The 138589-nt window shown below is 49.9% G+C and overlaps 5 protein-coding genes across 11 annotated transcripts; 3 read left to right on the top strand and 2 right to left on the bottom strand.

Annotated features, from left to right (window-relative positions):
* Positions 1-672: 672 nt before the first annotated feature.
* Positions 673-12325, top strand: SAP30L (SAP30 like). Of its 2 annotated transcripts, XR_008452274.1 has the most exons (5): positions 673-996; positions 3287-3409; positions 5030-5128; positions 7075-7641; positions 10327-12325. XR_008452274.1 is itself a non-coding variant. In XM_054079860.1 (4 exons), exons 1-4 carry the CDS (start codon positions 811-813, stop codon positions 7201-7203), a joined length of 537 nt encoding a protein of 178 aa, XP_053935835.1. In that variant the 5' UTR covers positions 673-810; the 3' UTR covers positions 7204-8131. The 2 variants fall into 2 exon arrangements, 1 of the variants encoding a protein (XP_053935835.1); XM_054079860.1 differs by lacking the exon at positions 10327-12325 and having other exon boundaries at positions 7075-8131.
* A 10180-nt stretch (positions 12326-22505) lies between these two features.
* HAND1 (heart and neural crest derivatives expressed 1) lies at positions 22506-24377 on the bottom strand. 2 transcript variants are annotated; one of them, XM_009565243.2, is made up of 2 exons: positions 23709-24377; positions 22506-23092 (listed from the first exon to the last, which is right to left on the bottom strand). In XM_009565243.2, exons 1-2 carry the CDS (start codon positions 24213-24215, stop codon positions 22991-22993), a joined length of 609 nt encoding a protein of 202 aa, XP_009563538.2. In that variant the 5' UTR covers positions 24216-24377; the 3' UTR covers positions 22506-22990. The 2 variants fall into 2 exon arrangements, with proteins under 2 accessions (XP_009563538.2, XP_053935708.1); XM_054079733.1 differs by having other exon boundaries at positions 22506-23089.
* A 43303-nt stretch (positions 24378-67680) lies between these two features.
* Positions 67681-114687, top strand: LARP1 (La ribonucleoprotein 1, translational regulator). 2 transcript variants are annotated; one of them, XM_054079345.1, is made up of 20 exons: positions 67681-68090; positions 83807-83833; positions 97401-97462; positions 99081-99146; positions 99941-100109; positions 100697-100828; positions 101022-101165; positions 101791-101953; positions 102238-102382; positions 102610-102784; positions 103590-103759; positions 104046-104405; positions 105306-105429; positions 106021-106226; positions 106319-106425; positions 106797-106948; positions 107212-107356; positions 107580-107689; positions 108146-108273; positions 108811-114687. In XM_054079345.1, exons 1-20 carry the CDS (start codon positions 67754-67756, stop codon positions 109030-109032), a joined length of 3144 nt encoding a protein of 1047 aa, XP_053935320.1. In that variant the 5' UTR covers positions 67681-67753; the 3' UTR covers positions 109033-114687. The 2 variants fall into 2 exon arrangements, with proteins under 2 accessions (XP_053935320.1, XP_053935319.1); XM_054079344.1 differs by having other exon boundaries at positions 99938-100109.
* A 132-nt stretch (positions 114688-114819) lies between these two features.
* On the bottom strand, positions 114820-127286 carry FAXDC2 (fatty acid hydroxylase domain containing 2). 3 transcript variants are annotated; one of them, XM_009565226.2, is made up of 10 exons: positions 126938-127286; positions 124186-124250; positions 123006-123053; positions 120203-120294; positions 120018-120121; positions 119263-119384; positions 118732-118937; positions 117690-117795; positions 117197-117363; positions 114820-116047 (listed from the first exon to the last, which is right to left on the bottom strand). In XM_009565226.2, exons 3-10 carry the CDS (start codon positions 123051-123053, stop codon positions 115891-115893), a joined length of 1002 nt encoding a protein of 333 aa, XP_009563521.1. In that variant the 5' UTR covers positions 124186-124250; positions 126938-127286; the 3' UTR covers positions 114820-115890. The 3 variants fall into 3 exon arrangements, with proteins under 3 accessions (XP_009563521.1, XP_053935322.1, XP_053935321.1); XM_054079347.1 differs by having other exon boundaries at positions 127170-127246; XM_054079346.1 differs by lacking the exon at positions 126938-127286 and adding an exon at positions 124456-124474.
* A 4042-nt stretch (positions 127287-131328) lies between these two features.
* On the top strand, positions 131329-138134 carry CNOT8 (CCR4-NOT transcription complex subunit 8). 2 transcript variants are annotated; one of them, XM_054079334.1, is made up of 7 exons: positions 131329-131428; positions 132693-132892; positions 134505-134698; positions 135273-135434; positions 135792-135936; positions 136392-136502; positions 136932-138134. In XM_054079334.1, the coding sequence occupies exons 2-7, from the start codon at positions 132776-132778 to the stop codon at positions 137079-137081; spliced, it is 879 nt and encodes a 292-aa protein (XP_053935309.1). In that variant the 5' UTR covers positions 131329-131428; positions 132693-132775; the 3' UTR covers positions 137082-138134. The 2 variants fall into 2 exon arrangements, with proteins under 2 accessions (XP_053935309.1, XP_053935311.1); XM_054079336.1 differs by lacking the exon at positions 131329-131428 and adding an exon at positions 131450-131538.
* Positions 138135-138589: the final 455 nt, after the last annotated feature.

The following is a 138589-nucleotide window of genomic DNA, read 5'->3' as shown; positions in this document are numbered from 1 at the left end:
AGGAATTTCGTTCTTCCCCTTTATTTTACCTCCTTTTTTCGTTTTTGTGAAGATGAAAAAAAGCCGAAGCTTCTTATCAGATTTCTTTGGGAAGCGCTTTCCCTGGTCCAATCTTTTCATTATCCCTGCCTTGTAACAAGTAACAAATCCATCTTCTTTGGCAAGTAGGGATTCCTCCCGCCGGGCCAGGCCCCGGGGGTGCTGCTGGAAGTGGCCGCATGGGTTTGTGCCGGCAGGAACGGGGCCCGTTCCTCCCCTCAGCGCTGGGGTAGGGGGGCGATACCGGCTGGGAACCCCGACCTGAGGCCGGAGGGGCTGGGGTCACTCCCTGCCCGGGGACGACGGAGGGGAGGCCAGGTCTGCTCAGTCCCTCGCGGAGGGAGGGAGGGTAGGAGGGAGGGAGCTAGGGAGAGTGGGAAGAAGGAAAGAAGTGAGGGAAGAAGGCAGCCTACCCCCCCGCTCCTTCCCCCTCGCGCCCTTCCGGACGGACAGGCAGCGCGTCCCGCCAATGGGCGCAAGCCCCGCCCCATCGATCCGCGCTGCCCAATCATCGCCGCATCTGCAGGCGATGGGGGCGGGACTTCCGCCGCCGTGGAGGTGGTTTCGCGGGAGCTGCCGGCGGCAGGCCCCGCCCTTCTTTCCGCACCGCCCAATCATCGCCCCGCCTGCGGGCTGTGGGGGCGGGACTTCCGCCGCCGCGGAGGCGGTTTTGTGTGGGCGCGGGTCCGGGTGCCCGCGGGCGGCGGCGCTCCCGGCCCGCAGGGGGGTTCTCCCCCCTCCCAGGGCGCCGTGTCCGCGGGCGGGTGGGCGATGAATGGTTTCAGCACGGAGGAGGACAGCCGGGACGGGCCGCCCGCAGCCCCCTTCTACGGGCAGAGCTGCTGCCTCATCGACGACGGCGACCGCTGCGTGCGCCCCGCCGGCAACGCGTCCTTCAGCAAGCGCATCCAGAAGAGCATCTCGCAGAAGAAGCTCAAGCTCGACATCGATAAAAGCGTGAGTGGCTCTTTGGAACGGCTCCGGCGGCGCCCTGCCCGCCCCAGCTCCGCCGCACTGCGGGGAGCGCGGCGCCCGGGGTGGGGGTGCACCGGCGGGGGAGGCTGCGGGGGTGAAGGGCGGCTCCTGCGCCAGGCGAGGCCAGCTGCCCGGGATGGGGCTGCTCCCGTGCCCAGCGAGCCGAGCCTTCTGGGATGGGGCTGCTCCTGTGCCCAGCGAGCCGAGCTTTCTGGACTGCGGAGCTGCTTCTGCACCCCGCGAGCCCAGTTTCCCAGGATGAGCGGCTGCTTCTGCACCCGGTGAGCCCAGTTTCCCAGGATGAGGAGCTGCTCCTGTGCTTTGTGAGCTCAGCTTCCCAGGATCGGGGTGCTCTTTGCACCCAGCGAGCCGAACTTCCCAACATGAGGGGTTGCTTCTGCACCCTGTGAGCCCAGCTTCCCAGGATGGGCGCTGCTCTGTGCCAGGCAAGCCCAGCTTCCCGGGATGGGGGCTGCTCCTGCACCCCACAAGCTGGGCTTCCCGGATGGGGCTGCTCTGCACCAGGCGAGCCCAGCTTCCCGGGATGAGTAGCTGCCCTGTGCCCAGAGAGTGTAGCCTCGCCAGGATTGGGTGCTGCTCCCGTGCTGGCGAGGCGAGCTTCCCAGGACGGGGTGGTTCGCTGAACCCCAACATGCTGTAGGAGGGCAGTGCAGTGCGAACTCGGTGCCTCTGCACTGCGTTTTTCCATTGTCAGTGTTGCTGCACTGAGGCAAGAAAAGAGCCGCGCTGAGCAAAGGTTCTCATGAGACTATGAAGCAGCACCAAAACCGTGTTCGGGAGGAAAGCTCTGCTGCGTTGGGGAGCAGGTGGTGTTCTGGGGAGCAAAGGAGCGAGCTTGCTTTGCTTTGGAGGTGGTAGTGCTCTTTTAATTTCAGTTTCATATTGTAAACCACTGATGCTACCCAGTAAAATCAGCAATATGGGTTACTATTTCACTCAGACATTGGTGACGTTACTTTTTTAAGTAAGGATTTTTTTAGGTAAGGATTCGTATGCTCATGAAGCAGATTTCTTAAAGATGAGCTCTTGCATGTAACTCGAAGCGTGAGGTCTGCAACCTTTCCAGCAGAGCACTTGTGCGTGTGTTCGCTGGTTGGCACTGAGCAACCTGGTTTGCTGCTGACCCTCTAGTGACATTAAGTGACACCTGTCAGCTCAAGATAGAAACGGGATGTTTGCCGAGGAGAGAAATAAAGGCAGCAGAGCAGACTGGTGTGATTACAGCAGGAATTTCTCAGAAGTAACTCGATTAACAGAAGTCTGCTCCACATGCTTTCCTTACCTGACCTTAAAGATAAAAAGTGTTAAAAACAAACAGGAAAAAAAAGAGATGAAGCTTGAGTCAGTCTGTTTGGCACCTTCCCCAGTTGGTTAGGTGCCTTTTGCACAGATGAAGTACATTGTGTCACAGGAAGAGAGTGACTCAATTTGAAATATAATCTTATTCTTAAAAAACAGAGTATTCTTCCTGGTTGTAGTCCTCAGAAGATTTCTCTAGTGGTACAGTAATTTCTTTCACTTTAGAAGTAATTCCTTGTTGCCAGATGAAAGGCTTTACAAATAAAAAGAGTAAATCAAACCAATGAACTCAAAATTAAGGGAAAATATAAAGTTGACTGCAAGAAGTCAGTTCAAATGTAGGGTACCTGTGTTGTCTGGAGAGATTTTTGCCTTACAGGTGCTAAATAGTCCTTTTCATTTGGGATCCTTTTTTGTAGATGTGCTGACTGTAGTGGCAGGGTAAGCTATAGGAAAGAGATTTTTGGTTTGCTTGTTTTAATTGAGGTAATTGGCCAACTTTTATTTTTTATCTAGATTTTAAAACATTTGCGTTAATAATCTCTTGTACTATTTAAACTGGGAAGTTTACAAGAGTGGAACAGAATAAATGCTTTTCTTGCTAGTAAGTTCTGAAACAACTGCACCTCCTCCAGACAACTGTCTTATTTTTTTCTGATATAAGATTGCAACCATAAAAGAGAAATACATTATCTGCAGCGGTTCAGGTTCAGCTGGAACTCGAATCTTTCATTTTCCTTGTCTTTAGTCTTTGTAATGTAAATTGTTTCTCACTCAAGAGTGTGATATCAGGCCTGGGGTTTAAGATTAGAAATTCCTTAATGTCGTGAGGGAGTTGGTCTCGCCAGTCCTGAGGGATGCACTCACTAACACCAGTTTCTAAGGGGCTGCTGTGGGATGCTGTTTCTGTAGTACCTGTTTTGATTGCTTTTTCACCACTTCTGGCTCTTAGGTGAGGCATCTCTATATTTGTGATTTTCACAAGAACTTCATTCAAAGTGTCCGAAACAAAAGAAAGAGGAAGACAAGTGATGACGGAGGTGACTCTCCTGAGCATGAAACAGATGTCCCAGAGGTTAGTAGCTACCAAGTGGGTGCAGGATGCTTTACCAGTCTTGGGCATATTGAATTTTGACTGCAGTGTTTTCCAGCAGGGAAATAATTAAATTTAAATTGCAGCTTCACTGAGACTGCTATGGAGTTACTCTCGTTTTTCAAGAACACATTTTCTGATGTGTCACATCCTAATTTTCTTCTTCACCCTCGTATGAGTTCTTTGCCCATGTAAAGTTCTCTGTAAAAAGAGGTACGATAAGGTAACTGCACGGCTTCATGTATGTACTGCTTCCAAAAAGAGGAGTGTTAAAATGGCATTGATACTAATTCTTTTTTAAAGGTAAAAGTAAGTTATTTTCAGTGGTGACTGAGGCCCTGATATTGTTCTTTGCAATCTACCATGCATCATTTCGAAAATACACTAGAGAATCTGATAGGTCAGTCTCTCTGTGTTCGGGTCTGTGGTGTCCAGGGGTATTAAGCTTCTCCAGACTTCTGCAGGTGTGGCATTTTCAGCAACTTCAAATAATTCATAATGTCTTTTTATTTTCAGAAAATAGGTGTCTTTTAATGTGGACATTTTTTTTTCTGTGTTACGGAACTCTAGAATAATCTCTCCTCTTTGCCATTGTGTTCTGTATTTGCTTTGGTGATGTTTCTGGTACTGTTGACACTGCAGAATTTGTGCAGAGGTGATGTTAGTGGAGGAGTTGAGCTCTGGCTGCATCAGCAGAGCCCTCTGCTGGAAACACCACCTGTATTGGCAAAAAGTGTTTTATTTCTGAAAAAGAAAAAGCCACCAAGTAATCATTCTGCCAGCGAAGCTGTTTCCATACACCTCCTGTGTGGAGGTGTTGAAAGCACAGCAAGTGTTTGGTTTGGGTTTTTTTTAAGGGTACCTGTTTTGTTATTTGTTTTTTCATTCTACAAGGTTCTTTTTCGAAACCTCCACACACAGGCTTTATGTCAGTTGATGAAGACCCAGCTGGCATCTAACGACGCTAGTGCTGTAGAGTGTGCAGGGTGTTTGGTGGTTAAAAGCTCAGGGATGTACATCACCTAACTGAATAGGGAGCTCTGCAGTGTGTCAGTTTTAAAGTCATTTTCTTCTTGGGTTTTCAGCAGATATTCCTTTTGTCTTTGGCATTTTCCTCATGATCTTCATGTTCCTTCCTGCAACCTCCCCCACCACAACCCTTGCTTTTAAACCGTGCACTTCCCATTGAAATATTTGAATTTCACTTGTGCTCTGTCTCTGGTTTATGTCACAAGCCATTTGTTCTGTGCCTGCTAAATTTATAGTTAATGTGTGAGCTTTTTAAACCTTGTGGGAACAAAAGGTTCCCCTTTGCTTGGAGGTTGCAGAGGTATCATTGGGAGCAGAAATTGGCCAGCAATTCTGTTGACAGCATGCAAACCAGAATAAAATTTTGTATTTCCCTGAGGCTATTTTTGGTCCTTTGGCATTAACAAGTACAAAAGATACTTAGATTGCCGGTAAGGCAAGTTGATGTGGTTCTGAATGTAGGCAAGGAGCACTCCCATTGAGGCAGATGTAGTTAGTTTTAGATAATTCTGTGTTTCTGCCTAACAGAAGCTAAAGGTGGTGCTCATCCCCACTTCTCTGTATCACTTCCAGGTCGACTTGTTCCAGCTCCAAGTGAACACTCTGCGACGTTACAAGAGGCATTATAAGTTGCAGACTAGGCCTGGACTCAACAAGGCTCAACTAGCAGAAGTAAGTGCTGACAGATAGCATTGTCTCTGTTATTGAAAACTTTTTATCTCCTCTGATGACGTGGCACGTTTCTTGGACACTAATACCAGTGGTGACTCACTCGCTAAAACATACTGTGTGCTCTGCAGAGGAGGTGACACCAACAGAAAGCTGTGGTCTTTCACTCACCTGAGACAATCATAGAGTGCATGGAAGCTTGCTCTTGAAAGCATGTTTTAGTAACTTGCTTTTCTCTGCCTCCTTCCCCTCCTTGTTCATAGTCACATTCCACTACCTTTAGGAAACAACCTACTTTCCAGTGGCGTGGGTGTTAGCCGAAAATGGCTCTTGCACTGAAACTTAGACTTACACACTATTAATCACCTGAAGTGCCCCTGTTAGTTTTTCTTTCCTCACAGGCACTTGAACTGGTTGGAATTGCTTATTCTTAAAGGCAAGATCACTGACCATGACTTCAGTTTCCTTTTTTTTCTCCTTCGTCCTGAAGTTTTATGATTCTGTATTAAGTCAATAAAAGGCCCTTTCCTTAAGGGCCTCTACTGCTGCTTTCTCACCACGTGGAGTACTTGTTAAGAAAGAACTCTTTAGAATGTGCTGTTATTTTGGCTAGTTGTGCTTGGTACACATCTGCTTGGCTCTCTTTTCTGACTTGATCTGAAGTCATTCTGTGGGAAAAGTCTTCTCTAAACTTGAAAAAAGCCTGTGGCAGTCACTGAGTGGTTGCAAGGTTGTTTTTGTAAGCTGAGGCTTTCACAACTGTCTGCCCAAAACTAACTGTGTTGCTTTAAAGAACGACAGGCAGACCAGAAAAGACAGCAAGACACTGCCTTTCAGAGTCAGCTGGGGAATGCATATACAGCATATAGAGAGCATATAGTGCAGTGCATGTAGGAGTAGGATGAATGAAGCAGGGTGGGTGTACATCCTCATTAGTTGTTCTGATTTGTCATGTTCTAACTAACCAGTTCATAGTCTCTCAGCTACCTCCTGCTGTGGAGGACTACTTACTTAGGCAATTTACCATGAATGTGCCCAGGAGGAAAAAGAAAAAGTAAAACTACTATGCAAGCAGAAAATAAAGGGAGCCTAACTTAAAGTTGTCACACACTTCCCAGATTTCCTGTGAAGTCTGAGCAGCTTTGACCCTACGCTGGATCCTCGTCCAGCACCCATGCTTGAATCACTGCTGCCTGAGGCTCTTAGACTCCTGCTGCTATCCCACCGTAAGGAAAACTCAAACTTCCCTAAATCTTCTTGCAGTGACTTATTGTCAGCCTGCATCAAAATCCAGTTTGATGGATAGCTGTATTGGGTCCAAAAAAAGAGTTTCTTCTGTATGAGAAGCGGATCTCGTCCAGCTCCAGCACATTTTCTGCATTCATTTTCTGAGGAAAAAGCAACTAGGCGTTCAGGGCTTATGCTAATGTCAGAGAGGGGGAAGCCCTAACCAAATCCTATTCCTCCCATTGCAAATTCCCTCGTGTTCCTTTCAGTGAAAACTTACCCAGTGTTTTTTCCTTTGGCTGCTAAAACTTTGCTACATCTGGTCCACACAGTGAAGTGTTTTAATATTTCTGGCTCTCTCCTTTAAAATACTGAGGTGCAAGGAGAACTTGCTCTCTAAATAGTCTTGGCATGAAATGCCACTTAAGAGAGGTTCTGCTGCTTTGGCAGAAGGGTGTTCTGGCTTCCAAATTCTGCTTGTAGGTTGGCTGCAAATACTGCTGACGTAGCAAGACCATTCTATGTTCATAAGCACATTCCAGCTGTAAAGAGAGAAAGGTAAATGAGGACTGACAGTTTGAATTGGTGCATGTTTGGCTAGAAGTGTATTACACTGAGGTGGCCAGAAAATCATATCTGGAAAGTGAAGAGAAAAACCCTCTTCTGATTATTTCTATTTTTTAATTTCAGTATTTCTATCTCTTTACATGTTGTCCTTCTAGACTGTCAGTCGTCACTTCAGGAATATTCCTGTGAATGAGAAAGAGACGCTTGCATATTTCATCTACATGGTGAAGAACAACAAGAGCAGGCTGGACCAGAAATCAGAAGGTAGCAAGCAACTAGAATGAAAATCAACAAGACTTGGAATAAGAATGACCTTGAAGGAACAGATGGTATTGTGCATTTTAGGTGTATAAAAACTGTTGAAGTATATTGTAAATTTTTTTTTTAATGCAGTAGGTCTGGATGACAGGAAAAAAAATATAGACTTTCTTATCAGGAGTATTTGAAAACATGTGCCCAGCGTGTTTCTGAAGACTTCTTCCCCTCATTTCAAAGTAACATTGGAATAAAGAAATGAGGATAATGAGGAAACCGAGCAAACCTGTAGGACCGTGGAGTTTGTCAACTCAGCGTTTTAAACCATTTCTGGAAATCTGCATCTCAGTGCAATTCGGATCACGGATGGAATTTTTTTCACCGAATTCAGACTGCATCACAAATCACCATGCAGTTTGTCTTGGCACAGGACTGGAATAGCAGCAGAGGTAAAATTCATTATCAAGGTGCGTGGGCCAGAAATTTGTCTGAAGCTTGCTCCCCTCCTACACATGCTCTGTCTTGCCTTGAGTCAGTGCTTCAAGTGCCAAACTTCTGCAGCTCACAAAATCTACCCCAGTGAACACTACTTGACTAGTCTGAAATTGATATTTTTTTTTAAACCATCTTTCCTCCCACCCCCTTCCAACACAGATGCTAAACAGCTCTCTGCAATCTCTTTTTCTAATTTCTTTTATTTAAGAACTCACTAATTGATTGTCTGTAAGCATTTAAAAACTAATGTGTTTCCTCAGAATGTGGTGTTAAGGCAAATACTGCTTATTTGCAGGGTTTCCTCATGTTGCTAGAAATGCTTATTTAATTCATTTACACGTATTTCCCTCACTCGAGGCTCAATGGTGGTGGGTGAAACAATGGCTCAAGACATCTGCCTCTCGATCTCTGTGTCAGATCAGGTATCAATCACAAGTGAGGTGAACTTAATTCAGAAGCTAGTCTTTAGCAGGTGTCACAAAACTGCTGTGTGGATTGGTGGGCTCGGCAAACTCAGTGTAGTATAAAGCAGACTTAGACTGATGAGGATAGCACCATAACTGGGGTAATGAACTGACTGGAGCACGATGCATTTCATCTTTCTTTGCAACAGGCAAAATGTATCGAAGCACTTGCCTTTTGTGAGCATTGCGTGTGCTTTTACAAGAGCTGTGTGAGCAGAGGGTGGCGTGCTGGTGCTCCTTAACTGTGTGCTGTAGGAGAAGATCGCTCTGAGTCTATTTAACGCCAAGGTGTCCTTACAAGTAACATAGTGGTTGTTTTGGCAGAAGGAGCTTATAGGTGTTGGTTGTGACTGAGTGTACTCCATTGACCTCAGATTCTGTTCAAGGGGATCTCGTGGTTAAAGCACCGCTCTGTTTCTTTGTTGTCCAAACGTCTCTGTTCTGTTACAAGATGCCAAGACTCCACATAGAGAGTGTATTCTCAACAAGCCTTAAGCAACAAACTCAACAGTAAAAAAAATTCAGCTACTGTTTTGTCAATGGCAGGTTTCAATATTCCAAAACTGGATGAAGCTTTGTTGTAAGAGCTAAACATGCAGAACACAATCCCAGCTTAGTACTACATCGTGTTCCGTAAGGCATGAAGGGTTCAGGTAGTGAAGCTCTTGTTGAAGCTCTCCCAGGGTCTCTTTAAAAATCAAGCCGTAATTTAATGCAGGCTGTTCACATCAGCTCTGAAGTGTTTGCTAATGCTCCAAAAACACGTTCAGCAAACTTCAACATGCCTAAGTCCTGTGTTGTAGGCAGAAATACTCTGTTATGATCCTGTGTCCCATTTCTGAAATTTTGGAGAGTGTGATTGTTTCAGCATTTCCTTGTTCGGTTCAGTATGGATTTTAAGAACATCAGACAAGAGAGAGGCTCAAGGAATGAGGATAGAATGTCTTGCGTTGGTATGTCATGAATGTTTAAAACTTTCCTAATTGCTCTAGTCCTTTCGTTATTGAAAGGGTGGAATAATTCCCACATCAGTCAACGCGATCTGGCTTCTCTCATTCAGGGCAGACAGTTGTAAGGGTGTGTTCTCTGACTGTATGTTAATCTTCAAAGTGTCCATGTAATCAGAGGACATTACCAAGGGAAGATGAGTTTCTGAGTTGAGAGTGTTATGCCTCATTGTACCTTCTAGACCAAAACTGTAAAAATATAGTTTGTTTGGGGTTTACTTATTTCATTGTTGTGTTTTGTTCTATTTTATTTCTCAGAGTAAATAAATCTGTTGGGGTGTTTTAGCAGCCAGCAGCAAAATGATTCTTTTCAAGGAAATAAGGTGGCAGGTTCCATCTGTTCAGGTGTATTCACTGCACTGCTTTTATGCAGAGGTGGTATCCAGGAAACTTTTTTTTCCTTCTGAAAATAGTCAGTGGATGTGAATGTGATCCTTGTTGGTTTCACTCTTAAAGCAATTCTACTTTTTGAAAAAATTCTTGGTGAAGTGTGATGATGAAGAGATGTTTACCAGCCATTAGCAGCTGTTTATAAGGTGGAAAGCTTGGAGGCAAGACACCAAAGAAACAGAGGAATCTTTGGCTGTCAGACCCCATGGCCTTATAAACCCTTGCAAATGCCTTATTACCTTGTTCTCAATTTAGCTAGAGCAAAACGCCTTGAGCAAAAGAAAACCGGTGACTTGTTGGAAGGGTAAGCCGCTTATATGGCTCCCATGCTATGAACTGAAATCACACGTCAATTCAGTAGCAATATCCATGTTCAGGGTGCCTGTGATTCTTGAAAAGCATTTAGTGTCTAATAACCAGAAAACGCAACAATGCAATTGTCGTTCTGTATAATAACGTTCTGTGTATTTGATTCCTTATGCTGCATGCCAATTAAAAGAGACTTTCCAACTTTTTGTTTTAAACTTCGAAGTAAATGTGTTTGAACCTCACACTTGTGAAGCCATGAGGTGGGACGTTTTCTCAGCACTTTTAGATGGGACTTGTTGGAAAGGTGGAAGACCCAAACCGCTTTGGCTTGATGAGATTATTTTCTTTTTCCTTTTACATTTTGCTTTTCACAGATGGGCCTTAAATTCTGTCTAGCTTTGAACCATGGAGCACAAGCCTTGGGGGCAGGGAGGGTGACCAGATGTCATCCTTCCATTTATAATAATGGAAGTTTGTTTCTTACAAGCCTGCATAGGTGACATTCACTCTGGGGCGATGGAATCATCTTTGAAGCCTTCAAGCTTAATTCAATTCTCATTGAAGAGTTGCATTACCTTCATTAGACTTCTGAACTGATCCAAAGCCATTAGTATGAAATCCAAATAAAGCAGAATCATCTCTTCTGGGGTCAACTTCATCCTGTATGCTCAACCTCTTCTCGCTTTAAGGGAAGAAGAAATTGCTGCTAGTTATTGGCTTGAGCACAACTGAAGGGAGTTGGAAGCATGCAAAGATTTGAGTCGGTGGCAATCTGATGGCTGAAAAGTGCCAATATATCCAGGGAGGCTGTGTTAGAAGGCAGGAGGTTTGGTTTTTTGCATCTCAAAGAATATTGTATATCAACCTGAAGTAAACAATTGCATTAAAAGTTAATGTTTCTTTTGCCAGGCACTTTAGATGTTCAGCCTGAGAAAAGCAGAGTGGACAGGTTTGTACCACTTGTCCCCAGTATTCTGGTGTCCCAGTTTTCCTTAGAAATATGGCTGTAAACCACTAGATACACTGGTGTGCGAGACTTGACCAAAACATATCAAGTCTGGCATTTAAAGTTAGACTTAAGTGCGAGCTAGCTTCGGAGCGGCTTTGAAATCAAGAGCCAAAGTAATCCACAGTAAGTGCAAGTTTTCAAGCGGGTCATAATGGCACAGAGAAGATGAAACAGGATGTGGCCCACAGAGAGACTGAACAAAACACGCTTTCACAGTTAGCAACGCGGAGGAAGATTTGTTCTGTGTTAGCTCTTGTAATGGATGTTTTATGAGAAGGGAAGGAGGGGGGAGCTGTGCACTTTACGTCTTTTGGTTGAGCCAAATGTAAATATCAATGGGAGATCTTCAGCAGTAACTGCAGTTGGAAGGGAGAGAAATGGTCTGCTGTGGGACTGTTTATTTAAATTTGCAGATCGTTACGCTTCCCGAGAGCACTAGAGTCACTTTGCCTCTAAAAAAGTGGGTACTACGAGGTAGCCTCCTGCATAAAAAGGAGTCTTTGTACGGCCCAGAGTATTGACTGAAGAGTCCCAAAGGTGAAGCAATGTTACTGATGCCTCACTCCTCTTGTCACTGATGCCCTTTAGAAATCTCTATCGAGTTAGGGAGTATTCATTTTCCACTTTCCAAGTGCAAATGAACTGTTATGATGTAAGATACTCCTTGCACTTTTCACAGCTATCCCTGGTCTCACATTTTTGACTTGTCTGTGACCACATCTGTTTGGAGTGAATTAAATGGTTGAAGAAAGTGTGGGGAGAGGGGAGGCCTCCTGCTTTAAGCATGAACTTCCCTTGCAAGCAGCTCTGCAGGCCATCCTGTCCATCAACAGGCTCCAGGAGCCCTGCCTAGCTGTGCCCTAAGAGGGCTGCGCTTGCTCCTGTCCTTGCCGCAGCTCTCCCTTCTGCAGCCAGAGTGCAGAGGAGGCAAAGAGCAGGGAGCTTGCAGAATGGCTTGGAGTCCTTTAGCGAGCTTACTGGGAGAGAAAAACTGTGTTTCCTCTTCTGTTTCTGGCCTCCATGTGTTGTGCTGATCTTATGCCAAATGTTTTGGACACCTTGTATTTTTAACTGTGTAATATAGCTGTGTATTGTTAAAGCAACTTAGTAACTTATAGCAAAAACTGTAGAACTCATTTCTCTGAGGTGTAGGAAATGTCCTGCTTCCACTGTGTATGAGACTTTAACTCTGTACTGTCTGACAAAGATAAAATGCTGAATTTCACTTTAATAAATGATCTATCTAGCAACAAGGCCTACATTCCCTTCTGTTTCCCTTTCTGGCACTTCCCGAGCCAGTGGAGTTTTGCATTGCACAGATGTTTTGTGCCAGGCTTCTCTGATTCACTGTCAATTCCCACCCAGCTCCTCTGGGCCAAAAGCATTGCAGCCGTGGAGGGGAGAACGGCACTGCCGACAGGGATATGTGGAGCCTGACTTAGAAAACACAGGTGATGGGACATCTTGTGACAAAGCTGTGTGAGTGGCATGGATGCAAATCACAGTGTTTTGAATGCAATAAAAGGGCAACACACAAGAAAAATGGAGGTTGTTGCGGAGCCACATGACCTTGCATTTTGGGGAGTGTTGGGCTTTTCTATGATGGGGATTTTTTTCCCCCAATTCTGAAGAACAGCCAATCAAGTGCAGTGTCTCACTGGATTTCCTAATAAATCTTCGTTACGTCTAATTCAACCTTGTGCTGCTGTTCCCTTCCCAAGTACCCTTGCCTACATTTCACGCATGACTTCTAGCTCCTGCTGTCCAGAAGTGAAGCTGCATGCCTAGCTGGCAAGGTGGGTGCTACTCCAGATTGACGCTGACATGGAGCATCCGAATGTTCACTCCATCAAACTGCAAGATCCTTTTTCAGGTACTGTTTTGTTTCATTCCTTTTTCCCGTATTGCTCTTCCTCCTGATTGGAGGATTATAGGCAGAAGCCTCAGGTTTTGCTGCTGCAGGGAGGGAGGGAGAGATGCCAGAAACTCGGGCTTCTCCTGAACCCTGTCATGGCATTTCCTAAGGCTCTGCTGGCACTGACTGAGACAAGCCTTGATTTTTAGCCAGGACAGAGGCTGTAGTATAGCTTTTCAGACACTTGGGCTCTCACAGAGGAGGATGATAGGATGTTGAGAGCTTCACACTCAAAATACGTGACCTGAATTTATTGCTGTCAAATTAAATTACACTGTTGATGTGCAGTAAAGGTTTGCACGGATAACTTCCCCTGAAACCATCTCACATCTGCTGTACTCTCTGGCGCTGTCCTGCAAACAACTGACCTGTCTCCTCATCATTGTTCAGTTCATGGCAAGGGATAAAATGCCCTCTGGGAGGAGGGTGGCAACTTGTGTTCTGCTGTATGGTGACTTCCAGCCATGCAGAACGTGCCTGTTTGTACTGCTAGTGATGCATGCAGGAGACAGGTCCCCTCTGTCCTACGTTACATGGTATTAACTTTCGGTGGTAAAGGAGGAGACCGCAGAGAACTGAATCAAGCTGTATTGGTGGTTTACTGTGTTGTGAAAAACAATAAGTGATGAGTAGTTATGTTGAGTCTAATATTCTCGTAGCTGAACATTGACTTTGATGTGTTGGAGAGCTGGAGGAGACTGAGCTGGTGCATCAGAAACAGATCCCAATGTCAGTGCCTGCATTTGTGGACATGTCTGGAGGTCTTTGCAATAATCCAAGATCCTTTTGTGCAAGGTAATGTGCTGCCATGCTACAGGTGTTGTCACTGCCTCAGGGAGCAAGGCAAGACCAGAGGTGACACAGGTGGGCACCACAAAACAAGGAGCAAGGCTGGAACCCTTCACAGTGCATCACCTGCACATTGTCAAGCTCCTTTAGGAGGTAACGGAGAAGTCTTCAGGTGAGAACAAGGGCAGTATACTCCAACGGGAGGGAAAAAACAGCATCATTTGCACTCCAAGACTGGTAAGTGTGGGCTTTTCTGCCAGCACAGTGAAGAGGTGTCCTACCCTGGGAGGAAAGGCAGAAGGGCTGAAAGAGGACAGCTGTAAGCAGCAACCTGTTGTGCATGAGAGGGTATAGAATCACAGAATCATAGAATGGTTTGGGTTGGAAGGGACCTTAAAGATCATCTAGCTCCATAGGCAGGGACATCCCACTGGACCAGGCTGCCCAAGGCCCATCCCACCCGGCCTTGAACACCTCCAGGGATGGGGCAGCCACAGCCTCCCTGGGCAACCTGTGCCAGTGCCTCACCACTCTTATGGTGAAGAAATTCCTCCTGTGTCCAGTTTAAATCTGCCCCTCTCAAGTTTATGCCCATTCCCCCTCATTCTATCACCACAAGCCTTTACGAATAGTCCCTCTGCAGCTTTCCTGTAGCCCCTTCAGGTACTGGAAGATCGCTATGAGGTCTCCTCTGAGCCTTCTCTTCTCCAGGCTGAACAAGGCCTCTCTCAGCCTGTCGTCATATGGGAGGTGCTCCAGCCACCCAGTCATCTTTGTAGCCCTCCTCTGGACCTATTCCAACAGCTCCATACCCTTCTTACATTGCGGATTCCAGAACTGGACATAGTATTCCAGATGAGGTCTCACAAGAGAGGAGTAGAGGGGCAGAATCCCCTCCCTGGCCCTGCTGGACACCCTTCTTTTGATGCAGCCCAGGGCACGGTTGGCCTTCTGGGCTGCAAGCGCACATTGCCGGCTCATGTTGAGCTTCTCATCAACCAGCACCCCCAAGTTCTCTCTGCAGGGCTGCTCTCAATCACACCATTTCCCATCATGTACTGAAAATGGGGATTGCCCCAACCGAGGTGCAGGACCTTTACACTTGGCCTTGTTGAACTTCATGAGGTTCTCACAGGCCCACTTCTCCAAAGTATAACAGAAACTCCAGTGATACAGATGAACTCTGCCAGTTAATCTGTTATTTGAATAAGCTAATGAAGAATGCTGCTTCATCTCATGTTTCCTCCCTGCCCTGAAACCCTCCACAGATTTTAGTCTCTCAACCAAGGAGACATCTGCTCAGTCTTTTTTAGTTCACGCTGAGAAACCAAGCACCCAGTAGATGGATCTGATGGGCCTGATCCTGCCTGTCCCTCTCCGTGCTGCCGTGTGAGGGCAGTGTTAGCTCAGGAACCCGCACCTCTGAGCCCAGGGCTGGGCAGCTGCCTGGGGACCAAAGCCCTTTTCCCATCCCCAAGATGCCTCCTCGGTTGTTGCTGGCTGTACTTGTCAGATAGCGGAAGCGGGATTATGCTGTAGCGAGATGTAGAAACCATAAAAATGGTTTGTTTGGGTTGCTGGGGATTTTTCCTGGTTGGACATTGAAATTGAACACGTCCGATTCTCTGCGTGAGCCATCTGAGGGCCTCCTCACAACATTGACGGAAACCAGGCTTCGGTTCTCCGCTCCCAGGCAGAAAGGGCAGCGCAGAGGACTGTGGAAAAATGTGAATGTGGATTTAATGGTTTTATGCTTTAGAGATGTGGCTGAGCAGGCTGAGCCTTAGGGCTTGCTTTTCTTTTTTCTTCTTTCTCCTGTATCCAATCAGGGATGACTACACAGCTCTGCCAGCACTCAGTTTCACTTTGCCAGGAGCTGGAGCTCATTTCATCTCTCTTATGCTTGCAGGCAGCTTGGGCTTCTTCCCTAAGTACCTCAAAGCCCGTTAATGTGCTGTTATTTAGTTGATTTTGGAACTTTCTCCAAGATCTGTTCACTTCAGGTGTTGCAGCAAGTGTTCTGTGATCACTGCCGCGTCCTCAGCAGGGAGGACCATGGTGCACGTGGGAAAGAGGAGAGACTCCCAAAGAGAGCGTGAGGGAAGTCTCAGGTAGAGATGACTCTGCTGCTTCTCCTGAAACGTCTGGACTGCCGTGGACCAGAGAGCACTGGATTAGCCAGCTCACTAACCCAGGTCGTGGTCATAAAGCAGAGAAGAGGCTGAGTCCAAGAGGTGTGTGAACATTGCCTGTGCCTCTTCCTGGTCTTGGTGCCTGTGTGGCCAAGTCCATCTTTAGAAAAGGGAAGGTGGTGGCTTGTATCCAGTGGTCTTGGAATCGACTCATTCGTAGCTCAGTTTGGTGTCTGGGTTTTGGCCTGCTCCCGCGCCTGTTGAGCAGACGGCAGGCCAGCAGCCATGGCCTGGAGGGCAGCCCAGAGCAATCTGATCTCCTGTTTGGTGGCTTGCTGTCCAAACTGCAGGACCTTCACTGGGCTGGGGTGAGAAAGGCAGGCGCCACATCCAGCCCCTCTGCACCGAGATGTGGATGAAATAGTCCGGCACCTTCCTAGCCCTGCCTGGCCACAGAGGGCAACCAAGATCCCTGTACATGTCCCAAAACAGGACTGTTTAGCTTTTCCCTGTCCAATTTGCCCTGGAAACATCCCTGTACTCTTCAGGCTCATGTTCTTGTTGTTGTACACCCACCTTCCCAACAGAACCTGTTTGTTTAATTTGTTCCTAGAATTCCCATTGGTTTACTGGTCATAACCCCAGGCCCTCATGTAAAAAGTGGGGTTTGGGATCCAGGAGCCCTCGGTGCACCACTGCTGGCCCGAACTCACTTCACCCCTCCGAGTCTTCATTTTCCTCAGGCTAAAAAGCAAGCTGAAAGTTCTTCGTCTGCACTTTAGCACCGGGTACAGATAGGGCTCCTCCCTTCTCTCCTTTTTCTGATCTTGTTTTCTCCACTCCTCACTGCTGCTCCTGTGCTCTGAGTCCTTCATGCACTTGCCAAAGCAAAGATATCTCCACAAGGACCTTCCTACCTCTTCGTGCCACATTCCTAGAAATGGTAGCTGAAAAGGGAACAACTGGGTGTGGAATTGCCTGGGTTTAGCCCTAAGCAGCTGGCTTGGTTCCTGGACATTTTGCAGAGTGAATTGTTGAACACAGCAGCCCAGGCTGGGGTTTGAGTCAAGCTGATCAGCTTCTATGCAAAGCTGGCCCTTCTACTCTCCATCAGCTACAGGACCATGGTGGTGGAACAGTGAAGGAGAGCAGAGAAAGGAGTCTCAGAGTTGGCTCAAACTTTGTGCGCTAGCTCAGACTTGTGAGTCCTTCTGGCTCCTCAGTTTGGGAAGGAGTTCCTGGCTGAGGCAATTAAACCAGCCTGCTCTGGCCCCTGCGTCCCCCCCGGCCGTTCCTGGGAGTCAGTTACAGGCCATGAGAATTTTGTCAAGGTAGCTGCAATCTAAGGAAAAAAAAAAAAGAACCCCTTTTCCTTTCGATTCCTCAGCTTTCAGCCGCTAGTGACGCCACAAATTCCCCTACTTCTCTGGTTACTGTAAAGTCTTCCAGGGTGGTCAGGACTTGAATTCTGCACAAGGAAGAACAAGCAAGGGAAAAGGAAACTTTGCAAACAAGGACCTCCCCTGCCTTGAGGACCCATCACAAGGAAGCAGCGAGGATCCAAGCATGTGCTGTTGCCTTGCAGTCCCTTGGCTCAAGCCTCTTGGGCAGCTGCCCATCTCGCTCTCCTCTCACCAGTAAATAACCTCCCTGCAGCCTGGGCTTCTTGCTTGTGCTCCAGCAGGTCCATCTGTCTCCTTGGCCCCTCTGATCCACAGGCTCTTGGAGCTATGGCAGCTCCAAGTTTGCTATTGCACTTCAGCTTTGGAGTAACTAGGAGAGACAGAGCTTGTCCAGCATCACATGGCTATGGAGGTGGCAGACAGTCCTGCTGAGAAAAGTGCCTGCTTAGTTTTACCCCGTGCCCCAAGATGTACAGCACTCATTCTCCACCAGAACGCCAGCTCCCAGCCAGCTTCTATTCTAGACCTTAAATCCAGCTGCTGTGTTGGACACAGCCGGGCTGCTGTGCTGCCCCACTCCACCCAGCTTCACCTGAGGACAATGCTGAGATCTCATGGGAGAAGATCAGTGGGAAGTTGGCAGCAAAGCGTCATTGCTGCAGGAGAAGATGCTTGCTCATGGGAGCAAGGACAAAGTTGGGTCATTCTGCACGAAGCCATGGTGAGCACCTTTGCTACCTCCACACCAAACATGTTAGTCTTGAGAGGAGTAAATACTCACTTCCCCATGGGAAGGGGCCTTCATGGGGTGCAGCAACAAAGACTGTCTTTGGAGAAGTAGGGGCATGGGGTGAACGGTGACTTTGTCTGGTATTCAAAGTATGGTCTTGGGAAGATTGACCCAGGGTGTTCTCGGTCCTCTCCCAGCACAGGCTGCTGCATGGAGAAATACATCCTGGATGCTCGCAGACCCAAGCAGGGACAACCATAGGGGTGAAAACCCTCAGAGTTTGGATTTGTTTTTAAAAAATTGAAGGAAATACAATCCTTCATCTGTTTTGTAGCTCCAGCCACTTCCCATGCTTGGATATAATATCTACCGATATGAATTGAAAATGCATCTTCATTTTTAGGTGGGTCCAGAACCGCGTGACTCCAGAAGCATGGAGACTTGAGGACGAACTATTGCATGTCATGAACTTTGCAGCTGAGGGGGGCCTCTGTTGGCCAGAAAACCTTCCCACCTGAGCAGTACTTCCAGGAGACAGTCTGACTTGGGAGCCAGCAACTGGACTGAGAGGCTCCGAGTGTTGGGAGAGGATCAAAAAGCTCTCCTGGCAGTAAATCTTTCACCTGCCATGTTACTCACTGGGGCTTGTGGCCATTCCTCTGAGGTCGGCCCTGGGTCAGGATTTCTCCTGTCTCTTTAGCCCCCAAACCTGGAGATTTTTGTCTTATCTTTGACGCCATCTTGACATCGAAAACAAATTATGGCCCAATTACCCTTACTGTGAGGGGCTGGGGCTACCTTAAATGGCCAGAACTATCAACCATCACCTTAAAAGTGGGTAATTAGAGTGGGGTGCTGAGTGGGGAGAGGGTGAGGACTGAAGGGAACCCCTGGCATGGAACTGCCCCTGCCTGGCATCACAGGAGGGCACGTCCCATTCAGCCTCATCCCATCCTGTTCTGCTCGCTCTGGCTGCACCCTTGGCACTCCAGAGAGGCCAGAGAAGAGCTGGGATTCCATGCAGCTCCCTGCAAATGTGGTGTCAGTGGGTCCCACCTGCCCCTTAGCCCTGTGTCACCAGCTGGGACCAGGGCAGGGAGGCCCCGCGATGGGACGCAGCCGCCCTGGCCTTGGCCATGACCTTCGGAGCGACCTTGAGTGAGTCCCTGCTGGAACTGAGGACCGGCTGTGCCTCTCATCCTTTGCGTTTCTGTTCTCCCCTCAAGTAACCAGCAAACAGCAGCAACAATACAGCCAAACCACTATAGAAAGTGACGTGAAACTTAAAAAAATTCTTTTTTCTTTCTTTCAGTGACATTAAAATGCGTTCTCCTCCACTGTGAGCCTGGGCATTTCTTGTCCAGGGTTGTGCTGCCGGCCTGAAACCAGCAGCTGGTTGGGGGGTGACAGATGCTGAGCTGAGTCCCAGCCCACAGCCTGGACCGTGCTCGTCTCGGGACTGCTTCTCTAGGAATGTCGTGTCCGATGTGAGCAGAGCCAGACACCTTCCAGGATCCAGCCCAGGGAACAGGGAAGAAGAAACATGCAGAAATATCAGATGGTCCCTTTGCCTTGCAGTTTTACTCCAGGTAGCCTTGCGCTTCTGGGTGAGTGGGTGGCTGGGTGTTTCTTTCCCTTTTTTACCTTTTTTTTTTCTTTTTTTCTCCTTTTTTTTTCTTTTGTCAGATTGGTATTTTATTTGGCTCCATACTGTCTACTGAGCTGTCCAGTGTAACCCTTCCCTTGCTGCTTCTGAGATAAGAATAGGCTCCCCCGAGATCAGATAAACAGGCCCATAAATACCTACAACAACAACAACCAGGATCTGGGCTTGGGAGGAAGGAGGGGGGCAAAAAAGGCAAAAAAGGAGCCATTTCTTTCCATGCTGAACTCCAGGGGTGTAAAGAGTGGGGTGGAAAGTTCTCCGCAGCCCTTCTGCCCCAGTTCTTGCGCCCGTGGCCGGGCAGGGCAGGCAGCAGGGTCGAAAGATCCCTTCCACCGTCTCTCATGGCTGGTCTGCGGCGGCAGGGGACACGGCACGTATGATGTTGCCCTGGGGCCCAGCGATCCCTGCACACGTGTGCTTCTGTCCAGGCAACTGCAGACTCCAGCCTGCGTGCTGGGAGCCTGCTGCTTCCCAACAGCATCAAGTTCATGGCAGGGTCGAGCTGTAGGTGTGTGCAGGACCGTCTCCCCTGGCTGATGAGCTGCCCTCTCAGATGGCCAAAAAATTCAAAGCTGGTGGCCAAACCGTTCTTCTTCCACCAAGGTTTGGTGCAGCTGGCACTGAAAGCCTTGTCACTGCCTGCCTGTGGCTGTGGGGACACCTTCATGCCACTCAGGTTTGCTGCCAGAGGAAGGGAGGGTGCCCTTGTGCAGGACTTTCGCTCCTCTCTTTAAGGGTGAAGGAGTGACCCAATTTAGCTGTAACCAGTGCTGAGCTTAGCATCGACACCCTTTCCTGTCACAGGAGCGATAGAGCGGTGCTGTGATGGGGATGGAAACAGTGAAGCCCTGGGAGTACACAAAATATTTTTTCACCCACCCTTCCCCAAAACGCTGAGCAAATCTCACAGGAAAATTCTCTTGCCGGCAGGGAAATCTTCTGCAGGCATGGAAACTGAGAGTATTTTCACTTGCAAGATCACGAAGGAGCAAGGGCAGCTGGCACGGGAGAGACCATTCCCAGAAGTTCGCAGCCATCAGGTACCACCACCAGAAACTGGTGGCAAGAAAAGTGACAGTCCTGTGGGTGAATCACCAGCTGGGCAGGGTAACCCCTTCCCAGAAGCAAAGCTGGAAACTCGTAAGAAAACAAACACCAGAGGTTTTTGGTGGGCAGCGGAAGGTCCCCAGGCTGCAGATGATGCCTCAGGTAGAGCCTGGTGTCCCGGCATCCAGGACACCGATTCCCGTGTCTAGTCCCCCTGCCGCAGGCAGCAGAGCAAGTCCCAGATCCCCGGTTAACCCTTTCGCTCATCCGATGCCGAGGGGCAGCTGCGACTAGTCCCGTGGGGGTGCAGGGATATGAGCTGGTGCATGTGAACAGGATTGGGGCTGGATGCGTTTATGGGACACTGGATTTACAGCGTTAGTGACATTTTAGGATCTTTTATCTAAAAACCCAGCCCTTTAAGGATTGTGAAGTGATGCCATTTAACAGGATATTTGGGGCTGATTTTCTGTAAATTTTCATTTATTCTTTTCTTCTGATTTTTTTTTTTTTTCCCTTTTGTTCTTGAATGCGTTTGGGTTTAGAAAAGCCCTGTTCTAGCTTCACTCTTGGACTCAGTGCCATGCTAAACTTTTTATAGCCTGAACAAAACAATACGACTACGGGCATTGCTCCACTCATGCAGTCAATTTTCATCTCCACATTGTTCAAAGAGATCAGAAAACAGATTTGGGGCTCGGAAAGCAGCTCCGTGCAGCAGCTCTGAAGTGAGGGGAAGCTGATTCTCATAGCCTGATCGTTCTGTGAGCTTTAATTACACCAGGCTGTTATCCCCCCCCCATGTTCGTGTGTCCATCCGTCTGTACTTGTACACGTGGACAAAGTGATTATAAAACCTGAGATGCTTCCCCTCAGGTGATGTGGTTTTGATGTGTTTGGCTGCACAATATGCACAGATTGATAGACACGTCAGCAATTTACAGATATTTCATCATTAATTCTATACTTTTAGTTTCAAGCAAAAGCTTGATTTAAAATAGAAAATTTAACACTCCTGGGTCTGCCCTCAGATTAACCCTACAATAGCGTATGACTCTTCCCACCTCAGTCTGCTTTGCCCAAGCCGCTGGCTGAGGGGTAGGGGTTATCCTGGTGTCTCTGGGAAAGACGGCACGGCCAGGTTGAGAAGGCTGGATCAGGCCCTGAGCCTGTGCATGCACAACTTGGGAGTCCACCCTTCAGTAAAAGAGCTGTGTGAGCACAGAATAAAAGAACAAGGATCGGTCTTTAATTATTAAAGATTATTAATCATTATTAATCATTTATGGTTGAGAAGTGACAGAGCTAAATTTGGGTTGTGTGAGCTTTGGTGCATCTGAGAGTGGTGGCATCCATCACGGTCGGACAGTGAGGAGGGGACTTTGCTCCTTCCAAAATGTGGCCGAGAGCATCTAAGAGAGGATCCCGCTGCGAAAGCGCTGCCAGTGCCAGAGCTCCGCAGGGGAGCTGCCTGGGCAGGGAGAGGGATCTGATCCCTGGCTCTGTGCACGGCAGCCATAAAACAGGCTGCACAGCTCCACGGTGCTCGTGCCATCCAGCTGCTGTAAAGGCCTGATCCTGCCATCCTTCCTCAAGCCAAATCCATGTCTGGTCTCTCCACCAGGTCTCCTGGGTCAAGAGGGAAGGGATTGCAGTGGCGGGGCAGAGTTGGTGCCCTGGGACAAACTGGGGGTGCACATTCCTGCAGCCCTGCTGCCTCCTGGGGTGAGCTGAATCTGGAAGTCCCGAAGGATCCCATGGAGATGCCGGAGCTCCAAGGGTGACAATTCGCCTGCATGGATCAGCCCCACAGTAGGACCCTGACTTAAGGGGAGTCCTTAATCCGCAGCACCCCTCTCTCCTGCGGGCAGGGGGCTTGGTGATCCCAGGAGCAGGGCAAGGCAGCGGAGTCGGACTCGAGGCTGTTTGCATAAAGTTTAAACTTTATTTCATTTAATTTTTTTTTTTTTTTAATTATTCTGTTTTAAATACGTGATGTGGCGCGCCCGGTCCCTCGGGAAGTGGTCATACAGATCTGAGGTAGAAAACCCGGCACAGGAGTGTTCCCAGATGCACCTCTAGGTAGTTTCACCGCGGCCACACGTCGGTCAGGCAGCGAATGGGGACGGGGACAGAAGAAGGGGCTCGTATTTACAACAGCAAACGAATCAAACCGTTTTAACCCGGCCCGGGAGGACAGAAGGCACCGATCGCCGCAGACAATTGGAAAGAGCAACGATTACCGAAAACTGGGGAAGGGGCGAGGGGGGAAATGGCCCCGATGGGGCGGGCAGGATCCGACCCGCAAGGCGCCCTTCGCTTGAATCCTGCGGAGCGTCCGCCTCAGCGAGGGGGAGCCGAGCTGGGAACCCGCATCCTGCGCCTGGAAAGGGCTCCGGGAACGGGGCCGGGCTCTCTCCGACATTGCACATAGAGCGGGGAGCGCCGTCGGGGCAGCCCTCAGGGGTTCAGTTCCAGAGCCCAGACCTGCTGGGGCCAACCCGTCCGGCCCTTCAGCTTCTTTTCGCCGTGGCCCAAAGGCTGCGAGTAGACCTCGGGCTGCTGCGGGAGAGGAGATGGGGAGAAAGGAGCGGTCAGGAGGGAACGGGGGTCCCGGCAGGGCTCCCGCCGCCCGCCCCGGGGCTCCGAGCGGCTTTTATCAGCCCGAGGGGAAAGAGGGGGGTTTAGAGTGTCCCCCCCGTCCTCTGCTCGCTGTAGCGGGGGAGAAGCAGCCTCCCTTGCTCCGAAACCACCGGGAGAGGGGAAGGACGAGCGAACGAGAGGCTCCGCAGCACCGGTCCCGCGGCTTCTTCATCCCTTGGGAAAAGCGCCCGGGAGACCTCGGGGCAAATTAGGGCGGAATTTTTACCCGTCGAGGTTCCCCCCGAAGGGTGCTTTCCTATTTTTAAGCTGGAAAGAAAAAGGCTCCAGCAGAGCATTTTAAAGCTGGGAGCGAGAAAAAGGCTCCAACGGGGCATTTTAAAGCTGAGAGGGGGAAAAAAAGGCTCCAGCGGGGCATTATTAAGCTGGGGAAGGAAAAGCGCTCCAGCGGGGTGTTTTAAGCTGGCGAGAAGAAAGGCTCCATAGGGACCGGGAAGGGTTTTATTCCCCAGCCTCAGGGCTTTCCCTCCGCTCTCCCGGCTCGAGCGGGGCAGCAGGGTCCCGGCTCGCCTCTTACCGTCTCCCTTTTCCTCTTGTTCTCCCTGCTGTCGGTCTTCTTGAGCTCGGCTTTGAAGCCCTCGGTGTCCCCGGGCTGGCTGTCCTTGGCCAGCACCTCCATCAGGTAGGCGATGTAGCTGGTGGCCAGGCGCAGGGTCTTGATCTTGGAGAGCTTGGTGTCGGCGGGCACGTTGGGGATGCACTCGCGGAGCTCGGCGAAGGCGCTGTTGATGCTCTCCGTCCTCCGTCGCTCTTTCTTAGGACCCCCGACCCCTTTCCGACGACCCAGGCGGTTGCCGAGAGCCTCCAGTCGCCCTTGGCCAGCCGGGCTGTACTCGGTGGGGCCGTAATTCGGGCTCTGCCCGGCGATCTCGGGGCTCACCTCGGCGGGGTTGAGCACCCAGCCGGGGAAATAGGCTCGCTCCTGGTGGCACCGCGCCGCCGGCCCCAGGAGGAACGGGTCGTGCAGCATGTGGTGGTGATGGTGGTGATGGTGGTGGTGCTGGTAGCCCCCCACTAGGTTCATGGTCCCCCCCGCTGGCCCCGGGGGCCGCGCTCAGCACCGCACCATGGCTGGGCGGGGGGCTGCGATGGTGGTGGCTGCCTTTGGGGGTTGTTGGTTTGGAGGTTTTGTTGTCTGGTTGGGTTTTTTTATTATTATTATTATTTTTAACCCCTTCTGGAGCCTCCCAACCCTGCCTTTATATAGGGCCGGGCCCCCCTCCCGCGGCGGAGCCAATGGGCAGGGGAGGATGCTCGGGGGCCCCGGGGGGAGCGGAGGGGGCGTGCTGGGCGCTCCGTTTATTTGGGCTCACACCTCCGCTGTTTGCTCTCGCCTCCCCCTTGTTCGGGGCTTGCAGGGAGAAGAGGGTGAGGAATGACCCGAGGGGAGACCCCCAGCCCCATCGTTCTTCCATCCCCTCACCGGGTGCTGTAAGAACAGCCCGGGCCATGAGCAGCCTCCACAGAAGGGGAGGCGAGGGCACAGGGGGGAGCCGGGCTGAGCCCCCCCGGGGGCGATGATGATGGCACGGGGGCTCCCTGCACACAGGGTGCATTGCACACTCATGCTCTGTGTGCACACGTGTTGCACAAATGCATGCTGCACACCAATGTGCAATGCATGCCCTCAAGCATACTGCACGCGTGTACAGCACACGCCCGTGTTGCACAAATAAACGCTGCACACACACACAGAGCCGCTTATACATGAAGTTGCATGCTGCTGACACAGACAGGCTGGACAAGTTGCCCATACACATCACAAACGCAGAGATGCTGCATACACTTCACACATATCTGTGCTGCACACACACATGTGTTACAAACAGGTTACACACCTGCACTTAGCTGCACCCAAAAGTTACATACACACACCAGCAGCACACATATGCTGCGCACGCAACACTACTGTACATGTATTACATACGCACAGGTTGCACACGTGGACTGCATATACAGACATACATAGTGCATGCATTGTGGCTACACACACGTGTATGATGCACATCCATGCACAGACACTACACACACACAGACATAGAGCAGTGAGGACCCGCCCTGTGTTTCCCTGCCCCAGCCTGGCCACAAAAGGTCTGGAGGGTCCTGCTGGGCTGGGATCTTGTACTTCACTGCAGCCCCCAAACCTGAGCTCAGCGTGAGGCCGTGCAGGGGACAGCATGTCCCGCTTGCTTCTGCACCTATGGGAGATAGATCCACAGGGTGACAGCTCCCAGACCCCACGCTTCACCCCCAGCCTGGCCGGGTGACACTGGGGCCAAGCCCTGCTCTTCTTCCAGTTACTCCCAGTAAGGAGAGACTGGGCATGGCGGCAGCGATCATAGCATAGCTGGGCAGGAAGGGGCTTTGGGCCCAAGGTATGTTAGCGATTAACAGCGCTTTCCAGCGATTCATCTTGCAGCAGAGGGTGGAAACGTTGGAGGGTTGTTTGCAGGCTCTTGTATTAATCATCCGGGCTAACACACCATTAACGTCCTCCTGCATTTTAAAGATGACAAATTTTATTTGACTTCTCTCAATCACGGTTCCCGGGTGGATTCGGGAGCCACTTAAATGCCTCGGATTTTCCATCGTTAGTTGTTACAAGGTGAGTTGCAAAGGCAGGAGGCCGGGGGGGCCGGGGCAGGGTGCAAGCGGGTCTCTGGTTCTGCTGGTCCCCGGCAGCCCAGGGGTGGGGGTTTGGGGGGGTGGCCGTACCGGATCTGCCCAGCTTCGTTCCCCCTGCTTTGTTCTTAGCTGCTGCAAAGCCCCCCCTTCCCCACCCCCTTTGAACAAGCGCCCTGCAAACATTTGCTAGTGATTACTCTCCCGTTAGAGTCAGGCCTTGGGTAGGGTGTCGTGTCCCCAATTTCATCCTAAACATCCATGGCTGGGTGGGATCCCTGAGCCCGGCTTGGAGCCAGCAAAGACCAGTGCCTTCATGGGAGAGGTTCTGGAGTCTCAGTTTACACTTCACACCTCCCCACGCCGGCACAGCATCACCTGCAGCGCCTTTGCTCCCTCTTACAAACCAGCCAGGCTCTTCGTTGAGCTTCTCCCCAACCCTGTAAAAGCCCTGACCCAGCAAATCACCAGGCTAGGGGTCTGTGCCACCCAACTCCATCCCTGGAAAACATCCCCCTCAAAAAAAGCCCCTTCCACCCCTATAGCCCTGCATTGCCCAGGGCACTCACAGCCACATCCAGCTTGGAGCCGTCGCCTCGAGCCACATGCCAGAGCCATGTCCAGCCGCTGAGCCAGGTAAGCCCAGCCCAAGCCCGGGCGTTATCTTGCTTTATCCCCTACCCGCCAGACATCCTTGGACTCCGCGCAGTTTGGAAGTGCTCAGCTGAGCAAATAGTGGGACCGATGAGTTGATTTTCCTTTGGAAAATCATTCTAATCTTTTGTGTTTTAATAAAATAATAAAACTGGAGCCCTTTTCATGCCGACACCTTCTAAATCAAACCAGACTGCCTTTGTCATGGCGTCCAAATTTAGCACTTCTCAAACTTTTGGTGAGTTTCTTTAATTTCACGTCTCTGCACTCGAGCAGGGGGAAAAGCCAAGCAGTTCGGATTAGGCGATTTATGGCTGGCATGGCAGGAGGAACCATGTTTCTCTCCACCTGTTTTCCTTCAAATCGTTCCCAGAGAGATTTCCTGCCCTCATGGCTGAGTGATGGTGAGGGAGGCCCGGTGCTGGTTTTGGGGGTTGTGGGGGTGAGGTTATCCTTGATCTCCACAGTCCCCAGCACCCCCAGGCCAGCAGGAGCCACCCAGCTCCGCATTCATCCCCTGCCCTGGGACGAGGGCTGAGGTTTTGGCCCCAACCCCTCAGCCACCTCCTTATCAAAGCCCAGCGAGCAGCAGCCTGGGGTGTCCTGTGACTTTGACGCCAGCTCTGCTCCCCCCCTCTGGCTCCCTTATCTAAATAGGAGCGTAAATCAGGGCCTTGGCAGATGCCCTGGCAGGACAGGGACTCCATAAAAAGGGGCTCTGCTCCAGCTCTGTTTACATTGCAGCCCCGTAAAATATTCCCCTTGTCTTCCCTGCTAGCATCTCCCTGCAGCATCCCGACACCCTCCTGCTCCCGCATGCCCCTCTCCCCAGGCTCCACTGCAGCCCAAGGGTGCAGCTGGGAAGGTCCCAACCCTAACACCCTGCAGCGCACCCCCCATGATCCACATCAGGTTATGCCCCAAAGTACCTCCACACCCAACTGCTGCCTCTGATTCCTGCCTCCGACAGGCACGGAGCAGGGCTGAGCCAGCTCCTCTGGGCAGCTGGGTTGTGTCTAAAGGTGCCCCTGGGTATTTATAGCACTCGCCCAAAATAATGCCATAATAATCACTCAGCACCTTCCTAACAGTTCTGCTCCTGGAGGCCTTGGGAGAACAGTTGCAAAAAGCCTTGGGAAACTGAGGCACAAGCAGAACTTGCTTCAAGGAGAGGTGCATGGGGCTGACTGCATCCGTGTTGCTGCTTTGGGGGATTATTTTCCTCCTGGTGTTGTGAGGAGGGAGAGAACCTCAGTTTGGTCAGCAATGAGCCCAGCTCCAAGGTCACAGCCAAAGCTGGGCTATGAGCGCTATGGCTGCAAAAGCCATTCAGGGCATCTCTCCTCCCTGTGAGGATATGCCATGCATCTTGCTCCACCAACACAGGTCTCGTAGGGGCTGGGGGAGTGCTGGGATACAAGAGAGCTCACCTGCGTGGGCACTTGCACGCTCCTGTGCCCACACACTGCCCATATCCCCCAAATCTCATCACTGGCTTGCTTGATCCTAGGACAACATCACACACAAAACTCTGAGTGGGGTTCAGGCTGTCAAAGCCCCATCAAAGGAGCAGGAGGAACTGAGAGTGAGCCAGGCACCCACCAGGACTGTGGCTGGACTGTACTGGGTCCAAATTCTCCTGTTCTCAGCAGCAATCCATGGCATCTTCTCTGTACACACACCTCCTGTGCCGCCCCTCTGGCGACATAAAGGATGACTGCAACCATTGCCTCTCAAGAAATACAATCTATTTATGGCCAAGCAGCCACTGCCCTGTCTGGATAAATCAAAAGGAAAACAAAGCTTTATGGAAAAAAGATTATTAAATTTTCCATGTGCTCCTGAAGGGATGCGCCAGGCACTCGCTGTTTATTTTTTTCCTCTCTTCTTGCTTGTACTGTAAATGACATTGTGTGTACAAAAGTTTTTATGTCATCAGAGCGAAGTCACAGCTCAGCTTCCTCTCCTGTGTATTTTATGTAGATGGATGTGTCTGTGAGGAACATTCAAGCTAAACAGAGCACTGGTTTATAGGAAAATGTATTTATTTGAAAAATCGTAACTCACAATTTCGGCAAAACCGGGCTCCACATTTATTGCCTCTAATGGGGTGTGGCGGCCATAAATTAACCTGGAAAATTGCTGCGGCCGTATCAACAACGGCTCATTGTGCTGACGGAGCAGAGCGGAGCAGTTGCTCCCCAAAGACGGCTCATGTCAATTTGCAATTAGGTTTGGATGCAAACAATAGGCAAAGGGAAGGTAACGGCAGCCTTGCAGCTTGCCACTGGAACCAGCCCCAAAATCATTATTCCAAGCTGATGTAAGATGGTAACCCCAGTCTTACTTAAAACAGCACAGTTGTCCCATTTGATTGCCATGAAAATCAGTGGAAAGAAGCTCTGCCTGCCATAAAAGGAACTTTCTCTCTACCTTACATTACCCATCATGGACATGCAGTTGGAGATTATGGAAGGAATGAGTCCATCAGCTCCGACTGGCAGCTGGGGTGACTCACATGCGAAGAGAGTTGGTCTGCTTACACCCCATCTGACTTCTCTTAATCCAGAAGAAACTTTTGCATGCAAGTAGGAACTATACTTCTGCCTTAAATCCTCTTCTTTCCCTACTTAAAATCCCTACTGAGATGGGCATTGACCCCAAAGTCCCAAGGGCATGTGCTGATCGCAGTGCAGGAGGTGCCACCATCATCTCCTTGCCCCTGATCCCTTTGATTGGAGCAGGGTTTGGATGTTGACCCATGGTGGCACCTCTCCGCTCATGAGAAGTGGAGAAGAGCTCCAGGCTGATGCAGGTCCCTGACGAAAACCAGTGCCTTCCCCTCCTCCGTGCACTTTCCACTCCTGAAGCAAATTTACAAGGGCTCTAAAATGTCCTGCTCCAGGGTATCAGCCAACTGCTAATGGCTGGGGATTGGGAAAGACATTTCCTCCGCTCGAGAAGGATTGCATAAGTGCTTGTTAAGGCAGCTCCTGGCGTCTTCGTTTAAGCCATCTGGTTTGGGGCATGGCTGGAGACAAACTACTGGATCTGGATGGGGTAGAGCTGGGCTCCTGGCTGCCAGCTTTCCCCTCATGCGGACATGGGTGTGGGTTCAAGTTGTTTTATGTACATCAGTGGGGAAAAGGAAGGTAGGTCATGATGTGAGATGCATCTCTCTCTTCCGCTCTCCATCTAACCCTGGTGGTGCCACTGTGGGGATGCGCCTTCACGCCTTTTGGTCCATTGGCTCTTGCTTTGCAATGCTTGGCAGGAGGAGTTTCCCTGGTCCCTGGTTGTGCCTCCACCTCAACTTTCTTGAAAGAGGAGCTTCCCTCCTGTCCGTCCCATCAGCACTGTGCCTTGCGCAGGGGCTGACACGGCTCTTTGAGCATTGTAACCGCATTTATGTGACACTGCAGGTAAAAGGGGCCTCTGTGCTTCACTTTGTGATGGGAGAAGGTTGGTGACAGCAGTGCAGGCCACCAAAATAGGGTGGGAAGCTCTAACCAGGGTTTGCTGTGCCGCAGGCACTCTGGCTACTCCCCAATGCCAACACACCACAGCCTGAGTTGGGGAGTAACATCCTGCCCATATTTCCCTGCAGTGAGACCTTTTCCCAGTATCTCTACCTCCCATCTTCTCTCTGTGCTGATCCAACTAGGGTTTTAATACTATAAGTTTTTGGGGGCAATTCCAATTCTCAGTGCACTGTGCCAGGTCTGGCCTCACCTTCCCAGCGCCACCTGCGTAGGAGGAGAAGGACAACTCTTGGTGCCTTATAACCCTGGTTATCCTCAGCTTTCCCCAAATCCCAGGGCTTCTCTCTCCTTGGATGCAGGAATTAATGCTCCACTCCCCGGGGGAACAGAGGACTGGTTCTCCCATGGTTTCCTCTACTACATTCTGAGAGGTCCCTGCAGCCGCCGGGCCAGACTTCAGGCTACGACAAGGGTTGCAAGATGGTTTTTTCAAGGTTGGGTTCTTTTCCAGCAGATTGAGATGGTTTTAAAAATTAACAAGCGTCTGTTAAGACTTTTTTTGCAACTGAAAATTATTTGGGGGCTGGGGACTTTAAATCATTTTAGTGCTTTTTCTTTCCACCCTTTTTTCCCCCTGTTTTATAAATGGGAGGTGGCAAAAGCAGGAGTGCAGCCGGCATCAGACCAGGGCTGCCAATATTTTCCTTTGTAGGATGCAAGTTTTGAGGGGAGAAGACAGTGGGGAGCTGGTGGTCAGTTATTCGTATTGATTCCCTGGGTTTCGCTTTACAAAGAAAAGGCAGAGAGAAGAAAGAGAAAACTGGACATCCACAAGGCAGCTGCTTTTTTAGCTAAAACAACATTTTTGTATGCAAAGTCGCTGTGGGCCGTATCCAGCCCTCCACCTCGCCACAATAGCTTTTATAAGCACAGCCCATACAAGACTGTGTTGTGTGGGGGAGACGCTGTGGGCTGGGTGTAGTGGTTGAGTTGCCTGACCCTTCATTGGAAGCAGGCTCAATCCTGATGCTGTCCCATCCGTCAGCTCTGGAATGTGCTCCCGAAATACACAATCACGAATGCATTGCAGAGCCACCAGCTACACACCAGGGACAACACCCTGGTACCCACCATCCTCTGGCCTTTTATCTGGCAAGGAAGCACTCTGTGTGGGGGTGGTTTAGGTGAGACAACAGCTTTTTAATGAAATTCTTTTTGTTTTTTTATGAAAGCTACCCTGGTCTTGCTCACCATTATCCAGGCAGCCTCTGATTTTTGGGTTTAGGGTGGCACTTTGCCTCACCAGGGCTCATTATCCCTCAACCCAAGCTGGGACCCAGCCTTCAGTGCACCCATGGGTGTAGGGGGATGGTGGGGATATTTTGAGGGAGAAAGATCCAGACACATTGGGTGACGCACTGTCACTGTGGTGCCGCCATAGACATCACCCTGCCTTGCTTTCATGGAATTATGAGATGGAGACGTGCTGTGAAAAATGAATCCAGACCCACAGAGAATAATGAATTTATTTATTGTATATCAATATGTGACTCCTCCTAACATGCTCTGGAGGAAAAAAGCTCTTTGAAATAGAGCTCATTGGAAGGAAAAAAAAGATCTTCCATGAAACTGCTAATCCCTCCCCAGTCTCAAAACTGAAACAAAATAGTTTGCTTGTAGCTGAAGACATTTCTTCTCTTGGCTCCTTGTTTCCCAAGATGAGCAGTGAACATGAAGGAAAAACAAGCCTCCCCTATTAAAACATGCTTAAGCGAAACTCCAGTTTTCTCTTAAACTTTGCTTGGAAACATTTGGAGCATCTTCGTGCAAACCAGTTCTGGCCTTTCAGAAGCCATTAAAAAGAACAACCAAAACCAACCCAAAATAGCCATTTCTGCAGGAAGCATCTTATTTGGACAGAAGAAAGAGGTTTATTTTACACCATAAATCCAAAAGCTGTAGGGGAATCTTGTTGAAACCTACCCACCAGCACTGGTGGCAGAGCAGCTCCAGGACATTACGCAGGAATCAGTGAAGCCTGCAGGCACTGGCAAGGAGAGGGCCACCACCCATGTTTTACTGCCAGTTGTCCTAGCTGACAGAGTATTTCCGTCTTCAACACAGTGTATTTTCCGCCAGGATGAAGGCTTGCAGGGGGCAAGTTTTGACAGGGAAAGGTTTCGGACCAATGTTCAGCCCTGCTTTGAGCTTGTCTCAGCACTCCTATGGCCTCTCCAAAGGACCCAGCCCATCCAGGAGCCAAGGAAAGTCAACCCAGGACTAACAAAAGGCCTTCCTCAACAAGTTTTCAAGGCCCTTCATAAAGTCCTTTCTTTTCACCGAGTCCATCTTGCAGCTTAAGCACAGAAAAAACCTCCTAGTAATTCCTAAGCCAGCAATGTACACACCAGCAGCCCTGATATGATACTTAGATATTGAAATATGTATATATATGGATAAATAAATAAATAAAACATGGTGTGTGTATAAATATGGTTCTGCTTTTTCTGTTAGTAGTATCAGATTGTGATTTAGGCAGAAATATTTCTATCCCAGGTTGTTCGGCAATGAGTTTTTGACATGCAGCTGCCCTCCTTATGCAGAAAGCCCAGCCCAGCGAGCCCCTGCCCAGGAGCTCAGCCTCATACCTGTGCAATTAGGCAAAGATTAAGACTTATGGATAATCTGACAGTTTATAAGGGGGACTGGGATCCTTCTGGATGAGCATGGCTCCTTGCTATGGCTCTCCAGGAGGAAGCTGTCTCAGCCACATCTGCTCAGTGTGATGCTGAAATTGGACGGCAAAGAGTTTCTGCAGCCCGAGAGTAGGAAACACCCACTGCCATGTCCTCACCACCCCAAGGGCTGTTGGACCCCACTCTCTTTGGTATAGGATGGAGGGAAAGAGGGCACACTGCTGTGAAACTTCAGTTTTAGAGGGTGGCAGTTGCTTTCTTGAGCCAAAATGGCGAGAAACATCACGTCTAAAGATGACAGGCTTAATTTGCAGTGTCATTAACCAGAGCCGAAACTCTAGATGGGCTGAGTCTCCTGTGTGCCGTGTCCTTGCTCCCCATGCCTCAGCTGATCTTTCTCTGATTCTGTCAGATAAAGGCCTTTGCGGGTGCATTTCCTTCACTCAGACCTTGTTTTTCTTCACATGGATGTCATTATTTAGTATACGGGAAAAGAAAGTAGCTTCTCCCCCTCTCTCCCACACACATCCACAGTGGGTGAATGTAACCCCTGTAACACACCAGCTCCCAAGCATGTTTGTGCCCTCCCATGTGCTTTCAGTGAGTTCAAATAAGTACAAAGCATGACCCCTGGCAAACATCCCTTCTCACTAGAAGAAAAACTCATTTCTGATCTTGCCACAGCCTTGAGATCTCATAGAAATAAGCCCCAAGATCCAACCCAGGGGTAGTGTGGTGAGGCAGGTATGAGCTGCAGGTGTGCAGCGGGGCGGGGAGGACCAACGAAAGCCCTATCACTACCCATCTCTTGCTCTCAACAGCCATTACAGAGCACATCTCCACATAAAAGCAGCTACTGAGACCCAAACATGCTGGATGTGGAGAGCAGCTTCACACCGCTGGCTCCACTGGGCTTATGGACACCAGCACTTAAATGCAAACTGCTTCTTTTAATGAACGCAGTTACTCTGGGCTTTGAGCAGCCCCTGCCTTGGCAAGTGGAGAGATGGAGGTAAAGGGACTCACGCAAAGCTTGCTGGCAAGCCAGTGTGGAGCTGAGCGTGCTGCCTGCCTGCACCACGCGACCCAGCAGGGTCAGAGCACAGTAGGAAAAAATACTGCAATAAGTGAAGCATCTCCCGTTTGCCCCTAAGCTCCAGCACTTCCTGTGCTGATAACAAGCTCAGGAAACCTCCCTAGAGTGTAAGACCTTTTTTTTCCTCTCCCCTCTTCTGCCTCCTCTGCAGTGCCTCAGTGCAGGAGTTATGGGAGCTGTAGTGGGGCTGCCCTCCTCACCCCTCTGTGGGGGAATATCCCAAAGCAGTGCAGCTCCCTGAGCATCCTGGCAGCTTCGGAAGGCACTGGAACTCTGCCCTGCAGCACGGGAAGGCAGCCAGGTGCAGGCAGGAGCTGTCTCCTCTCTAATTGTCCCCCCTGGAGCCCACTTACTGATATCTCAGACCATCGTAGCTAGTCCCGGGCTGACTCATGTGCGATTCAGACTGATACGGCCCCTCAGCTGCACACCAACAAGGATACAGGGCAAGAGCAGGGCATATATGGAATATACATGTCCAAAGCCTCCTTTGCCTTAGTGCTTTGGCTGAACTGGGGAGCTTGGGCAGTGAACAGCTTCATATGTGTAGATCACTGCTCAGCTGGGTGCACTGCCCTGGCCTGGGAGAGCTTGAGCCCAGGTGGGATGCAGAGTTTCTGCTCTGAAAAAGTAGCTGTGCACACGCTCAGAGGAAGGATGGGGTCTTCTCAATTCAGGAGTCATAATGGGAGCACAGGGCTAATCATTTCCCAAGCCAGAAATGGTCACGCTGCCTCCCGATTGCTCTTTCATGGGTAACAAAGAGCCAAGACCCCATGTTTGTCCCACCACACTGCTATTCCCTCCCTGCAGCCAGGCCCTTTCCACTGGATCACCCACAATAAATACTGTTGTGCCATGGCTGGGCTGCTGCCTCGTTGGGACCTTCCTCCCTCCTGCACCAGCAAATGCTGTTGGTTTCTCTTGTCCTCTCCCAAATCCTCCATAAATTTCCCGTTGCTGGCTCTGCCAGCGCCACGTTCGCATTAAAGCTTGCAGGCTGATTGCATCTGTCAGTGTCACTGTCTGGGGCTGGAATGTGTCACCCTGCTCCAGAGGAGTCATTTATTTAGCTGTAGCAGTGCATTTCAGGACAAAGTGCTGGGTTAGATCACGGTGGGACAGTTTTCCTGTGGTGGCAAGCGTTGATCCATCTCAAACAGTGGGAGGAAAGCGTCGCTGCTGGATTCTTTCCTATTTATTTTTCCTAAACAGAGAGCTGAGGAGTGCGAGAGTTGCCTACCAGCAGGATCCTGCATGTTGCTGGAGCATCCCCATGTGTGTTTTAGAGGGGATGAAGTGATGAAGATGAGGTACCAAAGGGATGGCTGGTCACAGTGAGGACAGACCCCTCCTGCACTTGCAGGAGGACAGAGCCACCCCTGGGCCAGCAATGAAGAACTCAGGTGCCTTCCTTTGGGATACACACCCTTGCACGGTACCGTGCCATTGGTAAACAGGTTTCCCATTGCATTTTCCCAGCTACCTGTGGCGGTGCCCTCCATGGGGGTTCAGATGTGCTGGGAAGTGCCTCTCCTCGGGGTGCTGCCCAGTGACCTGCATATGGTAGGGGTGGAAGAGACAGTCAGTCTGTATTGCTTTGTTTATAAGAACATATTTGCAGTGATTGATGTCTGAGCTGGGGAAGTATGCTTGCAAGTGAGACTTTAAAACATGAATCAAACAATGTTTGGAATACGTACGCTGCTCTGTCAAACATTTCTTGGCGTTTGGAGTCTGCAGAGCCTGCGCGTCCAGAGGTACCAGTGCCTGTGCAGAGATGTCTGGAGGGAAAGCATCCGCCCCACTGTGAGGGTGAGTGTGGGCATCCTTCAGCCTCAGCATCGCCTCTCTCCATGAAGAGGCTGTTGGGATGGGTCAGGGTTTGCACCCACAGCCGTTCTGCTGAGGAGTGCGTGCAGAGGTGTCCCATTAAGCCCTGTCCATCACGGGACATTCCTTTTTGTGATGCTCCTTACAGCCGAATCATCCCCTGGGGTTGCTGAGGAATGAGAGTGACCCTGGAGGACAGAGTCAGTTTTCAAGCTTCCTTCCCTTCCAGATAACCTGATTGCCTGTGGAGAGAGGAAAGATCTGAAAGGGGCGGGCCGTGTCCAGATGTTCACCAAGTGCACTAAGACCCTCAGCCAGAGGAGCACATGCTTCAGGTTAAGCCCCTGAGCAGTCCCAGCTGCAGCAGTATTAATGAAGTCTTCATTTAATCGCTTGCTGAATACTCTCCCTGATAAGGGCTGGAGTGGTTTCTAGGGGACAGGGAATCTTCTCTTTGCATGATCTGCTTGGGACGTCCTGCATAGACACCCTTTCATGCTGGCATCACTGCTGCTATAACGCCTTCTTTGCCCATGATGGGGTGTGGGTTTCCCAGTTAAGATTGCTGCCTGCCCCCGTTGTGCAGGGGTTGTGGATCTGGCCCTGCATTTTCTGGACCTCTGCTTTCTCCCCCACTCATAGGGATGTTATTGCTTCCCATTGCACATGGACTGGGGCTGGATGTGGCTCATCTCAGCAGAACCAGCTGTTGAGTTCACTGCCCCATTCCACTTTCTCCAGGTGCCAGGAGACACCTTGTCCTCCTGGCCCTGAGCTGGCCCCAGGCTACCACCTTATCCCAGCTGAGGGTATCCAGTCCCACCAGCTGAGCTGGGTGATGCCCTAAGCCTCAAGGATGCGCACACATGACCCGATGGCGCTAGGCGATGTGCCACACTCCAAGAGTAACATCCTCGCCCCAGCAAGCTGTTCTGCTCAGCAGATATCTGGAGTGATGCCAAACTTGCCCTTCCTGTGAAAGGGATTGAGTGGAGACAGCCTCAGGGGCATGGGTGCCACCTGACCACCATTTACTGGCCATAAACCATGTTTCCAGCCCCTAAATTTGGTGAGGACCTTTGGGACTGAGAGGGACACCAGAAACTGGGTCTACTTCCAGGATGGGCAGACATTCTTCCTTTGGGCTCTCTGCCTGCTGCTGTCTATGGGGACAGCAGGTCTGCTCATCTCTTCCCTCTACCCAGCCATTATTTATTTATTCCCCCCTCAGGAACCCCAGGAAAACCATTAGAAAGATATATTAAATCAGTGAAAACTGGGACATCTATTCCTCCACCCAAGAACACCTCCCTTGTGTAAAGCCTCTTTAACGGTGCACACGGAAAATACATCCCATGAGCAGATCCCCTTCTCTCATGGGTCTGCCTTTGTTGCCTTTTAGCACAAGGGAGATTTATTCACTCTGTGGGTTTTTTTAAAAGGTATTTTCTTTATAGCTGGGCTTCTCCTGCTTAGGCGAGATTAGGAGATCGTATTTCATGACTTCTTGTGGATCCCCTTCCTGAAGTTCTAATGAACTATGGATGAGTGACCACGGTAATCCAGTCTGTGCAGGAGCTCGTTAAGTTGCCAAGTCCGTTATATTATAATAACTAGCTACATCTGATCAGATTACTTCTTTAAATCGCTGATTCCACTGGCATATGAGAACCTGCTCTTGTCCCAGTGTGGGCAGCAGGAGCTTTGCTCTGGGCTCCACTAGTGCTGGGCTCTCGCCTTGTGTGCTGCTAATGAGGCACAATTTGATTATCTCACATTGCAGAATGGCCATGAGATTTCCCTTTGCTGCTGTACTTGGCCAACCCCAGACGGAGCAGGCGGCCGCGCTTCCCACTGGAGGCACAGCAGTGTGTGGCTGGTGCACAGAAATAATCCGACTACTTCCCTTTTATAAATTTTGGGAGACGGCTGGCAAGTGGCTGCCCAGGGCCACATCCAGCCCAGGGCCACATCCAGCCCAGGTCCACGTGAATAGCACCAGGGCTTCCAGCTTCACACCCTGCAAAGGGCAGTCTGTAGTGGCTCCCTGCTGCCCTTCCCAGCAGCCGCCTGGCCTCAGCTTTCCCGGTCTCGTGTTCATCACCCTGATGAGCCCACAGCCACCACTGTGGCATCATGCCCTCCTTGCAGTGGCAGGGCTTGCAGCCCCAGAGCAGTGGGATGGAGCCCCGAATGGTGGGATGGAGCCCATCCCTACACCCTGGCAAAAGGGAGCCCTGCACCCCAGTAAAATGAGCTGCAGCCCTGTCAGCAGTAGGGTCTTCCTTGCCACCCCCACCGAGGGGCTCATCCCAACCCCTGCCTGTATCCTGCACTTACTGAAAGCGGGAGCAGCAGGAGCAAGCAGCCCTGAAACATCCAGAGGGGGAAAGGGGAAAAAAAAAGGGCCAGATCCATCTGCAAAAACACAGGCAGAAATGTTTCTTTGGCTTGGGAAATGTCAGCAAAAGAAACTCCCTTTGAGGATAGGTTTGCGTTTGCAAGACTTCAAACCCCTCATCTGGACAATAACAGCTTCTGTCTAAGGGAATCAGATCCGTAAGGTACCGGCCGAGCCTGGAGTATTAGACATTAGGACAGTAATTAGGGCTCTGGTGCTGATAAGGGTGCAGACCTCAGCCACCTTCTGCTCTGCTCATGCCAGAGGAGTGAGTGTGCACCACGCCTGGCTGCTCGCAGGGCTCCTGGCGGCACAGAGGCACCGGGGGATGTAAACACCACGGGCTCTGGCCTGGCCAGGGCTCTCCATCACTGCTGCACTGCCAGGAGAAGGGATGGAGACAGTTGTCATGCCCGGAGCCCACCTCGGCACCAGCACCTTACGCTCCGCAAAAGGGAGATGCACTCAGCCTGTCACCGCAAGCGTGTCCCCGCTGGCAGGGTAATGACAAACCTGACTTTGTATGGAGGGAAAAAATGTTTATTTTCTCATCTTGACCACCCGTGCCATGCCAAACCACGGCAGCCCCCACTCAGCTGTGGGTTTGCTGTAGGACATCATGTCCAGCCAGCGTGTGGGTCCCTGATGTGCAGGCGCACCCAAACACCTTCAGGACCAAAAATGCTGTGTCCTGGTCTTTACAGCTGCCAGTCCTCTAAAAATCAAGGTTCTGCCTTCAGTGCTTTCTAATTCCCCCCACAGGGAGCCCCGGGGCTGGCAAAGGGGCTCATGCCAGCACTGTGCAGCTTCAGGCTGCAGAAGAGGAGGTTGATGCACAGGTCTGCAGGCAAAGGACGGCCGCCAGGGACTTCTGATCATCTCATTAACTCAGGAGAATGGCAGAAAATAATTGCTCACGTTTCAATGCAGTCCATCTGTGTGGGATTTTCTCAATAATAAGTGCATACGGCCTGGTTTTAATGTTTTTCAAGGTTTTTTAAACTGAAACATTTCCTAGTGCCGAAGCCCAGGCAGAAATCAGTTCCAGCCCTGGGGGCAGTGGGGGGATTTAGACGCACAAGTCTCAGGTTGACTTTCTAACAGGGTTCGTACAAACTATCCTGCCCGTAATGCTCATGTAATTGATGCTTTTGAATACTCCAAGGAGGCCAAGGTCCTCTGAGGCTTTGAAAGTATGTTTTACAGTATTTTCTGATGTGATACATAAAAACACCCCTAATTGTGAGTCAGGCAAGCAAAGCTCCTGAGACCAACTTAAAATTATTTACATGCACGCACACCCTTTTTTAAGTGATCGTGTTTAAAACTTTTCAAAAATGTATTTTTTCTTTTTTTCTTAGCACAAGCTGATTTTTCACACAATCACAGGTCTCTGGCAGTTTTGGTGTAAAACCTGCCCCACCGCTGGCTGTGAGGAGGGCAGGATGCAGCAGCTGAGGCTGTGCAGTGCTCTCCACAGAAGTCTTCAAAGCAGGAGCTGATTTGTCTTGTTTCCCTGCAAGATGCAGTTTGAGAGTTTACTCGAGTCAAGCATCAAGTGACTGTGAATTGTTCTAGTCAGTGGGATGGATGAAGTGGTGGGCTTAGTGCTTTCCAGACCCCAGTGCTCCCAGTCCACGAAAGCCAACCATGTAACTGGAATAATTTCCCTGGGATAAGGGAACATCGTAAGCATTTTGAAAACACACACACACACAATCGTTAAAGCTGACACTATTAAATTGGTGCTCTGATCCCTGCCAAAAATTTGTCCTAATAATTTCCCCATGTGGTGAAATGCTGGGCACTTATTACAGCTTTGCTCCACCACCTTCCCCCTAAAGAAAGCGCAGGGGACTGCGCATCCTGCGCACCCCACCAGCAGCCCCAGCCCCTGTCCTCTCAGGCAACTGATGGGAGGGAAGAAATAACCTTCCTAACCCCTTATCAGGCTTGTATGCTTAATCCCTCTTTTAAGTGGCACCAAGTTAACTGGCTCCCTTTCCAGGGGCACTGCTTGGGTGGGTGTGAAGCACCTCATAAGGGTCGTGGCAGATCCCGCGGACCCCTCCTGGATGTCTGTGTGAGGCTGCTGAAGCCCCAGCAGCCAGTCCAGTGGTCTCACTCTGGCTCTTCTGCTTGGGGCTGCCTCCATGAGACAAAGCAGACCGTGTCCCCACTCTCTTCCTTATCCCAGGGCTTCTGTGGCTGTAGTAGCACCCACCCCAAGGACCCCCCAGTGGCATGGGGCCGGTGGCATGGCTGGGGTCTATTTTGGGGAGGGTTTTTTTTCTGTTGCACTGTTGGAAAGCTCAAACGGCACAGGAGTCCGAATCTGGCTTGAAGCATTTCAAATATGCCTCGCCGTGGGCTGCAGCGCTGAGCCTGCCTTAAGTGGGAAAGGGATTTAGTAATCTCAGCCCCCCATCGTCCCGCCAAGGGCACAGGAGCCCAACTCCCAACTGCTGCAAAACACTTGCTGGAGGCTGAATACTGCACAATTTTCTACCTACCCCTGAAGCCTGCCGTGGCTGCTACACCTGCCCCAGCTCGCATGCTGTGAGGCTCCTGGGGTTTGCCAGGAGTTATTTGGATAATAATGTCCTGGCACAAGCTATTGTGATTAGTGACACTCCAAGAGAGCCAAGGAAGATATGGAAAAATTAGGTTTTGTGGAAGCTGGCATGGTGTGGTGATGGGTGCTGGGCATCATCACAGCACCCCTGAGAGTATTCCAGCATGGCAGGGGAACAGCTAGAATCTCACTGAGCCCCACATTTTGGGAGCTGCCAGCAAAGCACCCCTTCCTCACACGCCTTCAGAATGGTTTGGGTTTCACAGTTGTCCCCAAAAATAAGCAATGAGAAACTGTGGAGACTTTGGTGAAGGAAAACTACCAAGAAGCTTCACTTAGAGGTTTCAATGGGCTTTAGGTGACTCCCAAAGTCCTGTCTTGGAGGAGATGCCTTCCCGTTTTTAACAATTTTTTGTTTAACCCCTTCAAATCATGGAAAGTAAACTCAAGATGAAACACCTCCTGGACATGGAAAACCAAGTTGTGTTTTTAAAAAACCTGTAGCCTTTCTCAGCCTGTACCCCAGGAATCCCTCCAACCTTGCTGGAGCTGTTCAGAGTTTGATTGGAATTTTTAAATAATTTTGTTTACCCCTAAGTTTAAACTTTGTTTTTGTGCATATGGACTTCTACTTTTTTGGTTTTGTTGTTGTAGCCGATCAGTGTGATCTGCAGCCAGCGCTGCTGCCTGGCCAGTTTGGGTCAGTATGACAGCAGGGTTTTTCCCTGTGTGGCTTTACCAAGGAGAGGGGACTCCATGAGCAGTGTTGTGTCCCAGCGCAGCCTGGCTGGCACCTGTAGTCGGGACATATGCAAGGAGTAGGGTGATCCATCCCAGAAATGGGGTGAGATGTGCTGAGAATGGGGTAACATGCTGTGAAAAGCATGCAGTGCATGCCGGGCAGGGGTGATCCGCTGGGAATGGGGTGGCACACACCAGGGCAGAGGGGACATGCTCTGGGGAGGAGGAGGCACACAGCAGGACAGTGGCAGCACAAAAGCTGGGAAGAGTGTCACACACACCAGGAGCAGGTGACACTTGCTGGGAAGAGTGTGGCAGGCATAGGGAAGGGGTGACCCATGCCAGGAAGGGGTGACCCCCACTGGGAGAGCAAAGCTGGACCACACGTGCCAGCCCAGCAGCTGCAGATGGGATGGGACAGCCAGGACAGCACTGGTGTGCAGGAGCACAGATGCATTCTGTGGTCACCTCAGCCACCACTTGCGTGTGCCCACACATGGGGCAGTCCCAACACGGAGCAATACCCACCAGCAATACCTGCCGCTGGTGCTCGGAGCTTTGGCTAATGTCCTTTCACCGTGTATTATACAAATAATATAAATAACTCGTCCTCAGACTTCAAACATGCCACTTCAGATGTATGGTGGGAGATTACAGAGTTTGTTAAAGCTCAGGTCTTCAATCACCCGGGCAGCTTCGAAGCTGCTCACTAAAATACAGATCAATGCTTCAATTTTATGGGAGGCCTGTCCCATGTGACCAAACTCAAATCCCTTATTTTATGGCTTGCTTATACATTCCTGGTGAAAAACGGTTTACATTTTGGGCCCCGGGAGCTCTCCTAAATCAGCTGCCAGGTTTTTGCAGCTGGTAGTAAAGGGAAGCGCTGTCATCGGGCTGCCCAGAGGTGAACAAACGATCCGCCAGGCACGGGACTGACGGCTCGCCCTGAGCCATGCGCCAGATCCCGGGCTGCTACCGTGGCGAGGACGCTGCTCCACTGAGGGGACACCAGCAACGACACCCCAGACGTCCCCCAGCCACGGCAGCATCTTCCCCCATGGGAGACCCCAAAGCTTCAGGGCTTCGGAGACACATGGATGAAAGGGTTAAGCCGGGCTGGACTGCTGGAGAGGAGAGGGCTGCTAATCCCCCCAGCTCTGGCCGCTGCTAATTATTTGCTGATTCAGCTGCTGAGCTGAGCCCTGCCCCAAAGCAGGGCCTTGGGATGCTCGGGGCTCAGCGCCGCCTGTTTTCTCTCAAGAGTGAGAGCTGAGCACGGAGTTGGAGCCCTGGCTGCCCTTCTGCCTTCAGAGCAGCAGCGCACTGCAAGCAGGTTCAGCGGGGAAGCTGAGGCACAGGTTATCCCTGGGCGAACCTGTAGGAGCTGTCATTTTAACCTTCTCATCTTCTCCCAGAGCTTCACCCCTTCTCTTCACCAGCGAGCATGAGAAAGGAGGCCAAGGCACCGTGGGGGTTTGGTCCCCTTGGAGCATCCTGAGCCCCAGCTGAGACCGGAGCTGCCACACACCGCAATGGCACAGGGACCTGTGGGGATGCGCCGCAGGGGCAGAGCTTGGCAACACCCTCTCACCTTTGCTGACTGCATCGCCTCTCCTCCTTTGATGAGTACAAGAGGCTTCCGGTGTTTCACATCAGCCAGGTTCCCTGAGGTTAACACTAGCAAAGTCCCCTCCAAAGTCCATAAACCCCCTGCTGCTGGCTGCCGCCTTACCTGAGCAGCTTCAGCATTGACTTATGGCTGGGTCACCTCTTGTCGGCCAAGCAGAGTGTGTCAGTAGCAGGTGATGGCCATAACTCCTGCCCGTACAAACACCCCATCACCCCAGCTCCTTCACAGTGGTGCTGTGATGGAAAGCAGCTGCATTGCCACAGAAGGGACCTTTGGGCTGCAGCTGGTGGAGGTTCCTGGCTGTGCTAATGGGGTGATGAACCCAAGCTAATGTGAAGCAATAGTTGGATGTGATGTTACATGGTGGGAAGAGAGCCGAACTCGTAGGGCACACCGCTTTTCCATGCCATTGCTGCCTCCGAGGGTGCTGGCATGGGAGCAGAAAGCCCCACAGGGAGGTTGTGTCTGACCGGCTCCCCAGCTCTCCCACACAAGCAGCTTTATCTCTCCATGGGGTCACTGCAGGTTTGCCCAGAGCAGTGATCATTCCATGAGCCTGGCAGCTGAAACCAGCCCCACAGACAGCATGTTGCCTCCAGGGAGCCCCAAAGGAGAAAGCAGTGCCACTGGTTACTAACACCTAATATAGGACACCAAGGAACCTAAGCCTGTGATGGGATGATTGGATGAGGTGAGGATGAAATCCAGCTAGAGTGAGCTCCTCCAACTCCTGCCTGAGTGAACTTCAGTGGTACCCAGGTAGCACTCTGAGGAAACCTGAACCCTCGCACTGGGGCACCCAAAGCAAGATAAACGCAGTCCTTGGCTCCTGAGCCTGCGGTGCTGAGGTGCTGAGCCGTGGCTGAGCAGGGCTCCGTGTCCTCTGATTCAGGGATGGTCAGGGCAAGGCTTCTGTAAATGCCAAGTGATCTTGTCCCACTCTTATTTAATAATGCTGAATTTCCATCTCAAGGAAAGTACACAGCATCCTCCTGCTTCCAGCTATTTAGGGATGGTTGGGCTTTTTTTTTTCCTGCTGCAAATGGGTAGCTTCATAAAGGAAAAAAAATAAAAAGGCCTTATTCATCTTGCTTTGAAAATGCTGTAAATAAATCAATTCACTCCCAGGGATAAGCTCTGCCTTCTCTTTGCGGTTGACTCCTGCCAGTGCTAATTGGAGCCAATAGGCACATCATGAGGGGAACAACCCCCTTTATAGGCAACACTTTAGCCTGGTGAGCATGTTTACAGCCTTATTTCAAAGCCTTAAGGAGGAGGGATCTGTCATAAACCCTGGCAGCTTTCACTGAGCAAATGGTGCTGCTAGAATATTTAAAAACTGAGCGTTTGGGTGGAAAAATATAGAAAACACATGTGTTTCCATGCGAGCTCTGCTGCTGCTCAGAGCTGGATTTGTGGCAATGGGGGGCAGCAGCGTGTATGGGCTCAGGGCAGCCAGGGAGCTCAGCCCCTGGACCTGCTGGGGACAGCACGTGATGAAGAGCCATCGCTGGGGACCCTGGCCCAAGGGCACCAATAGGTCTGAGTGGCCCTGAGGACCTCCCGAGGGCCCCACCATGGTGGAGGATCCATGTAAACTCAGTGCAAGGCTCAAGGAAATATATTCCCTACACTGTGCTTCTCCTGAAATGAGCCCTCCAACTTTTGGGGTTCTTGGAAGACAATGATTTAGAAGAAAACCACCTTTCACATTTAACGTAAGAGTTTGGTATCGGTTTGGTTTTTTTAAGGGAAGAAATATCTTTGGGAAACAAATGAAGTTAGTAGAGATGTTTGGGTATTACTTTTATCTGAAGAAAATAAATAGAGATTTCCTGCATTAAAGATGTCAATAAGGTTTACCAGGAAAGTACTGTGAGTGGGGTGATGGGGTGAAGGAGCCGCACTCTGGGTGTGAGATGGGGCATCCTTGGGCTGGAGGAGCAGCAGGAGCAGCTGTAGCCAATGCCCCTCGATGCTGGATGCTGCATCTCTTGCTGCAGCGCTGTCTGCTCAGCAGAACCACTTCATCTCTAGCACTTGGGGATATCTAAGTGCAAATAGTTAGCAATAAATCAGGTCTTCCTTGTGCAGCCCCCTCCTCCCCGATGGCGCCCTTTGCCAGCCTCCGTGCACAGTAGCTAGCGGTGCGATTTCCCACCCTCCGCAAGGTTAGGACCTCTCTGTCACATCAGGGTAGGGAGCAGGAGGTTGGAAGGGCTCCAGTGGGGACACGGTGCTGCCACAAGTCTTCCCCCAAAGATGAATGGCTGCCAGTTTTCTTAATCCAGCCACTTTGGAAAAATTGTTTGTTCTCATCCTGTTTGAAACAGCTTCAAAGTGGCTCCAGTCTAGACTGTGCCAAGATAAATTACAAACCCAAAGCACTGATATAAACCATAGGGGAAGGAGTCATTTGCTCTAATGTAATTAAAACAAGATATCATAATGTATGTAAGTATGTATATATGCAGGCACACTCTCTCCTGGCAGGAGCAGGATGCTGCCAGGATGCTCCCAGCAAAAGCTGAACCAACTCCATTTGAGGTGGGGGCTTCTGCCCCTGTTAAAGAGGGTTTGAGCAGAAAAAACACGCCCCCAGTTCCTACCAGCCAATCAGGCTGTGGCAGGCAGCTTTGGGATCACCACCTCTGGGATAAAAGGTGAAGGGGGTGAGCTCTGCTGTGGATGGGTGGTGGGGTTTAGTTCATGGTGTCTATATGCAAGGCTGATTTGCAGTGTTATTGCTGGAAGCAAAGAAGAGGACTGGAGAAGGTTTGCAGTGCACTAAGGGAGGCCCAGGCTATAATCATGGTAGAAAGGGAATGGCAAATGAAGGGCTGCCCTAATGCATTTGCCTGGAATGGGTCTGGTTTGTAATGAACTAGGTAAAAAATAAGTAAGTAATCCTTCCACTTTTAATTCAAATGCAACTCAAGTGAAATGGATGGGGTTCCCCCCTTACACCGTAAGGCTCCTCTCATTTACTGAAAATGAGAAGGGAGAAGAAAAAGGAAAGAGAGGAATGGGCTGTTAAATTTTGGAAAAAAAAGGAAATTAAATCAAATTATGATAACAATTCTAATTTTGAGTCATTTTGTTGCCAAATAAATGCATAAGTACTTGATGAATAATGCTTGTATAAATTTAAGAGTCTTATTGAAAAGCTAGTGATCATTAATTTTCCAGCATGACTTAGCATACCGATAAAGCTCAAAGACATTGAATCCTATAAAGAGGAAAAAAGGCACTTGCTAGCAAAAGCGTAGGTCATTTTGTTTCAATATGATTATTACACTTGAAAATTATGTATATGTACAGCTGGAAGTTAATATGCATATAAACATGTGTTCACATACATGTTGCTATACATCACCCCCACACTGAACTCCTGTTCTCTCCAGGGCCACAGCTGTGTTGCAGGATGGCTTTAACCTCCCTCAGATCTCCTCTCTGGGTCTCCTTCCTGCAGCTTGCAGCAGCAGATCATCCAAATGTCATCTCACCTGTGTTAATGGCAACACAATCATTTTCCAGCTAGCCCTGAAATGTCTTTTCCCCAGGTGCTGGCCCCAAAGGAGCGGTGGCAGGGCAGATGGAGTGGCAACAACCCTAAAGCTGTGATGTGATGGCTGATGGACACGTGTGGAGTTTCAGCTCGTGCCACAAGAGGTCTCTTGGATTTCATTGAGACCATCAGAGGAAGAAAATCCCAGTTAATAGGAGCAGGGGTAAGCTTGTGGGACCACTTGAAGGCAGGTGGAGCACGGTTGTATGCAGGCCCTTACTTTCCCCAGTAACAGCCCTAAATCTTCTGCCTAACAGCCTGCGAGCTGATCTCCAAAGCTACTTTATGCCTGGTGAGAGAGTTGTAAGTGAAAAGCAAATCACTCAGCATACACGGGATGCGTTGGGAGCCCAGGGGTGCAGAGCCCATGGCCATGGAGCCGAACCCCAGCCAGGGCTGAGCTGCTCTTTTTATCATGTTGTGTCCATCACAGCCTGAAGGCTGCTCAGCTCCTTGCCTGCATCCTATTTACATCCCACAGGAGACTTTGTCAGAGCCATGGCTCCACGTTGGCAAACTGTGGCCCTGGCACGGTGTCCCGCCCATGTCCTCCAGCTGGGGCTGCCCCCACCCTCCCAGCACCCACATGGGCTCTGCAGCCACATACATTTCAGCTTGGTGCTTTGAAGTTCCCAAGAAGGAGAGTTGTTGTTTTTGTTTGCAACGTGGCTTATCACTGCGGTGCCTCCTGCCTGTCTCTTGCCGCACGGCCACAGCTCGCCGTCCGTGCAGTCCTGCTGCCAAGGACCGCCAGGCTGCCAGCGCCGGCTGATAAGGATGATAGATGGGGAGGAGGCTGGCTCCACCATGGCCCGGCTGCTTCCTGGGAGCCGGAGTGATCCCAGCACTCCCTGAGCCTGGTGGAATGCGTGTTCGAGGCATGGAGAGGCAGAACAGGATGCGAGCGGCTCCCTGATTGGGACGTTGATACCGCACATAGGTGCCCCGACATCAGCGAGGGTTCTTTCTGTATCCTCTTGCCCGCAGAGAAGGGTGGGCAGCGCAGGATCAAGCCCACAACCTGGCAGGGGGCCAGTAGGGGTGGAGATATCCCCTACCCTGCTCCTTCACCTCCAGGGCTGCTCTGCATTCCGCCCTGTACCCCTCCATGGAACGAGAGCATCGTGCGGCTTTGGCAGCTGATGCCAGGGTGGCACCACACCTACAAGCAGCAGACCTGCGAGCAGATGGTCCTTGCTTGTCATGCCAGGGAGGTAATTCTGTTTAAATCAGGCTTCCTGGGGCTGCGGCAGGGCTGAGTGGGCTCTGCACACCCTGTGGCTTTGAAAGGGCCTGGTGGCTCTAGCATCCATAGGTCCCTACCCTTAGTTTAGGGCATCCCTGCCAGAAAGTGATGCTACATCACTTCCCTTCGTGTCTAGGTTTTCCTGGCATCCAAGGAATATCTTTGCAGTGATTTTCAGAGCTGAGCCACTGCTAATATACCTGAAGTGACTCTCGTCATGGGTCAGCTCTCATTCCTGACTCAAAGAAAGCCAGGGGAAACATTTTTGTGCAGCTACTGCAAGGACACTATTGCAGGTTTTTTGCAATGCCTTTCTTGCTTCTCTCTCTTTCCATGATATTTCTTTGCCTCCATTCGATCCAAGCCTCCCTCTATTTTTATATTTCTTTCCCATTCCCTTTCCCCCAAACTGCTTCGAGCTGCAGAAAGCAGTGAGCCCAAATCCCCTTCCCCTGGCAGGAGTCCGAGTTTGGTCCCCTCTAACAGGCAGGATAACAAAGAGCACAGAGCACGGAGGTTACCACCAACCCATATCCCCAAAGCATCACTCACTGAGCTGTGCCAAACACAAACCTGGGATAAAACATACTAATTACAGCACGTGGGTCAGAAAAGGGGAGAATTGGATAACTTAACACACCAGCCTCATTACAAAGTTTCTTAAATGGTGACTGTGCTTGTAATTAAGTCCTCATATCTTGGCTCCCAAAGACAGGAGGAAAAGGCTATTTGAAACCGTATTAGAACAGGGCGGTTGGCAATTCTCCTGGATTTGGAACAATTTGTGGATTTAAATTGATCTTTTTCAAATGTGTGTGTTTGCTTCCAATGGAATTAAAGATGTGCAAGATGGAGGGGAGGTGGCACTTTTCCCTCTCCTGCTAAGGGAAGGGGTAATGCTGAGAACTTCTTTGGTAGCAGTGTGTTTTCTGGTGCAGCTGACGCTGTGGCTGGCTCAGCTGATGAGTACAGGAAAGCAAGGAGTCCTGTTAATGCCAGATTTTCCTAAGCTTTTCAGCCTAGCTTCTGCTTCCTGTGCTGCAACCCTTACCACACTCCTGCCAAGGTGGGACCAACTATCTGAGCATAAGCCATGACTCTCTGGGAATGGAGAGGATCCTTGTCTTCAGCTGACTTTTCTGCAGGGATGCCAGATTAAAAATAATAGTCTGAAGGCTGATAAAAAAGGACTCCTTGGGCACTGTGCCTTTACACAGACCCTTTGATTTAGCTTGAAACATTGGTAATGTTGTTAAACAAGTTTTCACACCTGTGGGGAGAAATGCATCATGTATTTGAGAACCACATGAAAATCCAACACCTCTTTTACTCCAAGAAAAGAAAATTAAACCTTTAATTGCAGTTATTATGCTGGGAGGGTTTACCTCAGTGATAGCACTCAAAGGTCCTCACTTTACCACGGGTAACTGCTGGGAAGGAAGGGTCCAGCAGCACCCCAAAAAGATGTCCTTTCTTTTAGATAGCTCCAGGAGCGAGAAGTCTCTTTGCAGAGCACTTGCACAAATTTTCCTACTTGGTTGTTTACTAGTCACTTATTTTAAAACCCAGTAACAGAAAAGTCCTCTTCCTGCTCTCTCTGCCTCCTCTGACATCGCATGTGTGTGTATGTCAGTGGGCAGCTGAGAGGGGAATGGGAGATCAATTGTGAGATGACTTACTCCAGTAGCAGGGAGGATGGAGGAGTAGTTTGAATCCAGCCCAAATCCTAAGCTCTGTGGGTTTGACATAAGCATTTAAGCCTTTGGTTGGGATCTGGTGATAGAAGAGAGCTGGAAAGCACATTTCTTTTGTGGTTAAGGGTCCTTTTGTCGGTCCATAAATCCAGAGGGAGGTCTGTTTATTCTGTTTACTGCAGTTACCTAAGCTGTGAGCCTCTGTGTAAATCATGGCAAGCCGTGATTTAGAGAGGAGCTGGTCTCCTTGTGGCGTGTGCACTGTGTCCCTGCCCAGACCCCCACACAGGCAGCGTGCTCCTCCAGAAGCCAGGAGATAAGAGCAATAAAAGCTGCAGCGGTCTCTCCAGCACTACTACCGCTTCATTTTTTTCTGGCACGATCACACATTGCTGCTAACAGACGGAAAGAGGAACCCGAGCCCAAATCACTTTTTTTTTTTCCTTTATTTCTAGGAAGCAGAAGGCATTTCCCAGGACTCACTGGCTGCAATGTCCCATTTCCACCCTGTCGCCCCTGGGGATGGTCAAGTGCTGCTGTCTGATGGTTCTTGGCCAGACGAGGACGTGGCCAGGCTGATAACCCCCCCATGGGTGCCGGACACAGGCAGCTGGTAACCCAACCTTCCTCACCTGAGAGGTGCTGACTCCCCGGAGCCCGACATCGGCAGTCAGATAAGGGAAAGACTCCCAGATAACGGCGCCAGCTGCTCTGTATGAGCCCCCCGGGGAAAACCGTCTGCATTATCTGTCGGCAGAGCATGGGTAGCAAGAGGAAGAGGAGGGTTCCGGCAGCTGAAGGGGGGAAAAAAGCACCTTTGAAACTCCAGCCTTGGCACACCAGGCTTGGAAGCACAGGTTTGGCGATGGAGGAGGGATGATGCAAACCTGGGGAATGGCTGATGGAGAGCCAGCTCACCCTGCAGGGAGCGAGCCCCCAATCTGGAGAGGGATTCCCCACTTTGCACAGCCAAGCTCTGTCCTCCAGGGTCCCTTCAGCCCTTTCTCCACCTCCTCCCGCCCATCTCCTCCCGCCCGCTTCCATTAAGCAATTGCAAGATCCCCTTGGCCTTCTCAGTTAGGACATCGCTGCCAGGTTTGACGCTAACCATTGCACTCCCTCGAGCCCCCGCTGTTTCCAGGCCAGAGCAGCACAGAGGAGGATCAGCCCGGGTCCTCGCTGTTTAGTCTACCGATCAGATTGGTGACGAGGAGTCTAGCTGCTGGCAGAAAGCACTTCTATAATTGCTTGGATGTTGGCTTCGAGCTGTTTGCCTGGTGGATCTTTCTTTTAGAACAGGGGGAAGGGGAGGATGATTGGCAGCGGGGTGGGTGAAAAATGTTGTAACCCAGGCGTTGAAGGAAAGGGCTTTCTGCTGACCTCAACACAGAGGAATTTGGGGTGACAGTCACTGGGAAAAGTAAAGTCAAGAGGCAGCTGCGCAAAGCACAGCATTCTCCGGCCAGAGCAGGTTGGCTCACTCCACCTTCAGGTAGGAGCATCCTTGGCTGAAAAATTGGACAGACAGAGCGTGGCTCTGGGTGTGTGGATGTGCAGGCAGATGTGTGTGTGCATTTTGGTGGCCCCTCACAGCAACTGTGAAGGTCCAAGGACCCCCAGCCTGGAGCGCATGGGCAGTTTGGTCCTTCCGGCTGCAGTCACAGTGCAGCATAATGTCCTGCCTTGACTTCAAGGCTTGAAGGGCTGAAGGTCCCATGCCTCACGTCCAGCAATGGATGAACCCTATTTGCCGGAATCCACAGCTGCGTTTCTGAGCAAAACAGATGGCAGATATACTTTGCTGCACGTGTCATTGCTGAGAGGAGCCCTGGAGCCATCATGTGCCAAAGGGGGAGCCCGGACGGCCAAACCTCACTGGAAGCCTGCGATTTGCCCACCTGGCTTCGATTTGTGTGCACCCCAGTGAACAGGCAAAGCAACCTAGGATGGTCTTCAGGGCATTGGGGTTCCTTCTTTGAATATCGGTCAAAGTGAGCCCCACGGGGCTTGGGGCTGCTCTCTCGGGTGGGATGCAGGCGCTCAGAGGAGCCAGGGCAGCGGCAGGGATGATGAAGTGGATGGTCCGACCTGGCCAAAGGGTTGGAGTTTGTTTTCTCTAGAAAGCCGGAGACTCAGAGGGACATGATAAGAGTCTCCCAAGACCTCAGAGACAACAGTGATCAATTGGTCTCAGGGTCTGCTGGAGCTGGGCCAAGATGTAATCAGCTTAATTTGCAATGAGAAAGCTCAAAGGTTAGATATTAAGACAAACGATTCAGGCACCCTAGGAGGACAGTCAAGCCTGGACCAGGTTTCATAAAGGCTATTTTAAAACTGAGCTGGGTAAGTTTGTGCATGAAACAGTCAGGTGCAGGCATGGGGCTTGGAAGGACTTTAACCCCCTGAGCTCCATTGCCAGGCAGGGGACTGGAAGTGGTGCCGTTTGCAGAGGATATCATTGTCCTGCATCCCCAGCCACCTCCCTTCCAGCAGCTCCATTTGTCTCCAAATTGGCTGGACAGGCTTGATCTAAACCATGTGTCCCTCCACCACAGCACAGCCTGGATCATTCATTGTCCTCTCAGCAACTCCTGCCCTGCAGTGGGACAGGGACCGGTGAGACACCGCCACCCCAAGCCCTTGGTCGCCCTGTGGCACTGCTCTGGAGGTGGCATCTCTGATCCTAAGAAAGGGAAGCTCAGAGGCTTCAGACACTTATAAGCTATTTTACAGGAATTTTTTAAGCCTTGTTTTGGGCTGGTGCCTTTTGGCATTTTAAAGAGAAAAATTATGAGGGGCATGAGGCTTATTAAAATCCAAAACTCGACCACTCCTGCAAAAACAACCCTGCTTGTTCCAGGCTGGCTTTTATGGCTGTTATATGTGTGTGATAAAAACTGGCTGGGGCTAGTGACAGAGTGGTGTGGCTATTGCCATATCCCAAACCGCATGTTCACGGATGTGTTAGTGATTTGCTGAAGCACTCCAACTTTGGAAAGGTTTCATTCAAACGGAGAGGGTGGGGAGCAGAGCTCGTTTGGGGTTTTGATGGTTCTTTTCATGTGAAGTTGGGTCTCTGATTAAACAAGCAGAATTAACCAAGATTAGTAGAAAGAAAAGCACTTTCCTCTCTTTTTGGATGGTGACTCCAAGGCTGCAAGGAGCACCCTCCACAGCCACTAGCTGCTGCAGGAAAACTCCCCAGTCCTGTATCTCCCCAAGTTGATGCTTCTGTCTGCATCCTTCTGGTTGGAGCCTACTGCCTGCTGGAGACTAAGGTGGTTTATCTGCAGGGCTTTGCAATCAAAGGGCTATGATAGGCAGGGTAGGATTAACCCTAGAACAGGAGGAAAATCCCTCATCGGCCTCCTGCCCTGTACATCAAACGCAGCGGTCCAGTGGCTAATCTGCTGTGTGGCCCAGCAGTTTATCACAGAGGAGCCTGAACCTTTGAGATTGAGGACAACTGAGATCTGCTTCCTCCATCAAATGGCCAGGTACCTTCCATGCACCCCTCCAGCCTTTGATGCCCTCTGATGCCCATCACCACCTTCCATGCACCCCACCATGCTCTGATGTCCATTGATGCCCACCACCTTCCATGCACCCCACCATGCTCTGATGTCCATTGATGCCCACCACCTTCCATGCACCCCTCCATGCTCTGATGCCCACTGATACCCACCACCACCCTCCATGCACACCTCCATGCTCTGATGCCCATTGATGCCCATCACCCTCCATGCACCCCTCCATGCTCTGATGCCCATTGATGCCCACCACCACTCTCCATGCACCCCTCCATGCTCTGATGCCATTGATGCCCACCACCCTCCATGCACCCCTCCATGCTCTGATGCCCATTGATGCCCACTGATGCCCTCCATGCCCCTCCCCAGCCCCTGATGTCCTCCCCGGTCAGGTGCGCGGCGCGGGCAGCGGGCGGGGCTGCAGCGCCACCTGTTGGCGAAAAGTGGCAGCACCGGTGAGACGCTGAGGGAGGGCAACGCTCGTCAGGACAGTGCAGAGCTGGGGGGTAACGCGGGGCAATGCAGTGCATGAATCATAGGATCACCAGGCTGGAAAAGACCTCTTGGATCATCGAGTGCAACCATTCCTATCTGCCACTAAACCATGTCCCTGAGCACCTCATCCACCCGTCTTTTAAACACCTCCAGGGATGGTGATTCCACCCCCTCCCTGGGCAGACTCTGCCAGTGCCCCATAACACTTCCTGTGAAAATGTTTTCCTGATATCCAGCCTGACCCTCCCTGGCGCAGCTTGAGGCCATTCCCCCTTGTCCTGTCCCCTGACACTTGGGAGAAGAGCCCAGCTCCCTCCTCTCCACAACCTCATTTAAGGTAGTTGTAGAGAGCAATAAGGTCTCCCCTCAGCATCCTCTTCTCCAGGCTAAACAACCCCAGTTCCCTCAGCCGCTCCTCATAAGACTTGTTCTCCAACCCCCTCACCAGCTTCGTTGCTCCAGAGCCTCAACATCTTTCTTGGAGCGTGGGGATCCATGGTGGTGAAATGCATGGCAGGGCAATGCAGGGCAATGCACATCAGGACAGTGCAGCACTGGGGATGCAATGCGGTGCAGGGCAGTGCTAGAGTGCAGGGCAGTGCTAGGGTGTAGGGCAGTGCTAGGGTGCAGGGCAGTGCTGGGGTGTAGGGCAGTGCTGGGGTGCAGGGCAGTGCTGGGGTGCAGGGCAGGGCCGGGTAATGCGTAGCGGTGCAGTGCAGGACAACACACATCAGGACAGTGCAGCACTGGGGTGCTGCACCATGAGACATCTCTGCAGGGGGGTTGGAAATGAATGATCTTCAAGGTCCCTTCCGACTCAAACTATTCTGTGATTCTATGAAAACACAAAGGAGTACTGCAGGATGCACGTGCTGCAGGAACCTCCTGACTACGGTGACCATCACCAACTGGCACTTTGCCCAGCAGCATCCCTGGGCAAGGGGTGACCCAGGGTGGTCTGTACAGCCCATCCAGGAGGGATGCAGTGGGACAAGCCCTGAGCAAAGCCATTAGCCACAGTCCGCATGTGCCACCCCCTGGACACTCAGCGTAAACGACTGGAAGCCCCCAGATGCCTCGGCAGAAACCTTGAGGAATGGCTGCCTTTGGAGTTTGCCAGGTGTTTGGAACCTCTAGGATGCATTTCCCAGTGTGGCAGGACCCGGAGAATCACCAGGGCTCAGAGACAGACCCCTGGACAAAGGGAGCCGATTTAACCGCTTTGCCCCACAGCCCCACCAGGCTCGGCACAGCCTCCCACATGGGCTCTCACTGCTTTGGTGGAGGTTGAGCTCTCCTGTCCCTGAGGAATACAGGGTGCCACAGGAAGCTGTGGGTTTTAGAAACTATTCCAGTAAATTCTTCCCAAATTTGCAAAAAAGCAAAAAAAACCCACAAACTTCTGGACTTCTTTACCGTCAGATTTCTGCCAGCCCACCTGTCCCGGGTGTAATTTAGGTTGGTGACAGCTGGGGGTCTATGGAACTGAGATTTAGGAAACAGTGGGAAGAAATTGGCCCTCACCTGCCCCGAGAGCAGAGGATATAGAAACAAAAAATCCTTTAGGAATTCATTGAAAATGGGGTTTTATATGAATTTGTTGCATATGTACATATTTGTGTCTATATGTACAAAAAGGCTACTCCTCTTGCAGAAGCATTACTGTTTTACCCGACACCGGTGCCGTAGGATACAGTCTCTGGGAGCTGAGATACTATCTCAGGGACTAGCTGGCAGTCCCAGCCAGAGCCAGGGCGTATCAACCCGTACTGTGCTGAGGACACCTTGCAAACATCTCGATGTGTTCCTGACACTGATTTCTGGGCTGAAGCCTGGCAGGGGGAGGCTCCCCTCAGGCAGCTGCCTGTCAGCCCATCTTTCCCCCTGCCCCAGGCTGGCTGTTTTTCAGACAAATCCTCTGTCCCCACAGGTCAAACTCCTCCTTTTCTAAAGAGGAAAAGGGTTTGTTTTAAAGTTTTTAGGTGAAAGAAAGATTCCCCCAGCTGAGAAAGTCCACGTTCTGGACTTCCCCCTGTGCTGGACATGGTCAGTCCCAGCTGGCCAGGCAGCGGATGGAAGAAAACCTGGGCTCTGCGCCTCTGCTCACTGTGCTCTCCTGCTCCCATGCCTGGCCTGGAAGAAGCCAGCAACAGCATTTCCTTCCAAACTGATTTTCCATGTGGGGCAAGCGTTTTTTTCTCTTGCTGTGCTGTGCCCTGGCTCCTTCCCTGGCAGGAAAGGGGCAGCACATGGGCACATTCATGCCAGCCCTGGGCTGCTCCCTGTCCCCAGCCATCCCAAAGCCACCAGCACGACCTCACCAGAGCTTCACAGGGCACACTGACAGTCCAAACATCTCCCTGCCACATCCTGGGGTTTCATCCCTTCCAGGAAAGATAAGCAGTTCCCACTGCATCAACCAGTAGTTTCTGGTCCCACAAGAGAGAGCCTTGTGGGTGGAAGAGAAGGGGAAATACCTGCCTAAAAAATAACACTCTCTGAGAAAATTAAAAACAAAACAAAACAAAAAAAAGCACAAGGCTGTGAGAGCCGTGAACAGGTTTCTGGTAGGTTTTGCATAGCACCTGCCCCGATGGCTGGGAGCACAGCCAAACCCCACTGGGATGCACGGCTGGTGGAGGCAGCCAGAGCTCTGCCTCAGCACCCGGCTCCAGGGCAGTGCTGGGAGGGGGCCGAGGACACCCCCTCTCCAGGTGCTCGGAGTCTGTTCACAGAGAAGAGTGATTTTGTTGAGTCACAAGTCGGGGCTTGGCAAGTATCCACTGCTGCACCACCAGGCAGATGGAGGCTTGAGACTGTGCCTCCTTGAACAAAACAGTGAGGGGGGAAAAGCCTATACCCTCTGGCGGGGAGTTGAGAGCATCTTCTCCACCTCACTGGGCTCCTCTAGCGCCCTGCTTGATTGAAAAAGCAAACAAAAAAACAGGGAGAGAGCAATATCTGCTTTGTGAGCACAGAGCCCTTGCTGTGGAACAGCTCCTGCGAGGAGAGTGGGCACAGGGATGGGGTCAAGCTGTTGCTGGAGGTGTAGTGGGGGCTGCAAAGCTGGGGTGACGCTCTGCTTCGATGGTCTATGATTTTAGGAAGCAAGCCTGGTCACAGGGGGCACACGAAGACTGCTGCAAGCAAGCAACAAGTCTTCAAGTCAGCAAGTGCCTCTGAGCAAGAGGGGAAGTGGTTGCAAACAGCCACAGATGCTGGTGCTGTAGGATCTGCAGCCCCTGGTGCTGAGCTGCCCCCAAATATCTCTCCTTTACTCCCTGGAGTCTCTTCTCCCTGGAAGCAGGGATGGGGAGATTTCTCCTACAGGGGCACAGGGCAAGAAAGGGAGAACCAACACTGATCACCAGTTTCTGGAGGACCAGCCATGCAGGGAAGCCCACCACAACTGCACATAACTGCTGCAACAGCACCAACCATGCTGGGAAATTCTCCCTGCCGGAGGCAGCCCCCTCTTTCCTTTGCCAGCTCTGCCTCCTGGGTGCTGCATTATCTCCAGTTCTGGGGTCCTGGGTGCCTGTGTCACCCCACCCAGCCTGGTTTGCCAGAGATGCAGTTAAGAGCCGAGGCTGTTGTCTCCTGATTACAGACGTGGATGCTGGAGCTTTTATCGTGGGCAAAGCCCTGCTGGCTCATTCAGTCCCTTTGGCCGCTCCCAGGAGCCCTGTGCGTGAGGCCCAGGTGTGCTATCTCCCCTCTTCATATGAACCACACAACTCGCCTCTCTGAAAAGCAACACTGAGCAGGACAGGGTGCTGAAAGGAAAATGCCATTTGCGACTGCCTGAGGAACTAGTTCTTCCAGAGAAGGATGGATCCTGATTGTTCTCCTGCTGGTGGTGTGACCTCCTAACCACCAGCAGCTGCTCCTTGGCCGTGTCCAGCTCAGGAGCTGGCTCCAAGCCCTGTCCTGTCTCTGGGAGTGAGATGAAGGGGCAGGATCGCTCTCCAGCAGCCAGCAGACCTTCAAAATGGGCTGAAAATGATTATGCAGTGTGTTAGAAAATATTTAAATGTGATCATTCAACCTCATTGCAATTCCCCTGGGGGTTTTCCTGGTGTTTAGGCTATCCCACAACCAAGTAGGTCACTACAGGAGTTATACAGAGAACAGCTTCACTGGGCAAAGCATCCAAAGCAGCAGCACTTGGGGAAGCTCCACAGGAGGATCTTCCACTGCTCTGTGAAAGGACAATGCTATCCCAACTAGTTCCCAAACTGCTGATGGGGCCCGTGCATGCATCTCCAGGTCCCCTGCTTGGAAAGGGGACAATATGGAAGTGTTTTGTCCCCCAGAAAGCATTGGTGAGGGGAAGACAGGCTGAAGAGCCTTGGCAGGAAGTATCCATGTTTGAAGATGAAGCAGTTGATGTGCCCAGGTGCCCTGCAGTTAGTGTGAGCTCCAGCAGCTCAATGCTCCAGCCTCCGCCAATATTATCAGCAACCCCAATGCGGTCTCGCCGTGCGCAGGAAGGCAGGAGGTACCTCAACGAAGCTAACTAGAGTAAATTATTAAATTAACAACTAAGGCAGTACGGCTGCAGAAACAACCAGTGCTGGCGCAGGAATTGCAGCGCCATGCAGAGCGGGATGGTTCATGCCTGCCGGAGGGAGCGTGCCAGGAAAAACTGCCTTGGGACCTGCTGGGAAGAGGAATTGGGGAGCTGGTGATCTGGCAGGTGCAGGAGGAGATGGATGTGTGCAGAAGCACTGATGCTGCCCTGGGTTTTCCTCTCTAGTGGCCCTGTTGCAGCAGGCAGGAAAGTCAAAAGAGCCTCTAATGTGGCTTTTGTCCTTCTCTCATGTTTTACTGAGGAGACCTCATGTCCCATCAGTGTTAACCATGCCCAGCTGATCCGTGGGCTCCAGCTGTTGTCTCACTCCAGGCTCTGAGCCACCACCACGTGCTCCTCCCCACTCAGATAAACTGCGGAGATGTTTTGGTTTGGCACAAGCTTTGGTTTTGCATCTTTAGGAGAGGAATTACAAAACAATAAGATAAGGCTCTAGACTGGAAGCAAACTCGAAAGAAAAAAACCCTGTTTCAAATGTAAAGAGGTCTCCCTTGCCTGGCAGACTTGTGGGGCAATCTTGGTTTAGGACATAAATCACTGTCAAGGGTCTCTGGAGAGCTGGAAAGCCCTTGGTGCTGCCTTGGGGTGGTCCTGTGCTGACCTTGTGCTGTTTCTGCTGAAACAGAGACGAGATTTTGCTGTGGGAACAGGAGCTTAGCAGTAACTTGCAGTGGTGGAAAGGGGCAATATGTGTTTTTCCTTCTGCTTTTTCTTTTCTGAGGATGGAGAAGACATGAAAGATGTCTCTCTCTGAAGAGGATGAGCTCCTGTCTGGCTCCTGTTGTTTCTTCTCTGAAGTCCTGGCCGTGCTTGCTGTCAGGTGAAAATGCGTTTAGGAGCGAACAGGTTGGTTAAGAAGCAGGAAAATCAAACAGATTGAAACACAGGTGAGAAATCCTGGCTCTGGCTGTATACAGCTTCATGTTACATTTATTTCACTCATGATTTAACTTCAAAGTCTAACAACCAGCTTGGCAGAAGGTCAGACTCCCTTACAGGTCAGCACCGTCCCTTTCACCAGATGAGCAAAAGTCCTTATATCACTGCGAAACTAGGCAGCCAAAATATAGCAAAACCCACCTGCAAATTCTGCCTTTGTGGATTGAGGTTCTTTTCACCCGATGTGGCTGGAGCTGGTCACTATCTGTCACTACTGGAACCAACTCCATCAACTAGCATCACCAGGACTACTTCATTTGGTTAATATAATTGATATTGCTTGATATAATTGTAAAAATGAATCCATCGGTGCAGAACACAGCCACTCCATTCCCAGCTCCGCAATTAAACTTCCCATCTCACATTAATTTCCCCTGACAGTGTTGGAGGCAGAGAATGTCTCAGGTCCCTGAGGTGGGTCTCTCTTTCCCTCATTGCTTGCTTGGCTGTCAAGAACCTCTGGAGCTAGTTGGGGAAGCACAGGGGCGGAAGAGGCAAGGGCAAGAATAAAGTCATAAAATAAGGCCTCTTGCAGTCTGGGTTCTTGGGCCACTGGCTCTCCGTGGGCGGTGGGTTTGGGATCCTTCTGGATGCTTTACAGGAGTGTGTCCATGAGCATCCCGTAGTCTTGCTTGCCCCCTGGGGCTGGCAAAGCAGACATGCTATATTCTGGGGTTAATTAGAGATACTCTGATTGATGTCTTTGCAGCTGCTGATCTTTATAAGCCTTTCCTACAACAACAGCTTTGGATGACTTTTTTAAACCACTGATGGAGCAATTCTTTTCTATTTCTCCCATCTCCAGGAAAAGACGAGGTTCTCCAGCTTTCCTGAGGGACACTACAAAGCCAGGGAGCTCCCTACAACCTTCCAGGCACTACAGCATTATCTAGCATCCCCAGTCCAGGTCTCTGCAGGGAGAGGAGCGAGGGGATGGGGATGTTCCCCTTGCCATTCTGCGGTTCCAATCCCTGTCACCCCTCTGGCTGCTCAGCCGAAGCTGTCACGGACACTGCACATCCACCCCTCCACAACCCATTCCCATCCCCAGTGACCTCCCTGTGCACAAAGCACGAACATGAGCCCTTTTAGCTGCCATGTTTGTATACACAGGTCTGTTGCTGACACAGATCTCTTAATCCCCCCGCCTGTGTCCCACAGACCGTGCTTGTACAACGGTGGCCACGGCTGGGTGCTGGCACTGCACTTTACTGAAGCCCATTTTACCTCTGACTCACTGATCAGCTGCTGACTGGGTGTTACTGGGAGGCTGCGACAGGCTCGGTGGCAGTGTCGGTGTCCTGGTGAGGGGAACTGTCCCCAGCTTGGTTTGGTGGCACCAAGACAGGCTGGCAGGGGGTAGAACAGTGTGTGCTGCTCTATGCTTTGACACTGCTTTGCTTCCAGTTTATCTTCTCTCCCACTTCATGGGCCATCAGCTCAGAGATGGAGGTGGCTCAGCTCATGATTCAGCAGGCTGATGTTTCCTTTGCACTAGCAAAATATTTGGGAAAGCAAACACAAAGCTGGCGAGGCTGGGTGGGAGTTACAGCCACAGAGCTGGCTCACTGCAGGGCACAAGTGCATAGGAGGGGATGTCCAAAGCAGGCTGGATCCATGGACCCCCTCCTGTGCCTTGGCTGCTGGGTGCACTGGGAGAGCGGTGCTGGCTGCTGGGGGACTATTTGTGTAGGATAGAGCTCTCCCCAAGAGACAGTGTGGGCAGGAAAGCCACAAAAACCAGCTCAGCACAAAAGCCTTCCTGCTACAGGAGCAGGAACAGGAGCAGAAAAGTGCCCGGTAGTGGAAGAAGTGCTCCCGGGGTCCTTTGTCGCAGACAGGGTGATGGCTGGTGCTCAGAGCAGGCAGCCAGGCTGGAATGGGGAGGCGGTAGGAATGGTTGGACTCGATGATCCAAGAGGTCTTTTCCAACCTGGTGGTTCTATGAGTCTATGAACGTGTGTGTGCAGCCCCTCAACTGTGGGTGTCAGGAGTCGCCTAAATGCCCAGGCAACTCGGCCCTACCATTCAGGATTGGCTCCTGACGGGGTTTCCTGCCCGGTTCCTCCTCCTCTGGTAGCCCTGTGATGCCCACTGTAGCCTGGGCTGCTTGTGCCTGATGCCAGAGTCCCAAAAGTGCGTAGAAAAGCATTGTGGTAGGACGCCCGGTGCCTTCAAAAGTTGAGGAAGAGAACAGCACCCATTGGATCCACACGTATCAGTGCAGTGCATGTATCCTAGCGTGCCGTCTGCCAGAGAAACACTCATTTTGCGATGCAATTGTGCTGTGGCTCAGGGTAAGATTTGAATGGCAAAGCCTAGGGCTTTGCTTTGACTGCAGAGGGGTAAAACAATATTTAAATAACTGCCAGCCACTGAAAGGAGCGGGATTCCCATGGGAAAAGAGAGAATTTGCGGCCATGCGTGGCTGATGGTTTTATCACGAATGTAGAACCTGCGAAGGGAGTGAACGAAGCCGCTGGGAGCTGCCTCTGATTTAGTATTTCATAACTTTGGTGGCTGACTCTGAGCCTTTTGGCTGTTAATTATCCTTAGGTGCTTAGAGGAAAGTATCCTAGCAATTCCACCTGTAAATCTTATTGATTCTCTCCTTGAGACTTTGGGAGCTTTTAGGGCACCTGCAACAAGCTGCAATCACTTGAATTAATTGAACTTCATGGAGCAGCTGCTGGCTGGTGCCTCTCTGCACATTAGGCACGAGGCAGAAAGATGTACTTCCCCAGTGAGCTCTGGCACAAGGTGCTGATGGCAGAAAAACACAGACTACCGGGACTCGCAGCATACTGCCAGCATACTTCGTTTCTCCGTGGGAATGGCACATCCCTGGCTGGACTGAGCCACAGGCCTCCAGGGCTGCGGTGGGCAGTTGGGACCTGGGAGGGATGCAGGATGTCTCATCTAAAGCATAAAGGGCTTAAGGCATTTTGAAGAAGGATGCTAGAGCATCTACACCTCTTTGTAAAAGTGTCTGAAATGTTTTTGCTGATATTTCTGATGGCAGAGGGGTGGCATGAAGGGTAAATATTCATCAAAGAAAATATCAGCCTCAGTGGTCAACTTATGCTGTGTTTTCATGAGCGCCTGGAAACTGAAATGATCTAGGAGACACTTTAAGAGACCTTGGGCTAATGTATCTCCTGCAAAATAAACAAAGTGGGAAATTCTGGTCTAGAGGAGGTATTGCTTTCTACAGCCAATGTCATCAATAACTAGGAAATGGTGGGAGTCAGAATTTTTCTCGAGCAGATAAGGTTGGTTATTAGTTTTGGTAGAGTCCTACAAGAAAAGTGGCTTTTGGAGGAAAAACTTGTGATTACAAAAGCAGTTCTGTATCATTAGATATTTCCCCCCTCCAATCCATTGATTAAAAACTCGCAAAAACTGCATAGCAAACTTAAGACTTTAAATTACAGGATATTTACTCTCATTTAAATTGAACTTTTTAATAGGAATATCCATGTGGTGCAATCTTTGACACTAATATGTTTGCGGCACCACTTCTTAATGGGCAGAAGATGAGTGGAAGAGGCGAGGGGCCAGCGGTCCTGCAGAGCTGATGGGAGCTGATGTCTACCCCACGCATGGCATGAGTGGCAGCGCAGTGCCTACAGCCAGGCTGCAACATCAAACTGCCGAGCTTGAGACCCTGGGCTGTGGAATCCTGCTAAGTGAAAGCACTTTTTAATGGGGATGTAATGGAACTCATTAGCGTCTGCTGTTTTATTACGTAGGTTGAAAATTACTTACTAGTATGAATGCATTCCCTCTTCATGCTGATCGCTCATATGCTTTGCCAGAAGGGTCCAAACCCGTTTATCTTGGAGCCAGGTAGTATCTTTCATTTCTCCAGATCACACGGCTGCAGACAGAAAAAGCCTATGGGACTGTCCATGAACACTTGGTGTACTCTCATCCCCTTACCCCGGCAGGAGAAGTGAAGAGTTTGCTGCTCTGACTGCATGTCATGTTTTTGTGCACGGCTCCTCTTCCCAGAACAGGGGTGTGAGCTCTGGGCTTAAAAACCCTGAGCAGGGAGAGGTTAAAAGCTGGGTTAAAGAAGGTTGGAGGAGGTATCTCCAGCAGAAACGTGCAGGAATGGGTGCTTTCTTCTGGTTCTGAGCTAAAGCAGGTTGAAATGTTGGTATTTGGGATAGTAGAAGAAAATGTTTGGGCAGTTTCTTTTGTAAGACTTTTGTAATGGTGACAATGTGCAACTAAGAGGAGTCTGCTGGGGTTAGGAGGCACCTGCCAAGGCAGGGTGCCAGGCACTTGTTGGCAGCAAAACCGTCAGTTTTCCTGAAATTGCAGATGCTCAGTCATGTCTTAGGGCTGTACCTGGTAGCCTGGAGACTTGGGAATAGTTCTGCACCAGCGTGCCACCCTCTAATGTTTGTCTTTTTAAAATGAGCTCTGGGTGCCCTTTGAACAGCTTCTCCCCCGTGGATGCCAGAGGTAGCCCTGCCATTTGGTCAGTCACGCTGCACCTTGAGTGTGTTGTCCCTGACAGGATTCCTGTCTGAGCAGTAGCCACAACACAAATAAGTCAAAGCATTTGACTCAGGTTGGGAATTTTGAGCTTTTCTGGTCAAAATCCCCTTTCTCTTTGGCGAAGTGTTAAAGGTGTCTGAGCCTTAATATTCTACTCTTCACATGTAAAGCTTAGGCTTGTGTCTACCCACCTCACCAGGGAACAGCATGACCGGGTACTGGCTGGCCGTGAGCAAGCTGATCAAAACGTGCTGGGGAATGAAAAGATTCCCTTAGGAAGCTCACTCCTGGTTTGATCTGACTGTGAGGTCGCACAGACCCCTAATGCAAGGAAAAGAGAGGTGGCTGAGAGTGCGCTGCAGCCCCGGATGGGCGTTCGGTCCTTGGGACTAGCTTAGAGCTAAAGTAAAACAGTAGGACACGCATGTAATGGTGATCCCTGGCCCCCAGTGCCTGGCAGGCGCTGCTACTTGCTGATGCAGCTGCTGTCATTGTAAGACCTGCGTTGCTTAGCTGGCCTCAGCTCTGGTTATCACGTTGCTGCTGGTGGTAATGAGGGTGGAAAAGATATTTCTTTTTTTTTTTTTTTCAATGTTAGTTATTTACAAACACAACCTGCTGAGGAGAATAATATTCCAGGTTTGGCCACAAATGCCCCAGGGGTATTGATATCTCCTTAAATACCAGTCAGTTCAGAAACTTATCACAAAAGTGTTTGCTTGAAGTACGTTAGCTAAAAGTTTGAACGCATCAGTAGCTCTGTGTACATCAGCCACCCTGCTGGCTCTATAGCATCCTTCTTTGGGATCTATGAGGACTAGGGGGAAAATGCCTTGGGCTGAAGGGGAACAGCTCAGCCTGCTCCCCTTGGGTCACAACATGGAGCTTGTGTGAATATAGACAAAATTAGGTGAGTGGAACCTGGGAAAGGGGTGGACCTACCACCCAAACAGGATGGAGGGGGTAAGGGGTATGTTGGTCACCTTGGCCGTGCTGTGCTTCTCCCCCACCGCCACCCCTTGCTCCAGACCACTGAATTAAAGCTATTCCCAAAGGGAGAGTCAGGACCCCAGGTGAGGTCGCCAGACCAGCAGAAAAGAAATTGGGGATATTGAGGTCCAAGCAAGACACAGAGGTGCTCCAAGAGATTAATGGCCACCATCAAAGCATCTTTAAACCTCCGGGCCAGCATTAAAGCAGCCAGGCATCTGTGATAAATATGCAAGCCACGCGTCAGTCAGGGAGAAATAAGTAAGCTGTTGTACATGGAGCAAAGGAGGTGGGGAGCTCTTGCCCAAATCACTGCTCAGCGGAGGAGTTTATCCGGAGACTGCTTCCTCAGAGCCTGCACAGTGCTGGCACAGGGAAGGGCAGCAGCACACGGAGCCACTTGGCACGACCCAGGCAGGCACCGGGACACATCTAGGGTGAAGGGTGAGGCATAGAAGCAGCTTGGGGATGATTGTTAAGTGCTTTTGTTGAATTTGGAGAAACAGAACTGAGTTTGTTACTGGTGAACTGTGCTGCAGAAATGACGTTGCTTCTTGGCTGTTTCTCAGCAAGTCCCTGGAGCCGAAGAGCAGAATATGCCAGTGCTGTGTATGGTGGGCAGAGCAGGGAAAGATGGGTCTGGCAGACGTAGGAAACACAAATGAAAGAGTGGGCTGTGTAGAACTTGCTAGATGTGACCAGTGTGTTCACACCAGCTGGAGCTGGTGCGATTTCAGCTTCCCTTCTCGTGAAGGATGGGTGTGTGAGACCAGCCAAGACTATTTGCCCTGTGAGTGATGGAGAAAGGTTGCACGGACACTTCCTTTTCTCCCCCCTCACGTATGCCTTTATTTTCTAACATCTAAAACTCTGCTGAAGTTTAGCCTGGCCGGCCGCTGAGCAAGCATGGATACTGAGAGTCACCCAGCTCTCTCCTGTCTGGCAGCTCTGGAGCCAGTTTGGCTCTCGGCCACTGCAGGCTCCTTCCCACTCACGTGGCAGGCAGAGCAGTGTCCCGAAGGAACACTGCGCAGGAACGCTGTGCCCCAGCTGAGGGACAGGACAGTTACCACTCTGGGAGACACGTTCCTTGGCTGCAGCCACCTTCCTCGGCCAGCATCAGGCTGCGTTCCCCACCCAAGGACCTGCTACCAGAGGGGGTGAAGGTGCAAGCCTGGCTGGCAGGGAAGGCAGCCCAAATCGATGCAAGTTGTACAGCCCCTGAGCCGGGCTTGCAAGGAGCGCAGTGACCCCGTAGCAAATATGGGACTGTGAATGGAGCACAGGATGTGGCTTGTATTAATGCACCTCAGGTATCAGAGCAGCCCCTCTGGGAATTCAGCCAGGTAGCCAGGCCAGCAGCCGGCTCTTTTGGAGTTATATATAAACTTCCTTTTGGAATTTTACTGCCCAAATTCTGAAATGTATGTGGCATGTGGTACACACTAGTGGTCCCTGAGGCTGCAGCACAGGCTGGTGCTCTCTGAGCTAAGAGGCTGGGCACCGAGGGATGCAGACAGTCGAGATGGTCTCAGTGGAGCATCCCTGACAGCCTGAGGCTCCCTCTGTGAATCCTCCAGACCCTTGATGCTGTTACCCTTCTGAATGGAGTACTAAGGTCGTGTCTGCCTCTCACGCTCTTCTTTCCTCTGAACAGCTTTGCTGTGAAATCAGCTTTTCATCCTTCTCCACGCACAATCAGCTGGGATCTACATCTTCAGTGCCTCATCAGACCAGTGGGTCTCCTGCTGGCTGTGCACAGATGGCTCACTGGGACTACAGGACACTTCAGGGCTTCAAGACGAACCTTGCTGGGAAGAAGTGGGGGGGCATGCTTACTTTTAGAGAAAAGACCAGGAGAGGCTCATTATGAACAAAAAAAGGCACCGACAGAGGGCTGCTGTGAATTACACAGGTTGTGCTGAATGGTATTGGCTGTACAAGTTGTCTCTCCACTGTGTGTGGTTCCTATGCCCTGACATATCGGGTTTGGACTCTGTCTTGCCGGTTGTAAGAATTAGGGGACAAATGCCGAGGATGATAGTGACAATGAGTGAGTGAGAACCTACCACCAATCCAATATTTTAACCTCCTCAGCTGGGTCTTGCTGGGCTCAGGACACAGGAAGAGGTTTTCCCAGGGAAGGGTGGTTTCCTAGGACATGCACCGCAACACATCCATTATCCCAGGTCGTGGGTACCCGTGAGCATTCCCGGCTCCGGGTTGATGTGTGCAGCAACACCCAACAGCCACAGCTCCCTGGTTCTCATAAACGACTCCACCAGCTCAGTGGCTCTAGGGGAGTGGGGAGCCCCAGACCCCCTGAACCAGCAGCCCCCCTTCAGCCCCCTCCCCACCCCGCTCTCCCCTTAAGCTGGTGAAGGGGCTGGAGAACAAGTCTTACGAGGAGCGGCTGAAGGAACTGGGGGTGTTTAGCCTGGAGAAGAGGAGGCTGAGGGGAGACCTTATTGCTCTCTACAACTACCTGAAAGGAGGTTGTAGAGAGGAGAGTGATGGATCTTCTCCCAAGTGACAGGGAGCAGGAAAAGGGGGAATGGCCTCAAGCCGCACCAGGGGAGGGTCAGTCTGGATGGCAGGAAAAAATTTTTCACAGAAAGGATCATTGGGCACTGGCAGAGGCTGCCCAGGGAGGGGGTTGAGCCCCAGTCCCTGGAGGTGTTTAAAAGACAGGTAGATGAGGTACTCAAGGACGTAGTTTAGTGGCAGATAGAATCACAGAATAGTTTAGGTTGGAAGGGATCTGAAAGATCATCTAGTTCCAACCCTCCTGCCGCGGGCAGGGACATCCCACTGGATCAGATGGGGCATAGCAATGGTTGGACTCGATGATCTGAGAGGTCTTTCCAACCTAGTGATTCTATGATTCTACGACTCAACCGGCCCCCCCCCCTTAAACGTCCCTTTAAGCGCCACCCCGCCTCCTTAAGCCCCGCCCCTCATGCCACGCCCCTTTACGCTCTACCTCGCCCCTTTATGTCCCACCCTCTCCCCTTTAACCGCTCCCGCCCCGCCCCGCGCGTTGCATCAGGCACGTGCGCGCCACCGGCCGCCCCGCGGGGGCGCGCGCCCCGGCCCCGCCCCTCCCTTGGCCGGCGCGGCGCGCGCCCCCGAGGCAGTCGCGTGGTCCCCGCGCGGCTCCATATTGCGGCGGCGGCGGCGGCGCGGCTGGAGCACGGGGGGGGAGGGGGGGGCCGGCCGTAACGGGAGTTTCCCCCGTGAGCCGGGGCGGCTGCGCGCGCGCGGATGGCGACGCAGGTGGAGGCGCTGCTGCCCGGCGCGCCGCTGCTGCCCGGCGAGGAGCGCGCCCTGGTGCTGAAGCCGCCGCAGGACGGCGGCCGGGAGAAGGGCGAGCCGCCCATGGGGCCCGACGGCGGCCCCGGCGCGCCGCGGCCGCCCAGCGCCAAGCAGCAGAAAGACGAGAGCAACAACCAGGAGAAGGAGAGCCTGCTGCGGGCGGGCGGCGAGGCGGACGACGGCGGCGAGGCGGGCGGCGCGGGGCGGCGCGAGTTCATCGAGGCCCCGCCGCCCAAGGTGAACCCCTGGACGAAGAACGCGGCCGTGAACGGGCAGTCGCCGCCAGGTGGGAGCTCGGGGGGCGTATGTGGGGGGGTGGGGGTGGTTTCGCCGCCGACCGCGCCCCGGCGGCCGCGCCATGCGGCAGCAGCGTGGGGACCGCGGCCTGCGGGGAGGGGCGACGAGAGGTCGTTGCGAGGGGGGGAAAGCGGCGGCGCCGCCGCCGTCCGTGGCCATGAGGCGAGCGGCGCGTGTGCGGGGGAGGGGAGCGCGGCGCGGGCAGCGGCCATGAGGCGGCGGGGGGGGTGGGGAGGGTGGCGAAGGCTCTCGGACCCCCGGCGCTCACCGGCCGAAGGCGCTTGGGCCCCTTAGCGAAGGCGCTCGGGCCCCGGCGCGCGCCGCCCGAAGGCGCTCGGGTCCCTGCCGAAGGCACTCTGGCCCGGGCGCGCGACGCCCTAAGGCGCTCGGGCCCTGTCGCTGGGCACGCGGCCCCCCCCCGCCCCGCTCCCAGCATTCCGCCGCAGCGCAGGCAACGTGGTCGCTTCCCCCGGGAGCGCGGTCGCTCCCCGGCGCCGGCCCTCCCGGAGGGGAGGGAAAGGGAAGGCCCGTTTCGCGGCCTGGCGCTGCCCACGTGTGCGGCGGCGGCGGCTCTCCCGGCGCAAGGCCGCGCCGCCTTTCTCTGCCGACTCATGGCGGCTCTGCCCCGGGAGTGGGGGGCCCCAAAACGGAGTGGAAGAGGGAGGCAGGTGGGGGACAGAGCAGGGGGCAGCGCCGGGGTGAGGCTGCCCGCACCGCCGCTGCGGTCACCGGCAAAGTCCGACATTGCAGAACACGCTTTCCTCGAGGCTGGGATAGGTGCTTCTCGCACCAGGAGGGCATCGCTCGCACCTGTTTGGAGTGAATCCGTACCAAGAGGAAAACACTAAAGTTTTCATCCGGTGTCTTGTTTGGGAAAGACTCCTAATTTTTCTGTTAACTCTGGATTCGCACTGCCAGATATGACATCAGATTTTCAGCTAGTGCATGTGCTAGCGTTTTGCAAGAACAGTTACTGCCTAGCGTGGTGATTCACGTATTGATCTTTACAACGTGGACGGCTCTGCGATTTCCACGTGGAAAGCTGTCGTCTTAATGCAAAGTATAGAGGACAAGTGAATTGTGCCAGTTAAAAGTCCGTGTTCAGTGTGTTTGGTGGTTTCTCATTGTATGCAGTGACATGAGCTTAACAAAATCCAGGATAGCATTGCTGTCCATGTTTGCCTCATGGAGCTGGGCACATCGCTCCCTTGTGTGAAAGCTGCACTCCATTGCTCTGCTTCCTTGGGTAACAGTCCTTAAAAATAACCCAAAGATGCAAAACTGCAAGGTTGTGTGGTTCCGTGTGAGGCACACATCTATGACATGTCCAGTTTCATTACCAGGCCTGTCAGAAGGGGTGAGTCGTCAAGAGTTGGCAGACATGGGGCGATGTGTCCAGTACAAGAGGGAGGCCTTTGTGACTCCTGAAATGATTTTTTTTGTGGGAGAGAGCGCTTCAGTAGCGTGCCTACCCTATGGTAGGCTTAGGGAGTGGTGCTGCAACGCTCAGAATTTTCTTAGGCCCAACACAATTGTCTTGGTGTTCCCAAAGGTGTTTAAATAATGGAATTGGTTAGTGGTGCGTTTTGGGATGCTTGACAGCAGCAACTGGTTCCTGCAGTGCCCCAGACGCTGCCGCTTGGCTCTCTTCTCTTGGGGCACTGTTTCTTTTGCTGCCAGCTCGTTAGCAGAAGAGAAAACGTGTAAAATAAACATGGCTGGCGAACTCCCACGAGAGAGGCAGGCTGGCAGCTGACCTTGCCTGGCAGCCCTTTGCCCAAGTGCCTTTGTGTAGAGTTTGCAGACTCCTGTCATGTCTTAGCTGCTTTGGGTGGATGGTTTCTTTTGGCAGGTGCTCACAAAAAAAGATGTGAGGCCTGAGTTTGTGTGAAAGACTATGCAGGTGAGATAAGTTGTCAGTGACTTCCAGAAGGATCACGTAGGGAAGGGGACTATTGAAGCAGATGAAGAGCTTTTAGACTCTGGAAAGACATCACTGGATGCTTTTGGGTTTTCAGCAGAGCTTAGAAAACTGTGGCTCATGATCCAGCAGTGTTCCTAGAGTAGTGCTTGTGTGATGGAGATAGGAAATGTTTCCAACGCTGATCCTGCCAGACGTAGTGAGAAGACCAAGTAGCCTAGCAAGGACAGCTTTGTAAAGATAAAGGGATCTTTCCATGACTTGTTTTACAGGCTTTGAAAGCCCTGATTCTTTTTTAGAATGATTATATTAATTATAGACCCACAGAGCAGATTTAATGGACAAGACCTAGTCCTTAGGTGCTCATCTATTCTGTAATGGGCTGTGTTGGAATTGGTGCTTATAAAAGTAAAGGTGTTGAGCTCTGGCCCAGAGAAAAGAGAGCCACCTTCATGATCTTTGTAATTTTCTGCAGTTGGATAGACAAGAGCTTAATACCAGTCCATCTCTGGTTGTTTTGAACTTTGACTCGCTGCAGCTGGAAGAATTGAACGCATTGGGGGCTGATATAGGGACTGAAGACGGTGTCATTTTTTGATGCATTAGGATTTATTTTCAGAATTTGGTGCCTTGCATCCCTGCTGCAGCATTTTTACGCTCAAGTTTGGCAGTCAGGTCTGTAGCAGGGTGTTTGAGGAAATGTTCCTGCTTTTTCAGGAAGGAGGTCTATTGAGGCAAAGCCTCTACTTGCTGCCTAACCCCTCCTCCCAAAAGCACATCGATGTGGCAGTAAGTGGAGCAACCATGCAATCGAGTTAGACGACAAGGATTCTGCTGATGCTGTAAGCAGAGGCTGGGGCTGGTCTGGAGTGGCACACCAGAAAATTTTCCTGGTGTCTTGGCAAGGCATGTATTATGCTTCTATTTGTGTACGTTTCAGGGTCAGGGTGCAAGAGAGCAGAGTGGATCCTCTGGTCTCCAGATAACATATGGTCCTGTCCAGTGTGGCAAGGCTTGTATTGACACTGCTTACTGCTTGTGAGGGACGCTGGCAGAGCTGGTAATGATGCCTCATTTTTATTTACTCTCTGCTGATCTAGTAACAAGGTCTGTGTCACTATCCTCTCCTTACTGCACATTCTCTTCTTATCATGTAAATAAATGCAACCAGCAGCCTGACTGGCGAAGGCATGGTGGTAGTGTGCGTCTGCAGTAGCAAAGAAAACATTTTCTGGCAAAACCAGCTTTGCACTTTTGGCTATAAACCAATCCCAAAGTATTTTCTGAAATTCTTTTGTAGAGGAGGAGTGTGGCTTGCAGTTAAGGCAGCTCGACCTTCTGGAACATGTTGTACTCCTCCACTGTGCCCTGCACCGGGGCTGGTGCTGATGCAAGCGTCGGTGCAGACAGGTGTTAACAGCACCCCGTTTTGAAAACCTGCTGGATTCAGTTCAAGAAATGTTGCATCAAGGCACTTGGCACTTCTTAATTTTTAAAGCCATTTACATCTTGGAAGTAAGAACATAGAGGTTTTAATGACTGGCACTGCAATTGTCGAGCTTTGCTCCTAACTTTTATGCTGTTTTTCATTCTTGTTGCAAGTGCTCAGCCAGGAGAAAGCGGCATGTTTCCTAGTGGAGATGCAGGAGGTGTTTTAATTTCTTCGGTTGAGTTTCTCGGTTGCCATTTGGCAAGCGTGCTGGGTGGGTAAGCAGTACTTTCCAGAAGGCACACCTTAGTTGCTCGCAGCAAGCACAGGAGGTTAGCTGACTATTGTTCAGAGGGAGCGCGTGTTGCTTTATGCCAGAGCGGAGGCTGGGCTGGCTACTGGCACTGAGGAGAAGATGGGAACATTCATGAGCTTCTCACCCCTTGCTGACTAACTCCCCATAGGGCTTTCCTTGAAACCAGCCTCCAGTACAGAAGATAGGATGCATGTGAAGCTCATTTTACCTTTGGCATTTCTTTGCATTCAGAGCAAATGCTTGCATCTACCTGCTTGAGTCTCCAACTAGATAGTGTTGCACACACCTATTTCCAAAGTGTTGAGCAATTTTTGTTCTGTCGTGGCATGTAATTGTAGAGCTCTCCTGGCTGTTTGTTGCAACAGGGCTCATATCGCAGCAGGAGTCTCCCCCCACCCCACGTTTCCTCTCTGAAATACTGTTTTGTTCCAATCCTACAGCTCACATTTGAGTAACTCTTCCCGTCTTGTTGGGGATGATGAGGACAACTGGAACGCACTGCTCCAAAAAACTGTGCAGCTTAGTGTTTTCCCTACCCTCGTACCTTTGCCCTTCAGCTTTGTGCTGGACCTTTGCCCTGTTCTGCTCTGTTTGTTTCAGGAAGGCTGGGGAATGCAGCGCAGCTCCTGGGAGCTGACTCACAGGCCTTGGTTGCTGGGCTTCAGTGCTTGCTTATGCTGTGACCTCTGGTTCCAGATTGCCAGGTCCAAGGCATCGCTGGAGGATTCTCACCAACCACCTTCTTACTCTCACAACTCTCCTTGTAATCGCTTTTTCCCTGTGGTGCCATGGGGATTTCAACTGAGATTGCATGTGGGATCACTGGATTGGGCAGCAGCGGGACTTGGGTCAGATGTGAAGACAAATCAAATGCAAAAAGCAGGGCTGGGATTGGGGGCACTGGGGCTGCAATGCTCTGCTCTCCCTTCCACATTATGACACCTGATCCTTTTGCTGCGCTCGAATAGCGTGAAATTATCCTCAGGGGAATGCCAAATGCCAGCTTGGATAGAGTTAGGTTGCTCTTTGCATACTTGAAACTACTTTGTAATGAATCTCTGACACCACCTCAGTGGTAGTGCTTGTTTGGCTAAATAAGGAGTGGGCATTTTAGAAGAAAGCCATGCTGTCTAGGTCAGGTTGGATGTTTCAATCCTACAGCTACAAACAGCGAGGTTTTTTTTTAAAAAAAAAATCATCTCAATGAAAATGGAAATACACTTGAATGCTGCCAGAGGATTGTGCCCTTATGGTGGAGCACCTCTCAGAGGAGCTCTGCTCCTGTCTCAGTAATGGGGTTAACAGAGGTGCGGTGGCCTTGCTGTAGATCTGGCAGATAACCGATAGGGGAGCTGGAAAGGCTTTTTGCTTTGCTCTTACTCTAATTCCATTTGGGAGTGGTGAGCTTTGTTCATTCCCAACCATGATACACATTTACATTACGGTCTTTAAAATGCTATTTATCCTCTGTTCATTTTGGCATTGGAACCGTTGCTGACATCCTGTTAAGGCTGCTGGCTTGGTCGAATCCCTGGCTTGCTGTGCACACAGGGAGCTGGGGGAAAGAGGTAAACCTCATCAGCAACCTTGATGATAGCTGCTGGGGTTTCTCATGGCGATGCTGTCTAATGGAGCTTTGCGTGGGCAAGAAGTTGTCTCCTGGGGTGGGTGAAACTCTGGATGTGTGCTCTCTGCGTGACTAGCCCTGCATTTGTCCCTTTATTCACTTGAGACAAAGCTTCAGTTCCAAACTCATTCCACATGTCCAGGTCCTTGTTAGTGATCTCTGACTGGAGTTGTGGGACTTTTCTCTTTGCATTGAAATAACTGGCTAACCTGAACATGTAATAGCAAATGATACAGCTGTGTGACTTGAGCAGGTCAGAAGAGAGATAAGAGAAAGGCTTTGAAGAAGTTAATGCAGTGCTGTGAGAACTTAAAGTGGCGATTTGTGTCTTTAGGCAACAATTATTGGTGACCAGAACAAATGGGAGTTGGATTTGGCCTTGAATAAATCAAGGATCAGACTTGTGTGGAGAGTCCCGAGTTGGGGTCGAACTGGATTGCTTGGCTGAAAGAAGTGTGTGCACACGTGAAGGTTTCGCAGCCGTAGAGTAGGAACTGACATGAAGCATTTGGTGAAGATAGGTTTGCTGTTGGTAATTCTAATACTGCACAAGATACACAGGGGTGTTTTTTTATGGAAGGGTTGTGGAAATGATGGTCAAGTGTCAACATGTTTCTAAACAGAGGCTCATCCTGTAATTGCTGGTTCCCAAGAAGATCCTCCTAACTGAACTTCCTGCTGTTGGAGCACGTGCTTGTGCTGCAGTTTGGGGGACTTCTGTGGGAAGGCCTGGGTAGGTTAGGTTGCCTTTTCTGAGCAACCTGGCACGTGGTGTGCTGTAGCTCTTCTGGTTTCAGTATTACACCATGCTGCCAGAGCCATCCTTCTTGGCAAGTCATATGGCCCATCTTCGGCATAGCACTCGATATGAGTTTGCCAGGACCGAGAGGTCTTCTCGCAGCACTAAAGCTACATGTGCGGGGGAGGAGGGGAGATATTCTGCAGTGACATGCAGGGAGAGAGGGAGGAAGGGCTCTCAAATGGCTGATTTAATACCTGCATTATCAGTGGTTTACCTTCACTGTCCTTCTGGAGCAAAGCTGACTTAGGAGCAGCAGCTTGCCTCGGTACTTCCATGTTTTGCAGCACTGTACGGGAACACGCAGCGAGCTTCAGTGCTCTGTGGTGGTTGTGATTTTTTTTGTTGTTGTTTGTTTGTTTTGAATCATTCTGTTCCTATAGATGATCACAAGTTGAAAGGATTGGTAGAGATCTCTGCTGCAGATAGCTTGGGACTGATGGTGTATGGGAGGTGGCCCTGGTAGGATTGGATGCTCTGATGCAGCAGGTGGAATGGAAGCCTCCCTTTGCTTTAATAGTGGCCAACAGAGATGACTGTTGTTGAGGTCTGACAGTGCCGCTCCATCTTTTTTTGGTGGCACTCATAGGTCACACAGGCACCCTTTGTTCGCTTGATCTAGAAAACATCGCTTGGGTTCCCTCTGGAGCATGTGTGACGCGCACAATGTGCTGGGTGGTGCAGATTGCCCCAGCCTGTGCTCCTGGGGAAGCACATTCACTTCCTGCTAAGCATCCCTTGAAGTGGCTGGGAACAGGTCTGCAGCCTGCTGCTTTAGCCAGCAGAGCTGGCCTGTGACCTGGCTGCCTGCCCACAAGTGCCTCCCTCCACTCCTGAACTCCTGACCTGCTGCCCAAAATGGCCCTGGGCTCATGGGGCCCAGGAGAGGCATCCCTGCCCCATGAGGAAGGTGGTGGAGGAGAAGCACCTCTGGTGCTGTACGGTGTTACTTGTTTGGTTGCTGGCATGTTCTGCAGAGATGCCTTGGTAACGGAGAGGGCAATAGCCAGGGCGGCACTGTGGAGAAACAGGGGCTGGGATGGGGCTTGTGAACCTCACGTGTCCTTGACACACAAGCCAGAGTTAAACCGTGATTGGGAAGCTGGGCCTGGGGGGAGGAAATGTGCTGGATGTCCTTCCTGCTGGTGCAGCCGGAGGGGCTGTGTTGGCCTGGCAGGCCAGCGCACATGTGGAAGCCTGGTGCTGCTCTCCTTTTCCCTGCTCAGGTATGGGGGTGCAGCCCCACAGTCTGGTGGGGTGGTGGGAGGAAGCAGAGTCTGTTCCGAGCACACTGCTGAGCACGTTTTTCCAGCTGAGCAGCAGCGTGTGCTTGTGCTCCTGCAGAGTGACTCTGCAGTCTGCAGGGCATGGCTGCATGCTGGAAGGGATCTACCAGCAAGAGGGAGGATGTAGGGGACTGCTTATCTCTTCGCTGTTCCTGGTAGTCGTTTGACTTTTTTGACTCAGCTGTTGGATGTGTGTGTGGAGAGAACAGGGTTTTCAGGGCTCGGTAAGTGAGGTTTTAAGAAGTCTGGAATACTGTGAGAAGAGGTGAGTTTTTCCTGACTAAATATGTGCGGAAACATGAGTATGAGATTGGAAAAGCCACAAAAATGACGAAAGGGCAGAGTTTTGTTGATTGGAAAGTAAATGAAATGGTGTGTGAGGAGATTGGTGTCTTACCTACCAGATAACTTGAAGGTGCTGCCAGGAGGTGGGTACGTGGCTAAATACTTAACACGGTTTCTAAGCAGATTATTTGCAATGTATATTCCACCTTCACACTAAATCACTCTGCTTATGTTTATTTTCTTTATAGCTGTGCTTTTGAAAGCTTCTGGTCAATGGTGCAAATGAGCGATTATTTACCAAATGCTAGTTACTAGAGATGATGAAGCTAGTGATAGAGTGAAATAGTGGGAACTTACGGTTAATTAGCAGCACTCAAATGTTTGATGAGTCAACATTCCCTTCACTTCAAACTACAGAAAATTCAGGTATTCAGGTTTTCCAAGGTCAGATCTTACAATTTTTTGTATTAAATATTGCAGAAGCACTGATTTTATTCCCACAAGACATTAAGGATTCTCACTACAATAGTTTTATATCTGTACTGTAGCCCTTCCAAGTAGTCACGAAGTTCTCATAGGCAGCTCAAGAGCAATGTCTGTGTATATCGGCTCTCCTGGCCTCACCAAACAAGCCTGCTGAAAGTAAAAGACTTGACCATAATAACAAATAGCAATGCTCTTGGGCTCATCCAGCACAGAAAAAGATGTCGAAAGGAGTGACTGAAGCATCTTGCCCTACCTATGTATCTCCAGACGGGTTTGCGTTTGGAAGTCAGCTACAAGACTGTGCAAAGGGGCAAGTAAGGGGAAAAACAGAGCAGAGGATTAATTGTAAAGAGTGATACCAGTATGCACGATTCTGAGAAGCTGTGATTGGAGCACTAGATATTGAAATGTGGAGAGAATGCACCGTAAAAATTTTGTTGGGAGGTTTTTACTCTGGGTAAAACAGAAGTGATAGCATATTTGTGCATGAGATCCCAACCAACAAGACAAAAAAGCAAATCACAGAGGTGTCTCTACCATGTGCTTGGATGACAGTGTGAATCTTCACTGGCTCTAATCATATTAAATTTCACTTCCCAACTCACAGCTAAACTGTGAGAACTTGGGGTTATACCTAATATGTTCTAATACATCTGAGTGCTTGAAAGTTCTTTGCCCCTGCAAAAGGTCTTGCACTGAGCTGAACAAAATGGCAAGCCAAAAGGTACCAGTCTCCTGTCTCAGGTGGACTCTTCTAGCTCCCCCTTTTTAATCAGGGAAAGACAGATGTGACATTTGCATGCTGTACAGGGAGGAGTTTTCTGAGTGACCCATATTTTTAAAATGTAAATTTAAACCTGTAAGTACAAATGTGAAGATGATTTGGAAAAGACATGGCAGATTACATGCAGACAGCCTTCTTAACTTCTGTTGGAGCTGAAATATGAGTTGGTCTAATTAACAGCAGAAAAGTGGGAGTGAGTGAGCAAGAATGGAGTTTGGAGGGTGATTGGAAGAACTGTGTGTTTGGTTAAAACTAACCAGATAGCCTGGACTGGAGGCGGGGGACATCTCAGACTGTGAATCTGGTGATTTCTAGCTCAGTTAAGAGATTTAATTACAGCGGTTTTGCTGTGGTGCCTTTTGTATCCTATAGACCCTCTGCTTGTCTCTCTGCCTGTGGCCCTAAGGTGGAAAGCACCTTGCAGTTTCCAGTTTCTGGGGTTTTCACAGGGGTTTATGGTATTCCTGCCTGCTCTTATGGAGCATACCCATGGCTCTGGTGCTTTTGGTGGACTGGGGGGATCCCCTTCCATGGAGAGGCTGGATTTCTGGCTACAGTAATGGATCCCCCTCTGGCGGGGGAAGGGGTCTGTCTTGCGCACTGCTTATTGAGCTCTCCCTGCACAAAGTTTTGCTGTGATGTCTGAGACTGCCTGCCCTTGTGCATGCAGAAAAGCACATTGCAGAGCAGTGTGCAATAACCCTATCGGAAGAAGCCCCCTCCTGTATTGGTTTCCACAGCCTGAGATCCATCTGGGTGCTGGGCAGCACCCAAATGGTTTGTGCATTTCAACCAGACTCTGAGATGCGTTCGTTTTTCTTGATAATAACTGAAGTCTTGCTACCTCCAATAGCTAAAGGAATAATTTGGGGAGGGTGACAAGTAATTGGGCCCAGACTTGTGTAGGGTCAGTCTCCTGGAAGGCTGGAGTCTTCCAGTGGTGTCACTTCAGTCTTACTGGTGATTAAGGGATGTGAGGCAGAGAGCTGGGTCACCTGCTTCATGGGAACAGTCATCAGGCACCTTTAAGGTGCCGTGTTCTCTCTGCAGCTTTTCTTCAGGTGTGTGAATAGCAGCTTTGCTGCTTCTCCATTTTAGAAGTGAGGGGAGAAGGGGTTAATGGGAGCAAACACCCAGTGTTTGTTCTCTCCAGTGCAAGCACTGATAAGTGGATGGAAGAAAAAAAAATCAGCCATGACCTTACAGTTACTCCTTGTGTGCCTGTGCATATGTGAGTGTTGGATTCACAGGACTGTCTGTTTGGAGAGCTCTCGTTTTTTCTGGTCAGGTTGACCAGATGCATTCCCCAAAACACTGTTGGCATCTCTGGTGCTCAGAGAAGAGACTTGGACCCTCTTGCAAGCAGATCTCTGACAGGTGCTTTTGCCGGACACAGTGCCAGTCCCAGTGGTCACCCTGTGTTCAGCTGGAGTCACAACCCTGCCTTGTCAGCTCTGCTCCCCTTCCGTCCACAAGCGACTGAACACCAGCTTTAAGGTACTAAGTTAGTACAGTTTGTGGCGTGAAGTTAAATCTAGGGAGCTATCTCAGATGGATAATGCACTGATTTTGGAATAGGTGATTTTTTTTTTTTTCCTAGAGGTGTTCCTCTTGCAGCTTAGTGATGCTTTTCAAGTACACGAGGTTAGCAGAGGCACCATAGCTGAGCTTCACCAAAACCACAGTCGTTTATACACTGAAAACTTATTTTGAGCACTTGTTTCCATGTGGTTTGTGGGAAATGGATGTCGGTGCTCACATTGGCTGCAGCTTTTCAGCCAGCATAGGGGATGGGGGTCTCCAAGAAGGAACCAAAATTTTCCGCTAGATGGAGAGCAGAAAACCACTCAGCGGGGTCCAGTAGTTTGGATACCCTGCAGAGAAGTGAGTTTGTGAGCTGATAAATGCTTCTGCAGCTTTTTGTCTTTTTCTTGCACAGACATTATTAGGGCCTTAGGACCTCACCAACATCAGGTTAGGGTTCATCCGTCTGGCTTGGAAGCTTCAGCTTCTCGTTGAGGGTGGTAAGATACTTATTACAGTAGCTGAGCGTTGTTAAGAGACATCTGAGGTATTTGTCTGGACCTGGCAGCTGGGTAGGGTTGGGAAGATCTGGGTGGCCAAGAGTGGAACCCTCCCTGAGCCTGCTTGGCAGGTAACAAAGGAGGGGAGCAGGAAGCAAGCAGGATCTTGGGAGGGATATAATTGGCCATGCTAATGTTTGGGTTTGAGGTTTCTTGCTTTGCTGCTTTTTCCTAGCAGACCTCACCCCCTTCTCTACTGAGCATTGTTTTGAAGAGGCCTGTAACTGTCCAGGAACCTGTGCAGGCAGTGACTTGGCCTCTGGGGGGGAGCCAGGTGACAGAGATTTGAGCTGAAAAGATGCCTGGAGACAGAGAAGAGATTCCAGCAGCACTGGTTGCTTTGCGGCTGATGCTGAACTATGTTATTTGGACCTTTTCCTTGCCTGTGCTGTTTGCACTTGGAGCATTGCCATTGCAGCCGGAGGAGCAGAACTGAATTGTCCCTGCTAGGTGGCAGGTCAGATTAGGAGGAGAGATCCCCAGTGATCCTGCTGTCTGCCAGCATTTCCCTTCCTGTTCCTCTCCTGGGCAGCCAGAGCTGTTGTGACCAAGTTCTGGTCACGTCTCTGCTGCTGAGTCCCCGCGTGACCTTGGAAGGGTCATTTTTTTTGCTGACATCAGAATCTTCTGTCTGCAAAATGTGGAGGATGATTTAGTTACAACTTCATGGGTGGAAAGCCAGAACAAATCAGCTGGTGTCTTCCTGTAGCTGTGACAGTGTGGATGAGCCCCGTGTCCCACTGGGAGCAGCCAAGGAGCATGCTATCATGCATGCTGCTACCTGCACACATAGAGGAACAGCTCTTGCTCAGTGCACCAGGGCAGGGGTACCATTCAGTGTGCTTCAGTGATTGGCAAAGTGCGCCTACGTTGTTTTTCCCAGTTTGGAGAGCAGAGGAGTAATTGTGGGACAGTGGGGTGCAGGGAACTGATCTTGCTGGCACTGTGCCTGTGGCTGTACTGCCCCTCTCGGCAGTTACTGTTGTGGCTTGCTGTAATAACGAGTCAGCGTTTCTCTTGCATCAGGGCTCTTCAGCTGCTGGTGGCAGGGGGCTGGGTACAGGCAGTGAGTGATGGAGGTCCTTTCCCAGCTATAGCTCCTGAGCAGGGAGAAGGTAGGCTTCCTGTGAGGGTGTTTGGATTCATCACTGAAGCATGGCTGGTGGAGGACCTGGTTGGTGGCGTGCCTCTGCTGTAAGCAGTGGAGGGGAGATGAGGGCTCATAAATGGGGTAGCCTTTCTGGACCTGTCCCAGATACCTGAATAGGTGTGTGGATGCATTGGCTTTTCTCTTCAAATGCTCCATTTTAGCGTATGGCCTCCAGCATTTAAAAATACCATCAGGAAAAAAAATGGGATTCTGTATCCCCCCCCACCCCAGAACCACCTAAAATAAGGACAGCTGCCCTTAATTTGGTTGTGTCTCCTGGGCTTTTGTGCAGCAACTCTAGGTGTTGGTGTTCAGAGCAAGCATTCCTGTACCGTATCTGCAGCCTCACATGACAGTCCTCAGAGGGATGCTCTGTGCTCCTCCTTGACATCCTGCTGGCTGCAGCTCGCAGCCTTGACCTCCTCCTGCTTGCTCCTTCCTCTGCTGTGCTTTGCTGATAATGGGAAAATTTGTAAAACATGTTTTCCCCTGAGATGTTGTAGACTGTATGGATAATGTATAGAGCAGAGGAGGATGGTAAAGTGCTTGGGGAAATACCTGGCTCGTCAGAGTCTGGGCTACAAGAAGAGCTCACCAGTAGTGGCTGTGATGGTTGTAACCCCTCTGGTTTGAGGCTCACTCACCAAGTGCCTGTACGCAAGAAGGGGAAGGAAATGTGAAACGACAGGACCCAAATTTCATGTGTCTTCCATGCTTGCATCGCGATATTGTTACTTTTTGCACCTTCATATTTGGCTGCCTTGGGGCTATTTTGTACGAGCCTGGCTAGGTGGCTGGATTTGGCTGAGAGGTATGTGCAGAACTGTCCTGCTCCTATGTCAGAGTGCCCACTGCTGAGCAGATGGCCAGCTGGATGGTGGAGAGCATTGTCCTTCGAAGCATCTGGTCTGTGTCAGGATACCCGACATCAGGGTGCCTTGGCAGGAAAGTAGTGTGTTGTAGGAGGAATTGATTGGGCCTCAGCTTTTTGTGTTGGGACTTTGCTTGAGCTTTACAATCCCAGCATGGTCTGTTGTGCGTGGGTCCTTCGTGTTTGATTTTTTTAACCTTGGAAAGGAGCTGACCTGGACAGGCAGCCTCAGCCCTGCAGTGCACTAGATGGGCTCCTTAGAGAGCAGCCCTAGAGGTTTGTCTTTGTCCTTCCAGCCACATGCATTTCTGCCTCCTTCCCCACCGTGGCTTTCTTGGGAAAAGAAAGCACTGCCTGATTTAGACTTCTCTTGGGCACCTCAGGTACTGCCGTTAATTGGCAGGCTAATTTCTGACCTAGTCACTTGTGCTTGCAAGGGAAGAAAGTGTCCCAAAGGGTGTTGTGCCTGGCGGTCCCTGGCCAGCCCTGCCTCTTCTGTGTCTTCTCAGCGACTCTATTTGTCAGAAGAGCAAGTCCTGCAGACTGATTGCTCTGTGCTTTTTCTCTGCAGCAGGGAAAGCTGCCTGCAAGCCCAGCACTCTGGTTGTCTGTTCTTGAGAATTTGGAGTCAAATCTACATTAATTGTAGGTATGACGGGTTGGACAAGCTCAGTCTATCCCATACTCAGGAGGGCTGAGGATTGGAGGCAAGGGTCCTTCCTCAACAGGAGTTGCAGTGGCAAACCTCTCTAGGTGATAGTGAGCAATATCTGCCCCTGACCATCACGTGTGGTCCATGCTTTGTGTCGATCCAAGCCACTGAGGAGTTTCCACTGTTTTCCTAGCAAATGTGATGACAAGTCAGCTGTTGAGTTGTGGTTTCTAGAAAGGGGTAGTCTGGACCTCTTGCAGGTGCTTAGTTTTGCAGGTGGCTGACCAGGCTGCAGTGTGCATTTGACCAAGAGTTGGTTAGACAGCCTAGCAGGAAAACAAACTGGAGAGCTGCACCTGGCAGAGGTGGATACGCAAGGGAATGGTTGTCAAGACCTGTAGTTCTTGGTTTGCGCAAAGGAGTTCCTTTTCTCAGCCATTGTAATATTATTATTATTTATTTGTTGAACTTTGGGTTTTTTTGCTATAGCCATTACAACTATCTGATCCAAATAGGTAGGATACTCGTTAACTGGTGCTTCTACCTTGTTCCTCCTTGAGAAATCTATCTGGAGGTGGCAGCAATTGTCTCTTGTTTGGGACCTGTTAGATCAAGTACAGGGGGTTTTTCTGCTCGCTGTTGTAGAGCCTAACCTCGCCAGCAGCTGTCACAGAAACACAAGATGTTTGGATGCACTTGGGCGATGTGCTGGTGGGAGGCATTAGTAGAACATGCAGTCTGCAAAGGATCCAGAGTGGTGCTTGGAAGATTTTTTTGGATATGTTGGGTTTTTCCTGGAATCCTGCCTTCAGCATGGCCACAGACCATAACTGTACATAATGTCAGTGAATGCATCCCTGCCTGAGGATGCCTGGACCACAGTGCACTGTCGAAGGTAGAGATAAAGGAGTTATTCAGTGGAGGCGTGGTTTTGCTGTTTGTATATTGGCTGAGCCCAAGCCAGAGAGCATTGCCCTGTCCAAGGGGTAGTCCTTGCAGCAACTCTTGTGACTTTTCATCTGAATGTGTGTTTTGGGCAGCTGATAAGCAGGAGCCAGGAGCCTGCCCCTGTCCTAGTGGGACCTTGGCTTGCTGGCAGCTCCCCTTCTGCCTCTTCCAAGTCATTTGAAGAAAACATAGTGTTTAGCTCTCTTAAAAGTGCTGTTTTCATAGCTTCTTGAGGAGCCTTTATCAACAGGGTTTCTCCACACGTGCTGTCCTGCGTGCTCCTCAAAAGAAATTTTTCATGTGACCCTTCCCAGCTGCTTCAGTGAATGTCTTCCTCCCAGCAATAAACAGGATCCATCAGGAGAAGGACCTGTACATCTACCTGGAAAGATCTTGTGGGTGGGAAGGTCAAGTAGTCTTTTGGGATCTGAAGCAGTGTGGACTCCAGCAGCACTGTGTAGTGGAGCTGGCAGAGCCAGCTGAGATGGGAAGGGAAAGGCAAAGGTGTCCCCTGGGGTGACGTGTGATGTGCCAAGGCTCTGGGTGCCTGTGCAGGTGATGGGTGCGTGCTTCTGGCTGCCTGTTAGCTGGAAGAGATGCTGTGTTGGAGCCAGGCGTGGTGGCTGCTGTTCCTTGTGGCTGTAAAAAACAAGAACCATCAGGAAAATGGTCATTTTCCTTTTGCTTTGGCTGCTGCCTGCACTCCCCAGCTGGTCACCATGTCAAGACATTCTCTGTGCAGGTTTCCTTTTGATAATGCTGGCCAGGGGACTCATCCCGTGGAGCTTTTATTTCTCACTGCTGTCTGTTAGAAGCCAATGTCGATGGTTATTTGTGAGAACAATACATTCAGATAAACACAGACTCCTTCAAAATCTTTCTTGCAGTAAGTGGTTGAATTGAGGTGGGTTCCACACTGGATTGATGTTTAACTTGGGATACTAAGAAAATACTTCCTCTGTTTAGCCTAAAGCAAACAAATGAAGAGAGGAGGGATCTTTTAAATATGATTTGCACTCCAGCTGCAACCACTACTGATATTCTTTTTCTTGTTTTGTCTTTTACAGATATATTTCCAACTGATGGCCAGTCTGGTATGTATTAATGAAAAATGAAGTTCTTCAAATCTCCCTTTTCCTTTACCTTTCCTGCACTTCTCTTTTTGCACTTTTTCTGTAGAGTCAGCACTAGCTGGGTTTAAAGGACTGGTACATGAACATGCAATAGGCATTAATTTAAAACAAATAAACAAAACAAACTCCAAAACACCTAAAAACCCAAACCCCAAAAAACTCCTGAAAAGCCAACACCTCTTTTAATATTCCCTCATTCCTGTGTGGCAGCGTCATGTTTTGTGCTTTCATGTAGTGATGTCTACAACTGCTGGAAGGTTACTTTCCTCCCATACATTGTAGCATGGTAAATTTTGGTGTTCAGGGTGAAGGAGTTTGTGAACTTGGTGGACTTAATCAGCCACAGCTGAAAACATTGTGTCCAGGTGCAAATGTAAATTGGAAGTGTTGCTGTTCGCCTGATTGTTAGTTGTATCTAGCTTGATGCCAGTTCATGACACTGAAGACATATGTTTGAATTTGCAATACTTCGAAAATATGCAGACTTCCTTGCCTTGTTTCATCTGTGTGTTGTTGCTGAGCATTGCTGTTAACGACAACCGAGATAAACGCTGTGTTGCCATCGGTGCAGTGAAAGCTTCCTGGCTCCAGTAATGCGGGCAGCCTTGCAAGAAGCAACCCTAGTGAGGTGGTTTGGCATTCTAGGGGTGGGGGGAAGGCTACTCTGGACGTAGGTCCTAAATCAGGAAGGAGATGTAATTTCAGGTTTTGCCTTTCCCGAACTGCCAGGAGCTCTTCATCCAGGTGCCATGACTGTAGGAAAGGTTTATGGTTTACCCAGTGATACCAAGACCAGTTAGTAAGTTCCTGTTGTCTTGGAGCTGTAGTGCCTTGTGAAGATGTCCTGTAGCAAAGGCCGTGGGAACAGGGGTCAGTGCTAGGCTTGGCCTTGTGTGACCTCAGACATGTCACCATGTCCACCTGCTTCCAGCATCTTTGGCTTTGCATGGGATCACATTTCCACAGTCCATGTGGTAGCATGAGGATAAACTAGTGCTGATTGCGGAGGCATTACATGATCAGGGTTTGAAAGTATGGAAATGAGCTTCATTGTCTTAAAGTTAATTTCAGGAAAAAGCTACTTGCTGGTTTTGAGCAGTCTGATGTAACGTTGGAGGCAGTGTGGTTTGACTTCATGAACCAAACAGGCAGCTGGAAGTTGTGTGTATGCGCTTCCAGAGCTCTAGCCAGCTAATGAGGCCATGATATATAACTAGATCCACTGGAGCATTGCAGAAGATTCTTATGTAGGTGTTGGAGAAGTAACCCAAACCATTTGTAAGTCTCAAAATTTTCTTGCTACCAGACCACATGCAAGAGTGAAATATTATGACTGTTTTTGAAGGTATATTCCTATGTGCATGAACCAAACAGGCAGCTGGAAGTTGTGTGTATGCGCTTCCAGAGCTCTAGCCAGCTAATGAGGCCATGATATATAACTAGATCCACTGGAGCATTGCAGAAGATTCTTATGTAGGTGTTGGAGAAGTAACCCAAACCATTTGTAAGTCTCAAAATTTTCTTGCTACCAGACCACATGCAAGAGTGAAATATTATGACTGTTTTTGAAGGTATATTCCTATGTGTTGAGTTCATAAGAGTCCTTTCTCCACCCTACTGAAGATCTGCCTTCATTGGGTTCTGGGTTTTGGCTGCCTGTGCTGCAGGCTCTGAGATGTCCTTTGGTTGGCACAACTCCATCCTTTGCTCTCCAGCTGGTGGGGTTTCTTCACAGCTGCCTCCAGGGTGGGGCATGAGTGTGTGTCCACAGCAGATAGCGTTTCAGTATGTACATGTCACATGCCAGTGGTGTTGCAGAAAACAATACCTACAGAGTTTGGAGAGTTTTTTTTTTAATTTTGTATTTTCAAGGAGATAAGTGAAAGCTTAAATGGGATTCGTCTTCATGGGAGCTGCAAAGGACATTGCACAACCCTTTCTTGTGTCTCCTGCAGAAGAGCCTGAAAGCTGGTGCTGTGGTTTTTCTTCCCATGCATTAAGCTTATCTGAAGCCCTGGTATCTTTAAAGAGTGAAGTGTGAGTGCAGCAGGCAAAGGCAGGGTGGCACCAGCAGTCAGAGGCATTAGGCTTGCCTGGAGCATACCTGCTCCTAGCATCAGAGTTGTGTGCTTCTGAGGCTGTAGGGTTTGACTCCCTCACCTCCCCTTTCATTGCTGAGGTTGTTTAATGCGCTAATTCTTTCAAGTTTGTTACTGCAGATCACATCAGGACTCCCATAGCTATGCCAGTGCCTGTTTTTTAAGGTTAATCTTGTGAGGACAGGTGAGTCTGACTTCTTGATGAGAAGCCCATTGTTCTTCTGCCCAAGGAAGCAGTTAGCCTAGTGACAGAGGATACAGAGCTGTGGTAACAGAGTTGGGACTTGCATGGGTGGGGAGCCTAAGACAAACATCAGCCATTTTGTAGGCACAGAAACTGTAGCGTGCCCCAAAGCATGTTCCTGCTTGTTGGTGTATGGATGCTGGAGGTGTTCTGCCCTCAGCCTGGTGTCATGTGCAAGCGCTAGGGAGGTGGAAGAGCAGCAGTGTTTGTGTCCTGGTTACCTAACAGCATTTGGAAATAAAGCTGTTGTCAGGGAGAGGTGACTGACTTTCCTTCTCTCTTGCACAGCAGTTCCTTGTTCCTTTCCTCTCCCACCTCCAGCAAGTAGGATTTGGCACCTCTTAGGGTGCTTTTCAGAAGAAGCAACTGTAAACTTTGTGATGTGGAGTTTGGGTGGAAAGCTGAGAGATTTCAATGCCCCTAACAAGATGTGGTGTGGCAGCAGAGGAGAGGGACAGGCTCTCATACTCCCCACCTCTGCTGTTAGAGGAAGGCTGTGAGGACACATCTCCATCTGGACCTCTGTGCATGTGCTGTCTGTGAACACTCTAACCTCTGCTGGGCTGCCTGTGCCCTCTCCCCTCCCAGGACTTGTTGCCACGTGGGGTGTTGAAGTTTGCTGCCTGCTGTTCAAGGAAACACTTTTGCTTGCTTTAAATGGATCTCCTGCTAGCTTTGCTTGCTGTTCCTGGTTCCAGGTGGGTGGGAGGTATCCTCCTGGAATGGTACACCACAGTCAGCCCTCCTCGGCAGTGGAAGATCCCAGCCCTTTTTTGTCTCACCTCTTAGGAGGCTGCCTTTGGGCAATGTAATCACTTTTCTCTGTGTATCTGTAACACTGCTGTGTCCTTGTTGAAATGCAGAGACCAGAGCTGACTGCAAGGTGCTTTTATAGATGTGCTGGTGTTCAACACAGCAGTGAGTGGTGCTCTGTCTTGGTCTTACTACTCCTGATTTCATAATCTTCTGCTTGCACCCTAAGCTGATCATTTTGGTGAACTCTGAGCAGTAGCTGTGAGATCTTTCTTAGGTAATAAATGCCAGTTAGAATTAAATGCAATGAAGTTTCCCGTAACAAGATGAGGGCTCCCACTGCAAGGAAGTGGGGTTTAATCCTTTGTAAAGAAAAAGAGGGAAGGCAGATCTTTAAATTAAGAGAAAAAGTGCTGTATTTGATTCTCATATCTGGGTATTCCTGACTCCTTCGGCAGGGCTTGCTCTGACCCTGGAGTGTTTCTGCTCTTTTGTGGTGTGTATTGAGACAGGGCAGGTAGCCACCTGTGGTATTGGAATTGTCTGGATTGGAGAGTGTGGTTTATACAGGAGGATCTATACGATTTTGCACTCAGGGTGGAAGTTAGCAGCATTTGTTTTATCATAGTTATTTAGAAAAATCTTGCATTTTGGTGCCTCTGGGTTAAAGTGAGGGGCATAAGTGAGGATGCTCTGTCTTGTGCTTTGAGAGTGTGTCCTCGAATCAGCATGGCTGAGGTACAGTAATTCTTGAGTAGCAAAAGAAGGGAGCCTTTCTGCCTGCTGCCAGAAATTGCAAGGATATTTGGCTTCCTTGTTGTCACAGTTTTAATGCTCTGGATTTGCCAACAGGAGGAAGCCCCCATACCTGTTCTTGTTTTAATCGAGGTGGTAATGGGACTGAAGGATTTCTTTAGCTAATTTCTGGACATGCCCTGCTTAGTGGTTGACCTAGGTCTGGTGTCCCTGAATTCCTTGGAGTGTTTGCACCTGATCCTACTGCCAAATCACTATTGCTTTCCCCTGCCCAAGAGGTGGGGCTGGATATCTGGCTGGTGGTGGCTTTGTCTTCCTTGGCCTCGCAAGCCGAGCTGCTGCTTGGCCTCCTTTTGTTACACGCAGCTGGAGAGGCAGGCATGCAGCTGACCCCATGCAAGCTTCAAGCAAACAGTCTAGCGGTTGCTTTGCAAGTGGCTGCTGCACAGGGGAGAGATACTGGTCCTGGAGAGATCCCTCAGCCAAAGCTGGGTACAGAGATCACAGCAGGGAGGGACTAAGAAGGATGTTATGTAAATTACCGTATGATCTCCTTTCTAGAAACCCAGTCTCTGTCTCTTTTCTTTGACATGGCATGTTTTCCGGAAGCATATTTTGTGAAGAGTTGGCACATTGCCTTGCACGACCCTGCATGGGCCTCGGCTGGTACAACCAGCGGGAGCTGCACAGGCCCCTCCTAGACAGCGTGAGCGTGTGGAGCTGGAGGGTCCCGCAGCAGGCACTTGGCTCTCAACTCCCATCCCTTCCTTGTTAAGTATTTAGTGAGACGTACCAGATGCTTCCCAGGAAGGGTTTTGTCAGCTTCCAAGTCCCCAGATGCAGTTGCAGAAGAGGCTGACAAGCCGTTAAAGGGATCGTGTCAGTGCGATGCCTGGGGTATAGCAGCAGCATGATGGCCTATTCTTGCTCATGCTATGGGCACTGCTGATTGTGCTGTCTCATCAGCTGCAGCAAGATACAGGCAGAGAGCACCCCTCTGCTGATGAAGAGATTAATAATGTCTGATCCTCAGGCTTTTTCTTACCTTTGAAGCTCTTCCACTGTGGTGAAAGAGGGGGGCACGGGTGATGCTCTTGGCTTTTGTTGCCACACACTTTTCTTCTGGGCCCTTCTTCCACAGCAGTGGCACATATGTGTGACTGCTGTGTGGCTGCCTTTGCTCCCTCTCTGTTCTCAGCACAGCCATGCTTTCTCGTTCATCCAGCTGCCCTGCAGACAGTGGGATGGGCTGATCCAGGTGACTCCCGTCACCAGCTCTGCGCATCGCCAGCCCTTGCGGAGGCCAGCAACCAGAGTGTTGCTGCTGGACACTGCCCCTGCACAGGTCACACTGGTCAGGTTCCCAGTGTGCCTTCTGTTTTCAAGATAAGCTCCAGGACCTTGGGCTGGGCCCTGTTTGTTGCTCTTGGTGCTTATCAGCTTTCGCTGCTGACAAGGTGACCTGCACAGCGCTGAGGATGGGGTGGGAAGGTCCTCCCTGGCTTGAGCTGTGCACTGGACTGGGCTCCGCCACACAGCCCATGCAGTGCACGCACACCAGACTCACTGTCATGGCAGGTGTCCCAGTCCTGGCTGGATGAGGGACTTCCTGGGTACGGTGGAGGTAGGATCTCCAGAGGTGCAAGTCCACTCCTCCAGGGAGGAGGCCAGAGAGGGGCGGGCTCGCTAGGTCATCGTTTTTCCAACTAAATATAGTTGTCTGTGCTTTCATAAGGCCGGGATTTTTGCATCATGTGACTGTCTTATCCCTCCCAGCCGGCAATCGGTCAGAGTAGGGGATCGGATCGTGTGTCTGAATGGGTAATAATTAACTGTTAACTAGCTTTTCATTAGAGCCTGGCAGAACAGGCAGAGCCGTGCAGCAGAGGTAAGCAGGAGCAAAGGAAACTGTTCCCAGTCCATCCTGGAGTATGGACACCCCCCTTTAATTTGCAAATCAGTTGCCCCCAAAGGTGAGTGGGTTGGGGTTTGTTTTGCTGCCTTTAAGGAGTTGAGTCCTGCCATGCCTTGTGTGTCTGTACTTACTCGCCTGTAGTTCCTGCTCATGTCACCCCTCTCTATCTCACCACCGAGTTTTTTGTGCCATGAACTACCAGCTGATCTCCAAGCTGTCTGACCCTCTGTCTCCTCCCATGATTTGGCCCACGTGCATGCTCCGAGTTCCCGCAGCCTTGCCTCAGGCACCCTCCTCTCCCAGTTCCGAGATGTCCTTGCTGTGCCTCATTGCCTTGAGCAGCAGCTGGATCAACGTGCGCCTTTTCTCAGGGGCCCCAGCTTGCCTCTGATGGACTGATGTGACGTTTACCAGGGAGCGCTGCCAGCTTTTCCAGCTCTGTTCCCTGAAACGTTTAACCCAATGGAGAGTGTTTGCAGGTGTCCTCGGAGGCTTTTCTCTCTTCTGTGCTGGCAGAGGAATTACTGGTTAAATGTTTTGCTGTCCAGAGACTTCTCTGCACCAGACAAGGAGGATCAGACGGTGCCAGAGGAACCACTCCCCCAGGGGTGATAGTGCCTTTCTCCCTGCCTGAGGAGCAGAGTGGCTCAGCAGTTGTGGGGTTCTTACAGTTTCTGGAGTCTGGTCAGCCATGTGAGCTTGGCTGCATACCCAGTGCTTCCTGAGATCTGGGAACCACCATCTTTCCCAGCAGAGACTCCTTACTTTAGGTCTTGTTTTTCCTTAGAACACTAGAGAGTTTCCTGTGCTGTCTTGTTCTGCTTGAGCTTGGCGTCTTGGGGACCGGCTCAGGGCGGTGCGTGAGCGTGGATCGTGTGTCAAAAGTTTCCTAGAAATCTTCTTCACAAAAGAGCGTTGCTTGAAAAGGGAGTGGAAAGATGTCACTCGCCCTTGAGATAGTTCATTTGCTACCTTTAATAGTAGCCGTCTCTGCCAGGAAGAGTATGTGGTGCTGTTGCTGTTAACGCTAGAAATGCCCGTCAGCATTTCTTAACCTGTGCCTTCCAGAATGCAGCTTGGCCACAGGTTGGAAGGTTTTTATCTTGGACTGTGAGGCTGTGGAGAGAATGGTAATACATTCTAGGTAAGTCCAGACCCTTCCTGTCCCTCAGCTGCCCTGAAAACCATCTTGACTCAAATCCTGCAGATGTGTGTGTAGAGCTTGTAACAGTTACATGTATTTAAAACGCAGCCCTGTTCTTCCACTCCCTGTGTCTCCCTGCGCGGGTCTGCTGTCAGTAGAGAGGTGGGCTTTGCAAGCTTCTTGAGCTGCTTTACCTCCCCTTGCTCTAGGGCTGGCTTAGGAGTATCAGCCAAAGAGATGAGGGCCGGAAGAGATGGGGATATAACTTAGGTGCCTATACTCCCAGCTTGTGACAGTTCTATCCCAGCACAGTCTGTTGAGCCTGCCTGTACCCCTGGCCTCTCTCCCTGCATTTTTTCAGGACAAACTCCCGAGCTCTTGAAGCCTGCCTAGTACACCCAGGTGGGAGTGTTCTCATGCTCTCTGCGGAGCTGTCAGATGCCCTTTTTGAAGTTATTTTTAGCAGGTGATCTTTGCAGCAGTTATAGAGCTTACATTGCAGAGGAGTGTGGGCAGCTCCGTGCTTCCTTTGCTGTTACAGTAGGGTTTGTAAGGTGGAGCTGTCTGCTGAGGAGCTGCAGAAAATTGCTTGGAAAGCTTTGAGCCATCATGCCTGCAGCTTGTCTCTCGCTCCTGCTGAACAGGCTTCCCACGTGCTTTACAAGCCTGAATCCCGCTCGGCCATGCAGCTTAAGGATCCGGTCTTCTGCTTGGTCCTGACCTTGCCTCTTCTACTGCAGTTTTTCTTGCCCATGCAGGAAACTTCTGATATTGCTAAGGCATCAGAATTGTCCCTCTTAACCTTGTAAACAAGGCCAGATGCTGTGCTGCCAGCTGGGAGCGGCAAGACTACATGCTGCAAGTGGTGGGGCCAGCTTTGGTTCTCCACAGTCCCCCGGAGCAGGTGGGAGCCCCTGTTGTGGAGACACTGAGTCCGTTATGCTGGAAGATGACCTTGTGATAACACTTCATTTAAAGCTGTTGGAGAACCTATCCAGTGCTCCCCTGATTTCTCCCTCCACTCATGCACTTCCAGCTACAACTGCAATTTGGTGGGAGGTAGCACCATAAAATGTTGCGAACCTGGAGGAGATGCAGTCTGCCTGCTCTGTTTGACCTGAACCTTGCTGGTTTGTGTATCTTATTTCTTCAGCAAAACGTCAGCATGTCAAGCACTCATTGCTGTAAATCCCAGGCTTTTCTGCTTGTGCATGGAACTGTGGAGACAAGCGTTTCTCATCTCAAGTCTGGCATTAGCCCTGACACATGGCTGAGGCTGATGCTGGGAACAGCTTCTTGTGAGGCAAGTAGAGGTGGAAGCTGCTGCTTGTTCTCTGGAGGTATCTGCACACAGCAGTGCTAACAGATTGTGCTCCCTGGGGAGACTGAGGTCCCCTTCTGTCTGGCCATATTCTCTACCCCTTTACTGTAAGGGTGTGTTGCCCACTGCTCCCATCTTGCTGGTGAAGAAGTGGGTGCAGCAGCGACAGGAGGTGGGCAGGAAGTGTTTTCTTGTTCCTCAAGGTTTCTCTGCCTGTACCTTCAGGGAAGGCTCTATGTGGGATGAGCTCTCATCAAGGAAAACCATCAGCACTGTCGGCAGCAGGCAGGCTGTTGGGAGGGAGAAGTCTTGTTGTTGGCTTGTAGGTCGCATTTGCAGGACTGATCCTGTAGATACCTCTGGAGGCAGTGTGGTGGTGGGCATGAAGCTCACTGACTGTGTCCTGTGATGGCTCAGTCAGGCTCAAGCTCCAAGTCATGGAGTTTGAGAGCATGGGAAGTGATGGGTGCCTTGGGAGAAGCTCTGAATCAGTGCCTTGTCTCTGCTACTGTGTGGATCAGACCACTCCGGGAGAGAGCTGCTTGAAGACTGCAGGAAGGATGAGGACAGGGTTGATGCCCTGAGTTTCTCACATTGGCAAGGTGGGTGTACGCCATCATGGACCCACTTGTTTGCCGTTGGCTTCTGAGGTCTCCTTTAGGACCAGCAAGGGGATTCTTGCACCTGCAGCAGGGTCCTGGCGGATTGGCCAGGGCTGTCTGCCTGCTGGGTTGCTCTTTAAGAGAACTGCCTTCCAGGCCAGAGCTGTCCCACCACATCTATCCTGTGTGTTGTACCCCAGAAAATACCCTGAAAATAATCTGAAGGAGCTGGCTAACTCGAGGGGAAGCAGCTGATCCTCGGGCTCATCTTCTATGCCAAGACAGTGAGCATGCATATACAAACAATGTGAGCAGGTCGCAGTCCTCTTAGGTTTAAGCTGTCTAAAGGCTTCTGTTTTTACTACTCTTAGAAGTTGTCGAGTGTCCATTGTTTTCTCAGGAGGTTAATGCAGTCATTTCTGTGCTGCATCGTTTTGGCTGGGACGTGATCCTCCTCTCATTTGCAAGCTGCCCAGACCCCCAGCCTGCTCAAGGTTCAGCTCACCTTGACTGACCTGCCCTTGCTCATCCTCACCTGGAGACCTTGAAGAAGCATCGCTGGTGTGTCTGTTCCCAAGCAGTGGGTGTGGGCTGTAGTCCTCAGGTGCACCAGGGCCATCCCCTGGAGTCTGAGGAGGAGGGACTGTTGTTTGGAGGCTATAAAGTGGTGAAGTGGATCCCATTCTACTTCTGGCTGGCCGTCCCACATAGTGTTCTTGGGGTCCTCCAGGGAAGCTGGGGATAACCAGTTTGCTCTTCTAGCCTTAGCAGGACCTGTGATATAGAGCATACACCCCTGCCTCAGCCTCTCCAGCACAGTCCAGACCTTTGACTTCTAAACCACCTTCATCAGCAGTTTCTCCTAGGTGCCAGGCTGTGGCTGGAGCAACTCGGAGGCAGGCCAGCTCCTTTCTGATGACTTGGCTGCTGGGGAAGGAGTGGTGTGCTGTGTCAGGGATGCAGTACATGCTGGAGCTGGGGTGCTCTGAGCCCTTGTCTACATTGCATGGATGGTACAGCAGGAGCAGGCATTACAGCTTTCTTGCTAGAGGTGCGGGTTTTTTGTTTTTTGTTTTTTTTTTTTTTTTTGCAGTATAATGCCAGATCTCTGCCCAGCCCTGCAGATTTATTCCAGTTCTTCATCCACCTTCTCTAAAAATCCATTGCAAACTGCACTGGATGTAAGAAAAGGCAGGGAACCAGGTTGGTGGATGTTTGGTTTGATTTCCCAGGTAAGGTAGTAAATGTCTCCTATGCTGAGCGCAGTGGTCCTATGGCACGTGTCCCTTTCAGGGACTCTATTTAGCCATAGAGTTGCTGTCACTCCGGCTGTCTAGTCCCTGTGCAGTGGCTCCTCTCCTTCCAGGTATAAGCCCTTTGCTCACCTGGATGCCCCCGTGAGCTTCTACCTCGAGGGCTGCTGTGCCGCTGCCAGCTGCGGGCTGGAAGGAAAGCCCAAGGTGTCTGCACAGCCGTGGTGCTCACCAGGTGTGTCAGGGAGCAAGTGGCAAAAGCCAAGGAATGCTTTGGCTGTGCCTTGGCTGTGGGATGGGTTTACAGTCCTGGCACTGGGGCCGTGGTGTTCCCACCTGTGCCTTGCCCCCTCACTTGTTAAGAAATAACCCCCTCTTGGCTGGGCAACCCCACAGGCAAGTGATCTGGTTCTGGCCGCGGGTGGCAGATCAAAACTCAAGACCTACTTTTCTGTTCCTGGCTGTGCCAGCATCTGCTCTGTGGCAGATCCTTCCTTTGCTGTGCCCTTGCCAGCCTTGCACTGCTGAAGCCCCAGTTCCTTCTGCCACTGTTTTCTGTGTGCCCTAGTGCAGAGGAGCCCTGGGTTTTTTTTCGGGGCGGGGGCGGGTAAAATGGTGTGAGCGCAACTGAAGATTACTGCCACCAAATAAGTGCAAAAGGAGGTTTGTGAAATGCCAGGAGGTCTGTCAGCAGCTTTTAAGGGCCTGTCTATCAACCAGGGCAGTATCCAGTATCCCCTGCTTGTCCTTGATCCCCTGTGTGGAGCTGAGAAACACCCACTTGCTCCGTATTTCCCAGGTTGATGCAGTTGGGTTTTTCTGCAGCTGGGTTTGGTGAGGGGGTATTTTCAGCTGTGCATAGCAAGATGTGTTGCTGTCCTTGTAGGAAGGTTTTCTTCTGAAGCCTGAGCTCTCAAGGTTAACCCTAAATGTGATTTAGGTGGGTTGGATTTGGTTTTTTAAACTAGTTGGCCAGTGCCTGCAAGGGAATGTTAGCAGGTCTGGGTTTGATGTCCGTGAGCTTGACTATGGGCCTGGGGCCCTTGCGTGGTCTGGCATGCCCTGGAGGGTGCTGGGCATGCACAGATTCTGCTCGCAGTGGCTTTTGGCTCTGCGGGTGGTATGTCTGTCTGTCTTTCTACTAACATAGTCTCACCCCCTCGGTCTCCTGCTGTGGTCTGAGCAGTCTCTACTGTGACTTGCAGATCTGAACTCCACTCTAGTGAGAGCTGCTTGCAGCCCTCACGGGCGCTGGCCTGGCTTCGATCCTTGGAGCAACCTCCTTGCCAGGCTGCAGCGGCTTTCCTTACTTTGTTTTTTGTCTTCTGCAGTGCTCTGCAAATGCTCATTAGTCTTCTCAGCACCTCAGCTAGATAAGGGATGCCTATTCCTATCTTGCAGATAAGGAAACCAGCAGAACTTGTTTCAAACAATCTCCTCCCTCGCCTGCAAAGATAATGGAGTCTGTGGCACCCACCCTGCAGCCTCTGCCCGCGTCCATTCACTAGAGGTTGTGAGAGGGGCTCTCTTTGATCCCCAGAAAAGCATGAGAACATCTGTGGCTGTGAGGGTCCTGAGCTGAAGCAGATGCAGAAAAAGGCTGAATGCCTTTGCCTGGGGCTGCAGTGCGGTGGTAGATGCCCCGGTGGGATGCTCACAGTGAGGAGAACTGTTCTCCCCTAGCCAGAGAGATTGGTGCCTAATCAGGCTGCAGAGCGAGTTTAGTTATTGTTTTCCATGGTGCCAGGCATTGTCAGTGCTGTCGGAGCAGGCAGGGGTGCTCTGTACCTGTGGAGAACTCTGCTGGCTACGGGTTTGTGCTGTAGCACTTGGTGCCTTTTGAAGCTATATTTAGTTGGTGGCATCTGTGAGCACTGAGTAGAGGAATTGGGGGGCTGTTTTGAAAGCACTTGCTCTTCCTATGCCGGCAGGGAAAATTCAGAAGCCTTGTGGCAAGCTTTGTGCCATGGAACTGGGATTCTCAATGAGGTGCACGTGGAATGAGTGAGGAACAGGGACTGCTGCTGCTCGTGGCAGGGCCAGTGCAGGTGGGCTAGGGGAGAAAGAGGAGGATCTGGAGACCTAGCTGAGAGCCTGGGCTCTCCTGTGGGCGAAAGCCCCACTCGGGAGCCTTAGAGAAGGAAACTGGGGAAGGGTAGCGCACGTGGCTGAGTCCTGCTATGTCTGACTGCTTTATTGACACTTCAAAGCCTCTAGCTCTGAGCAAGGCTGGGCTGGCAGGATGAATCACAGGTTTCAAGCCTAGGAAGGGGACTGGTTTTGATCATCTAAGCAAGGTTGTCCTGCCTTATGCAGGAGATCAAAGCCAGCTTTGAGTGGAGCTGGGTAGGCTATTCATGGTGTTTCCCGGGGCATCCCCAGATTGCCTCTGCGACTCCTTAGGGCTTTTCTCTTCACCTTGCTCCCACCCTCACCTCAGCCTGAGGTGCTTTTCTTTTAAATAGAGCCATCAGAGTCAGCAGAAATTCTTATTCCTGCCCCTCGAGGCAGGGGCTGGCAGGCTCTCTTCCTCTACAACAGCAGTGCTCTGCAGAAAGACCCTTGTACATGTTCCTCGCGAGGCTGGTTTGTGTTCGGCTGCAGTATGCTGCCCTGTGTGGGCCTGCTCATGATCTGGAGACCTTGCCAATAGACCTGGGAAGGAGAAAACAAGTAGAATTTCTTTTTCTGCTTGTAAATAGGTGGTGTGTGAGCTTGGATACAAGACAGGTCATGGTGGGGCTGACCTGCTGTAGGTTTTGTGTGAGGTCTGTGGTGGTTTGAACCTCAGCAGTTGCACTAATGCACACATAAAACACCGCAGGGACACTGAAGTGCCTAAATACTTTCAGCTGTAGAAAGATTTAGGCACTTCTGAGATCTGGCTCCTTTTCTCTGTATGTTGTCTGTTGTGAAATTGCTGCCCTGTGCTGGGGCACACTGGAGATCAAAGCACGAGACCAGCAGTGCCTGTGTGCTGCAGATTTGTGTGTCCCTCTGTCACAGCCTTCCTCTGCCTCCTGGGGAGGGCCAGCTGCACTGGCGTGGTGATGTGCCTTGCCAGTGCAAGGGCACGTTTTGCTGTGTGTAACAGCAGATCAAGTTCTGCGTGGCTCTGTGGCACTTTGCAGAGCGAGCTGAACTCCTTGCCACCCCTCCTTCCTGGCTGGCAAGGCCAGGTGGAGGGGGCTGAGCTAAGTCAGGGAGTGCCTTCCTGTGGCAGGATGGGGTTAAAGGTCCATTTCCTGCCCACCTGGATTGAAGAGGAGTTTTCTAATGTTGATGAGGTCCTTCCGGAGGCTTGGCTCTCTCTGTTTTCTGTTCTTCTTTTCCTCTTGGCTCTCCTTTACTGAAGGGGGACTTGGCTCGCTTCCCTCCAGAGCTAACACTTCCACAACCATCAGCTGTGTCTTAAGTTTTGTTCTCCTCCTCCTCTTGCAGAACTTACAACTCCTGCGAAAGTGGTGAGGGCTGCCAACCCGAGACAGCGTAAAGGAAGCAAGGTAAGGGTGTGTTTGCTGTCCCACTCACGGGCCTCCAGCTCCTGGTGCAGTTGTCAGTGCTGTATGAACATCTTGAGGGTCTGGTGAACAGACCACTTCATTTGCAAGTCTAGTTGTGGAGGGGTTGACGTATTGGCCTAGTTGTTTGCAAGAATGTGGAGGAGGACTTCGTGATTCTCCATCTCCTTCAGCGTTTTAGTGGTCTTGCATGCTGTGTTTCCTCTTTTTCTGCCCAGCTAATCCAGGGAGGAGACCTTCTCACCTTCCCTCTTGCAGGGAGGCACTCAGAGTGCAGTCCTGGATGTGGACAGCCTCTTCCCCCAGTCCCAAGGACACCTCAATTCCCTTGTGGGCTTAGCCAATTCTCTACTTTCCAGTGTAGGTGGAGTGGTGCTGTGACAGCAGTGTGTCCCCAGGTCCTTTCTTCCCAGTCCAACCTGTTCTTTACTGGCACACGAGAGCCAGGGTAATTGATTTCAGAGTAACTCATTTGGAGGAGCCAGAGCAATCTGTTCCAGAGGATGAAAGTGTGTTGGAGGGATGTTTGCTTCTGAGGGTGTTGTGTGCAGCTGGGACACAGCTAGGGGCATGAGCTGTTGTTGGGTCCCAGCAGCTAGCCAAGATGCATCTGAAACTTGATACCGCTTCCTTTATCTGTTACATTTTGGGGAGAAGAGGACTCTGGGAATGGAAGGTGCCTCTGTCTCTGAAACAGGCATGGCCATGCACTGGAAGTGGTTTTACCAGGAAACCTGCCTCCTGGGGAGAGGAGCATGGCACGTGAATGTAGAGATGCGATCTCCTGAAGGGCTTGGCGACTCCTAATTAATTTAGAAATAATAACCTCACAAGGGCAATGAGGAGTTTCCGTGCCCAGCCATGATTCATCATGTACCTGGGCAGCTCTTTGGGTCCTTTTCTCTCTGTCCTGCCAGTCCTCTCTGAAACCTGGAAGAGGTAAAAATGAATGTAGCAGCCAAGTCACTTAGTTGAGAAGTGACTGGTGGTGTTCCCTGGGGTTATGGGGTGTCTGGAACCAGGGAGCTCCCATCACCATCAGATACCTGCTTGAATTTTCCCACCAGCATTACTGCAATGCAATGATCCCTTTGCTTTGTTGTTGCCAGCACTTGGTTGCAGTTGGGCTCTTAAGTGAGGCTGTGCCTAGCTGTAATCTGCCACTAGGTGGAGGCAGCTTTTTGATGGGCTATTGTTGGTTCAGGTGGATTTAGGATGAGGAAAGCTGTTGCTTTCCCCATCTCTGGGATGGTAACTGTGATGAATGATTTACAGTGGGCAGCTTGGTGCCAAATGCTGATGCTGGGGCAAAACATCTGGTGGGAGCTGGGAGGGTGGTAGCTTACAGGGCTGGTGGCAACCGCTTTACAATCCGTGATAGCTATAAACTTGTCTGCAGTTTTTTTGGGGATTAATTTGAGGGCCCTGCTTGTGTGGGAAGAGGGTCTTCTCTTGCAGTTTGGGTGTCACCCCCAAACCTCCTGGGGACAGCCATCTGCAGGATGCTGGTGGGTTGTGGCTGGCAGGGCTTCTGGCTGCTGATGCAGGGAACAGCATCCACAGCCTGTGCACTAATGAGATCTTTCTCTTTGAATATGAGGTTGGTGACTTCGGTGATGCCACAAATTGGCCAACGCCTGGAGAAATAGCCCACAAGAGTGTCCAGGTGAGATCACAAAAGTGAACCAACAAGCAGGATAAGGCACTTGCAGACCTCTCTGTGCCTCTGGAAGCACTGGCTGAGCCAGGTCATTTGGGGTGCTGAGCGTCAATGTGGAGGCAGCCAGGAATAGCATGCAGGCAATTTCCTTTTAGGGCTGCCCTGTGTGTCGAGATCCCTCCCTTGGTGCTATTCTGGGAGCCTGGAGCCTGGTCTAAACCCCTGGGTTGAGGGAAGCAGGTAGGGCAGCTCCCAGACCTGTTCCCCTTAGGGCTGCATAGCGCAAGAAGGGGCCTGGGCAGAAGCCAAGATTTCCACAGGAGAAACTGAAAATGCAGGTGATGGAAGCGTGATGTGCCCGAGGGGCATGGCTTTCCTGTCCTGCTACGGACATGGGTGTTGTTGAAACCTTTCTATTTCTGGATGCTGCTTTGCCAGCTCCTGGCTGGCTGTCAGGGCATGAGGGTCACTCACCATTTTGCTGTTGGGATAGTCTGGTCCACTGTAGGACACCTTCATCCTGGAGTGCCAGTCTTCCTGGGCAGCCCGTCTCAGTATTGTCTGTGCCTAGGGATTGTGTCTCAGTGCAAGTGCTTCCCAGCGTTTGTAGAGGCCTTTTCCCTGCTCAGATGTAAGTCCTTCCCCAGGAACAGTGCAGCTCTGGAAAGTACGGAGCAGGGATATGGTCGTTCTAGGACAAGATCTTCCTGTTCTTGCTCTTGTTTGGACAGCTGGGGTCTGCCTCCAGCTCTGCATTTCTGCTACCTCTCACATCTCTCCTGCACTGGTGTCTCCAGCAGCCACACAAAGCACCATCCCTCCGGAAACTGCCTGTCAAGAAAGACATGAAAGAGCAGGAGAAGGGAGATGGGAGTGATGGCAAAGAGAGTCTGAAAACCAGATCTGATGAGTCTGGAGAGGAGAAGAACGGTGATGATGACAACCAGAAGTCAGCCCAGAAGAAGAAAGGTAAGACAGACCTGGCAGGGACAGTACACCAAGCTCAGCATGTCTCCCCCTTGTAAGACCCACAGCCAGGTGGAAGCACCCACCCTAGAGGCCTTCCTGCAGGACGTGTTCCCAACGTGGGGACAGCTGTCGTGAAAAGGGACAAAGTGTCATTTTGGTGGGAGCAGATGGAGCAAGGCCTGAGTAGGGGTGTCAGTGTGTTTGTCTGGGGAGCGTGGCAGTAGTCTGTCTCACGTGTGCTCCATGGTGGCACAAAAAAGCCCCTGACTTTGGGTTGCATCAGCCGTGGTTGACATATGGGCTTTATCAGCCCTGAGCCCTCAGCAGGCAGAAAGGGGCAGAGGAAGGACAAGTGCCGTGAAGCAACAGGGGAGTTTTGTGCCACATCCCTCCGTGCCAGAGTGTCCTGATCAGAGCCCTTCTGCGTTCAGTGAGGCCGGGAGGGATGTTTGGGGACAGGCTCAGTCTGGAAGCCCCCCCTGCTTTCTCTCCTCCATGTGTGGGGGCTGTGTGGTAAGAAGGGGCTGCGGGGGAGGAAGCAGATGCTCTCTGAACCTGTGTCACACACAAACCCTGTCCTTTTGCAGGCAACAAACACAAGTGGGTCCCTTTGCAGATAGACATGAAGTCAGAGGTGCCTAGGGACAAAACGGCCTCTCGGAACAACCGGCAAAATGAGCAGCACAGGCACCCCTCCAACAACCGCAGCGAGCTGAAAGGTGGGGGCTCGGGCTGGGGACCTGCTCTCCCTGCCCTGTCTGAGGGGCGGAGCAAAACCCTGGTGCCCACGCATGGCATGGGGCAGCAGGCATGCTTCCTGCATTCAAAGGACTCCAGTTGCAGCGGGTTTGCTCTGGGAGGTGCATTTATCCTATAACACTCCTCCTGTCTCCCTTTCCCCATCTGCTGCAGGCTGGCACCCAGACAACAAGCACGAGCGCAGCTGGCAGGACCACGATGAAACATCCAGCGTGAAGAGTGAAGGAGGAGCTGTGCGAGGGGCCTTCCGGGGTCGCGGCAGGGGTCGCGGCAGGGGCCGGGGCCGTGGCAGAGGAGGTGATGACTCTGAGTTGTCTTGTGACAGTAGGGAGAGAACAGGGCATGTGCTGAGATGTGCAGAGCTCCAGAGTGGACTGGGGAGGGAGAGCACTGCAGGGATACAGGGAAATATTGTGGCAGGTTATCCCAGCTGATGAGTTGAGCTGCTTTTAATAAAAGCAAATTATTCTTATTAGTATTTTATTAATGTCTTTCTGCTGCTCAGGCCAAGCTCTTCCACCTGTTTTCTGCCCCTTGTAGCCCTGCGAGCATGAGTTGACAGCCAAGCAGGAGTCTTGACTTACATGGTGAAGAGCATGTGCACTGACGTTTGGCAGGGCAGTGTTTGTGCTAACCCTGACACGGCTTCAGTGTATGGTCTGTGCGTGTCACAGTCTGTCCCATTGCTCCTGGATAAGAGGTCTCCTGGCCTCTTTGGCTTGATGCATTGGGGCTTCACTGGGATCCCTTCTGTGGTGTTGACTGAGAGCAGGAGGAATGAGGGATGTAGGTCAGTTATGCCCCATTGTGGGCTGCAGCGGGGATGCCAGGAGCAGTGCAGGGAGGTCTAGCAGTGCAGAAGTCCAGCCCTGTCTAGCAGACCCTGGGTGCTCTGTTCTGACCCTCACCTGGTGTCCCACAGGGCACTTCGACTACCAGTACGGGTACCGGAAATTTGATGGCTCGGAGGGCTCTCGCACCCAGAAGTACGCTAGCAACATCACTTACTACTTTGACAACATCAGTAGCGCCGAGCTCTACAGCGTGGACCAGGAACTGCTCAAGGACTACATCAAGAGGCAGATGTAAGCACCACCTCTTCTCCTTGTTCAAGTGTTGGTTGTTGGTGGGATGTTCAGAGATGCTCTCCCTGAAGACTGTGTAGTTAATCCCTTGGGTGGGATTAGAGCAGAAGTTTGTTGACTCTGTGCCATGCAGAGTCAGCTTAGAGCAGTGGCTTGCCCCAAGTCTGGGCTCCCTAGGCTGTCAGTCTTCAGCCTCTCAGTAGCAGAAACGGGGGATTATTTCTTTGGGGTGCCCAGAGGAAGGTGGCTTGGAGCTGCATCTCACTGATGTGTTGTCCATGCAGAGAGTATTACTTCAGCGTGGACAACCTGGAGCGAGACTTCTTCCTGCGTCGCAAGATGGACTCGGATGGCTTCCTTCCCATCACCCTGATTGCGAGCTTCCACCGGGTGCAGGCACTGACCACTGACATCAGCCTCATCATCAAGGTGAGGACAAGGACTGATGAACTTCTCTTCTTGTTCTGTTTCTTGCTACCCCTGTCTGAGGTCTGTTTTCTAGGTGGGCTGTGGGTGAGATGCAAGCGGAGTTTTCTCTTGTCCTTGAGCTGCTCTGTCCCTCTCTTGGTCCTCTTAGGGAGGAAGGGCTGCATGTGTGGCATTCAGCATGCCAAGACGAAGCCCCCAAGTTAACTGGCTATCACTTTTTGTTCCAGGCTCTGAAGGACAGCAAGGTGGTGGAAATCGTGGATGAGAAGATCAGGAGGAAAGAGCAGCCAGAAAAATGGGCTCTGCCTGGCCCTCCTATGGCTGACTATACACAAACAGACTTCTCACAGTTCATCAACTGCCCTGAGTTTGTTCCCCGGCAAAGTTTCCAGAAAGAGACAGGTGAGCACTGGGGAAAGGTGGAGAGAGGTGTGGGAGGCAGTGTTGGTACTGCAGCAGGACTGAGAGTCGGGAGTGTTCCCCAGGGCCGGGATCTAGTGTTTACTTTCTGCTTGGTGGCGGGAGCTGGTATGCTGCTGGTTCTGTACATGGAGAGGTACAAAAGAGACTTGAGTCTGTGGCCTGTCCTCTAGGGGCTGAAAGGATTCCAGGGGAGTCAGTCTTGCTGGAAGTCTATTGGCTATGCCTAGAAATGCTCTTCCACTGCTGGGCAGAGCAGAGGACGGCTCCCAAGCCCAATCTTTCTTTCCTTAGTGGGTGAAGAGATGCTGGGTACAAATGCAGCAGCAGGTATGGAGTTGTCAGCTGAGTGCTGGGGCAGGGTCCGTTGTCCTTCATGGGCTTCCTCATGCTGTTGTCACCCCATCCAATGAGGGTTAACAGGAGCAGAGTCCAAATGGAGGATCTCGATGCTGCTGTTAAGAGTTGGTTTAGCTGGAGAAGGTCTGTTCCTACTGGCTCCAGGCTGTCTTGGGAAGTTTTCTCAGAGAACAACAGAGTGAGCACCTACTTTAAGGCTCTGTGTGTCAGGGGAAACTGTAACCTGCAGAGCTCTAGCCACCACTAGCATCACAACCTTAACAGGAGATGATGGGGTTTTTGCCCCAAACAATTGTGGGCAGTGTACTGGTCAGCCTTGGCCACTGGGTGCTCACCAGTCCCACAAGCTATGGCACACTGCCAAAATAACACAACCCTCCAGGCTCCCTCCCTTCTGCTAAAGCATCTTGTGGCTCTTTGGCTCTAGAATCTGCTCCTGGCTCCCCACGTCCTGCCAGCCCAGTCCCCACCAAGACAGAGGAGGTCAGTAACCTGAAGACTATGCCCAAGGGCCTGTCCGCAAGTCTGCCAGACCTGGATTCAGAGACATGGATTGAAGTGAAGAAGAGGCCTCGACCCTCTCCGGCCAGGCCCAAGGTAGGTGGTGATGTAGGAGCTGTTGGGGTGGAGTTCTCCTGGTTGACTGGTTCACTTGAATCCTAAGTAGGTAGGTTTGAAATGAAATAGGGTCTGTTAGTTATGGGAGTGATGTCCTGGCCCCATGTTTGGAGCTGCTCCATGGTGGTGTAAATGAGGTGTTCACCCCAAATGGGCAGCTTCTGCTCGTGGTAAGAAGATGTGGGGCAATCGTGGGGTCTCCAGGCAGTAAGCTTGTGCCATTTTACAGTCTTTACCGTGTGTCATCCTTGCCTTCCACCTGTAGAAACCAGAGGAGTCAAAGACACCACAGCAGCAGAAGCAAAAGGACCAAGATGAACCTGAGGAACTAGACTTCCTGTTTGATGAGGAGATGGAGCAGATGGATGGCCGCAAGAACACCTTCACTGACTGGTCTGACGAAGATTCGGATTACGAGATTGATGATCGGGATGTGAATAAGATCCTCATTGTGACGCAGACGCCTCCTTACCTGCGCCGGCATCCTGGCGGGGACCGGACTGGCAACCACACATCCAGGGCTAAAATGAGCTCAGAGCTGGCCAAGGTGATCAATGATGGGCTATACTACTATGAGCAGGACCTGTGGACAGAGCAGTTTGAGCCCGAGTATTCGCAGATCAAGGTGAGAGCAGCTGATCCAAGGAAGGGAGTGTTATGTGAGTGTGGGGCTCCTCATGGGGAGCTTTGTGCGCAGCAGCCTGGACACCTTCGTACTGTAGGGTGGAAAGGGCGGTACAGTGGGTTACAGCCCATACATGGGATAGAGCCAAGATGGGATTAGTCCTCTTGTAGAGCTCGGGATTCCTGGCTCCCAGTGTCATGTTCTGTTGTGTCAGGGATAAACACAGCTCTAAAGTGGCATAAGGTTGCAAGACAGGTAAACAAAGTGCTGGTGATGAAGTGACTTGAAACATAAGGTCCATTGCTCCACTGTCTGCTGGAGTCTTAGCAGACAGTGACAGGTCTGTGGAGGGAATGGGGTGTCTCTGCACTATCCATAGCGTCTAGTGCTCCATGGCATGTTCCACTGGAGACCACACTTACTGGAGATGGGTTCATTGATGGCTGCTCTGTGCTTGGCCTGTGCTCTTCTGTGCTTTGCTGCCAGCTTGCATGGACTTGGGCTTTTTATAGAAAATTCATCTGCTGCTTTGAAACATTTGGTTCTTAGCTTGGTGATTCATGGTCGGGAACTTGCCTAGCCTTGTTCAGCAACTAAAGTTCATTTGGCTTCAAGGGCGGGATGGCCTATTGGAGCTCCCAGCTGAGCTCAGTGTTCACACGTCTGGTACCTGGCACATTGCTGAAGCCGTGCTGCACTTTGAGGGTGGCAGAAGCTGAGAGTGTGAGAGCAGGTGGCAGAGGGACTGTGTTGCTGGGGCTGTGGGACTTTCTTATACGTGGGAGGGTTGTGCCCCAGAGCATTGTGGCTGTTGCGCAAGCAGAGAGGTAGTCACAAGTTGATGGGATGAGGGCAGAAGAGGGCAATTGGTTCCTTCATTGTCGTTCTTTTCCAATGCAGCAAGAAGTGGAGAACTTCAAGAAGGTGAATATGATCAGCAGGGAGCAGTTCGACACCCTGACCCCAGAGCCCCCTGTGGATCCAAACCAGGAAGTCCCTCCTGGTCCCCCCCGGTTCCAGCAAGGTAAGAGATAGGGTAAATGGATAGAACTGGGTTTGTCCCTGTTTTGCCTAGTAAGAGGTCATCACAGACTGGGTAGGAGCTGGGGAGAAGGAACTGGAGGCACTAGTGTGTTGAATTATCTTGCCCAGAGTGATGCTTTTCTCCCAGCTGAAGAGTTTTGGGTTCCAGAAGGGCAGACCCAAATGTAGAGGTGTCCCAGCAGAGGGAGGACACTTTTTCAGACTTTGTAGCTCCCTGGATGTGACTCTTCTGTTGGACCTGCTCAGAATACCTGGAAGGCAGCTGCCCACTGAGCCTCCTGGGGCCTGGTGCCCTGCCCTTCTCCTGGTGATGGGAGGTTTGTCACTGCTGTTAGCTGCTAGGAAGCAGATACCTTGTGGGATTCCTGGAAGCTCAGTCCTTGGATCTGCTGCTAGGCTTTGGGCTGCCTGGCCAGACTGGATTTGAAGCTGCTTGTCCCAGAGGGTTTGATGTGTTCTTGCCTTTTCGCCACTGCTGCTTCCTGTGTGCTAGATGGGTGTTCCTTGGCTGTAGCGATGCTCTTGTGCTCAGAACTCAGTATGACCTAGGGTGGGGGATTTCTGTCTGCAGTACCTACAGACGCTTTGGCTAACAAGTTGTTTGGAGTTCCTGAGCCTTCGACCATCGCCCGGTCTTTGCCTACAACTGTACCAGAATCACCCAACTACCGCAATGCCAGGACCCCCCGGACCCCTCGCACGCCTCAGTTGAAGGACCCAACGCAGACACCCCGCTTCTACCCAGTGGTGAAAGAGGGCAGGACGATAGATTCTAAGGTGAGTGGGACCAGGGCTGGGGTGTGGGATGGGAGCTCCCCAGAGGAGCGTGGGGAGGGGGGTACAAATCCCTGATGCACCATTTGTTGCAGACTCCACGGAAGAGGAAGACAAGGCACAGTTCAAACCCTCCAATGGAGTGCCATGTGGGCTGGGTGATGGACTCGCGGGAACACAGGCCTCGAACCGCATCTATCAGGTACTGGAGATGGGTGTGCAGGGTCATGGAGGAGCCAGAAATGGGAAAGGGAGTGAGTGTAGGAAGGATGGGGAAAGGCAGCATCTGGTCTTGCAGGAAGGCTCTCCTGCAGAAAAGACTGAGACCAAACTTCTCCCTCCTGGAGGGAGCTGAGAAAAGTCTGAAGCCTTGGAGTAATGAGATGAAACTGTTGGACACATTGGTTCCCTTCCAGTAGGATACCCCATAGCTCAAGTCCCAAACCCGGAGTAGGCAGTCACAGGAATTTGGTGGGATGAACAGACAAATGCCATGGGGTGGAGTGTGACCCTGTATAACTATCAGCTGGGTGATGCTAAGGAAAGCTGTTGACGGGAGTTTTTCATGCTCAGCTCCAGCCCCTCGGAAGGGACCCCAGCTGTTGGAAGCTATGGCTGCACCCCACAGTCCCTGCCCAAATTTCAGCATCCTTCGCATGAGCTGCTCAAGGAGAATGGCTTCACACAACACGTCTACCACAAGTACCGTCGGCGCTGCCTTAACGGTAGGGATGCCTGCACCTCAGGGTGTGGGGCAGGGTGTCTGCGCTGGGGGGCAGGGTATGGCCGTGGAGATAAGCAAGAAAATGAGCAGGAGGTCCTACAGGACAACCTTGCTGATAGGTGATAGCGTACGCTGCGGCTCATGGTGTCCAGCGCTGGGACTGGTTGTAGTCATGGCACCACAGGGCATGTACATGAGCTTCTGCGCAGAGCTGGCTCCCTGGGAGAGTATCTGCCTTGTAATCATTCCCTCTTCTCAAAACAGAGCGGAAAAGACTGGGCATTGGTCAGTCCCAGGAGATGAACACGCTCTTCCGATTCTGGTCCTTCTTCCTGCGAGATCACTTCAACAAGAAAATGTATGAGGAGTTCAAGCAACTAGCTGTGGAGGACGGGAAGGAAGGATACAGGTAAGAGGAGGGGCAGAGTGGCATTTCCTGGGAGGGAAGAAGGGTTCAGCATTTTGCAGGGCTCAGCAAAACAAAGGTAGCATCTCTGCCTTGCTCAAAGATGTGACTGAGGGTGGCACCAGTCTTTCCTGCTGGTACACAGCAGGGCTCTTGCCTCAAGAGCCTCTCTGCCTGAGAGTTGTGTGCACCACTGTCTGAGTTCCATGTGCTGCTCTGTTCCCAGGTATGGTCTGGAGTGCCTTTTCAGATACTACAGCTACGGGCTGGAGAAGAAATTCCGGCCAGACATATTTAAGGACTTTCAAGAAGAGACCATCAAGGATTATGAAGCTGGTAGGTGCCTCCTTTGGCCTCCCTGGGGTTTACAGTGATGTAGCCTGACTGCATGACTGTCTCGGGACTCCTCTTATGACTCTGGGGGAGCCACGTAAAGCTGTACAATAACGTGTGTGACGGGGACTGGCTGGGCATCCTGTTGCTTGCTTCATGGGAAAGGGTTGGGATTGCAAGTTCACCGGCCTTGAAGACTGCTGAGACACCACTTCCTCTAGGATTTCTCAAGTACCTGTGTTGGCTGAGCCTTGTCACTGTTGGGTCAGCACAGAGCCTGGGGACATCCCCTGTCAAGAGGGCTGCCCAACAGGTTATCCATCTTGCCTTGGTTGTGTCCACCAGTGGGACAGAAGGGTCCAATGGGGTTGACTGGTGGGGAAGCCTGGAGGAAAGGGTTCCGATGTCTGGTTTGGTTTTTGTCCTGCTGATGTCTGGTTTGGTTTTCTCCCCTTCCAGGACAGCTCTATGGGCTGGAAAAGTTCTGGGCCTTCTTAAAATATTCCAAAGCCAAAAATCTGGACATTAACAGCAAACTGCAAGAATACCTCAGCAAGTTCAAGCGCCTCGAGGACTTCCGAGTGGATGTGAGTAGACACAATGCTTGCACCACACTGATGGGTCCTGCAAACACCCCTCAGGCCCCTCCAAGAAGGGTTTACTGCCCAGTCTATGTTGTGCCAGGCAAGGGAATTCGGTGACACCTAGTGTCGTGTCCTATCATTGCAGCTGGGCTAGGAACAAGCTGTGGGGGTTGAATATTGCAAATCCACTTCAGAGCAGCTCTCTGGGGAATAGGGTGAGCCCATCTTCCCTGGGGAGGAAGGAGGAAAGCGAGCCTTGATGCGTTGAGTGCAGCCAGTAGTGTGGAGCTTCGGCTTCTGGACTGTGTCCGTGTGGGAAAGAGGTGCCTACGAGGAAGTTGTCACCTTTGTGCTTGACTGGAAGTCAGTCTGTCAGGAGATCTGGAGAGGAGGGCACCTGTGTGCCTGGGACAGCTATATATATTCCTGGTGGATCAGGGAGAGAGGTTGCAACTAGAGGTTTGCAGGAAGGTTCTTCCCAGAGGGAGGACATCTGCATTTGGAGAATGCTGTGCTGATACTGGGGTGCTTCTCTTCCAGCCACCCATGGGGGAGGAAGGTGGACACAAGAGATACCCTACGACGTCAGGGGGAGATAGCAGGAAGCGCTACCCATCCCAGTCTTCCAGCAAAACGGTCAGCCAGTGCCCAGCCAGCCAAGCCCACGCCTCATCCAGCCAGCCTGCGCCAGAGGATGCCAAAAACCTGAGCCACCAATCTCCCGCCCCATTGGCTGCAGAGTCGCAGACAGTGGGGAAGTAGAGAGGCTGCAGCGTCTGCTTCCTCCTGGGGGACAGGGTGGGTTGGTGGGGGACTGACTCGGAGAAGGGGAGACGTGAGGGGGTGGGGCAGGAAGGGAGCTGGAAGGTGGGTGCCCAGGAATAGGCTGCTTGGGAGAAACTTCAACGCACACGATTTTTTTTCTCTTGTGGCTGGAAAGCAAAGATGATCTGCATGTAAAACACCGTTTTGCTATTACAACCCTGACCAGAGCCAGACCTGCTCCCTGCAGGCTCAGCCTTTGCTTTCCCTTCCCTCCCCTCCTGTGCACACACTCATGTCTTAGTGTCTCTTCAACAAAAAATGTTCTGGCTGGGTTGGAAAGGGGAGATTTTTTTATTATTATATATATATATCAAGTTTTAAATTATTGCTAGAAGTTCGTCTGGATTTACCAAAACAAGTCTGCACTGTGCAGCCCCAATGACTCCCTTCTGTGTTCCCCCTCGGATTGCAAGGCAGCCTGTTCAGGAAGCTCGGAGGAGCAAGGTTCCCCAATGGGGAACTGAAGCCGCAGTGTGTGTCGATGCTGCGGAGCCTCTGATCTCCACGACCTGGCTGACTTCTCCCATTCCATATATGGTGGCACCTCTCTGACACACACTGCTGTGGCAAGGAGCATCACCCTGTTCGTCCTCCCAGTTCCTCCTTCCCAGCGTCTTTACCTCCAACCTTCCCAAGGGTCTGGCTCTCCCTCCACCTGCCTCTCCCTTCAATCACGGACAATTTGGAAGTCAACCAAAGGACCTTTGCCAAGGATAGGCTTGTTCTGACTCCCTCCTGCAAGGACGACTGGTGGGAGGTCGGCAGGCACCTGGACTCAAGCCTGTGTGGACAGTGCACCCACTGCCCCAGGAATGCCCATCGCATGCAAAGACAGGACTTTGCTGAAGGTGGTTTTCTCTTCCTTTTCCCTTGGAAATAATGAAACAACAACAAAAAAACACATAAACCCCTCTAAAACAACAACAACAAAAAACTTTAAAGACACATCTCCCTTTGCTTTCTTCCTTGGAAATATTATTGAAGAAAAAAAACACAAACGAACAAAAAGAACAAAAAAAAAAAGTTGCCTTATGGTGGAGCTGGGCTGGGGAGGCATGCTGGCTTCCTGCACCCTGGGGCATGCTGGGCTCTCTGTCCCCCTGGCCCAGAGACTCCTCACGGCATTGCTGCCGAGCTGATCTTCCCCGCGGCCTTTCCTCTGACTCCGCAGCTGGCTCGGGTGCCTCACCCCTGTCGTGGAGAACCGCTGTCAGTCTGGATTCTCGTGGGGGAAGGTGCTAAGGGCAGTCAAATCCAAGACTTGTGCTCATGAAGTAGTTGAAGCCGCTATGTTGTGTATATACCGTTGTAGCATCCTCCCCGTGACAGTGACTGTACCTGCTTACGGCCTTGCTTGGATCCCCTATGCCCTCTCCAGGGACACTGCAGGGGGAGATTGGTCTGCTCTGCACTTCTGGCATGAGGGGAGAGATCCTTCACAGCAGCTGGAGGGACCAGCCTTGCTGTGAGTGAGTGGGAGGGCTGGCATGTCCCTGGTGCCGCTTAATGCTGTAGCTTGAGGAACCTGTCTCGCAGCCATCGCTGGCCCCGGGACTACTGATGGGACTTGTGCTGGGCACGAGCAGGAGCCCTGCCTGGCAAAGGAGGGCTCTCACCTGGGTTTCCTTGTGTGTCATGTCTTGGCAGGTGGCTCTATAGAGTCTCCTGCTCAGTGCAATGTCCCTGTGCATCTCTGAGGGCTGTGATAACACCATGCTGCTCCTTCCTCGGCTGAGGCAGGAGGTTGGCTGCAGAGCTGCTGTGGCATTTACTTGGTTCCTCCAGCCAGTGCTGGGTGGGCTTTGTCCTGCAAACCCTCCCCAGGCTCGTGAACAGCCCCCCTCGCAGGGGTCCTCTGTGTCAGAGTGGTGAGATCTGCTCTCAGGATGCAGAATTTAGCTCCAGAAAGTTGTGCCTCTGCCATAAATGTAGAAGTTCCTTCTCAGCCAGAGCTGCTGCTGTGCTTGGTCTTGTGGGTTGGGATACTTTTTTGCAGCTGGTGTGGATGTCGCTCTGGCACTCTGTCCTCATGAGCTGCAAAGAGCTTGTGTGTGTGGTATGGAGCGGGCACTGCAATGGGCTACTCAAACATGCAGTTAATTGCATTACCTTCTCTGCAAAATCATAAGGTCGTAACAAACAGCGTTTTCCTAACGTATCCAATTGATCCAGAGCTGCATCTCATCACTGGAGGAGTTGTCGTCTCTTGGGCTGTTTCTATACAGCTGTAGGGCTGGTGGATGAGAGCAGCCAGGAGCGAGTGGAGATAAGAGGGCAAGTAGGAGCAAGTTGTCAGTCAGCAGTGGCTGTGGATGCTTGCAGGGCACTGGCTGGAGTTAACACCTTCCCAAACTGACACTGCGTCCAAGATGCTGCTGGAGGAGGTGGGCTGGTCCACGGGGAACAGCTTCGTGAACTGCTGCTAGAATTGAAAGCACAGCTGGGTTTGAGGGAGGCTGGGTAGCTGCTACTTCGCTGTTTCCTGGTGGTGTGATCGTGCCCTGGTCTGTCCACCCCTGCCACATCACCCCACAAGCTGGTACTGCTTACAGGCCTGATGGCAGCACACCAACCTGTCCCCAGCCTGTGGCTCGCTCCGCTACAGCAGCAGTGGTCTGGATTGTGGGGTGGAAACTGGGCAAGGCAGGCGAGTAACACTTGTACAATGCTGTGGCTGTGACTGTTATCTCTGGGTTTTCTCCTCTCTTGTGAGGAGTCAGATCTCTGAGGTTATGGATTTGCCCCTGATTTGGGAAGGAGGAGCCTCGGGGGGGTGGAAGTGGGGGTTGATCAGGGGCGTGGGAGGTGTGTTGCTGGCTGTTAGCAAGTGGAAGTGGGTCTGGACGTGCTGCAGGTGGTCCTTGCTGCTGTGTCACTCTGCTCCTCTGGTCGGTGCATGTTCTCTTCTGAAGCCAACTGTCTGTGTTTTAGCAACAAATTAAATAGGAAATGAGGAGGAACGAGCTTCTCCGTGGAGTGGCTCCTGATGCAGAGTTGTTGCTTGTGGAGCAGACTGTGGAATTGCTTGGGTAGTAGATAGAGATAAGGAAGTTCTCAAATTCTGAGTTGATCCTAAATTATTTTTTAATTTTTAAGGCTAAGACTCTGAAGTCTTGGCACAGAAGAGTTTACTCCCTCTCCAAGTCTGTGGTTTGTCACATCAGTGTGGCTGATGAAATGCCCCTGCTTCCTAGGGGACAATGGGTCAGAAGAACAATCCCAGCTGTCCCGCCACCCTCTGGCTTCATGGGCCGTGTGCCTTCTTTTACTGTCTGTCAGGCAGCAGCGTAGCCAGGGAGCAAAGAAAAGGCAGATATCGGAGCCTGAGGCAGTTGTTGCTTATTTCCACCGGCCTTTCTCCAGACTGAAGGAACATGGGCCCTTCATTCCTGCTCTCTGCTGGGGCTCTGTGCCCACCAGTCACAGTGTGGGTGGTGTCAAAGGGCAGGGAGCCCTCCTGTGCTCTAGTTACGGGGCAGCATGCTGCAGCTCTGTGCTGTGCTGTGGCTGTAGCGAGGCTGGGGCTGTGGAGCGCGTGGTCAGTGCTGAGGAGGGGCTGGCCATGCCAAGGTTTTCCCGTGTCCTAGGCTGCCACAGGGGACAGGTCTGCAGAGGCACCTTCCCTCCTGCTGCATAGCTGCATACAGGAGGCATCGTACCCAGCTCACTCCACCGCTGGTCAAAGGGACAGCTGTCGAGAGAGGGGCTTGCTTTGAAGAAGCTCTTGCCCTCCTGCTGAGGAGGGAGCTTGGCCTTGCTTTTAGCTTGGATGCTTCAACACGATCATGTTTTGTTCTTTTAGTTTTAGTGGTCTGAGTGATCAGGCGTGCGTACTTCTGTGAATGCTGATCCATCGTGATCCCAGCAGGCGAGGGCTGCGCCATGCTGGCACCCAGCCACCAGCACGGCTGGAGGGAGCCCTGTCTGCTTTAGGAAAGGCTGGGGAGCCATCAGGCCTGCAGGCAGAGCAGGGGGAGTGCTCCCCATCTTACCCCTCTGTTAGGGAGGTCCCAGGCTGCTGCAGCCGAGGCTCCTTGCCAAGGTCTTTGGGATATAGGTGGTTGCAGTGGGTACAGAGCTCTGGCATGGGGTCAGGAGTGGAGGTGGAAGGTGTGTTTCGGAGGAGGCTTTCTTGCTTTGCCATACTTTGTGGGGAGGAGGGGGAGATAATTAAACAATTACCCTGCTGCTCTGTTTGCCAGTCTGTCCCTGTCCATTTTCCTGCTGCCCCCCTTCCCTCCCCCTGATGCCCCCGATGCTGGCTTGTCAGTGTAGCCCTTGGGGTCCCTTGCATTTCGGCAACTGCTCGTCTTGCTTGGGATGGTCAACTGTACTGTAACAAAACAATGCGTTAACCTCAGTATCCTGCTGGATCTCTGTACATGTCCTGCAAGGCCGTGCAGAGGGGGCCTTTGGGCTGTTAATGCCTTTCCAGTTATTTTATTAAAAGGAAAAAAAAAAAAGGAACCTGTAAATGTAGCAAGCTGTGTTTGCAATGCTTGTTTTCTCCTATCTCCTCCGAGACTGGTTATGTCACTTTGTCACCATTTTGAAATGGATGCTGGGCTCTTTTTAAGAGAGGGTTGCTATACTTGGTGTTAAATGACTCACTGACTCCGGTTTTTATTTCATTTCCAATACCAGTACCAGATGAATCAGATGAATGACTTTTTTTTTTTTTGGCTTTTACAAAATGTTCATCTCGGTGGCGTGGAGCGGGCGGCCAGAGGGCAGCGTTTCAATGAGTAGTTTACAGTCTCACTTTCTGCAGACACTTGAACATAGGACCGATGTATCTGTGACAAGCACATCCCCGCTGGTGGGAAGCTCCCGAGGAGCGGGGAGCACCCCGGGCCCAGCCAGCCCCCTGCGGCACGTGGGGCAGCGCTCGGCTCAGCCCCACCGTCCCCACGCTGTGCCCGGCTGCTCGCTCTCCAGCTGCCAGCCCCAAACAGGGGCTGGTGTGCGAAGGGGCCACTTGGCATCACTTGGTCCCTGGGGCAGCCCCGCTCCCCCTCCTCCTATCCCAGCCAACATGTTGTGGTCCCACTGGAGTTGGAAACCTTTGAATCTGTAGCTCAGAAACACCCGCTGAGCTGCGCCCCGGCGAGGGTGGCCCTCTGCTCGCTCGCCTGGAGCAAAAAGGGTGATGGCTCAATGTGCTGGCCCTTCTCAAACCCTGTGTGTCCCAACCTCAGCTTTCTGTTTCCCAAAACTAGAAAGTGTGTGCAACCTTCTTCAGCTGCATTTACCGTAGAGACAAACTTAAAATGACTCATCGCAGACCATGTATCACTTGGGAGGAGAATCTTGTTAATATGGCCCGCTGTACATGATCCATCTTCTGTCGATAGTACATAATCTTTGACCCATGTGCTAGGATCATCATCACGTATAAAAGGAAAAGAGAAAAGTGTAAAATACTTGAATGAGAGCTTGTATTATAACATTAATATTATTCAGAGTATCTGCTTTCTAGGCTGATGTGATTCATTATTCTAGTAATGCTTTAGTCCTTTGTAATTTGTGGTAATTATGCTTTTTCCTTTTTAATACAAAAAAAATGTATAAAAATAAAAACTTCAAAAGGCAGCACGGCCTGGGTGTTCTGTTCTGCTGGCCCGTCCTCCCCAGGGGCAGGGCTGGATGGACGGGCTGGGTTCATCCCTGCGTGGTTGTAGGTGGGGAAGAGTCGGCATCCACGGCTGGAGCTGGGCTGTGACTGCAGGGAAGCATGGGGCAGATCCAGCCCCTCATGCCCTCACCTTGGAGGGTTTGCTTAGGACGTGGTGAGAGGAGATGGCTTTGTTTTTCCAGGGCCCCCGGCAGGACTGAGACTTGGAGATCCTGGAGGAAGTTTGCAGCATGTCTCTAAATGGGTTGTGTGGGTGATATGGATGTACATAAAGGTACAGGAGCTTTTGACGGGCCCTTCCTCACAAGGTTTTGCTGATCTCGCAGCTCAGCACAGCAGGGACTCTCCTTGAAAAGTCACATTTTATCATTATACAGAGCTGCTCTTTTTGGTTTGTGCCTCCTTTTGGTGTGTGGGGAGCTCGCAGGAGGAGGTGATGTACCAGGGCTGCTGCCATCAGCCCCCATGTCTCCTTTTCTATTCCACATGGTGGAATTAGATGTGCGGAATTTAGTCTGTGGAGCAAGGATGAGGGTGGCACAGCCTGTAATTCACACCTGTACTGACCTTTCGCTTGAAGAAAGGCTGCTGAGGGGACATTGGGCCTCTGTTGCACTTGCAGGGCAGAGTGCTTCTAAAGCTGTGGCCCTGCTGACTTTTCTACAGGGTCGCATCCCCCATCTCAGCTGCTCTAAGTCTCAGAAATAACAGTGGGTTTAATCCTATCTTGTGTAGTTTCAGACACCTCGCTGCCTCGTCTGGGATGCTGCAGGAAGAGGCCAGAGCACGGCCTGTGAAGGGCAAGGTGTTAAAACCTTAATGAGAACTTCCCAGAGACTCCCTAAAGCCCTTTGAGCAGGAACACATCTGGCTTAGGCATGGGCAGCTTGAACCAAGGAACAGGGCAAGTAAGGCATTAAGGAAAGCTAAAAAGCCTCTAAACTTGTTTTAAAATGGCTTTCTAGAGCAGGGGTGGTTTTTTATGCCTTGGGTAGAAAATCACAGGCAGCAAAACTGCAGTCATTTCAAGCAGCATGTTCAGCTTCGGGTATTGTTATGCATGAACAATAACTTGCTTCCCAATTAAAATACTATTTGGCATATCATTGTCTCTCACTCTGCTTATCGCTGTGCTCTGTGACAACCACAGGCTGCTGGGTTCACTCTGCTTTCCTTGGTTCCTCAGGGATGCTTTCCGAGAGCGGTGTGAGGCTGAGGAGGACCTTGTGTCTTTCGTAGGCTTTGGTTTGTCTGAACACTGTATCTGTTCCATGCAGGTAATCCAGCACTCCCAGGACTCCATAGCACTGGTTGAACCTGGAAACCAAGCAGAGTAAGCATGACTGGAAGTTGCTGAGGTTACCTCGCCCTTCCTCTTTCCATCTCCTTCCAGAGCCGTCATAACCTGTCCATGCCATATCTACCCCCTGCACCAGTCTCCCCTGCAGCCCTGACGAAGCCTGGGGGAAACTTCCAGGCTTCTCTCTCTCGTGCCATTGTTATCCAGAAACGGTGGCACTGGACAGCAATCCTCTCTCCTGGGCAGCTCAGAGCCGCGGGAGTAGCCAGAACGCCATTGCTGTGCTGGTGTGCCCCTGAGGGCTGGCGATCCCGTGATGCGGAGCTGCTGTGCTTCCAGCGCTGGGCTGCCAGCACCATCCTTCTGCCCAGAGAGCAGCTGATAATGAGAACTGGCCCTATGGTTTGGGTTTTGGCCAGCGTTTGGGTGGCGATGGAACAGCCGCGTTGGCTGTTTCTGCAGGACGGGCAAACTGAGGGAGAACGTGTGAATTTAGTGTGCGTGTGGGAGATGGCAACGGTTCTCCCACTCCTGTGGTGCGCGTTCCTGAACAACCTGCTGAAACCGCTCTCTGCGGTGTTGAAGGAGGCTGGGAATCTCTGCCAGGAAGGGTTAACTGTGACGGCCAAGGTGTTCTGGTCGGTGCCACTAATCCCAGTGTATGGGAGAGGGACAGAGGCTCTCTGCACATTTATTTCAGCTGTGTGCTTTGCCCTTGCTCTGTCTTTATTCCAGACCTCACGCTGCGTCTTCTGAACTTGTAGGAAGAGCCCCGCAGAGCGGTCCCTGACCCTGTGCCTGTGCTGGGGTGAGTCCGGGTGATGCCTGCTTGCATTTTCCTTCCATGTGATCTTAGGACTCTCAAAACGCAGCCTCAGCTGCAGCGCTTGTGCTTTGGGGAAGGCTCTCCAGTCAGCTGATGGAGAGGGCAGATGTCGGTGAGGGGGTGGCAGTTGTGTGGGCAGAGGGCTGCACTCCTCCAAAAGCCCAATCCCTGTTTAACTGCTTTAAGAACTGACAGCATTCAGCCTGCTGTAGGGTGATCTGGGCGGGCTCTGCTGCTTGTACCCGTGTTATGCAAACCCACTTGAAAGGAGCTTTGTCTGTCAGCAGTGCCAGGGCGAAGGCAGGAGCAGAGGGGTAACTTGGGCAGTCCCCCAACGTACTTGAGGTGGTGGAAGTCGTGGAACTCCGGTGATGGTAGGAAGGGCAGGTGGTAGCCACAGTGTGAAATGCTTGTTGTTATGAGAGCAAGGGAGAACCATGCTGTGATTGAAACAATATGAGACCCCATAATCATCGGGCCAGTCATGACAGGCAGCGTGTTGGAGAGCTAGAAATGAGAAGCAAACTCTATGTCATTAATGGGTCCACAACAAGGAGGCTCTCCTCTAGGAGCTGAATTGTTTCACCTGGGTGATAGATCACACTAGTTCTGTGCAAACAGCATAAAGGGAAGATCCCTCTGCAAACACCTCACTCAAATTACATAATCATAAGAGAAATTATTTACTCTGAGCTAAGTTTTACTCACTGCAAAACAGTGAGAAAGAAGAGTCTAAGGGCACATTAGCTCTTCTTCTCTTGCTACTCCTCCCTCATCCCATGGAAATTCCACTCCATGCAGGACCTGGAGGGTGACTGCAGGAATCCACTTACTATGTGTTCTACTGGGTGAGCATAAATGGAGACCACACCGATGGGGGCTGTCCATTCGTGGTGCTTCTTGTGAATGTGCTTATACAGGAGTGGGAGGTGAACAAGTCTGAGCAGAGAAAAAACAGAGAAGGCACGGTTTTGAGCTTCGTAAGAAGGGCATGTAGAGTAAACTAGTACAGAATTTCTACTGGGGACTGGCTTATGCCTCTTGAGCAGCCAGGAATAAAGGTGCAGGACTGCTGGCTTCCTTCTCTGTCTTTTTCTTTAGCACTGAGCACTCAGTCAATGATTGTGTCCACTGGCTGATGCTGAACTTCAGTCCAGGTAAATCCCATAAATCAAAGTCCCTGAATGACTGATTTGCTCCAACTTGGGAGTACTTTTGAAGGGAAGACTCACTTTATGTTTTCACTTTACCTACTGGCAATTATTAGAGGGAGAATTTTAGGTTCTGTGGGCCCTTAAGAAATTGTTTTTTATGAGTGGTTTTTGTGTGCGTTTGTCCAAAAGGGAAACCTCTGTAGTTCTGAGAATGCTGCACTTGTTTCTGCACAGCCTTGCAGGCTTTTTTTCCTTCTTTGCTTTAGGGCTTCAGGTTTTTTCCTTTAATGCTGGCGTCAGCGCTTAGAAAGCCTACAGTGTCCGGAGCCAGGCCCTGTTTGTAGGTGCTGTACAAGTGTACAAGATCAATCACTGACCTCTTAAGCTACTTTCTTTCAGGATAGTCAATCTTGCTCTCCTCTTTTTGAAGAACATTGGGTTACATCTTTGGTCTGAAACTAGCCGTTTTGGGTTTTTTTTCTTAGCTTCTAAGCTGCTCCACCTTTGTAATTTTACCCATTTGTGCCTACTAGAGTTACTAGCAGCATTGCAGCACCCGAGCTGCGTGTTGTGAGGGTGGATTCCATGATCTGTAAGCCTTCCCATCTAAGTACAAGATTGAGGGAAGAGTGGGACTAAGACCATTGCTGTTGCAGGAGATGGATATAAGCTTAAAGGTACGGGGGAAACCCACAGAGCCCTGTTCCTGTGCGCCGCTCACCTGTGTGAATAATAAAAGAGAATCTCTTCTATTAAGGTAAAGATGCTTAGCTCCACAAGAAACCACTGGAAGGTGGGTAGTTCCTTGCTGAAGGTGTTGCCCCACCATTTCATGATGTAGAACATGGGCACAAGCATGGGCAGGGAGATTAAGAACTGATTGCACAGGGCTGTGTAGATGGCTTGGCGCAATTTCTTTGTGTCCACCTGCAAAAGAGAAGTCAGGACTTGAGGCTAAATCAGAAAAAATGTGGCTTTGTGTTGGGAAGATAAAGAGCTTTAAGATTTGTAGCTATTTCTGTATTGGTTTGGGGATCAACTTTTTAACAAGCCGTCAACCCAGATCTGATCAGCAGCCTAATTACAAAAATTGCCTCCCTCTCCACAGTGGATATACAAGACTCAGCGTGATTCTCCTTGAATCCTATCTGGTTGCAAGAGGAAAGCATAACAGGTTCTTCTCTTCACTCCTAGCCTTAGACACTGCAGAAAGCACTTAGCCAGCAGAAGAGACAGAAGGAGCAATACTTACAGGATCATTCTTGCCCAGCTGAATGCGATAGCGAGTAATAAAAGTTGGCTTTCCTGTTACATCAGCCACCATAAGGATTCCATTGAAGCCCCAGAAAGCAAGGGCAGGAACCAATGCAGCCCCTGTGGCACGAGGAAAGGGTAGAGATGTGTGAATAAATTGAGAGCTATAGCTAAATAGAATCACAATACAGTGCCATAGTGTCCAGAGGACCTTGCGCAGATGTGCCAGGTGCGTATTCCCTGCCCTGAGAGGCTTTAAATTGGAATATGGGTTGGTTCTGGCACTCAGGTAAGACCTAGGAAATGGGGAGAAGGTTAGAGTAGACAAGTGTCACGCAGGTTGAAAGAGCACAACTACAACTAAGAAGGGGCTTTTCTGGGAGGCTGGGGGGTCTCTGTCATGAGTGCAGTTTAAATACAAGTTGGATAAGATCAAGTTGATCCCTGAGACCTTTGCAGGTCCCTACCTGCCCTGTTCACCAGCTGTCAATTGCAGACAGAGAAGAGTTCTACAGGTGCTACAACAAGAGTAAAATTCACTGATTTCAGTTGCCAGTTTGGTTTGAACTGTGGTTCTAATGAAGAGCCTGTCCAAAGGCTGCACTACATCAGCTGTGTATGGCTTTGAAGCCCACAGGTGGTTTTCACTGGGAGGATTAGGGAGTTTGGGAAGGCATGTCCATGTCCGTCTTTTACAGGTAATACATGGATAATTCCTCCTACGGCAGAGAGTTGGTGATCTAGATGACTCACCAAGGAAGAAGATTGTCCACTCGTCTCCCTCATACATGTAGTAGAACTTCAGCCATGCTGATTGCCAGAAATAGCCCGAAGTGTCCCAGATATTCTGCACATACCTGTAGGAGCAAGAATCTTGGTTGCCCATCTTTACATCATCCAGTTTTTGTCTTCAAGCCTCTTTGTTTGAACAATCTTACCAAGAAACAGAGTTCACTAAGGCAGTGAATACGAGCAGGCCTGTACCAAGGACACAAGCAGTCATCTTCACGGCATCTCGGAGCTTCTCTTCCTGTGAGCAAGCAACGAGGGTAAGCATGTGCTGCTGTGTCTTACAGCAGCACTTTCTGTAATTGAAATGCAGGAGGTCAAGGCATCCTATGACGGCACGCTTTGTTTCACAAACTCTATAAAGATCATAACAACAAAGCTGTGATGGGATATTGTGCGTGATTGAGGGGAGGAGTATATGCACATCCACCTGCTGCATTCACGGAGACCTGAATTGTCGCTGACATTGAATTTTTCTGGAATATCCGAAGGCAGAGAACAGAACACTGGATTTTTTTTTTCTATCTTTGTTGTTATTTGGCTTGCTTCTTGGTACCTGGAAGACTGATAACCTGGAGCAGTAGCAAATGAAGACTTGGGTCTAAGCAATCGTGCTGTACTTCAACACCTTTCTCTCTCCTGGTATGCAGCATGTTTTCCCCCAAAGTAGTCAAGAACCATTGTGCTCTGATTAACAGCTCCAGTTAACTCACTCCTCTCAACTTTCTCTTTGCTTTGAAGACTGATTTGGACGTTGGGCTCATGTGCCCAGAATCTTGCCTTTTTTCCCCAGGTGTAAGAGAGATTCATACAGGACATTACCTTTCTGTGTATAATGCACTTTGCTGTGCCTTTGGGCCATCACAGGTACAACTCAGCTCTAGCACTGAGAGTACAACTTGTAGGTACCACGTGCCATCGGTCTAGAATAACTGCACATTGACAAGGAGATAAAATACGCAGTTTCATGAAAGTATAAAGTTCTCTAAATCTTTGCCCTCAGTTACAGAAGTGTTATCTACATGACAAATATTCCCGTGTTCACCATAAGGGCAGTTGTGATGTTAGCATAACTCTTATCACAGTAAGGATTTTATCTTTACAAAGCGACTGCAAGAGAGTCAGAAAATCACCTGTAAGACCTTTTGATTGCAGAAATAAGTATATTCAAAAGGCAATATTCAATATATTTGAACATTTAAATATTCAAACCCAAGTTTTTTAGCAAACACACAACAAATCTATAATTAACTATCTGCCTTTTAGAGTAAGTCAAGTTGGAATTGGTTCTGGAGTTCAGCAATCTTAGTTTGGGTTTTCTTGAGTGAATATGCATTATATTTATCTGCACGATAAATGCTTAAAAACCCAAATGAATGCAATTCTAAAATAATATAGCGCAACAACCAGTTAGGGTGTTTGCTCTGTTCTCCCTGTTTTTTTACTGTGGTGGTGTGCTGCACAAACAACCTGAATTAAAAATAGCGTGATTCATAGCTGCTGTGTCCTGCTTGTCTCCTGCCAGAGGGGACAAATGAGGGACAGCTCGCTAATAAATGTTGAATGCAGGTATGTTGAGGGTAATGCAACGTGGAGGAATCCTCTCTGCATGGCTTTCACTACCAAGCTTCTTTGAGAATCTGTAACGGCTACAGAACACTAAACTTGTCAGCAATATTTATCTGTTCCAGGACAGAACTTTGCTCATTAGCACTGAAACTTTCTTCGTTAAACAAACATGCTTATATCGTATCTTTTTTTAAAATCAAGATAGCAACTGGGGTCGAAGCAATTTAAAGGACTCTCACCCTAGAGCTTTATGTTTGTGAACCTAGTAGGTTTATAGTAGAAGCAATGCAGTCAGTTGCCAGCGTTGTCACTGGGTGTACTGAGCTACAAATGCAAGGCTGGCAAAACCCATCTATTCCAGCTTCAGACAGTGCGTGGATTCTGGGCAGGATTCTGCTCTCTTAGCAGTTTCATAGTTCCAATTGCAACCATGTTATACGTCACATATACTGATATGAGATAAGACTTTCTTAATCTTTAGACCCTGGAATGCCATCTACATATCCTTTAGGGAAAAAAGGTTTACAAAAGCTATAAAAGCTTAGAGCTTTTTAACAGAATTTTATCCTACAAAACTGTGTTTCTTCTGGGATGAAGAGTGAAGATACTAAAGAAAAATTCTGATGCTTTTTGAGTGTCAGAATTTTTAGTTAGACCAGTGTTTCAGTTTCAGATTCATTAGCATCTTTCGGCTGAAGAACTCAGAGTTTCAAAAACTAATAAATCCTAATGCATATCAGATACTGTGCATGTCCTGCTTTAAGAAAGGACAGAGTAGCTAAAGCTCAGCACTTACGCAACTTTGAAAGCCCTCTGGCTATAAATCATCTTGTTTTGAGGCAGTGATTATGTGAATGAACCCCACAGTATTAAAAATCTTGTTCATCAAGTCTAAGTGCTAAAACCCTGCTTCTCTTCATGCTAACAGCTCTAGCACAGTAGTTGCCAAACTCTGATCCATGAATTGCTTGAGATCTTGCCCTTAAAGAGCTTGCACAAGTTGGCAGATTCCTTAAATGTAGAACAGGGTTGCTGCCTGCAAGTTAAAGAGACTGAGGCACATCAGCTGAAAAACTTATTGTTTAGCAGGACCGCTTTGAGAAATGGGCCCAGTTAGGTGGCACAGGTTCTGGCTACAGTTGAGTCTTGTGGTCTCTTGCCATGCGAGCAAAGCTAACAGTCCCTTCATCCCCTGGTGCTGTTGCTGCAGTCCACTGGAAGGGCAAAAATGCTACAGTAGTGGTGAGAGCTGAGCTCCTAGTTGCGCTAAAGTGATCAGAGCCTGGATGTGTCTGTCACTTCTCTTGGAAGATGATTCAATGCATTCAGCCTTCCAAAGCACCGATTTAACGCTTTTGTTAAAAGATGACTTTGAGCTTTTACCTGCTTCTGATGCTTAGCCATGGTGGAATATCCAGAGTTTCTTTTCATCTGAAATAAAAGGTGATATAAGTAAGTGAACCTTGTACAGATGGAAAGTGGAAGAATTGGCTACTGACAACAGCAAATCCCCTCAACTTAGAGCTCAGATGCAAAACTGTAAAATATTTACTCTCTGTGCTTTGTCCTGTCCTTCCTCCACATTGGCCACGGAGCAAAACTGTGCTCTTGGGAAGAAAAATCCCCTTATTTCCTAAGGTGTCAGTATTGTCTCAGAAGATTAACAGGGATGTAAGGATAACAAAGAAAAATGGGAGAAGAGCCAAAACCAAAGCTTTTGATTGTGGCACTGGTGTGTTGTGGCACGGCTGCCCCCTTGATCCGTCCCAGGAACACATGGCACTCAGTAGGAACTGTGGCCTTTCACAGACTGCAAGCAAATGATGATATGGGACATGCACTCTTCCATAACGACAGCATGCTGTTCAACTAAGAAGAATGAAAACAAAACTCTGACTACAACATTGTGAATTTGTGCCACAAAGAATTAACACAGTAGAGCCACACACAGCCTTTGCTCATGTGGCAGAGGACCGTAAGTTACAGCTTAAAAACACGGTAAGTGACAAAATCATCTTTGCTTCAAGTCCTGCTAAGGTCAATTTGAAGGTTTTAAGTCCTAGATGAACAGCTGCCCATCCTGTAGTAAATCTCCCTGCATTTGGCTCTGGCTTTACTGCTTGTTGCTGGTTTTAGTAAAAAAAAAAATCAAAGCCAAGGTTTAAGAAACTGCTGGGGCTTCACTGCTGCCCATGGCCGTGGAAAGTTTTGTGTGTTTCAAGATGCGCTGTGGCTGTCCTAGGGATTAGTGTGTAGCTGTTTTTTTATTGCTGCACTCTTGCCATAGATTATAATTAGCAAAAGCTAACAAAACATTCCTTAAGGCTTTCTTGGTTTCACATAGTCTTTAAGAACAAACACATGAATTCTAATAATATGAAGGCCAGATTACTGAGGATTTAATCCAGTTTGCTTTTCATGCTTGGGAGAAATATTCAAGCACAGGCAAACTATGTTACCTAAGGTAACAAAGGAAGGCATAAAGAAGGTAGAAAGGCACCTGTCAAAGGTACAAAGAAAAGCAGCTGGAAAATTATTAATTAGAAAGATGATATTCTATTACCTTTACAACGGTATTAAGCCTCTTGGGAGTACTCCTCTTGCAGCGTTTCAGAAAGGAGGAATACACTGCCAAAACCAAGTCCGCATATTAGTCAAGAGGTTATACTTCAGCTTTGAAAAGATAGCTTTCTGGGTACGTTCTTACAAACATATCTCTGTTTATTTACAGCTGTTTCCAGCTCTGTTTCCCTATGTTATATGTTAGTATGCAGGGCAAGGGGCACGAGACAGAAAAACTGGACGCCTTCTTCCTGCTTGGGTTTCTGCTTACTCGTGGACAGAAAAGGACGAGGCCAGTCCACCAAACCACACACTTGAGTAGAAGAAACTGATGTTAAACAGTTCAGAGAAGGGAAAAAAAATTAGGCAAAAAGTGATTTGAAACTTGAAACCATGAACACAAAATCCCACCTCCCTATTTCGACACAGGGTTGTACGCTCCTGCGGGAAATGCTAACTTTTAGTAATCAGCCTTAAAAATAATAAACAATTTAACTTTGTCTCCCTTGGCCAAAAAAAGTAGTCTGAGAGGTGCCCTAAGCTGCTATTGCTTAAAATAAGAATGTGTTAAGGAAGTCATGGTGTCCTACAACGTCTTGTCTTTCCTTACATCTAAAGCTCCTCATTACCAGACTTCATGAGCTACTAGAGCCAGTCTGTGAGATTTGTGTGGGTTTTTTTCTCTGATATATCGTTTGCCAACCACAACCTTGAAAAAAATATAGTTGGACTTTAACGTATCTGTTGAAGAATACCTGTAAGAGCAGTCACCAATAACCTGCTCGCCTAAATAGAACAGCAGAAATAACTTGCCACAGGACAAACTGATCTTATTTTCATTTGCAAGACTTTCCGATCACAACGATGCATTTTATGTTAGGCAGCACACACTGTATGCCCACCTCGTCACACACAGTTCTGCTCAGTGCAGGTGTGCTCACTGTCTCCAAACAAACACTACCAATGCCTGAAATATGCCCAGCTTAAATAATCCATTCCTTTTTAAGGCTTTGCTCCATTCCAGCTTTCTTAGCTGGTTGTTCGGAGTGTTGAACAGTTGAGTTTTTAGTATTCGCAAGGAGGGGGATTCCAGAGCTTCTCTGGGAAATCTGTTCAAATATTTGACTGCCTTCACTGTACATTCACACCTCATCCCCTTATCTAATTGGAATTTCCCTTGTTATAACTCATATCCCCTGCCCTTCTGCTATGTGCCTCCTTGTCTTCTCTACAACCACCCAGAAAGGAGCTAAAAACAGCAATACAGAATTGTTCTGCTGGGACAGCACAGCAAATAGCGTTGGCCATAGTCCTCTGTGGTTAAAGAGATTGTTCTACTGTGATGTCCTCGTAGCAGACAGCATTGGATCTTAGAGAGGCAGGACCAAAAGGGCAAACACATCTCAGTCACTGTTTGCTGCTTGCTCGAAGACTGATGCTCCAGCACAGTTTCTCCATACAGTATTACTGAGTCAAACCCTGCTGAATCTTTGCATGTGAAGAGGCAGACAGCAGTGCACAGCAGAAAGTGTGGCTCTGCTTTCAGCTTTTAGGAGGAGAAAGAGCTTGGTTGAGTCTCATATTCTATGAGTTTGAGAAAGAGTTAAAATCATAATTACATGTCTAGTAGTACTTTTAAAATAATCAAGCTACAATAGAAATTTGCATGGGTGAAAACTTCCAGTTCAAAACAGTACTGCCATGTCTGCTTACTCTCCTTTCCCCAAAATCTCAGTACACTACCTTTATCGACACATTTACAGAAAGAAATTTTACATTAAAATAAGATAAATTTCGATGGATTAGGTTTTCCCCAACATCTCATAACCTACTGTTTTTTGTTGAATAATGCCTCTTCTGATCCAGAATACACCAAATACATTAAAAAGCGTAACCATGGCTGTTTCAGTAAACAAAAAAGCCATTCAACTGCTTGGCACTGATCTCATGTTGGCATATTATACAGCCCTGGATCAACCCTTGAAGCTTCCAGCTGCCTGCAGCCATTTCCAAATATTAGCCAGAACTGGTGCTATTTAAAAAAAAATAGTTCCTTTTCAGTTATTTCAAGTTAGCTTACACAAAATTTGATCCAAACCAAATTCTCAACCCTAAAGGAAAAGTAGTTGTTTTTCCAACTAGCCTCTTGATGTTAAAGGGAAACACACATTAGTCAATAAAGAACTGTAATGTCCTTTTTAAATTATTATTGTCACGTGTCATTGTTTGTCCAACATGATTTGTTTATTAAATCAAAGATCTGATTTAATTGAATTTTCCACTTCAGGTATCAGAAAAAGCTAGTTTGTCCGTGCTCAACGTAATCTGAAATGGGAAGATATGCCATATTTTCCATGTTTGTTTTAACATTTGCATTATTATTTACGTCCCATCTTTGCTGTCCCCTTACATTTCTGTCCCGAGCTGAGGCTGCACAAGTGCCCACTTCTCTTTGCACTGTCCCCAGGGCTGTATCGCACTGTATCCTCCTTCTGTCACTGCCCAGACAGTCCTGCTGCTGGCAGGTGTGGCCGAGTCACAGGGTATGGCTGCTGTGATGGACTGGCTGCCTGCCACGGCTGCTTGGTATTCCTTTTCCCTCCTGCTTAAGTCTTCTGTTGTAGCCCTTACTTCACTGGAATCAACCTTCATAGTGCACAGACAGCGGAAAACAACCGCATCTGACAGGAAAAGGCTATGGCTATCCATGTACGTATAGAACATATAGAAAGGAAAATGCAAGGACAACTTACCTGTCACCCCAAAAGTTGCATATCAGCCCCGCTATGTGGACAGACACAGGACTAGATGTCGTGTTTGGAGGGTGTCCTGCTGTGCCAAGCACTGAACAGATCTGATGGCAGTTCCTAGAAACGCTTGCAATCGTACCTTAAACAGACACCTGACATTGCCTTTCACAAACTTGCTATGATATCTTTTCAAGGTACTGCACCCCTGAACTCTGACTGCTCACTCTTTGCTCACCTCCTGCTGGTGGCAGCCTAGGAGAAGTCCTTTGTCCCTATTCAGAGCCCAGAGTTCAGCTCCTCACCTTTTGCTGCTGCCGTGGAAACTGTATAAGGGTTTAGCCAAAGGCGATGGGGGTGTGTTTCCAAGCAGGAGCTGGCTGTCCCCTCCCAGATAAGTCATGTGAAGCCAGTGCCATGTCACTATTAGTCCTGGCAGTACTTCCTGAGCATATGAGTATGCTGTCACTCAGTTAAGCATCTGGAATACATCTCTGCAGGTAAGAGTTTTTCGTCAAGAGTTAACAAGCCACACATACCTTAAGGATAAATAGTTTTTATAATGCACTGGCTCATGTTTCAGGCACAAAATAGCCAGTGCCAGTGCTACCAGATGGGTCAAAGGTGCATTTGTTAAAAGCAGTAAGGGCTACTGTGGAATTTGGCAAATAAATCTGCAGTCCAGTTTTCATTGTGTTGCACTAAATCTGTAAATTACACCAATGCTGTTGCTGCATAGTTTACTCCACCAGTTACAGGTATTTGGTTCCATCTGAAAGGACAATATGGAAAGAGGTTAGCATGTGGTTGGGCTCAGTTGCCTTTAAAAGTGATGATGTTTACAGATCATAGAGCCTGTAATTATGGTATTGCAGAAAGCAAGATATAATTTGCAGTAGCATTGATCTTTATTATGCAAATGTGGCCCCAATCTATGTTACTCTCCTAATATACAGCGCTGTATTATGAATTAAGCTCTGAGAATTGAGGGTGTTACCATAGCTTTCCAGATCTACTTTTCCAAGCAGAGATAACCAAGGAATATCATCTCTGTCTCACAGTTAGCCTTCACAGGTGAAGCAACACATGCTCTTGTTTGGCAAACAACATCTCAAGCTAGCAGCAGTCAGAGCTGCTGAGAGATTGTCAAGCGTGAGTAATGGTGGAGCATCGTTGTCTGTGCCTGGTTGCTTGTACCTACCACTACATTCATATTTTTATCAATTAACTTTTTTCCTGGAATGATAGTATTACCAGAACTCCCCTCCCAATCTCACGCTGTTTGTCCTCTTACTGCAGAACACATTTGTTGTTGCTTCATTTCAGATTGAAGACTGTGTTATTGTTTCCATGGACACTTTTGACTAATCCTAACTATTCCCTAGTGGCAAAACAGTTTGTAATTCTTAGCTGTTGCTACTAATTGTTATTTATCATAAACAGCAGACTCAACAGCGGTGAATGCAATGCCTGAAAACTATTTACACACATGCAGAGGAGGAAGTGGAAATCAGCATTTGAAGAGAAGAGTGCCATGTGAATGCTGTCCTGAGCCAATCCATATTTGGGTTTGAGCTTGCACTGTGAGGACTGTTCGTGTAACAGCCAAAAGCAGGTGATAAACCAGTGAATCTCACAGGCCTGAGTTTCTTTTTAACTGTTGTTCAGTTCTGACATGGGTTATCTCTGAAATACTTATACCAAATCAGAACAGGCAGCTCAGCATATTAGTCTTAAGGATGTAAATGGAATTCTGCTGCAAGTCTGTGCCCAGCACAGGTTGGCAACAATCTAAAAGCCACTGCTCTCTGTTGGCCAGCCTGTGCCCTGCACTGCCCTCTTCACACAAGCCCTCCAATGGTAGTGCAGTCTTTGCTGGGGCAAGCATCGCTTCTCAGCAAAAAGGCTTTTGGATCAGACACTTCATAAAATAACTTCTCTTTGTTTACTCTCCACAGTTTTTGGAGTAGCCACTGTTTGTTTTGCTGTTCAGAAAAAAAACCCAAACAAAAACCCAACCTCAAAACACATTAGAAAGAGAAAAAGTTGTGAATTATCTTCCAGGATTGTACAAACCCACGATGATAGCTCCTCTGACATTGAAGAGGAACCTGAACATAGTGTGCCTCACCTAATCATTCCTGCATTCTGAACTGTAATTCTAACCACCTGCCAGGGCACACGTGTGCCACTCCTTAGTCCTGCAGTGGTGTGCTTTGGAAGCATCTGTGGAGCAACCAGCGGCTTAGGAAAACAGACATGATAGCATTGCCATTACGGTTCAAACATATTCACCAGTAGTTGCATCTTCTAACTCTTGATTCACATTTTAAGCTTTCCACAAGTAAGTTTTCTACCAGTTGTGGTGCTGCTACTAAGCTCTAAAGGAAACACACAACCATTTCAACAGGGCACGATCCAGGATGCGCAGCTCAAGCTCGCTAATGTGAAATGCTGAGGTAAAGGTCTGCACGTGATGTAGCAGGTCTGCACACAAACTGGTCTGTTACTGTGATCATAACAGAGCCACGTAGAGGGAGTGAGGACTCTTCAAGAACCTGCTTGGGAATGCTGGACCTGGAAGCAAGTTTGGTGACTTCAAAATACAAGAGCTATGGGACTTTATTTTTTAAAGAGTAATGTCCCTTTTCCAGCTATTCATTTTTTTATTATCCATGACAAAAATGTTCCTCACCAGCCTTCTTGTAGGCCCCCTTTAAGTACTGAAAGGCTGCTATGAAGCATTCCTGGAGCCTTCTCTTCTCCAGGCTGAATAACCCCTACTGTTTCAACCTGTCCTCATAGCAGAGGAGCACTGCTCCAGCCCGCTGATCATCTTTGTAGCCTTCTCTGGACCTGTTCCAACAGTTCTGTATCCTTCTTATGTTGGGGATTCCATGGGACACAGGACTCCAGGTGGGGTCTCACAAGATTGGAGTAGAGGGAGTAGAGGTATTTCCTGCAGTAGGTTAATTATTAGAGTTGCAATGCACACATATTTTTGGTGTCTTCAGAATATTCATCCTCCCTTTTCCCCCAGGATTCAACATACCTTCAAGTGCTGGGTTTACGAACAAACAAATTGATATATGTACTTTAGTCTGAACTCTTCAGGAAAAAAAATATTCTAGCTTTATATTTACAGAGTGCTGTAATCCAGGCTGCTGTACATACCTACTAACAGTTTATGGCTTTTTGCACAGAATCCTGAACTCAAGTGACCATGGGAAGAAAGGTGATTACTTTCTGCCAATCTAGCATATCACGTAATATATAAAATATGCAATGCGACAGACTATAGAGCTGAGAAGGTAAAATGGTAACTGCCTATTATCTATGAAGGTAAACTTTGACTCAAAATAAGGTTCGATAATAGGATGTCACAAGACACTGCCAGCACCAAGGTCACTTGATAGAGAGTGAAAACCTCTGAAAACCTCTGATTTCTAAATGTTACATCTCTGCTGAGCTATGGACATTAAACTTGAGACACGGAACTACGTCTGAAGCATGAAAGATATCAAGATTTGCTTTTCCAGATGCTTGTACCAACAAAATGATAGGCAAGTAGTGGAGATTCAGGAAGAGAAAAAGCTCCCGAATGGCGGTCAGGTAACAATTCTGTAGCAGTACCAGAACTGCAGCATTTTATAACAGATTCAACTCTGCCCAGAAGACTGTCAGTCTCAAAGACAGGAAATACTACCTAAGCTTAATTATTAGTAGAAAGGCTGGTAGTTTGAAACACAGGAAGTGCTCCCTTAGCCTAATGATTAGTAGACAAGCTTCCAAATAAATCATTTATCTGCTGTCAGCGTCAGGCAGCAAGTGTCCGTGGCTGCGTTACACAAGAAGTTACATCATGCTGCTTTCCTGGATACAAACTTCTGTTGCTAATGTAATTTAAACAGGAATGGCTGGACTTGATGATCCGAGAGGCCTTTTCCACGCTGGTGGTTCCGTTCTATGATTTGGTTCTATTCTAAATGGCACTTCTGGAACTGGAAAAGCCAGCCTAGAAGTTCTCACGCATGGGAGGTGCAGAAACAACGACTTAGAAGCTTTCCTCAAGTCGTGAGGTCGCTGCACAGCACCAGGGACAAGCAACACGTGTCAGGACAGCAGCGCTTCGTCCTCGCAAAACACGCGCCCACGGCTGGGTTGCCTTAGGGCGAGGAAGGCACGCAGCTCCCCCACCGCCTCCCCCTCTCAATATGGGTAATGGACTCCCCCGCGCTCCCCGCTCTGCAAGCGCCGGGCGAGTCCAAATCCCGCGGGCGGGGGGAGACGACCGGTCACGAGGCCAGCGGCTTTGCGCAGGCGCACTCCGGGTATAGCCCCCGCGTGGCCGAACCGCCTCCCTTTCCCCTCCGCGTGGGCGCGCGCCGTCCCCGCCCCCGTCAGTCTCGCGAGAGGACGAGCGGCCACCCGGAACCCCGCCCCTCCCGGGGACGCGTCGCGCCTGCGCCGAACGGCCCGGCCGCGGCTTCCGGGCAGGTACGGGGGGGGAAAGGGAAGGGGAAGCGGGGGAAAGCGATGGGGAGCGGCGGAGCGGGCGAATCGCCGGGCAGCGGGAGGGCTGGAGCTCCAGGAGGGGCGGGCGGGAGGTGAGGTGACGGGGGGGGACTGAGGATGTGGAGGGAGCGTGAGGTGATGGGGGAGCAGGGAAGGGGAGGGCACTGTGAAGGAGGAGGGGGGTGGCGTGAGAGGGGGTCTGGGAATGTGAGGGGGAAGCAGGGAGGCTGGCAGTGGGGGGAGCGTGAGGTGAGGAGCGGGAAGCGTGAGGGGGGACTAGGAGTGTGTGTGTGGAGGGTAACGGGAGGTGAGGGGGGAGCAGGAGGGCGCCCAGGGATGTGAGGAGAGGGGCGGCCCTGGGGATTGTTAGATAAGAGGGGGAGTGGCCCCGGGGCTCCTTGAGGTGAGGAAGGGGGCGGCCCCCAATGGCTGTGAGGTAAGGGTGGGGTGAGGCCACAAATGTTAGGTGAGAGGGCTGGCTGCAGGCCCCTTAAAGTATGGGGGTACCCAGGGGCGACGAGGTGACAGAGTAGGGGGTTACGGGTCCCTCACGCTTCTGCACCTGTCTGAGCCACGGGCTGAGCGAGCTGGAGCACACACCCCCCCCCCCCCCCCCGCCATGTCAGGCCGAGCCCGTGGACAGCCCCCGTGAGGGGGGCCCTATCCCAGCCCTGGCTGGAGTACTCGAGCTCCACTTGCAGAAACCTGGGGTCATTTTGCCTGTGTTATTACAGGAAATGGTAGACTGGTGGCGTTTTGTCCTCGGTGCAGCATTTTCCGGAGCTGCCGTTAGCTTTAAGTTGGGATGCCTTACCTCAGTGTTTCTTCAGTTACGTCAGAACAGCTCATGTCTATAAATGCAGTCTGTAAAGCCTTCTGCTGCTGTTCCTAACAGCTATTGCGGTAGCTGAACACTATGAATATGAGGATCCCCTGCTTGTGCATCTCGTGCCCAAAGTTTCAGAGTTTATGCCAGGAGAAGAAGAAAGACAGGGAGAATGATTCTTGATAAATACCTGGACTATTAATTGTGCATCCACTCTTGTAACCCAAACAGATGCTCTAGATTTTCTTCTTGTTCAGCGTGTTTACAGGAAGTGATAAAAGCAATAACAAACTTAGTGTAAACTTTAAATGGGCCATTTGAAGCAGAACATGGAAGTGTGACTGACTCTGCCAGAACATTCATTCTTTTATGTAGATCTTTCCTCATATAAAACATTATGTATTTGTCTGTTTAATGCAGCGCACTGATAAGATCACACAGTTCGCAATTCTACGCGGTCATCTGAATTCAGCATCAGCTGTGTTTACTCTGGTCCCTGCAAGATGCCAGCAGCCCTTGCAGAGAACAGCCAGGTTATCTGTGAAGTATGGGCGAACAACCTGGAAGAAGAGATGAGGAAAATTCGTGAGATTGTTCTGAGTTATAGCTACATTGCGATGGTAAGTATTTTATCCTTGACCTATTGCCTAAGTCAAGGGATGTTTTTAGGTAGGGGAATAAGTTGATTATTGAGTGAGAAATTATTTCCCTCTATCCCCATTCAAACTGAGCTAGAATTTAAGTAGTGCAAAATTAGAAAGATGTTTGCTAGAAGCTTCTAGAATTTAATAAAAGTAGTGTTGAGTATGGAGTGAATGAAAAGAGAGAAGAGACCAACTTAAAACCATGAACTCAATTAATATTTACCTATTCAGCCTGTATTAGTTTATGGAACAGAAAATGAAACAGGTCAAATGCACAACTGGGTTGATTTAAATCTTCAGATATTCACCGGTCTGTTTGTCCTTTGAATGTCTTTCTCTGTTTGGTTATGAGAGATGCCATGGTGTTGTAGAATGAAAGACCTGCAAGTGACAGCTGGTCGGCTGGGCTGTCTTCTTTTTAACCAGGTTGGATGTTATTGTTATGGAAGAAAAATATTTTGGCTGTAGGTATGACATTGTGTTCAGAAAGCTTTGTTTAAGAGGACCAGAATCTCCCCCAGCTGGGAGAAACCTCTGCCTCTTCGTACAATCAGCATCTGCTTGGCAGGAGCCAGTGAGTTACATAAATAACTGGGCTGAGTTACTGTACTGTAAGTTATGTCAACTTTGCTAATGAATACTAAACTTAAAGATGTAAAAAGCCCGTAATAAAAATATGGCATAAAAATGCACGCTTCTGCAGAGTGTGTAGTATTTCAGCATAGAATGTAGTTGTGTAAGTGAATATGAGTTATTTTATCATATACCAATGGGAAATGGGCTTTCTTGCTTGTATTTCGTCTCACTGAAAGTGTGCTCAGGGCCTGTTTTACTGGCTGTGTTGCAAGAGTAGACACGCTAACGTCTTGGGCAAGGGAGAAATACACAGCACTGGGTTCTTCCTGAACGTTTTGGCATATGCTCCAGTCAGTAGAAGTTATGTGATCTGATCTGAGAGTGAAAATAGCCTAGAAGTTTGGGTTTCAGCAAAGAAAGCACACAATCACTGGCCAAGTAAAATGCTTTTCATCTAATAGATGGTTGCTCTGCTGTTAAGGTCTGTTTTGATTGGCAGGAGTTTTCATTAATGTAGGCATTGGCTGTTCCTTAAAAGCAGTGAAGATTATCACTGGACAATCAAATGAAGTTGGTCAGAGTGCTAAATTTGACTTGTATTTAGAGCATGAAAGAACACTGAATAAATTTAAAAAAAAGTCCAGTTAGTAGATTTAGGGAAAATAATGTCCTTCACAAGAGAGAGATGTTTGGATTATACAAGAGTACATATTGGATGACTTTATAAAGTTTTTGTTTTGGAATAAGACAAAACTGCAAGAACAGGTGCTTGTAATAAGTTAATCAATGCAACAGTTAACAAATTGTGTGGGGCTTTTTTAGTGTCTGACTTTAGGCAGTTTAAAAATCTGTGTGAATATGGAAAAGGAGAAAACATAAGTCATTTCTACAGAATTCACAGAATGCAGAGCTGAGACCTTCCAAGTGTGGAACTGAATAGACTCCTATTAGAGTAATAATATTGACTTGTAGTAGAGTAAGTGGTGAAATATGATGTTCCCTTCTCTCCTAGGACACAGAGTTTCCTGGAGTAGTTGTAAGGCCAATTGGTGAATTCCGCAGTTCCATAGACTATCAATATCAGCTCCTTCGGTGTAACGTTGACCTTCTGAAAATTATCCAGCTTGGTCTGACTTTCACAAATGAGAAAGGAGAATATCCTTCCGGCATCAACACATGGCAGTTTAACTTCAAATTCAACCTTACGTGAGTTTCTTGACTAGACGATAATTGCTTGTTCCCTTCTGCTGAAGTGGTGCTTTCATTTGGCAAATGCATGTGTCTGTGGGCTCATCGTTGGTGGCAGGTTCTGAGCAATAAAAAAACACCTCTCTGCTAATATTAAATGGATATGCTATTTTCAGCAAAAAGGAAAATACCTCTTTACTGATACATGCTAAAATATGAACTGGGATCTAAAAAGAAATGGTGTCACTGTCACACCTGTTCAGGAGAATGAATCTTGTTAAATGGAGTGTGGCAAGTTAAATGACAACATTTTTCAAAATGTCCTTCTGTTGTATGGAAGTGGATTCTTTGGAATTCCCACTAGCAACAGAATTATGAACTAGTTATGATTGCTGAAAGATTTGTTATGGATGTAGGAGGCTGCAGTAATGGTGTAAAAACTGATCAGTCTGAATTTTTTAGAGAGACATATGTTTAACCCAGAGAGAGCTTACTGGTCGCTTCAATTCTTCAAATCCAGTGTGTGGAGAATTTTTCTAAAATGAGCCTGACTTATTACTACCTTGATTGCAAAGCTGCTTTTCTTCCTCAGGGAGGACATGTACTCTCAGGATTCCATAGACCTCCTTGCCAGCTCTGGGCTGCAGTTCCAGAAGCACGAAGAAGAAGGGATTGATACCCTGCACTTTGCTGAGTTGCTTATGACGTCTGGGGTTGTCCTTAGTGACAGTGTGAAATGGCTGTCCTTCCACAGGTAGGTCCGAGATGGTCACTGATGCCATTAAGTGAGAAACCTCTTTTTTTTCAATCTTTTTGATTGAAACACTGCTGGTTTTGTCCATGGAGACTGACACATTTTAAGGAGAAGAATTAGCAGCTCTTGCTGTTATGCAAGAGGTTTGTGGAGGCACCCAGTGAGCGTTCAAAAGCTCTACATTGACATGGGTGATCAGGATGAATTCTGGCTCTAGTCCAGAGGAGTTTTAAGAATGTCAGAAAATGTTCAGGTTTGAAAGCTACAGCATATAAAGGTCTTGTGAAAAACAAGATATTGGTACTGACGGTACAGATGTTATCTGCTTATCTGGTTTCTGTATGTGTTTGTTTTCAGTGGTTATGACTTCGGTTACATGGTGAAGCTGTTGACAGATTCCAGGTTACCAGAAGAGGAACACGAATTCTTCCATATCTTGAACCTTTTCTTCCCGTCTATCTACGATGTAAAGTATTTAATGAAGAGCTGCAAAAACCTCAAGGTACATGTCTCTCCCCAGCAGACAAGTGATAGATGGGCATCAATACTGTAAATGTACAGTAAGCCAAGTGACAGAGCTGCTGTGTGTATCAAGTCTTAAAACTGGAACGTGTATAAAAGCTAGTAGGTTCACCTAAACACCTATGACTGAGTTTGTATCCAATCTAATCTGCCTCCCCAGTTTTAGACTTATCAGTATGTATATTATATAGGCAGCATTCCCATAGCCTTACAGTTTGTATTGTTTATAATTTCAGAGGCTAATTATAATTTATCATGCTTATCTTACCTGTGTAAGGTTGAGTATTTCTTCTTACACGAACTACTACATGACTTGATTAACTGGTAGTCAGAGGGTTGAAAGTAGCCAGTGTTTGCCCTCCTCTTTTGGAGAAGCTTGGCATTTTAGTAAGAGATGGATCTTCCAGTGTAAAATCTGTTCTGTCTCCATTGCAGGGTGGCCTTCAAGAAGTGGCAGATCAGCTGGATTTGCAGCGAATTGGACGACAACACCAGGCAGGATCTGACTCTCTTCTCACGGGCATGGCATTCTTCAGAATGAAAGAGGTAGCGCACTATTCTTCTTTATGGTTCTTTCTCCAGTTCCTATCCATAAGCGACAACAAGCACAGTGTGTTTCTTGTTTTGTTTTGCTTTCTTGAGCCATGTGGACATCACACTTCAAACTGTTGTAAGAGGAACGAGTGATACTGGCACAGGCTCCTGTTTACTCCTCTTTCATGTGCTTATTTTAAATCCAGGGTGGCATCTTAGAGGTGGATGACTTCAAATAAGCTGTTTACTTTAATAATGAGCTGAGTAATCTGATCCAGTGGAAGGTGTCCCTGCTCACTGCAGGGGAGCTGGACTGGATGATCTTTAAGGTCCCTTCCAACCCAAACCATTGTATGACTGAATGAATTAACATTAGCAGCTTTCTGATTGAGAGGCAGAATTAAACAATACCTGCTTCTTTCCCTTTTTTTTAACCTGCAGTTGTTCTTCGAGGATACAATTGATGACGCAAAGTATTGTGGGCGGCTCTATGGCCTTGGCACAGGGGTGGCTCAGAAACAAAATGAAGATGTGGACTCAGCCCAAGAGAAAATGAGCATTTTGGCTATTATCAACAACATGCAGCCTTGATAAGCAGTACCCCTTGGCAGAACACGGTTACCATATTGGCAGCTGCTATCCTCAACCATTTCCCCTAATACTGTCTCAAACAAAAGGCATCTACAGTACACTTGGACGAGGCCTGCACTTTTGCTGAAAAGCTGCATCTTCATTTGAAAGCCAGAAGAAGAGAGTTGACTGAATTCCTAATGCCAGCATTTGTGGTTTGCCATCTTTTTAATACCTAGGGCAAAAGACAGAACCTACTGTGTATACCTCTTTTTGTTTTCCTCTTTATACTGTATAGAATCTGCAAGGAAGACTTAACGGTAGAACATTCAGTAGAGCTAAGGATCTGGAAATCCAGTGAAACCGGACACAGACATGCACGCAAACTTGCAAATTGCGCTTTATAAAGCTAATTTTAAAACTTCTGCATGTTGTGAGGGTGACTGCTTCACCTCATGTTTTGCTTATTTTATCGTTGTGTAGTCTGTGGAAATTGCTCCCTTTGATCACTGCAGAGGTTTGGGAATGGATGACATTAAAAATTATCCTTGCAGCTAAAAATACTCAGAGATTTGCTTTAACAACAGTGGGAACGGATAGTGGAGCTGATTTGATAGCTCTCTATCATTTCTAATTGTCTGTGGTACAGGTTTGACCCCTACTGAGCCTCAGCTTAATTCTTACAGATATTAATAAACTGTTCTGGAAATAGATTAAGAAAGCCTGAAAGTTCACCTTTGCTTGAGGACCTTCTGATGAGGGATTTTCTTCAGCTTAACCTACAAATTTTATTCTTTTCATTGCAACACAAGTAGTTCAGCAGATGGTAAATGTTTGTTCTTCCTCTTCTCCCCCCTCTTTTCCAGCCTAATTTTACATTTTCCAGTTCACAGACAAAATGGTTCCATTTCTCTCCATTATAAACTTAAGATAAGTAGTTCAGAGGATGGAAGAACAACTTGGGGATTCTGACTTTTTAAAACGTGAGCTCTTCTATAGTAGCTTTTTTTTTTCCCCAACAGCTCTGTAATGACATTTCTTAAAAAACATTAAAACTACAACCGTTTTTGACAGGGCAAACTTAAAATTTTAAGACTTCGTCTTGCATTTTAAGCAAACTTGAATGATCTATGATTAGGAGTTGAGGTTTAGAGCTGGTATTTAAAATGATTGTAAATACTACTTGTTTCTAATTTTTATAAAATAAATTTTTTTTAAACCAGCCCTCGTTTTGGATTTTTCAAGCACTAAAATTTCCTAAAGCTCTGGCTTTGGAATCTGACTTTGAGCAATATATGCTCAAAGGGAAGATGTTCAAGTTTCTTTCTCCTTTTAGTGCTCATGGTGTGCTGCTGGAATTGGTTGCTCTTAGTAAAATCTGCTTTTGAGCTTATTGTACAGTAGCGGATGAAAGTTCAGTCTAAGATCTCTTTGGGGTACCTGTATTCTCTTTTTGCTCCTGTCTCAGCACTGCTAGAAGTATCGTGGATCATTGGCAAAGCAATGAATCTGTTTTGCTCATCTGCCCT

The sequence above is a fragment of the Cuculus canorus genome, chromosome 14, assembly GCF_017976375.1.
Source record: "Cuculus canorus isolate bCucCan1 chromosome 14, bCucCan1.pri, whole genome shotgun sequence".
Classification (NCBI taxonomy): Eukaryota; Metazoa; Chordata; class Aves; order Cuculiformes; family Cuculidae; genus Cuculus; species Cuculus canorus.
This window is presented reverse-complemented; position numbering and strand designations above follow the sequence as displayed.

Bases quoted from the DNA above. Each gene is read 5' to 3' on its own strand.
- SAP30L (XM_054079860.1), top strand. From the start codon at position 811: ATGAATGGTTTCAGCACGGAGGAGGACAGCCGGGACGGGCCGCCCGCA. The intron at 997-3,286 runs GTGAGTGGCTCT...TCTGGCTCTTAG, and splicing joins AGCTCGACATCGATAAAAGC to GTGAGGCATCTCTATATTTG. The intron at 3,410-5,029 runs GTTAGTAGCTAC...TATCACTTCCAG, and splicing joins ATGAAACAGATGTCCCAGAG to GTCGACTTGTTCCAGCTCCA.
- HAND1 (XM_009565243.2), bottom strand. From the start codon at position 24,215: ATGAACCTAGTGGGGGGCTACCAGCACCACCACCATCACCACCATCAC. The intron at 23,093-23,708 runs GTAAGAGGCGAG...CCTCTCCCGCAG, and splicing joins ACAAGAGGAAAAGGGAGACG to CAGCCCGAGGTCTACTCGCA.
- LARP1 (XM_054079344.1), top strand. From the start codon at position 67,754: ATGGCGACGCAGGTGGAGGCGCTGCTGCCCGGCGCGCCGCTGCTGCCC. The intron at 68,091-83,806 runs GTGGGAGCTCGG...TGTCTTTTACAG, and splicing joins GAACGGGCAGTCGCCGCCAG to ATATATTTCCAACTGATGGC. The intron at 108,274-108,810 runs GTGAGTAGACAC...CTTCTCTTCCAG, and splicing joins TCGAGGACTTCCGAGTGGAT to CCACCCATGGGGGAGGAAGG.
- FAXDC2 (XM_054079346.1), bottom strand. The intron at 118,938-119,262 runs GTAAGTATTGCT...TCTCTTTTGCAG, and splicing joins AGCTGGGCAAGAATGATCCT to GTGGACACAAAGAAATTGCG. The intron at 117,364-117,689 runs GTAAGTGGATTC...TCTCATTTCTAG, and splicing joins CTCACCCAGTAGAACACATA to CTCTCCAACACGCTGCCTGT.
- CNOT8 (XM_054079334.1), top strand. From the start codon at position 132,776: ATGCCAGCAGCCCTTGCAGAGAACAGCCAGGTTATCTGTGAAGTATGG. The intron at 135,937-136,391 runs GTACATGTCTCT...TCTCCATTGCAG, and splicing joins AGAGCTGCAAAAACCTCAAG to GGTGGCCTTCAAGAAGTGGC. The intron at 136,503-136,931 runs GTAGCGCACTAT...TTTAACCTGCAG, and splicing joins CATTCTTCAGAATGAAAGAG to TTGTTCTTCGAGGATACAAT.